Below are 121,896 nucleotides of genomic sequence, written 5' to 3' on the forward strand. Positions count from 1 at the left end.
CAAATGGAGAGACTTTGAATGATGTGGATAAATTAATTTACTTTTGTAGAATACTTTCCAGAAATGTACACATTGAGCATGAGGTTGATGCACACACATTGCCTAATTAAATCTGTGTCTAAGAAGCTTAGAAAGAAAGTGTGGTAGAGGAGAAGTATCAATCTGCCTACCAGTAAGTTTATAAAGCTGTTGACTTTATTGTATGTCTGTAGCAGGACAGTCTACCATTGCTATGTCAGAAAATTGAACTGCTTCCATCTGAATTATATTAGGAAGATTCTGAAGGTTACTTGGAAAGATAGGGTACCAGACATTGAGTCCTTTTTATTCATCTGAACTGCCAAACATTTAAACTCTACTTCAGAGAGCACAACTCTAGAGTCATGTTGTTCAAATGGCAAATGTTTATTTGCTTAAAAACCAATTATACAGAGAACTCACACAAGTCAAGCACTCACATGGAGGTCAGAAGAAGCAATAAAAGGAACACTCTTGAGATCTCACTGAAGAAACTTGGAATTGATTATAAGATGTGGGACACCAGTACAGGATTGCCAGGGATATTGTTTCTGCATCAAAGAAGACACTGTGCTTTATAAGGAAAGAAGAATTTTAATAGCTCAAAAGAAACACCAGATGCATAGATTTGGAGATATCTCCACTCCAAATGTTAATAGGAACTATTTATGCGCAACCTGTGGCAGAGCCTTCCAAGCTTTTATTGGTCTGATCAAGCACAGTTGGACACACTGTACCTTGACCCTAACATAGTGATATCATTTTGGTCCTATTCAAGCATGAAGAACCAGCCAAGCAATCAACCTCTCCAAACTTCTTACTAACACCTTACTCCTGGAAATGTATTCTGCAATCCAGTAACACTGGCTATTCTACAAACATGATATTCCATCTCTTGACTATAAGCATTTTCCCTATTCCTGAAATGTTCTTTCTTTTCCACTAGAATTACTGACCTCCTCAGCTTCTTTTAAATTCCAAGTGCAATCCCACTACAGGATTTCTTCCTGTACAGGAAGTCTTCCCTAACCTCTCTTAACTTCAGTGTCTTCTCTCTGCCAATTATTTTCTATTTTTTCTGTATATAGCTTGCTTTATATATTTTGTTTGCACTTTGTCTAAAGATAGGAATTGTCCTTTGCCATTTTTGTATTAACAGCACTTATTAGTGCCTGGCACAAAGTAGGTAATAAATTTTTATTGGTTGATTGACTAAACTCACATTAGATGGGAATTTCAAGTCTTCTAAAAAAAGGAATAGCACCATGGTGGTCTGGGGATAGGGACATGGACATGTTCTGAGCATGCTAGATTTTTGGTACTTCTCAGATTGTTTCCTGCCCTGCTCATGGAAAGAAGAGTTAGAATAGTATCATTTTCTCTTTCATCCAGGAGGCACCATTAAATGATTGCTCATGGAAGTGCCTTCTTGTCAGAATGATACATTCATTCATTTATTCCACAGTTATGGATTGCATTCCTCAAAACTGCTAATCCTGGAGCAAACTGCATTCTATTGGATGAGGTGAAGGTGGGTGTCTTGACAAGGCAGATTATGGTTTAAGTCATATGAATGGGACAGACAATGAGAATTCTAGGGATGCTGGGGAGAGAGCAAACACTTTCAGTTGGGATGTGCAGGAAGGTTACATCGATGGAGTACAGAATCCACTACATTTTAGATACTTAAAAATGCTTGTTGATTTATTGAGATGGCATTTGGGATGAACCTTAAAGGACAGAAATGATTTTGATAGGCAGAAACAAGAGGGAAGACATTTCAAACAGATATATTAGCAAGAACAAAGGCTGAAGAAAGCTCAAGGCATATAGAACAATTCAGCTAGACATGGAGTCATTAATAGCATTGAGTGTATAAGGCTTTTCTCTAAAGAAGGTATACTCTCTCTTCCATAGAGGCTGTTGTTGTCATTGCACCTTGCCTGTCAGATGAATCTGGAAGGTGATTACAACCACTCCCAGTCCATCATCATCAGGATCTTTTTTTTTGCTATGGTGATACATTTCTGAGACCTGACTTTCCCAACAGCCCCCATAAGGTGAGGACCAGAATCTCTGGAAAAAAGAATGAGTTTCCCTTGCCTTTCCAGATAAATGGTCCTATACAATAACATGGCTACTACCATCCTTCACTCCCCCCCCCCCTCCACTTTTGTTTTTGATCCACTCGAAAAAGTTCCTAGGTAAGGCTTTGCGGGGGCTGGAAGTTTGTGCAAAATGTAGTTCACAAGCATGAATTAAATGCAAATGACGTACAAGGTATTGTGTAGAGAGAGGAATTGTAGATATAAGGATGATAAAGAAGATTGGAGTCAGACCGTTTTGCTTGAGTGTGGGAGGAAGGAATTTGGACTTGACTCTTTGAAAAAACTGTTTGGGTAGAAAGTTAGCATGATTATAACTATGTCTGAGGAAGATCAGTTTGGGAGCATAAAATAGTGAATAGAGAACTGGTCCCAGAATCAGGAAGACCTGAATTCAATTCTTCAAATCCCATTTGTGACATATGCTGACTATGTAACGCCTGACCAATTACTTACCCTCTCAGAAACTCTCAAAGACAAGTTGCAGAGAAATGACCTACATTGATTGGTAGATCAAATTTCTCCTGCTTGGAGTTCCCAATAGCAACAAAATCATAAACCCTTAATCCCTATATCCAATTTGGAAGCACTGAGGATAGAGAACAGGTCAGCTAAAATATGCTAGATGTGTGACCCTGGGCTAGTCACCTAAATAGTCTGTTCCCTAGGCAACCCTATAAAGTACCTAGTGGTTCAGTCCTCTTTGCCTCTTCCGTTTCTCCTCCAATTGGGCAGCCCTATATAGTATGGATTTTGACTAGAGCACTAAGAGATCTGGACAAATGAGAAATGCCTTATTAGGAACCTGAATATTCGTGGTCTTAAATTCATGAATAATCATTGAAAGTTCTGAGAGTACAGATTAGCTAAAATGAAAAATGAAAAAAGATAATGATGAATATTAGAGGGGATGTGGGAAAACTAGAACACTAATACATTGTTGGTAGAATTGTGAATGGACCCAACCATTCTGGAGAGTAAATTGGAACTATGTCCAAAGAGTTACCAAACTGTACATACCCTTAGATCCAGCAGTGTTTCTATAGGGCTTATTTCCCAACGAGATCTTAAAGGAGGGAAAGGGACCTGTATGTGCAAGAATGTTTGTGGCAGCCCTTTTTGTAGTGGCAAGAAGCTAGAAACTGAGTGAATGCCCATCAATTGGAGAATGACTGAATAAGTTATGATATATGAATGTTATGGAATATTATTGTTCTGTAAGATATGATCAGCAGAATGATTTCAGAGAAGCCTGGAGAGATTTACATGAAGTGATGTTAAGTGAAATGAGCAGAACCAGGAGATCATTGTATATGGCAACAAGATTGTACAATGATTAATTCTGATGAACATGACTTCAACAATAAGATGATTCAGACCTGTTCCTATGATCTTGTGATGAAGAGAGCCATTTACATCCAGAGAGAGGACTATGGGAACTGAGTGTGGTTCACAACATAGCATTTTCACTTTTTTGTTGTTGTTTGCTTGCATTTTATTTTCTTTCTCATTTTTTTCTGGTTTGATTTAATTTTTCTTGTGCAACAATATAATTGTATTAATATGAATGCATATATTGGATTTAACATATATTTCTACCATATTTAACATAAAAAAGAAAGTAGTTTGGGAAACACTGAAATAAGCTGAGTTTCCTTGACAGTTTGTTTAGGATTGACTCAGTAATTTCTTCATATTTCAATTAGAATCAAATTCAGAAAAGAATCTTTGAAACTTTGATAAGAGTAAAGAGCCATGAATAATAATTAATTTAGTCTCAATAGGTGTTTTTAATTGTTATTGTTTTCCACTCTAGTATAGTCTCAGTTATATAGTTCTCAATAGATCTCAACTAGACCAAACAACAAATCACCCAATAAAATGAAAGTGGATTTGTTTTTGAAAATTAAACAAGCACAGTAAGAAATTAAAGACTGATTCCAAATGTAAGTTTTAGATATTGTGAATAGAAACAGATGCAAATTCTCAACCTAGTAAGGCAATTTGACATATTTTATTGAATATAAAACGAATTTTCAGGTAGAGCTAACAAACTCATTGAGACATCTCACAAGGTGAACAAGGTTCAGAGGAAATGAATATAACTTAGATAATTCCTTTGTGATTATGAAATTTAGAGTGTTCTATTAGAAAAATAAAACTCTTAAGTTTTAAAGTTTGAAAATGAAACCATGTTAGCTGTGTCCCCAGTGCAAGAAGAATTTTTTTTTCTGAACCATTGAACTGATTTGAAATGACAGGTGACAACAATAACAAATGATAACAAGTAACAATAACACTAACAAGTGATATCAAGTAACAATAACAATACCTTATGTAACTCATAAATCATTAATGAAACAATTCAGATGAACAGGTTCAAAAATGTGAGCTTTTCTTTAAAATCTATTTTGCTCATGACTATTCCAGAGGTCCCATTAAGGATTCCAGAATTTGGCTTGTGCCTGAATCTTTATAACAAAAAGAAAAACCCTTCAACTCCATGTAAGCAAGAACTCAGGCAAGCAAAAAATATCACCTCAAAGAGAAATTTTCTTTAACTAGATACAATTAAAAAAAACTTAAACATCAAGTCCATAAATTATTGAGAAAATGTTTCTTCTCTTTATAATGGGTCTCTGCTTTCCCTAAGGAATTCTAGTTTCCCCAAACATTTTGCTATTTTATGAGGATTTCCCCTGCAGAAGAGAGCTTGAGATTGCTTTTAAAAATCAAGTAATCCTCTTGTAGTTTGGGCTTCTATCCACCCAGAGACCTGTATTGCCCTCTTTATATATATATATATATATATATGTAATCCCCTGCCTCCCTCCTCTCCCTGCCCCATGATGCATGAAGAAATTTCTAAGGAGTCAAGCAACCCAGTGGTCTGAGTATGGGTGAAGGACTGGATCTGGATTCTTCCTCTGAGTTATGACTCCCTGCTATACTAAGTTTTCTTCTCTTTTGCTTTTCCACATGGCATGCTTCCCTTTCTCCTGGGTCCACAAAGAGAAGGTTGTGCTGGCTTTTCTCCAGATCTCAGCATGTGTGTCTGGCCCCAATTCCCTGTTGGTCTGTGTCTCCATCTGGTGCTGATTTCTTGATGCACATGGTTCCCTGGCAAAGCTTAGGTCTCTTTTCAAGAAAGCGTTCATATCATGTATAGGGAAAGGCCATGTCTTTTCATAGGTTTGACATGTCTTTTCATAGACTCACAGAATTTAGAGTTCGGGAGGAGGGGGACCTTAGTGCTTCTATAGTCTGACCCTAAATGAAAGGAATCCTGCATTACTGACTATGGTTATCCAGCTACTCTTTGAAGACTAATAATTAAGGAGAACTTACAACTCCTATTTTGGGACATTCTATTCTACTTTTAAAAATCTCAAATGGTTAGGGAAAAATAATTTTGATACCAAGCTTAAAATTTCCAAGTTTTGTTTTTTACTAATTTTTCTTGGTTTTGCTTTTTGTGGACAAACAGAATAAACTCAATTCTCTTTCACATGATAATCCTTCAAATACTTGAAAATGATTATTTTAAAGTTTTGTCATTAAAATTTTTAATGTGTTCCCTCCAATTAACAATATTTTTCCTTCATACCCCTTCTTCTCTGTTGGGAAAAGGGAAAATATTTTAGCAAAGTCATATAAGACAAATATTCACATTGAACATGTCTAAAATTTTTAAAGGCAGCTATTTCTTAAAGGTCAGTCCAAAGGCCAGCAACTTTTGTATGAACTTTATCAGTAATAGGATAGCAATTCTTTGATCATTATTGCTAGAGTAATTCCATAGCTATGACCTTTTGCCACCAAGGAAGCATCATTTTGTTAATGCTTAGGTTGAGACATGAGTATAAAATGTCACTTCTCCTCAGGTTGTGAAGTTGAGGACCAAGGAGGCTAGTTTGCACATGTGAAAGCGACATAATGAGGGACTTCTATTTTCTAGGGACCCAAGTGGCCCCAGTATAGTCTCAATCAACTTTTCCAGTCTCACTGAACAGTATTTTTCCTCCTTCACTCTGTAATCCAGCTTAACTGGGTTTTCCTCCTCATCCATGACACTTCATCTCCATCTACACTGTTTTTGAAGTGGCCAATGCCCTTTCTTGGAATGGACTTCCTCACATCTGCTTTATAAAGTTCCTCTGCTCCTTCCAATGAAACTCAAACATCTTCTGCCCAAAGCCTTTCTTGAATCCCTCCCCCTACCAAAATGCTTGTGCTCTCCCTCCCAAATGACTTTATATTCAACTACCTAGTATATGATTTGTATTTATTCACTCTCTATGCATGCCATATAGATTTTTATGTGAACTTGTTGTTTCAATTAGAATGTAAGTTTATTGTGTCCAGGGATGATTTCATTTATTTTTTATGCTTACATCTTCAAATGTGACTGCATTGTTCCAGTTTTCTCAAAATAGATTTACTTCAAACCAATTTTATTTGTCCATAAGGGACAGGGTGCATAAAGGTCTTCCAGTCTTTCCTTTTGGCATGAAGGAATTAGCTATTTTCTTTATTTGTCTACAACCCTTTTCTCTTTCTGATGCTCTTTCTTTTCTATATATCTCTATGACTATCTCCCCATCTTATTTTTCTGTCTTCCTTTTCCTTCCATCTGCCTATTCATTCCCCTTATCTTCCTACTATATATTCCTTCTTTCTCTGTAAATCTCTCTTACAAGTCTTACTGGACAGCTAGGTGCACAGAGTACTGGGGCTGGAGTCAGGGAGATTGCTCTCCCTTAGATCAAATCTGGCCTTACTAAAATTACTAGCTATGTGACTCTGAACAAATCACTTGACTCTCATTTGCCTCAGTTTCTTCATCTGAAAAAATGTGCTAAAGTAGGAAATGGTAAACTGCTTAAGTATCTTTGCTAAGAGAACTCCAAATAGGATCACAAAGAGTTGGGTCTATTCAGTCACGATTGAAACAATTCTACAAGTCAGCTCAAGTTCTTGACACTTCTGCTCTGAACTTCTATAGTACTTGTAGTATGTACTAAGGTTTATCTGGTGCTCGGTTGAGTCTTGTGACATGCTCACTTTGGGGAGGTCTCCCAAAAGCTCAATACTTGAACCCAAGTGTTCTTCATTCAGCCTAACCTTTCCTTAGTTCCCCTCCATGCCCCCTAAATTGAACTCTCTTATGTAAGAAAAAGAGCTAAGTAAAAACAACTGAAATTTTATAAGAGGGAGTTGATCAGGAGAGCCTTCAATTCATCTGACAGCTCTCACTTATTATCTTGATGAGATTGTGAGTTTGGAACCATTATTGGAAGTGTATGCCTTTCCTAGTATTGAAGTTGTGCACTAGACCCTTGCTGAGAGATATGCATTCTAATAGTTTGCCAGGGTGATACAAAGGACTCTTCTGATTGATCCTTAAAGACTTGGGACATGGGAGGGGAAATCTCCTGATGATTAATTGGCTGAGAACCAGGAACTTGCTTAGGAATTGTCCTGAAAGAGTGATCTGTATATCAGCTTATGATAGACACCCCTTTTCAAGTGCTTTTTTTCTCCTTTGGACACTAGATCAGAGTGCTGCATGGTGAGGAAGATTTTTCTCTTCATCTTCATCCCACACCCAACAGCCACAGCAAATTATATCAGAAGCACATGGTTTTGGGTGACTTGCAATATATACAGCTTGAGAACCCTCAGCTTCCTAAGTCTCCCAGTTTGTTCAGACATTCTTCAATTCTCTTTTGATAGAAGCCGTACCAACCCGTATCCTCAGCTGACTTTGCCACCTCTTCCGAAGTGGCTTTTTCACAGCAGCAGCACCTTTTAGCCTTATTGCCTCCTCTTCTGATTAATGAGTGCTTCCCAAGAACCTCCATTTTAATCAATCAACAAACATTTATTAAGTCCTTACTATGTTCCAGGCACTGTGCCAAGTTGTTGGGTATACAAATATAAATGAAAAGAAAGTAATCCCTGCCCTCAAGGGAAGACAACATACAAAAAGAAACTGAAAATGGAGTTAGGGAAAACTTTGTGCAGGTGCATGATGGTGAAGTCCAGAAACAGTGCAGCAGATGGGAAATGAAAGCAGACTGTCCTGGGGCATATCAAACAAGGGCATATTATTTTTTATTATTTATTATTATCTTTTCCACTAGTCTACTTTCCAATTTCTTAACCAATGCCAAATATTGTTATGGTTATCTCTTTATAATATAGTTTAATATTTATAAAACCATACCTTTGATTTTTATTTCTTTATATGATTTCATTTGTTATTCTAGATATTTTGCTCCTCCAAATGAAATTTTTTATAATTTTGTCTAGCTTTATAAACTAGTCATTTGATAGTTTAGTATAACATAAAATTTTTTAAAAATTATATTGGTATAGCTAAGCCACCTCTTCCTGAGATTTTTACCCTTCAAGATAGCAGAGCTGCTAAAGTGTTTTTCACTCTAGGAACATGGATGGATCACTGAAAGGAAAAAATACCTTACTAGTGATCAATATTCATATTTATATAGAACACTAAAGCTTGATATTTAGATAAGAGTCAGTACTGCTTAAAATATATTGTTTTGTGTTTGGTTAGGAACAAAATTAGGTGCTTAGTTTTTTCCAAGTCATTTTGCTATATCTTTGGTAGCTATAATATTTAGCAGTTCTTTTTCTATTACATTATCGTTCCTTGACACCAACTGATGGAAGTAATAAACTCTGAGATTCATATACCTTGGACTCTAACCTGTCTTTCTTTTCTGATAAATGCTGTCCCAAAAGTCTCTCCAAAAATGTAACTTGCATTTGGATATCACATCAAAGACCTAGCAATGAAGGCCCCCATCAATGCCATAAAGTGCTTATAGAACATTCTCTTTCTTAGCAATGACATGAGGGTTTCTGTTAATCTTGATTTCTCTGTAATGGATTGCCTAGAAAACACCAGAGAGCCTTGAAGACAGCCTTTCATAATCTACATATGTATATTGTGGTTCATTTGTCACCCTCTAAAATTCAACACAAACCTTATGAGCTTACAAAAAGCCATGGTGAAACAACCAGGCAAGCATTTCTCAGACCTTTGAGATATGTTCTTTTTAAGGCTCCCAGCAAATAAAATATCTTCTAAATATGTCACAATGGAGATAGGAAAAATATTAGATATGAAACCAGGAGAGCCTTTCAACTTTGACATTCCACAAAGTGTTATTAACTGTATTTTACAGATATGGAAGCTAAGATTCAAATGACTTAAAGGATTTGTCCTGGGTCAAACAACCGATAGGTTTTCACAATATAATTAATATTCTAGGGAAGCGCCACTTGAGCAGATGGTTGGTTGGTTGTTGTCTTTCATTCTTTAAGAGGACCAAAATGATATCACTATGATAGAGTCAAGTTACAGGGTGTCCGACTGTGGCTGGTCATATCAATATGAGCTCAGAGTACTCTGCCACAAGTCGGGCATAAATAGTTCCTATGAACATTTGAAATGCCTCTCTAACTTTGCATATCTAACGTTTCTTCTACTTCAATTCTATTTTGCTCATAGAGCATAGCACCTTCTCTGATGAGAACATGCCATGCTGGGCAGTCCTATGCCAGTGTCTCCTATGGCATATGACCAATTCTAAAGTTCTTAAGAGAGACCTTTATCACTTTTTCCTTGTACTACTTGTATCACTTTTTCTGATCACCTTGTGAGCACTTGCCCTGTATGAATTCTCCATAAAATAATTTTTGGACAAACGTACATTTGGCATTTGAACAATGTGACCAGCCTGATGGAGTTGTGCTCTTTGCAATAGAGTTAAAATGCTTGGCAATTTCGATTGAGAGAGGGCCTCAGGGTCTGGTATCTTATCTTGCCAGATGATCTTCAGAATCTTCCTAAGACAATTTAAATGGAAATGATTCCGTTTCCTAGCATCGTGCTAATACATTGTCCAAATTTCACAGACATATAACAATGAGGTCAGCATAATGGCTCTGTAGACCTTCAGTTTGGTAGACAGTCTAATTCCTTCCTTCTCCCACACTTTCCTTCAGAGCCTCCCAAACATTGAACTAGCTCTGGCAACACATGTGGATATCCCTGGAAAGTATGCTGCAAGGTAAGTGAATTTATCCACAGCATTCAAAACTTCACCATTTGCTGTAGCTGATGGTTCCACAGATGGTGCTGGCTGATGGAGTACCTGTGTTTTCTTGATGGTAATTATCAAGCCAAAATTAACAAAGGCAGCAAAAAATCCATCTATACTTTATTGGATCTCCACTTTGGAGGCTGTACTGTACAATGAGTACATGGTCCTGTGCAAACAAAAAAATCACACACCAACACTCCCTCCTCTTTAGTTTTGGCTTGTAGCCTTTTCAAGTTGAAGACTTTACTCTCAGTGCATTAATTAAGTTAAAATTACATACCTCCTTTCTCCTTGCCAGCTTTCTGTGGGTCAGAGTATCCAGGCAGGGTTTACAAAAACTATTCAAGTATGATAATCTGCCCAAAAGATTTTTGATAGTATAAGCACCCTATGGGAACCTAGAGATTTATTTGGGTCTGATCCTTTCTTTCTGGAGAGACAAACTTTAATTAAAGTTAACAGAACCATATACAGCAATTCTATAACCAAAAAGGCCTTCTTTTACCTTCCTTAAATTTGGCACAAAGCTAAATGTTGCCCCTCCTACCAGCAGTGTCAGAGCAATTTACCTGCTCTGAGTCTTGTTGGTTTCTTAGTTAAAGTTACTTATCCTACTTTTCTGTTGGAATTTATTCAGATAATTTATTCAGATTCTTTTCTTTTGACTTCTAGCTTTTTGAATGTGACTAGGACTAAAGAAGATACAAAGGTGAGTGTCACAGATCTTGACCCTAAGAAGTTTACATTTTATTAGAGAAGATAAGACATGCACATAATTTATTATTACCCAAAATAAAATATGAAAACTGTGGGTAAGAGAAGTAGCAAATAGTCTGCCAGTCATGTCTAGAGATTCAAGTAATGCAGATACAGTCATGGCCACCTTAAACTATCAGTTCACTGTTACACACATACACACACACATACACACATACACGCACAAAATACCATGGGAAAAATACACATAGTATTTATTTGGCTTGACTATCCATATCTACAATAAGAATTTTGAGTTTTTTTCATTTTCTTTCCTTTTCTCATGGGGGAAGCGAAAGGAAGAGGAAATACATGTATGTCTCATATGTACATTCACACATGTACATACAAATCTATATATTCATATGTACTTATGTATATGCGTGTATGGCTAACATTTTGTAATGGCTAATGTTTCAAGGAGTAGAACACAATCACACTCATTGTAAGGCAACCAATGAATTTATTGATAGCCACATTCTATCCCCATTAGACTGTTAGGATTACTAGGTGAGAACTCAGGTTGTCTGGACAGTGACAAGGTGAGAATTCAGGTTGTCTGGACAATTACAAGGTGAGAACTCAGGTTGACTTGATAGAAGGAGCAAGCTCATTGGCTTAAGTGGTTCTTCCCAGAAGCCCTTGCATTATCCCACGCCCATTCTCTGGGAGGATAAAAGACACAATATTGGGCCTGGAGAGCAGATCGGCCTAGAGAAGGATAAGAGCTGGAGAAGATTCAGAGCCAGGATTCAAGAAGGAGACTCTGCATTGCATCAGGCTTGACGGGGCTCTCTGCAGGAAGGGAAGTCACTTCTCTGGACAAGAGTTAACAGCAACTACCTGGAGACAACGGTTCGTTACAGGAAGAAGAATCTGTCTGAAAGATTTGAGTAGACACAGCAGATCTCTTCCCAGAGAGAGATCCAGCAGCTTCTGGAGACGACAGCTCGCTAAAATTGGCGTCCACACGTGGGGCAAGGACTTTTGCTTATCCTGACAAGAGGAGCTAGACCAGACCTTCGCATTAGACAATACTATACTACTACTACTACTACTACTACTACAACTACTTCACACATCATTTGCTATTGTAAGTTTTTCAATCTTATAAATATTTTCTGAGTAAATGAATGAAGATTGGAAAATACCTCTTATGTCTAGAATTGGAGATAGAGTGTTGTGATAGACAGTAAACTTGTCAGGAGTCAGGAAGATCTGGGTTCAAATGCTGTCTCAGATACCTATGGATATGTGACCTGGGCAAACTACTTTACCTCCCAATTCCCCCAGGCAACTCATGTAAGACTAGAAGTTTCAAAGTAAGTGTTGACCTACATTGATAGAGAGAGTTTTCTTACCTAGAGTTCCTATAACATTGATGTCACAGGGCTAGGTCATTCAAGAATTCTCTGGGATGCTCAAACCATCCCTGAGCTTAATGAGGCAGATTTTCAGATAAGTTCCATGTTAAACATAACCTAGATTCTTCCAAGAAGACCTTCTTGACCAAAGAATCACCTAATACAGAAAATAGTCATAACATATCATGTATAGAAAATTTAGACACATGTGGTTCCCCTTGTGGCAGTTTTCTCCAAAGTTGGTGTCCTAGGAGAGATACATAGAATCATGCTCACATCAAAAGTGCGTCCTCTCTCAACCCTAGAAGTGTATGGCTAAATTGTGCTCTAAAAACTACTTAGCACTGTTCTTCTTTATGGTGCTGATAGCTAGCTTTTATCAGTATCTTAACTGCCCTGGCCAAGGTTCTGACAGTCTTCTAAATGGATGAAGTGATCTCTAATATTCCCTTTCAATCTTGAAATTCTATGATTTTACATTGTTGATGGAGTTGATGGAGCTGATCCAACCATTCTGGAGAGCAATTTGGAACTATACCAAACTGCAAAGAGTATGTATGTGCATACCCTTTGATCTGACAGTGTCTCTACTGGGCCTGTGTCCCATAAAAAAGGGGAAAGGACCCACATGTGCAAAAATGTTTGTAGCAGCCTTCTTTGTAGCGGCAAAGTGTAGAAGCTGTGTGGATGGACATCAGTTGGAGAATGGCTGAATAAATTATGGTATATGAATGTTATAGAATATTATTTTTCTATAGGAAATGATCAGTAGGCTGATTTCAGAAAGGCCTGAAGAGACTTACATGAACTGATGCTAAATAAAGTGAATAGAACTAAGAGAACATTTGTACATGGCAACAACAAGATTATGTGATGATCAACTGTAATGGACTTGGGTCTTTTCAGTCATGAGGTGATTCAGGCCAATTCCAATAGATCTGTAATGGAGAGAGCCATCTGCATGCAGAAAGTTGACTATGGGGACTGAATGTAGATCACAATATAATATTTTTGCCTTTTTTATTGTTGTCATTTGCTTGCTTGTTTTTTTCTTTCTCATTTTTCCTCTTTTGATCTCATTTTTCTTGTGCAGCACGATAAATGTGGAAACATGTTTAGAAGAATTTCACATATCTAACCTGTATAGGGAAGAAGGGAGAAAGAAAAATTTGGAAAACAATGTTTTGTAAGGGTGAATGTTGAAAACTACTGTTATATGTATTTTGAAAAACAAACAAAAAAAACTATTTTTACAAAAAAAGAAATTCTATGATTCTAATCCATAAGCCAACCAATATACAGTTCCATGTTATTTGAACAGAAGATATATGCTTTAAAAATGGTAGGTGATGACAATGGTGAAAAGGTAAGCATGAGAAATGAGAACATCAATGGTAACAATATCCCACTGAATGATGTTATGATTAAGATTTGTATTGTTAATATCTTCTTAGTCTAATGGTTCTATCTGTCATATTCCTCCTGGCCCAAAAGTGGAGTCAAGAGTGAGAAAAACTTGCTATGTATCCGTAGGCTTAGACTCATCCTTTGAATGGAGTAAGAGAGTCCAGGTTGTGGGAATCAAGTGAGCTACATAGAGACCCAGCTTGTAAAGAGAAGTTACATGATCAGATTGTGCCTTTTCCCCCAAAGAAAGAAGGGGGTAAAAAAGAGAGAAATCCAATAAGTATATACAGTCTGTGGCACCAAAATATTTTTTTTTTTGATGAGGCAATTGGAAGTTAAGTGACTTGCCCAGGGTCACATGATTAGTATATGTTAAGTGTCTGAGGCCAGATTGGAACTCAGGATCTCTATCCATTGTGCTATCTAGCTGCCCTCTTTACCAAAGGAATGCTAACAAGGTTTTCGTTTATCCTTTTTTTATCTGTTCATCATTGTATGCTTAAAGGTGATTCTATATCATACTTTCATATGTCATGTGCTTAAATGAAACCAAGCCCATAATTTCAATATATAATTAGGCTTTTAAAATGATTGGCAAAATTTTTTGTTCAAGGTTTTCTGCTAGAATTTATAGCCATTAAAATGACAGGGAAAGGTTGAATGTTGAAGGGGATTGTGGGAAAACTGAGACACTGATACATTGTTGGTGGAATTGTGAATACATCCAGCCATTCTGGAGAGCAATTTGGAACTATGCTCAAAAAGTTATCAAATTGTGCATACCGTTTGATCCAGCAGTGTTACTAATGGGCTTATATCCCAAGGAGATCTTCAAGGAGGGAAAGGGACTTGTATGTGCAAGAATGTTTGTGGCAGCCCTCTTTGTGGTGGCCAGAAACTGGAAACTGACTGGATGCCCATCAGGTGGAGATTGGCTGAATAAATTGTGGTGTATGAATGTTATGGAATATTATTGTTCTGCAAGAAATGACCAACAGGATGATTCAGAAAGGCCTGGAGAGACTTACATGAACTGATGCTCAGTGAAATGAGCAGAACCGGGAGATCATTGTGCATGGCAATAACAAGACCATACGATGATCAATTCTGATGGATGTGGCCATCTTCAACAATGAGATGAACCAAATCTGTTCCAATAGAGCAGTAATGAATTGAACCAGCTACACCCAGGGAAAGAACTCTAGGAGCTGATTATGAACCACTACATAGAATTCCCAATCCCTCTATTTTTGTCTGCCTGCATTTTTGATTTCCTTCATATTTTAACTGTACACTATTTCAAAGCCTGACTCTTCTTGTACAGCAAAATAACTGTATGTATATGTATATATATATATATATATATATATATATATATATATATATATATATATATATATATATATATATAGTATTTAACATATACTTTAACATATTTAACATGTATTGGTCTACCTGCCATCTGGGGGAGGGGGTGGGAGGAAAGAGGGGAAAAATTGGAACAAAAGGTTTGGCAATTATCAATGATGTAAAATTACCCATGCATATATCTTGTAAATAAAAAGCTACAATAAAAAATTCTTAAAAAGAATTTATAGTCATGATAATGACCATGCCTTTGCTACCTTGATGATCTTGAATGGACAAATAATCTCTCTTGGCCTCTCTTAAAAGTGTCATTATGTAAAATGAAAAAGTTGAACTACATGTCTACAGAATTCCCTTCCACTTTTCAAAATTATGATTCTATAATCTGAAAGACTCTCTACTAAAATATCATAGAGATCTGATCTTGAGCAAATTTTGGTCAATGTTTAGAATGTGGTTATTATCATGATCATGAATTCTAAAGGAAATTCTTGAGCTAAAAATTTCACTGATGATTTAAAAACATTCGATATTGAAATTATAAGTTTGATCTAATTTAGTCACATGACATGACTTAAAAGAAGGCATATCTAATATAATAATCAAATTGTCAGATAGAAGGAATAACTAACACATAGATGGCTTCTAATACCTCTGCAGCTATGTAGTCTATGATCCTGTGGTCTAGTATTGAAAATCTTGCCTCTGTGCCTTTGCAAACAGCCTTTGTTGTCCCCTATGCCTGAAATGCTATCCTTTACTTCTCTCTACCTTTTAGAACCCCCTTCTCTGATACTCAAGCCATTTAATGTTTTCTACTACAAGCCCTTCCTGATGCCCTTAATTTTCTTCACATTTTTATGTATCTCTGTGCTGCACCTTCCAGAACAATTTCAAAGAGATTACATTTCCCAATATAATGAAATCTCTTTGAGTCCAGGGATAATTTTTTCTTTGTGTCCACAAGACTTAGGATAGCACCCAGAAGATGCTTACTAAATATATTTTTTTCTATGATGGATTGGCTTGAGGAGGTGATATTTCTAGAACACCTGATTCATGGTCCTCTCTTGTTAGATTCTGAGCACTGTGAGACAGGCAGGAATAAGGAGCAGAGAGAAACACCTGTGGCTACATAGGTAAATACTTTATTAAAATAAATTATTATAATAATATCTGACATTCATAAAGAAACTTTCATCACCTTGCATTTAATGTTCTGTAGCTACATACTTATCAGAGGTATAACTTTAGAAGGTAAAGTATTCTACTGGTTAACAGTAGACTTGAAACAAATTCAAACTCCATCAGAGTTAATGCAATCCATCAACCCTCTGAGGCAAGAAATTTGGGTGATGACAGTGTCATGACTGTACTTCTAGGGGGCGGAGGCTGAGTAGAGTTCTGCCTTAGAATTTCTTGACAAAATGTATTCTTTTTCTTTTTACAAAACAGTTTTTCCTCTTCCCATTTCTGCCTCAAGAATGAAAAGAGCTCATGTACTGGATATGGTAAACAAGGAATTTGTGTTCATTAGGTATGGTACCTACTCTGGGAATGGAGATTGCTTTACAGGGACATGACAATGTGACCATCTTTGGATGAGAATGACCTAGTATTATATGAGGATAGAACCAGGCGTAGCAAAATTGGTCTATTAAATATGCCCGAGAAATAAGGCAGAGTCTAACAAGTACAAACTACCTTTATATAGTTTAATACTGAAAAATATGCTGGATTTAGAAATAGAGAACTTAAGATCAAATGTGGTTCTGTTAGAACCTCAATAGGACAGGTAGGTGATATAGTGGACAGCGCTGGAAAGACCCAAATTCAAATCTGACCCTCAGACACTAGCCTGTGTGAACCTGGTAAAAATCACTTAACCCTGTTTACCTCAGTCTCTTCATCTGCCAAATAAGCTTGAGAAGGAAATTACAAACCACACCAGTATCTTTGCCAAGAAAACCACAAATGGAGACACCAAGAGCCAGACACTACTGAACTACTGAACAACATAGCTTGAATAAATTACCCAAGCTACTTAAATTCTCTAGGTCTCAGTTTCTTTATCTCTCAAATGCAGGGATTGAATTCATCAGGGGTCAGCAAACTATGGCCTAAGAGCCAAACTTTACCATCAATTTTTACAAGTCCTGGGAGTTAGGAATGATTTTTACATTTTTAGATACAATAAAATTCTATTTAAAAATGTAAATCTTATTCTTAGTTTGATGTTTGTTGACCCTTGGATTAGATGCTTCCTCAGGTCACTTCTAATATATCAAATTTGAGCCTGTATAGAATTTTAATATACAAAATTATTTTAAGAATTTTCTATTTTAGAAGATTTTTTATTTGCTATTAAAATGCTCCTACATGAAGGGAAAAATTTTAATGAACTTATGAATTGGTCTCATGCTGTTTCTCTTACAGTGGAAATGAGGGAGGTATTTAGGGAGGGTGTGGCTCTACCCCCTATGACATCAGCCTCAGAAAATTGGATATGTGCCTCCTAAATCCCCAGCTTTCTTTAATAACCTGTTATGGTCTCTCATCCTTGACTTTCTTTAAATCCTTTTGAACTTATTTCTATTTTCAGCTCACATGACTCATAAAATAATGGCTTTCCTAAGTTTACTACCCACTATGTTGGTCCTAAATTTATCTCTTTCAAACTTAAAATTGGAAAGCATCTTAGATATCATGGGAATTCCCCAAAGAATTGAGGAGATTTGTCCAAGAAAACTCAGGTATCAAGTAGCAATGCTTTCTACTCTATTATTAGTTATGTTTCCAGTATTCTAGGATTTAGTAAATAAAGCCATTTGCCTCACTCTCTCTAAATTACTTACCAGGAAATATTGTCTACTAGCTTCTCATACTAGACTGTTTAAGCCTTATGAATTCAGAGAATTCAATCATAGCCCTTCTCAACCCTCTTTTTTCCACTGTGAAGAATTCAAATATTTTTAGATTTTCAATAGAAAGGATTTTTCCTCCATTTTTTTTTTTTTTTTTAGATTTTTTTCTTCTTGGCTTTCCCTGGTCTCATTATTTTTTTTTGAAGTGCAAAGATAAGAACTACATATGGAATTCAAGATTGGGACATGCCTTAGTTAATTAGATTGAAGGCTAAAGATGAAAAGGACCTTATATGTCACCAACACCTACTCTCAGAGAAGGGCAATGATTCATCCAAATTGTAACTGAATATTTCTTCCATAGTCTCATCACACTCACTATCTCAATCCCTAGAGACTTGGTGGCACTGGGATCCCAATGTTCTATTAGTAATTGCTGCCTCTCCCCCCTATTTCAGGAAAACCTCAGCTATATTTCACTCTCCCACTATGAACACCTTTTCTTTTTCTCAATAATATTTTCTTCTTTCAAATACATGCAAAGATAGTTTTCAACATTCATTTTGTAAGACTTTGTATTCCAAATTTTTTTCCTCCCTCCCCAAGACAGCAAGCAATCTGATATAGGTTAAACACATGCAATCCTTCAAAAATATTTCCATATTTGTTATGTGTGCAAGAAAAATTAGACCAAAAATGGGGAAAAGCATGAAAAAAACCAAAAGGATGGGAAAAACTATGTTTTCATCTACATTCAGTCTCCAGAGTTCTCTCTCTGGATGCAGATGGCTCTATCCATTCCAAGTCTATTGGAATTGCCTTGAATCACCTCATGAAAAGAGCCAAGTCCATCACACTTGGTCATCACACAATCTTGTGTTACTGTGTATAATGTTCTCTTGGTTGTACTCACTTCACTCAGCCTCAGTTCATGTAAGTCTCTCCAGGCTTTTCTGAAATCAGCCTGCTCGTCATTTATAGAACAATAATATTCTGTTACCTTTATATACAACAATTTATTCAGTCATTCCTCACCTGATGGAATCTACTCAATATCCAGTTCTTTGCCACTACAAAAAGAGCTGCTACAAACATTTTTTGCACATGTGGATCCTTTCCTCTCTTTTATGATTTTTTGGGACACAGACGGCTGTAATGAGACTTCTGGATCAAAGGGTGTGCACAGTTTGATAGCCCTTTGGGCATAGATACAAATTGTTGGATCATTTCACAACTACACCAACAATGCGCTAGTGTCTCAGTTTTCCTACATTCCCTCCAACATTTATCATTATCATTTCCTGTCATTTAGCCTGGACATCTTTCCTATAGCTCTGACAACATTCTTATCACCTCAATAATATAGAATCTTCTCCATCCCCCTATCTACAGTCCTAAATCCATAATCATGATCAAATTAATTCTACCATTGTCCCTGAATAGACAGTTTACTCCCTATGGCCCCACTCACCATCCTAGCAACTTTGCACTCCAAGTTACTCCTTCATAGCCATCATTCTCCTATATTTATTGTCTCTCCCATTAGAATGCAAGTTGGTTATAATCAGGGGCTGTCTTTCCTTTTTGTATTTGGATACCCAGGTTTAGCATAATGCTTACATAGTAAGTACTTAATATTTTTTTCACTCATTCATTAAAATATAGCATATTGCCAAGGATTAGATACTATTAGATGTTTTTTCCATTTCTCATACTGACCAATCTAAATGATAAGATTCAAGAAGTCAAGAAGGTGGGGAGCCATTCAGAAAGAATTCACAAGCACAGGTCATCTTCCAGTCATAGGGCAAAAAGCTTTATTGTGATATCATAAGGTGAGCAACATTTTTAATGAACTTGCAATTAACAAGGAAAAGGGAAGATCTTTTATAGAAAAAGACTCAAAGCAAGATGTGTTAACTGTGCTAGATGCTTGCCTCAGAAAGTTATACAAAATAATCACTGGGGTTGACATTTATAGCCTGGACTCCTGATTGTATATAGTAACTGTGGGATCAAGATAATCCTGTCAATACTGCTCTCTATTGCCCACCTGGACATTAAGTTGCTAGCAGGAAAATGGCTTTTTACTGGGGTCTTAATCACCCCATTTTAACCAGCAAACATTTATTAAGATCCTGCTGGGTTCAAAGCACTGTGATAAGGTCTAGTGAAGATACAAAACTTTGATAAGACACAACCCTTGACTTCATGGAGCTTATAGTCTAGTGTGGAATGATATATACAATGTTTAAATGAAAAAAAAATAGGAAGTTTCAAAGCAAAGTATTACCTGAGGCTCCATGGGGAAAGTCAGGAATAAAGAAAGGCTTCCAAAAAGGGATGGCTTTGGAACTGAGTTTTGAAGAATAGGTAGAAATCCCAATAGGAGCAGAATGATATTCTAAACATATATAATAACATATACAAACATATAGAAATGAAAGAGAGGAGAACCTGATTTTATGTAAATATGTTCAGTCTGGGTGTTCAAGGCACCACTAGAAGTTTTAAGGGATAGAGATGAATGGCACATAGTGTAAGTTTTCAAAATCTTCTAAGCAAAACTTTCTGACACTAAATCAGGCATTTTATAAATATAGGCTTGCTTACTTGATGGTAAATATCTCAGCAAGAAATAAGAGGCAGAGTCAATAAGCACTTATTAAAGTGCTCCAGACATTAAGAGATGCTAAGCACTAAGGATGCAAAGAAGGCAATAGACAGTCTTTGTTCTCAAGGAGCTCACAATCTAATGGAGAAAGTGGTCATCTGGGGGTGTGATAGGGGAAATGATTTGAGGAGACATAAGCTACAGAGTGAATTCATCTTGCAGAATGAAGATCTTCATTTCTGGAGATAATGAAGTCTTAGAGAGCAGCTAGTAGGAAATGATGAGGAAATTTCCTGGATGCTCTCTGTAAATGGTGGAAGAGCAACAAGGCACTCTCCAATACTCTGCCAGTCGATAAATATTTATTAAGCACAAACTATGTGACAGAAACTATGAAAAACACTAGAAAGAATATATTCTAGACATGGGGGCCATATGTGTGTACGTAAAAAAATCAAGAGAAAAGAACTTCATAAAGAGGAAGCTGCTAAGAGGCCAGGAAAATAGAGTATCTGAAGGGGAGTAATTCAAAATAAGACTGAGAAGGTAGGTAGAATCATGTTGTAATAGATTTTAATTGTCAAACTTAAAATTTGGGTTTTTTTCCCTAAAGGTCATAAAGAACCACTGAAGATTTTAAAGTAAGGGAGTGACATAACCACATCTATGTTTTAGAAAAATCAATTGGATATCCCATGAAAGATTAGAGAGAGAATATACTGAAAGCAGGGAGACTAAGTAGAAGACTGTTGTAATAGTCCAGGGGAAAGGTGAAGAGAGCCTGAACAATCCTAGGGGATATGAGTGGGGGATAGAGGATACTAAAAGTATTATTGTGATAGAATTGAGAAGATCCAACATTTCATAGAAGAGGTATAAGGGAGAATGAAGATGAGGGAAGGCTCAACAATGATACTATTCAGTCACTTTAGTTGTGAGGAACTCTTCATGACCCTATTTAGGGTTTTCTTGGCAAAGATCTGGCGTGGTCTGTCATTTCCTTCTCCAGTTTCTTTTACAAATGAGGAAATGGAGGCAAACAGGATCAAGTAATTTTTCTAGGGTCTCACATTTTGTCTTCCTGACTCCAGAACCAGCACTCTATCAACTGTGCCTGCCCTCTCCCCAATACAAACTACCAGCAGAAATGGTTTAGCATCCATTCATCTCTGGGATATGGGCCCTGCATGCTTCTTCTGTGTCATTATGCTAGACATAAACAATCATACCAAATATATAAACTTAGTTGCCTTCAACAGAAAGTTTGGAGAAGGAATGAATTTGGGGGAAAATGTCATGACTTTGGCTCTGGACATATTGTATTTGAGACTCTTATGGGGCTTACAGATGGAGATGTTTAACAGTTGGTAATTCAGGACCAGAATATATGAAAGACAGTAGGTCTGAATATGTAAATTTAGAAACCTTCTGCAAAAAGATGATTATTGAACTCATGGGAGTAAGTGAGATAATAGACTCAAAAATTTAGTGTGGGAAGAGACCTTTGAGGCCATTTAGTTCATCCAAATCATTAAACAGATGAAGAAATTACAGCCCAGATTTTAGCTGATTCACCCAAAACTAACTAAGAAGTGGTAGAAATTCTCTGTCTTCACCTTCCACCACACCATTCTATCTCTCATCGAAGAAGAAAGTGTTTAAGTAATTAATCCCTATCCCACTTCAAATATGTAGTAAGCTATTATGGTCTGATACATTTACCAAGTGAGACCACATCTCCATCACTTAGTCCTGATATGCATCTGGGTTGTTCACTAGGTATGAACAAGGTCTAGATGCCTCTCTGTAGCAACCAAGTTGGTTGTGTCTTCTGAAGTCTATAGAAAGCCATCAAATTAGTTGGAATTGGACAGGTGTTAGGATTACTAAGTGAGAACTCAGGTTGTCTGGACAGTGACAAGGTGAGAATTCAGGTTTTCTGGACAATTACAAGGTGAGAACTCAGGTTGACTTGATAGAGGGGGCAAGCTCATTGGCTGGGGTGGTTCTTCCCAGAAGCCCTTGCATTATCCCACACCCATTCTCTGGGAGGATAAAAGAGACAGCACTGGGCGCAGAGAGCAGATCGGCCTGGAGAAGGATAAGAGCTGGAGGAGATTCAGAGCCAGGATTCAAGAAGAAAGACTCTGCATTGCATCAGGCTTGACGGGGCTCTCTGCAGGAAGGGAAGTCACTTCTAAGGACAAGAGTTAACAGCAACTGCCTGGAGACAACGGTTCTTTACAGGAAGAAGAATCTGTCAGAGAGATTTGAGTAGAAGACACAGCAGATCTCTTCCCAGAGAGCGATCCAGCAGCTTCTAGAGACGACAGCTTGCTACAATTGGCGCCCAACGTGGGGCAAGGACTTTTGCTTATCCTGACAAGAGGAGCTAGACCAGACCTTCGCAATTTGGTGCCCGAACAGGGACAGACACAGTCCTGATTCCAGTGGAAAAGCTTCTGATCTAGATCTCAGTCTCTCTGACCCAGAACAGTGAGTAACGAGGAAACTTTGTTAAAGATTAAGTGAGTGTGCTAATAGATAAATAAGGAACTTAACTTGTTAAGGGCTAAACCAGGAATCTCTTATAGTGAAATGGGGCAAACACCTTCTGTTCAAGGAAAATGTTTAGAGAGCATCATCAAGGTTATGAAAAGCCAAGGATTGATTATAATTTTAGAGGAGATTACTGAACTTTTAAGAACTGTGAAGGTCATATGTCCTTCTTTTTCTCTGGAAGAAGAATTGGATCCAGATGAATGGGAATTAGTAGGAGAGCAATTAGGTGAACAGTACAATTACCTTTGTGACATTTTACCCTTTGGTTCCAGACCAAACTCAGTTTCCAAAGATACAATTCATACCTACAATTTAATCCAAATGGCTTTAAAAATGTTATTCTAAAGGAAGAGATGAAGGAGCAAAATGGGGAGGTGTCAACTAAACTAGGTGAAAAGGATGAATCAGATAACAATGAAGTTAACTACAATTCTGAGCAACAGCAACAGGAGCACCTCCCCTCTCCTCCCTCAATTAACCCTTCAGGGGTGGAGCAAGAAGAAGGAGAGGAAGAGGCAGAAACACAAACAGAATTGCCTGTGAAGAAGCCTAAGCCTATGACAAGATTAGAAAAAGCATTGGTTAAAGCTAAGAGAGAAGGACAGGATATAAGTGATTTTATACATGCATATCCTGTGATTGAAAATACTGACTCTGTAGGTAAAAAAAGGAGAAGATATGCACCTTTAGATTTGAATAAAATTAAGTATTTGAAAAAAGGTTGTACCCTTTATGGGGCTACATCAGCTTATGTCAAAATGTTACTAGATGGTTTGTCTTATGAAGTCCTAACCCCGAATGATTGGAAATCCATAGCAAGGACATGTCTGGAACCTGGAGAAAATTTATTATGGCTTGCGGAATTTCATGAATTATGTAAAATTCAAGTCAGATGCAATTTGGAAATAGGAGTTAACACACAATTCACTTTTGAGCACTTAGCTGGTGAAGGTCAGTATGGAGAGAATTCGGAACAGATTAATTATACCATGACAATATATGAACAAATTGCTAAGGCTGCAATAAAAGCTTGGGGTGTCCTTCCTGGACAGAAAGATCGTGGAGAGGCTTTCACTAAAATACAGCAAGGTCCCAATGAACCTTTTGCAGATTTTGTGGGACGTTTGCAAACTGCTGTCAAAAGAACTATTGGAGAAAATGCAGCTACAGAAATAACAACCAGACATCTGGGTAAGGAAAATGCCAATGAGATTTGCAAAAGAATTATATGGGGATTTGACAAAGATGCTCCTTTAGAGGAGATCATAAGACGCTGTGCTACAGTGGGAACAAATGCTTTTTACACCCGGACAATGATGAACGTGGAAAGACAGGGTCCCTCCTGGCAAGGGACTTCTAGAGAAACTCGGAGATGTTTTCAATGTGGAAAAATTGGACATCTAAGAGCTCAGTGTAGGTATGGAGATACAGTGAGAAGACAGGGTGAAAGAAGACCTAAAACCCCATGTCCAAAATGCAACAGAGGACTCCATTGGGCATCAGAGTGTAGAATAATTCAGGGAAATGGGATGAGGGGCCCAGGTCCAGGGCCCCAGGCAAAAAAGACTTGGGGCATGATGGCAGCTGATGTTACACCCAAAGAATCTTTAGAAGGCCAGGACTCTGATTTAATCAACCAGAAGAAAAGCAATCACATGGCAGAAAGGGATTACCCAATCAGTCAACCAAAAGGCACTCAGATTGCAAAAATGGATTACACTTGGGGAGAATACAGGCCTTTTAAACCAACAGGGCTGTGTCCAGTGCAAACAATTCCAATGTAATTGCCAGATGATGAGAAGAGATTTAGAAAGTGGTAAATAGAAGGTAATAATTAGATAGGTTAACTGCCTGGGGGAGAGGGTTTGCTTGTATTTCTTCAGCAGGAGAAGGAATCAGATGGGTGCCGAGTCATATTCGCCTTGTCCATCAGAGAAAGAAAGAAAAAGAGAAAGGCCTCAAAATAAAGGAGAAGATCTAAGAAACATCTGACACTGAAAGAGCATGGATAATAAGAAGACTGTTAAAGAACTTTAAAAACCAGCAGGAATCATTGGACTTCCTCACACAAGATGAGACTAATGGACAATGGACTTATGGACATTTATAAATTTTCAATTTATGATTATTTGATTGTTATTTGTCATATACTTCTAGCATGTGTTATGTTACTATGTTACTATGTGCTTATGTAATTTATGTAATTATCTGTAATACTTCCCATATTGATGGATTTATGTTTCAAGGTCATTTATGTAATTATCTGTAATACTTCCCATATTGATGGATTTATGTTTCAAGATCATGACTGTCCTATGTTCTAAATCAAAAGAAAGGGGGAGATGTTAGGATTACTAAGTGAGAACTCAGGTTGTCTGGACAGTGACAAGGTGAGAATTCAGGTTTTCTGGACAATTACAAGGTGAGAACTCAGGTTGACTTGATAGAGGGGGCAAGCTCATTGGCTGGGGTGGTTCTTCCCAGAAGCCCTTGCATTATCCCACACCCATTCTCTGGGAGGATAAAAGAGACAGCACTGGGCGCAGAGAGCAGATCGGCCTGGAGAAGGATAAGAGCTGGAGGAGATTCAGAGCCAGGATTCAAGAAGAAAGACTCTGCATTGCATCAGGCTTGACGGGGCTCTCTGCAGGAAGGGAAGTCACTTCTAAGGACAAGAGTTAACAGCAACTGCCTGGAGACAACGGTTCTTTACAGGAAGAAGAATCTGTCAGAGAGATTTGAGTAGAAGACACAGCAGATCTCTTCCCAGAGAGCGATCCAGCAGCTTCTAGAGACGACAGCTCGTTACAGACAGGGGCATGAGTGATGACCCAAAGAGTAAAATTACAAACTTCTAAGAAGATTTGGCATTGGGAGTAATGTGGGGGAATAAGGAGACTGAGAGAGAATCATTCGAGATTAGGCTAATCTCTGCCCCATTCCTAACTCTCTTAGTTCCCTATTGGAGGAGGATCTGTTGAGCTTGAAAGGGTTCAAAGGACTTTGGATTTCTGATCCTCCCAAAAGAATCCTAGCAGTGAATTTAGAATAGCTAATCACAACATCTTATTTGGAAGATGGAGATAGATTTGGAAGACTCAAAGCTCTACAAAGAGCCCAGCAGAAAAGCTACCACATGCCTGAGGGGGGAATCTTCAACATCCCAAGAAGCAGAGAAAAACACTTCTAAGATATTAGGGAATCCAGAATTTGAGCATAAACACTCTGCCCCCTCTCTAATATCCGTATTTTTGAATACTTATAACTATACTTCAGACTATGCTGCTGGATCAATGGACTCCTCTGTGACAAAAATCATTTCCCATCTCTAGTCTTAATGTTTCATCTGTAAAACTAGGGAGCTGAGGTCCTTTCTTACTCTAAGTCTATGAGCCTAAGATCCTCTGTGGAGAGAGAAGCTAGTTCTTTTGCCCTTCATTCCCCTTCACTAATCTGTCCTCCAACCACTAGATTTCAAGATTGGAAACTTTTTGCTTTTGATTGTTATTAAAACAAAGAAGACTCCCTAGATGAATTAGTGATACAAGTAATTAAAAAAGGGTGGTATTTATATCATCTTGGGGACCAGACAAAGCTCCATCGATGTAATAGCCTGAGTTCTAACTAATCATCCGTGTTCTCTTTACTCTTTAATTCTGTAAAAAAATTGTTGGAGACTCTGGCTTCCAATGTTTCTGCTTGCTCTGAAATTTTTCTTGTTTAGACTTCTGATTTCATTGGTGTAGAGAAAAGCCAAGGTCACTTATTGCATCTTGGTCATTGCCAATGGTCTTTGCTTTTATCTTGCCACCTTAATCCAGTGACTGGAAGAGATACTGAGACTGATGCCTTTATATGCCTTGCCTTACTTAAATCCAACTCACATACAAGGCAAGCCATCACCCTTCTGAAACCATTGATCCTGTGCAAAAACAAGAACAAAATACCATGACCACCAACAAGAAGAAAGCCCCATGATGAGGACACTCCTGCTACCAAAATGGATCAGCAATTTACATTCTTAGGGCCATGGAAAGTTTAACCAACTTCTCCAGGCACACAATTATTACATGCCAGAAATGAAACAAATCTAGATTATCAGGATCACATGGCTGGTGTCCACTAAGTCAGGTAAGTTCTCTTGCTTGAGAGTGCTTTATTTAAATCATGTGATCCATCCCAGATTTTATATAAGATTTAGCCTGAGTAAATTTTTTTGCTTTGTGGCAGGTAGAAAACTGGTCATGCTGCCCAATAAATCCTGAAGCTCTTTGCTTGCACACCAAAGCTTAGGGTGTAATCATTGCCATAATGGTAAATGGGAAAAACATGCCAGCCTTCTCTTCCCAACCCAGTCCAGCCAAGTATTTATTTCCCAGCTTCCTTCATCAGTCACCATAGAAAGTTAATTCATTTCAAGTGTTACACCTTCTGTGACTCCAAATTAAGTAGCCCTCCTAGGTGCATCTCCAGAAGTCTCTGCATTACAAGATTTGAACTATTACATGTCAAATTTTCATGAATACCTCAAATACTGTGTTACATGTTCATCATCGTGCACAATTTCCTGAGATCTCCTCCCCTTCACTAAATCCTGACTTATGAACTATTCTGTTAAGTGTCCTTAACCAGAGAGATTTTGCCTTGTTTTACTCCAAATTGTAGGCAGGAACCTGGGGGAAGAGTGAAGTATCCTTCATAGATTCTTGGAAAAGAAAGAAACAGGATGATACTCATTTGGAGAAGAGGTGCTCAAAATATTTCTATTGCTTTGTATTTCCTTTTTAGTTCCAAATAAATGATTTTATTTTTGTTTTGAACACAATTCTATTTTGCTATTGGTTATTGCTGGTTATTGATTGACCAGTATGGGACCAGTTTTCCTATAAGAAATATGGGTTACTTGAGATATACAATTGTGAGAAAATTACTTGCATCAGTCTTTGAATCTAACAGGGTTTCTCTAAGAAACAGGTAGAGGTAGTTAAACTTCCTAGCCACAAAGAGCTAGGTTCAAACAGTGCAATACATTATTTTCACAATTCTCATAGTTGAATAAAGTTTTTTCACAAGACAGAAATTGGACCAGACTCATAATTGAATAGAAAGGGATGTGAGCTAGTCTGAGTCACAAAATAGGGTCAGTTTATTTGATAAATGGTTTATTCAATTCCCACAATTCCCACATCCCCAATGTCATTTAACTACTTCTCTCCCCAATATCAAGTAAGTATCATCAATCAGCTTTTACAAAAGTATATTTACTAAGTGCTTATTGCAAAGATCCAGACTAGTTTCTCTTCTGCACAATCACTTGTTCTTGGGATAAGTAGTTGCTACAAAACTTTTCTTGACTCAATCTAGATGGCGGTGATACTTCCAGCACTTGGACTCCTTTTCTCCTTTCAATCAATCAATAATTATTATGGGCCTACTATTTACCAGGCACTATGCTAAGTGCTAGGGATATAAAAAGAGGGAAAAGACAGTTTGACTTCAGGGAGCTCCCAGTCCCTTCAACTAGAGCTTACTAAATTCATGTTTGGGTGTGGTATAGTCAATAGAAGAATTGTTCCCTTGGTCAGCTGGGCTGGCTCTTTGCTAGTTTGAGCCAAGTCCTTCTCAGGACTGGCTCCTCAGCAGCCTCAGCTGATGGAGTTGATGGCAGCCTCTGATTCTGACTCTAGTTATAGAATCACTGATGGCTTTTTTTTTAAGCTTCTGAAACTCTTAAGGTCATAATCTGTTCTGTTACATCTTTGGATACTCATTCATCTAAGGTCAAGCAAAAAATAAACATGTGAGACAAAAGAAGAAGAGATGTCATGTGTTTTCACAACAGTGATAACTTGTCTTTCTTGTTACCAAGGAAGAAAAGGAGACATTGTCCTTTTGAGCCTTTTGTAACAGCATTTAGTTCTGGCTCAACAGACAATTAGCAGGCTTATTGTTACTATGCAATAAGTTAACAGACAAGAGATCCATAAGTAATCTCTGGAGAGGAGGGAGGGGTTTTTCCATTATTCATGCCAAATTTCCTCAGGGACTAGGACTAGGATTATAGCCTAGGTACTCATTGACCAGTTCTAAAAACACACATACATGCATGTATCTAGACACATATGCACACAGTACATATCCACATGTATGTGTGCACATACATTTGTGTATATTTACATCTGAGATAGATGGTGGCAAGGGAAAAACTAGTACTTTTGGCATGAGGGCTTGTTGAGTCAGGGCTGCTCATCCACCATTGGTATCCACTTTTCCCCAACTCTCACCTGGGGTTCCAAGAAGCTGCAGCATGTACAGAGGTGACACCCCAGTAAAAGTTTGAAGGGAGCCTCAAACACATTGGTGAGTTGGGAAGAGAGTGTCTACCCCAAACATGGGAAAACTTCCCTGATGGAACAGGCAGATGTGAACAATTTGTTCCAACAGCCATGAAGGCAGTGGAGGCAGGTGCTGTGGAGTGCTTAAAGCTCTGTTAGACATCAAAGACACCAAAGTCATCAAGAACATCCCATGCCATCTCTAGTCATCATGACTTGTTTTGCTACTGGACCATGATGACTCTGAAAGAGAGAATAAGGTAATTTTGTGCAACTCTGCGTCACTTAAATCCATTTTATGAGAAAATCAAAAGACAACATACATACTATTTTACTATTTTTATCTACTTTGAAGTCCTGTGGTGTCAGGAAAATAATGAAGCTGCAAATGTGGATACAATGGGAGCTGTAGAAACAGCTCTGCTCATTGAAAGCATCATGGGATTTGGCAATCTCCTGAGTATTTGAATAGCTTTTAAAAAATGCACTCTTCCCCTCTTGACATGAAGAAGGACCCAGAAAAGGTCCCTTTAAAATTGTCTGCTTTGGGGAGGATTCTGGGAAGATGGCAGAGTAGGTTGGTAAATTTCAAGGTCTCCTGATTTCCCCCACAAATAAAACAAATTTACGCCTCAATGCAAACATAGACTCTTGAAAAATCAAGAAGACTTGGGACAGAACAGGAGTGCTAAAACAACCTGAGAAGATTTGAAGAAAGACCCAAGTGGAGAAACCTGGGGAGAGCTAGGTGTGGCTGGAGCCTCTGCAGGAACCAGAGAAACTTTCACTTCCCGGACTGTCTGTGCAGTCAGGATCTGAGTCCGGAAAGACTGAGGGAAACCTTGATTTATTAGGGGTACCAGGCCCAGCTGTACTGCTGGACATTTCCCTGGGTGAGAAGGAACTAGCACCTAGTGAGTGCAGAGGCATGGGGCTGGGACAAGGCTGGTTGCAGGCACTTGGGGGAGCTTTTGGTTGGGGTTCCTGGTCAGAGAGGAGAGCTGGAGGGAAGCCAGATCCCTCCGTCTCAGGATTAGAGGTGCTTACATTAATACATCTTAATTTTTTAAAAAATAAACTGGCAAAGAAGAAAGAATCCCACCATAGAAACATAGGAACAGAGAAGACTGAGCTTCATCTTCAGAGGGGTACACTGCAGTAAAAAAAAAAAAAAAAAAAAAAGCTTTTATTCCAAAGAGTAATGTAAAATAGTTCCCTGTCCAGAAGAAAAAATTATAGAAGAACTCAAAAAAGAATTTAAAAATCAAATGAGAGACTCTGAGGAAAAACTAAAACTAAAAATCATCCAAGAAAATTAAAATTATGAAAAAAGTTAACCAATTAAAAAAGCAGATACAGAGTCTCAAAGATGAAAATAACTCTTTGAAAATTAGAATTGGGCAAGGGGAAGCCAGTGAAGCTATGAGAGATTAAGAAATAACAAAACAGGTTATAAAGAATGAAAAAAATAGGACAGAATGTGAAAAAAAAAGGGAGAAGAGAAAATATAAGAATAATTGAACTGCCTGAAAGTTGTGACTAACAAAGGACTTTGTACTACTCTACACCTCTCAGATTGGATAAGATGACAGAATAAAATAATGATGAATGTCGGAAGAGATGTGGGAAAACTGGGACACTACTACATTGTTGATGGAGTTGTGAACTGATTCAACCAGTCTTGAAAACAATTTGGAACTATGCCCAAAAGGCTATCAAACTGTGCATATCCTTTGATCTAGTAGTGGGTCTAATGGGATTGTATCTCAAAGAGATCATAAAGAAAGGAATGGCCATTCTCCAACTGATGGGCATCCATTCAGTTTCCAGTTTCTAGCAACTACAAAAAGGGCTGCCAAAAACATTTTAGCACATGTGGGTGCCTTTCCTTTCTTTTCTCACAATAATATTCCATAATGTAGATCAAAGTTATGGTATATGAATATTATGGAATATTATTGTGAGAACTGAGTATGGGTCACAACATAGTATTTTCACTTTTGTCGTTATTGTTTGTTTGCATTTTGTTTTCTTTCTCATTTTTTTTTCTTTTTGATCTGATTTTTTCTTGTGCAGCTTGATAATTGTGGAAATATGTATAAAAGAATTGCACATATTTAACATATATATTGGATTACTTGCCATCTAATGGAGGGGGTGAGGAAAGGGAAGGAAAAAAAATTGGAACACAAGGTTTTGCAATGGTGAATGTTGAAAACTATTTTTGTATATGTTTTGAAAATAAAAACCTTAAATAAATTTTTTAAAAAAATATAGTCAAAGATCAAATTAGCTCTGTTTGCAACATCATACCATTATCTCATATTAACCTTTCAGTCAAATAAAACTTCAGATCTTTTCCATATGAAAAAATGAAACTTGACATAATATGCAAGAAATAATCCAAGAAAATTGTCTCAGAGTGAGGGGAAAATAGAAACAGAAAAAAAATCTACTGATCACCACCTCAACAAGATCCTTTGTGGAACACACATAGGAACATTATTGCTAAATTTCAAAACTCCCAGATCAAACAGAATATTTTGAAAGAAACAAGAAAAAAGCAATTCAAATATGCTGGAAATACAATTAGAATTGTACAGGACTTACCAGAAGCCATAATGTAGAACCGTGAGAACTGAAATCATATCTACCAACAATCAAAAGAACTAGTCCTGCAGCCAAAACATCATATCTAGCAAATTTTTCTATAATATTGAATGAGAAAAAATGTACATCCAATGAATTTGCAGATTTTCTATCCACAAAACCCAAACTTAATAGAAAATTTAATGTGTGTCAGCATCAAAGATCAATTTCAAGGAACTCATCATGAACAAATGTTTATGTTTTTTTTAACATGGGAAATTTGTAGCGTATGTTCAAGATTGACACCAACAATACAACAGTTCAAAAGAAAGATTGGTGCAGAATTAAGATAAAAAATGTAATTTTGTCATACAAATGAAGTGCAGAAGAATAGGCACAGAGACATTAGGGGAAGGAGGAGGGTTCATCGTTCTGAAAACCTTCCCACATTGGGAATGGGTTAAATAGGCAACAATGCATATATACTATGAAAGGTATAGCACCCTCCAAAATGTAGAAAGAAATAAGGGGGAGGGATGGGTGGACAGGGAAGTAAAGGGTGAGGGAAGAAAACAAGAGAGGGATCCATGACTAGGGGGAGGTTAAGTAAATATCAAGGCAAATAGAACAAAATCAAAGCAAAGGGTCAGCAGGGATAGGAAAGATATGTATGTGTCTATGGGTATGTACATATGTGTATACATATGTATATATAAATATATTCTTTCTTAACTATACTCTGCTTGAGGGTGATGGAGGGAGAATGAAAGGAGAAAAAAGAATAAAGTAAAAAAGATGCACAGCAGAGAACAAAAGAACAATTTAAAAGGAAGTAAAGAAAAGATGGACACTCATGAATATAATGTCTTCTATGTGTGTATATATATACTTTCTTGCAATGGTATTTGTTATATATTTTGAATCCTCCCTGATGTTCTGCTGGGTACACGACAATGTTCTTTTTTGTTTTATATTCCTTTTCTGTTTTTCTCTTTTCTGATTCTATTTCTTTAAATAAAATAAATCTGGAAAAAAATCATCTGCTTCCTTAACCTATCCTGGTCTGTTTACCATGGTATGCAATGATTTTATTAGCAAATTTAGAGACATCTCCATTCCAAATGTCCATATAATCTATTTGTGCCTGACCTGTGGTAGAGCCTTCTAAGCTTATAATGGTCTGATCATACACAGTTGGACACACTGTACCTTGACCCCAACATAGTGATGTCATTTTAGTCATCTTCAAGAAGAATGAAAAACAAGCAGATACTTACATTTTTCAGCCTCATTAGAAGGTAAAGTCCTTGCAAGGAATAACTGTATCATTCTTTGTACCACCTGTGCTAGCACTGAGTCTGACATAGCACACTGAACAAACATGTGACATACACACTATGTATATATATGCATATATGTATACATATTTGCATACATGTGTGTATATATACATGTCCTTGTATCAATTAGAATATGTGTTATTATATGCATGTGTGTATACTTACAACATGTCTTTATTGTCTCCCTAATTAAAATATCATTTCCTTGCAAACAATTGTTTTGTTTCATCCTTTGTATTTGTATCTCTAGTGCCTAACACTGTACCTGGAATACAGCACTTAGTAAATGTTTTTTCATGTGATTGATTGGTTATTGTGTGACCCTAATTAGTGAGCACACTCTGAAAGAATCTCTCAAAGAGGCTAAAGACCTCTACAAACAGCTCTGCTGAGAAGAGACACATCAGATTTCATTGTCATTCCTTGTCATTCCATGACTGACTACTTCCTTGATCATAGTTCTGATGTCTTTCCAGCTCTGAAATATAAATTTACTTCAATTTTATTTTATTATCAGTTGTGAATTTTATCCATTCTTTCTCCTTTTCCCTTATCCATTGAAAAGATGAGAAAAGGAAGACTTATTACAAATATATTTAGTCATTCAAAACAAATCCCCACATTAGTAAAAAATAAAGAAAAAGAAAATATACTTCATCAGATAGAAATCTATCTGGAGGTGGAACACATATTTCATTATGAGTTCTTTGGAAATGTAGTCATTATGTTAATCATATTTACTAAGTCTTTTGAAGTTCATTATTCTTACCATATTGTTGTCATTATATAAATTATTGTCCTTGTTCTGTTCACTTCATTTTATATCAGTTCATTCAGTTCTTCCCAGATTCCTTTGAAATAATTTCCTTAATCATTTTTTATAATCCAATTGTATTCTATTACATTCATTGACCAAAATTTGTTCAGCTATTCTCTTGTTCATGAACATTTCTGCAGTTTCCAAATCTTTGCCCCCACAAAAAGAGATTCTGTCTTACTTTTCATTGACTGCTTTTTGACTGTTTTCTTTGATGAATCTGTTTCCTTCTTTCCCCTTGTCCTTAGCTCTCTCCTCATCTTTCCCTACTCTGTCTCCTCTGGAGAACTCAAATGGTTCAGTTTCAACAGTCACTCTTATATAAGTGACTTTCCAACCTAGAACTTCACCTCTCTTGATGTTCATTCTAGTAGTTCCAAATGATTAAGACCATTTGGATAAAGATGAAAGGAAGGAAGGATATTGTTGTAGTGAATACTTCAGATCTTAAGACCAGAAGAAGGAAATAAATGAAAAACTTAGAAATCAGAACACATCTGGCATGAGGGCATGAATAACATAATAGTGATGGATGGACATTTTTTGGAGTTTACTGTTGATTATATCCCAGATTCTCAAGCCCCTTTTCTGCCTTCCTTTTTCCTTTCATTTCTTCCTTCCTTTTATCCTTTTCCTTCTTTTCTTCCTTCATTTATTTTTTCCTTTTCCTTCCTCCTTCTTTATTCCTTTTTCCTTTTTCTTTTCCTTCTTTCCTTACTTTTTTATGTATATTCTAAACTTAACAAATATTAAATAATACCAGTATTTCCATAAACATAGCAGAACAGAAAAAGCACATATGAAACCAGAGCTCTATTATGCATATGTAGCTTGCTTTTTAAAAAGTTAGTATATTAGAGTCTTAGGAAAATGAATACTATATTGAAGATATAGTGCAGCCACCTTAAGAAAAGATTTATCACAAATTCTGCCTAATACTCAAAGACTGAGCCCAGTGAATGGGAGTGGTACCAAGTGCAGCCACAAAACAAATGATACTCAAGACAGAAGGGAAAATATTGTCATTTTCTCTACAATGTGATCTGCCGGACCACCTTCCTGAGGTTGGAATCCTAAAGAAAATACACCTTTAAATGGAGACAAAGTAATACACCCAGAGGGAAATATTGGAAAAAAACCAAAGAAATCACTTTCTCCTCTAATACCTAGAAGCTTACCAGAATTTAGTTCATATTTTCAAGGTAACAAAAACAAAACAAAACAAAACAAAAACTTCAACAACTGTGCTACACAGTAATGGTCTGGTTCCCTCAACCAGAAAAGAAACTTCGTTTTTCCTTTGCCCTAAATCCCCTGCTTTCTGTCTTCTCTGACTACTCATAATAGTAGAAGAAATGTGGCTTTGCTTCAGGTCACTTTCCATATAAATTCTCAAAAATTTGTGGGTTTCCTTGTGCCTCTGTCCTGAGAACTAACATTCTTAGCTAACAGCAGAGTGGCTATTAAATTCTTGATTTGCCTAAAGCAGGGGTTCTTAATCTGGGGCCTGTAAGTTTGCTTTTAATATATTGATAACTATATTTCAATATAATTGATTTCCTTATAATTTATAATTCATCCAATATAATTGATTTCTTAATAACTTGTTTTGTGATTGTTTGGTTTTATTTTCTTTTATTCATTAAAAAATTATTCTAGAGAGGAGTCCATACACTTCAACAGATTATCATAAACACATATTGATGATGACAATGATGATGAATTTGCAGGCCCTAGATTGAGTACTGAACAAAGAAGAAATCAAATGGAACCAGCAACTAAAATGAAATCTCACTTCTAGATTCTAGCCCAGTCTGAAGCCTGAAATAGAATAACAAGAACAGAAATTCCAGACTAAAAGGAAGTCTCCAATACTGTTGCTCAGAACTATTTGTGTGCTGAAAAATGACCCTCCAAAAAACCCCACAACAAATCACACACACACACACACACACACACACACACACACACAATTCCCTCAAAAATGTACACATAACACGCTTTAAAATTTAATCTGCTTATTAATATTTATTATTAAGCATTATTAACAGCATATCCACGCCAGAAACTGCATAGCTTTCTAGCTGGTTGATAGGGATTTAGTCTAGCAGTAATCTCTTGGAATTTCTAATGAAGCACAAGTCAACAGGAATACTGTGCAGATGTAAACTTGGGTCAAGAACTTGCATAACTCAGACCAGAAGGGCAATGATCAGACTTTGTCCTGATTACAACATTTGAGAACACTGAAAACTTGCAGGTCCCCATTTTGAGCTGTCCCTGAAATCTTAGATTAACACAACAATCAATATCCCAAGAAAGTAGTAGCAGAACCAGCCTGGACATTGTTTCCATGTGTGTAGAACGTAGCTCTACCAGAAAATCCAAAGTCAGAAAATATAATAATAATAATAATAATAATAACAACAGTAAGTATAGAAAAACAAGCAATTGAACAACAAAAAAACCTCACTATAAAAAGCTGATTGTGACACTCAAGACATAAACCCAGAAAAGAGAGATGAATCCAATGTCTACAAGAAAAAAAAAAAGAATAAATCCAATGTCTACAAGAAAAACCTCAAAAAATAGCTTAAGCACAAATTCAAATAGAGTTACTGAAAGTTATGAAGCAAAAGTTTAAATATTTTTAGAAACAAAAGGAAACATCAGAGGTAAAAAAATGGAAAATAAATTATATCTACTGAAGAAAGAATTAGAAAGGGAATAATTATCTTGGCATGAAGCATAAAAATCTTACCTATAGAAATTTAAATTCTGGCAAATTAAAACAGACAAAAAAGAAGGTAATGACTTTGCAAGACAACAAGAAATTGTAAAAAAAAAAAAAAAGAGAGAGAGGGGGGGGAAATGCAAGTTATCTCATAGCAGAAACGACTAACATAGAAAACATTGGGAAGAGATAATTTAAAAATCAATGGGCTACCTGAAAGCCATGATCAAGAAACTACAATAGACAACATATTTCTTTTTTTTTTTTAAATAAAGCTTTTTATTTTCAAAACATATACATGGATAATTTGACAACATTGACCCTTGCATAGCTTTGTGTTTCAGATTTTCTCTTCTTTTCCCCCACCCCCTTCCCTAGATGGCAAGCAATTCAATATATGTTAAACATGTTAAATATATGTTAAATCCAATATGTATAAACATATTTATACAATTCTCTTGCTTTACAAGAGAAATCAGATCAAAAAAGATAAATGAGTAAGAAAATAAAATGCAAGTGAAAAATAACTAAAAGAATGAGAATGTTATGTTGTGATCCACACTCAGTTCCCACAGTCCTCTCTCTAGGTGTAGATGGCTCTCTTCATTACAAGGTCATGGAACTAGTCTAAATCATCTCATTGTTGGAAAGAGTCACATTCATCAGAATTGATCATCATGTAATATTGATGTTGCCGTGTATAATGATCCTTGGTTCTGCTCATTTCACTCAGCATCAGTTCATGCAAGTCTCTCCAGGTCTCTCTGAAATCTTTCTGCTGATTGTTTCTTAGAGAACAATAATATTCCATAACATTCATATGCCACAATTTATTCAGCCAGTCTCCACCTGATGGGCAGCCACTCAGTTTCCAATTTCTGGCCACTACAAAAAGGGCTGCCACAAACATTTTCCCACATGTGGGTCCCTTTCCCTTCTTTAAGATCTCTTTGGGGATATAAGGCCAGTAGAGATACTTCTGGATCAAAAGATATGCAGAGTTTGATAACTCTTTGAGCATGGTTCTAAATTGCTCTCCAGGATGTTTGGATCCATTTACAGCTCCACCTATTAGTGTCCCAGTTTTCTCCCCCCATTCCCTTCAAAAGTCTTTGTCTTTTCCTGTCATCTTAGCCAATCTGAGAGGTGTATAGTGGTCTCTTAAAGTATAGAGAACGTATTTCAGGGAATCATAAACTGCAAAATAGAAATCAAATGAATACTGGTCACAATATGAAAGAATTCTCCAAAGAAAATTTCCAGGAATAAGAGAAAGACACACAGAGAGACAGAGAGAGAGAGAGAGACAGAGAGAGAGAGAGAGAGAGAGACAGGGATAGAGACAAAGAGATAGAGACAGAGAGAAAGAGAAAGAGACAGAGATAGAGAAGAGAGACAGATAGAGACAGAGAGAAAGAGATAGGTATAGAGGCAGAGAGATAGAGACAGAAAGATAAGAAGACAGAAACAGGGAGAGAGACTATAAGAGACACAGAGAGAAAGTCAGAGACACAAAGAGACATAGAAAGAGAGAAACAGGGAGGGTGGGAGGAGAGAGGGAGAGCCTGACACGTAGTCTGAGCTTAATAAATACTTGTTGATTGGTTGTTTAGAATAGAGCAATAGAGAGAAGAAAAAAGAAACATGTTTTTATTTTTGCTTTTGACTTCTCTGAAAGGAATAATCCAATTGAGAAATGTAAGACATAAAAATGGAATTTGTTAATGGAATTAAAAATGAAAACAAAGAAGGAAATGCCTTCAGAACTTTAGGTCACTAAGTATATCATGAACTCCAAACCTTCTTTTAAGGAGAGATCTCAGCTTACATAGCTCCTAATTTATCACCTGATTGTACAACTTTGGGATTTTCCCTGACTTTTCCATTATATCTCACATCAGATATTTCTTTCCATCCCTTTTTTTTTAGCTTCCCTTTCAGTGTTATTTTCCCCCTCTTTGATCGGCAGGGATTACCTTCCTTCCTTCCTTCCTTCCTTCCTTCCTTCCTTCCTTCCTTCCTTCCTTCCTTCCTTCCTTCCTTCCTTCCTTCCTTCCTTCCTTCTTTCTTTTCTGCCCTCTGTCCTTCCCTCCCTTCCTCTACCTCACTGAACATAAGTTAAGACATCACCTGGGATGTCATTGATTCTTTTTAAAAATGATGAACAATAATGATACATGCATGCATGTGTATATACCTATATATACTTACACATGCATTCACATGTATGTATGTATGTGTAAACATCTTTCATTAGATTATAAATTCTTTGAGGGAAGGGAATATCTTTTGTCTCTTTGTATTCCCGAATTTAGCACTGTGCCTGGCATATAATCTATCCTCCCTATAACCACCAACATGACTTTCCTAAAGTGCAGGTCTGACTATGTTACTTAACCAATCAATAAACTCCAATGATTCCCTTTATCTTTAGAATCAAATATAATTTCATTTTTATTTTAACATTTTAAATTTCTTTCTTCCTTCCTTCCTCCCCTACTTCCCTCACTTCCTCTGTTGCTTCCTCTTCTTTCTTTCTTTCTTTCTTCCTTCCTTTCATTCATTCTTTCATTCTTTTTTGTCCTTCCTTCCTTCCTTTCATTCATTCTTTCATTCTTTTTTGTCCTTCCTTCCTTCCTTTTGTTCATTCTTTCATTCTTTTTCATTCTTTCCTTCTTCCTTTCTTCTCTTCTCTCTTTTCCTCCCTTTCTTTCATTGTGTCCTAAGCACTTAATACAATATCTGGCACTGAAAATTGACTAAATGAATTAAAAGTTCTTGAGGAATGCCAGGCCCAACCATGCTGCTAAGACACAGCCCTGAGCTAGAAAGAACTGGGTTGCTGCTTGCTGCAGGCATTTGGAGGAGGGTGGAGCTTTTGGTTTGGGGTTCCAGCTCAGAGGAAAGAACTAAAAGGAAGTCAATGAGGCACCATCTTCCTCCCACCCCAGGATTAGAGGTGGTTACACTTTAAAATTTATTAAAATAAATAAATAAGTAGGTAAAAGAGAAACAACCCAACCATAGAAACTTACTATGGGAATAGCGAATATCAGGGTTCATCTCCAGAGGAGGATATCGAAATAAAAAAGCCTTTCCTACCCTAAAGAGTGAAGTAAAATGGCTATCTTCCTAGAAAGAATATATAGAAGAGCTCAAAAAAATGCTTTAAAAACAAAATAAGAGAGATTGAGGAAAAACTTTTTATAAAGCTTTTTATTTTCAAAACATATGCATGGATAGTTTTTAACATGCACCCTTTCAAAATCTTGTGTTCCATTATTTTTTCTCCCTCCCTTCCTCCATCCCATCCCTTAGATGGCAAGTAGTCCAATATATGTTAAACATATTCAATTCTTCTACACATATTTCCATAGTTATCATTCTGTACAAGAAAATCAGATAAAAAAGAGGGAAATGAGAAACAAAACAAAATGCAAGCAAACAACAACAATAAAAATATGAAAATGCTATGCTGTGATCCACACTCAGTCCCCAAAATCTCTCTCTGGATGCAGATGGCTCTCTCCATCACAAGATCATTGGAACTGGCCTGAATCACCTCACTGTTGAAAAGAGCCACATCTATCAGAATCGATCCTTGTATAATCTTCTTGATCCTGTGTACAGTATTTTTTGTCTACTCACTTCATTTTGCATCAATTAATGTAAATCTCTCCAGGTCTTTCTGAAATCACCCTATTGATCATTTCTTATAGAATGATATTTCATAACATTCATATGCCATAACTTATTCAGCCATTCTCCAACTGATGAGCATCTGCTCAGTTTCTAGTTTCTTGCCACTATAAAAAAGGTTGCTACTGTAATGCCAGAGAAACTGAGGCAAGATAGAGATTAGAGAGTTTTTAATATTTTGTTTGAGTTTCTGAGAGGGAGAGAGAGATTTCCAGGGGGGCAGATCAGAATCCATTATTCCACCAGGGCTTTCATCTCAAAGCATTCGGTATCGAATATGAGATTCAAATGATTTTTATATGGCTTCAAGTGATCAGGGGAGACAAAGGCAAGGGGTGGAGTCTGAACACTGGTGAGCATGGGAATTTCCAGGCAGGGACCATCAATTTGGTTCTGACAGGTTAGGGATAGGACCATAAATTCTGATAAACTGGGAGTGAAGGAAGTAGTCAGCTAGAGACAAGAAGTCTGGAGAGATAGAGGTAGAGGATACCAATTAGGTATTTGAGAAAGGACATCTGGAGTTTTATGACTCTTTTGGAATGCCAGAGTGGCTAGATCTCCACAGCCCTAATTATCTCAGTCTTAGTGAACGGGAAAAAGGGATTGCAACCAGAGGGATCGAGGTAGAACAATTCAAGGAACTGAGGCAGAACAATTTAAGGAAACTGAGGCAGGATAATTTAGGAAAACTGAGGCAGAACAATAAAAGGAAACTGTGGCACAACTCTACAAACATTTTTGCACATGTGGCTACTTTTCTCTTTTTTATGAAAGGCTCAGTAAAAACACAGCTAAATTAAAGGGTATGCACAGTTTGGTAGCCTTTTGGACATAGTTCTAAACTGCTCTCCAGAATGGTTGGATCAGTTTACAACTCTACCAACAATGTATTGGTGCTCCAGATTTCCCACATCCCCTCCAACATTCTGAGAAGTATATAGTGGTACCTCAGAGTTGTCTTAATTTGTATTTCTCTAATCAATCGTGATTTAGAGCATTTTTTCATATGACTACAAATGGTTTTAATTTCTTCATCTGAAAATGTCTGTTCAAATATACCAATTGGAGAATGGCTTGTATTCTTATAAATTTAATCAATTTTCTATTTATTTTAGAAATGAGGCCTTTATCAGAACCCTTGTATGTAATTTTTTTCTAGTTTACTGCTTCTCTTCAAATCTTGCAGGTATTTACACTGCACACTGGTTAAAAATCAGTCTTGTTGAGGCCAGTTACAGTGATCTATAAATGAAGAGAGCCATTTATACCCAGAGAGAGGATTGTGGGAACTGAGTGTGGATCACAACATAGTATTTTCACTCTTTTTGTTGTTGATTGCATTTTTTCGTTTTTCATTTTTTCCTTTTTGATCTGATTTTTATTGTGCAAAATGATAATTGTATAAATATGTGTGCATATATTGGATTTAACATATATTTTTATATGTTAAAATTATATAAAAATTTATATGTTAATTGTATAAATATGTGTGTATATATTGGATTTAACATATTTTTTAACATGTTTAATATATATTGGACGAGGGTGAGAGGAACAAGGGGGACAATTTGGAACTCTAGGTTTTGTAAGGGTTAATGTTGAAAAATTATCTGTGCATATGTTTTGAAAATAAAAAAGCTTTAATAAAAATAAAAGTCTTTCTTCTAAGCTCTGGCTGTCCTGGGAGAACCCCTATTCAGCCACAAGTCTATTTTACTCTGAGACACGATTTCATTTTGTTGTGGTAGAAATATGAAGAGCTTGCAACATAAAGAAGATCCAACTCACTTCCAGTTGATCAGTGATGGACAGAAATAACTATACCCAGAGAAGGAACACTGGGAAGTGAATGTAAATTGTTAGCACTACTGTCTATCTACCCAGGTTACTTATACCTTCGAAATCTAATACTTAATGTGCAGCAAGAAAATGGTATTTACACACATATATTGTATCTGGATTATATTGTAACATATGTAAAATGTATGCGATTGCCTGTCATCAAGGGGAGGGAGTACAGAGAGGGAGGGGATAATTTGGAAAAATGAATACAAGGGATAATATTATTAAAAAATTACTCATGCATATATACTGTGAAAAATATATAAATAATAAAAAAATAATAAAAAGAAATATGAAGAGCTTGGAATTTTTTTCTCAATATTTTCTTTTTCCAAATGCATGTAAAAGATAGTGTTCAATATTCATTTTTGTAAGACTTGGTGTTCCAAATTTTTCTCCCTCCCTCTTTTACCTCTCCCCTCCCCATGACAACAAGCAATCTAGTATGAGTTAAATATTAAAGAGCTTGAAATTTTGTGACTTACTCTGCCATCTTACTAGAATTTTCCCCAAATGGGAAAAATAAAATAAACTCCTGTTAGGATTCTTACAAGGTGCTAGGTCACTGGAATGGATATAATTATCTAATTTAGCATGGTTCAGTATGATTGGTCTGATCCTACAAGGAGATGTTATAGGTCAGAACTTGAAACAAGGTAATATACTTAGTTCATACCTTTAAAGGAGTTCATACTTCAAAGGAGTTTATACCTTTAAAGGAGTTCACTCATTGGTTCATACATTGGATTTCACACTTTTAGAGAACATATATAAGGAGGAAAGGAAAAGCCTGCTCATGGACTTTGGGAGATTCACAACTAGGACTGACTTCGGGGAGATTCACAAGCCCACAGAAACCCACAATCCCACTCTCGGAGGAGGAGTCAAGATTCATTCCCACTTCCACCTTTGTGATGGATGAAGAGATTGGGAAGATGAGAGGCTGAAGCTGGCAGAGACAAAGGATTAGCAACAAGAGCTCATCAGGAACCAAGGAAAAAGGAAGGCCTCCAGAAAACTAGCAGAGCCCCAAATGAAGAAGATAAGATTTTGGAAGAGACAATAAAGGATCTGGATTTTTAACTCCTGGCTGCATTTGGGATTATTGAACTGAACTGAAACTAAGGCTGCCCCCAGAAGCTCCCCAAGAAATCTGCTCACAGAGAACGATTATATTTTTAGAGAAGAGAACATTACAAACTTCCTTATGGACAGGTAAGTTTTAAGATGTCTGTGGAATATCCAGATCAAGATGTGACAATGATAAACTAAAAAATGTTTGAAAAACATTTCAAATCCTTAAAAGCTACTAAATAAATGTTAGCTCTTATACTCGTCCTTGGGCATTAGATAGGTATTTAGTAGAGCAAGGTACAAAACCTTAAAAATTGTTCAGTAATATATGATGTTAAGGTGGACTTTTCAAGGATAGTATGACAAGTCTTCATTTGTACACATTCTTTAAGATATCTTAAGTTAGCAATATATTAATCTTTACAAGGTTTCATTGCAATCAGAGCAAAAACTTGTGAACTCTTCAAAAAATTAGTGATTTTGTTGCTGTAGATCACTGAGGCAGATCACAGCCCCTTTTTCTTCTCTTTAGACAAGTCTCCCTTGATTATGTTGCTCTCCCTCTTCCCCCCAAATTTCTGATGGTAGTACTCAATCATGTCCGACTCTTCATGATTCCATTTGGGGTTTTTTTGGCAAAGATACTGAAGCAGTTTATCATTTCCTCTTCCAGTTCAATATATAAATGAGAAAATTGTTGCAAATAGGATTATGTGACTTGTTCAGCGTCACACAGCTAGCAAGAGTCTGAAGTCACATTTTTACTCAGCTCTTTCCGATTCCAGGCTTGTATCCATTATACCCATCCACCTTCCCCTTTTGACCAGAAGATAACCTTGTGAAAGTTCTCAATTTAGCTTAGACTGGCTCTTATTTTCTCTGGTGAGCACTCAAAACCTTGCCAGTTTAGTAGCATCTCCCTAGTCTTTGCATCCTGCTAGCATAAGCAGAATCCATGTTTTGGACAAGAAAGAGGCACAAAAAGCAAAGGTTTTTAAAATGTTTAATAATTCTGCTCTAAAAATCAAACTTATCAGTTCAACATAATCTCCTTTCTCCTCCATATTGCCTCCTCTCATCCCCTTCTCTCTTTTCTTGCTCCTTCCCTTTCTTTCCCCCCTCCTCATTTTGCCCTAGGTTTTCAGTGAGAAAACTCCTTTGAAGGACAGGGATTGTTTTTTCCTCTTCTTGAGAACCCAACTATTGCCACTGCAGATTGTCAAGGAGCAGCAGTGGCTCTGAGCCCCTATTGTACCACAGCTAACCAGGGCTGGGAGAAGACCCCCAACATTTAAGGAATAAAGAGGTGGTTCGGTAAAGGGAAGCTGCTTAATTGATGGGAAATCAGACTGGAGTTGCAAGAATAGGAGGACAATTGTAGTGTAATATACTTTTGACAATGAGGCTTTGAAAATATAGGTGTGAAATCCCTTGAAGATACTTAGGGGATCAGGGCTGATGGAGGGTATAGGAAGAGAGGACACATGAAAGAACTTAAGAGGTTTTAGAGACGAGAAATATGAGAGAATCAGAATAGAAAGGTGTAGAAATTAAGGAAACAAAATGGGATAGGGTATAGGGCCTGGAGTCAGGAAGAACCTGTATCACTGATTGCCCCAAGCATGTCTAGGATCAAGTTCCCTTTGTGAAACTAACTAGACTTTTCATGGATCTGTCATTCAAAAGTATTTCCAGTGGTGTCTTTGTTAGGAATGATAAAAGCTTACTTCTATAAACCACTTAACAGCTTACAAAGCACTTTCCTTACAACAGTCCTGTGAAGCAGAAAATGTATTAATATTTCCATTTTATAGATTAGGAAACTAATTGGGAAATCCTGCACTGAAGCAGCTAGGTAGTACCTAGTAGTTAAGTACTGAGACAGGGCTCAGGAAGACCTGGGTTCAAATGTTATTTCAGATGCTGTGACCTTGTCAAGTAACTTAACCTCAGTATCTTTGATCTTAAAAATGGATATAATTAGCATCTATTTCTCAGGGTTGTTGTGTAAGGGTCAAATAAAACATTTGTAAAGTACTTGGTACAGTATCTGGCACAACAGTAGGTATTATATAAATGCCAGCATTGCTGCATGCTTTCTGCTATTCTTTGCCAGTCCAGGCCTAGGGCACATTGGAAGGCAGTTTTTCTAGGTGGATGTGGCAAAGGATCATGCAGAGGACTGTAAGACATAGCCAGAAGAAAAAAGGAATGGATGTAGATATGAATTACAGGCATAAGCCAGGAAATTTATTTTGGGTACTAATTATCGAACTATTTCTCCTATCCTGGTTTCCAGAGGAACCACTATCTTTGCCACTGCTTAAGAACCCAGCTGCTATTTGGGATGTTTTGCAATGTAGATGTTCTAGGCCAAGGAGTATAAAGAGCAACCCAGACAGGTGACAACTCTGTAAAGGATAAATAACAAATGCTTTTGAATATGATTTGGCTATAAAGAGTAGGAGATATGGCTGTAAAGGAAAAAAGACAGGATTTGGAGTCCTTCTTATAATACTCTCTAGAAAGGTGATCTTGGGCAAGTTTTTTGATCCCTATGAACCTGTTCCTTCATCTGTCAAGTAAGATAGGACTTTCACTTCCTCCCTCAGAGGCGAGTGTTTGTTTAAAGTACTATTCACATGTAACATATCCCTTGTTACTTAACTGAGAACTATAGTCAACCCTTAATTATCTGTGTGGGAAATGTTCATGGCAAAATTTTAATTCCATCTTGCTTCTCTTCATTTTCAGTTGTGTTTAATATCTACCAGTTCTTTTATTTACTCCTCTTTTCAGTCCTTCTGATTCTTTATGATCCCATTTGCCATTTTCTTGTCAAAGATACTGAACTAGTTTGTCATTTCCTTCTTCAGCTCATTTTACAGATGGGGAAACCAAGGCAAATAGGGTTAAGTGTTTTGCCCAGGCTCACACAGCTAGTAAATGTCTGAAGCCAGACTTGAACTCATGATAATGAGCTTTCCTGATTCCACCTACCTGCCTAAAACAGTATTACATTACAAAACTAAATTATGCCATTTCTTTTTTGAGATTAATTTAGGGGCAGTTAGATGGCATAGTGGATGATGGGGCAATGGTCCTGGTCAGGAGGACTTGAGTTCAAATCCAGCCTCAGACACTTAACACTAGAGCTCTGTTTTTCTAGGCAAGTCACCCCCCAAATGCCTTGCCAATTAAAAATAAATTGGTTTCGAGTCAAGATCAAGATTCAGTTGTGCTGCTAATTAACTGTGTGAATTTAGGCAAGTTTTTTTTTTTCCTCTTGATCTTATTCCTTTATCTGTCAAAACAATGGGCTGGACTCCATCTCCAAAGTCCCTTCTTATTCTAACATTCTAGGATCCTAGAAAGCCAAAGACAAGAAAAGTCATTTTTGCTAGTAGGAAGTAAATTACAAACAATCCTTTCTTAAGTGTTTTCCTGGCTCCATAATCAAGACCTCTTTCACCTTTGAACCTGTCAAATATTTACAGATGGCTTGATCTCAATTGCATCCAAGTCTGAAAACTACCCTATGCCTACTAGAAATTGTTCAATGGGCTTGTGATGTTCATGGGAGTTGACCTCTTTTTATTTTTTATTCACTGGGGATACTCTCTGTGTATTTGCTATTAAGGTCCATTCCCAGAGCCTAGAGGTATCGTTAAACTCAAAAAATATTAAGTGCTCACTATGACCATTCCATGACAGACACCATGGAGGCACAAACTGACCAAACTCCCCTTATCTGAAAATTTATTTTCAAGGGGGAGAGACATATATATGTTGTTATGTATAATGTGTAGGACTTCTTAAAACTTTTTCCAATGCCTTTTTGCTCAAGAAATTTTTATATAACCTCAAGTATGTAAGAATACAAAATAGGCATATCATTTGCTGATAATAATTTTGCAACTCCCACATTCAGTTATGTGACCCCACATGGATTTAAGCAGTTTTGGAATAGAATATTTAAGGTCCATTTTAGCCCTTACATTCTAGGATCCCATTAAGTGACATTACCTCCAGAATAGTAGTAATAGAGATTTGGCTTTTTTTCTTTTCTTTGGAGAAGGCATTCAAGGCTGGATGACCACTTGTTAGGGACAAACTGTTTTTCGAGTTAGGCTGTACTTAATGGTTACTGAGACCATTTATAACTCTCGAGATTCTATAATACTGACAAATATTTGTTGTTGCCGAGTCTAGAAATCCCCAGGGAAGGCCTGGGACCTGGTCTGCACTTTTTGAGGGTGGTGAAGAAATGTATATTTCTGTAATGGTTAAGCTATAAAGAGGTTCATTACTTATTGAGTCCAAGGGCAGTCTGTTAAACAAGAGAGACTCCTGAAAGAGGGGACAGAACGCTAACAGGACAGCTACTAGGGTGGGATAGTGGGAGATAGGGAACAGATCATAGGCATGGGAAAAATAATTATAGAGATAAGAGCTTCCCATCCAAATAGAGAAGGATATTTCAACCACAGGTAAAGGAATTAAGGAAACAAGAACCCCACTCACCAAATTCTTGATCTCCAATATCCTTGATGGGGGTTGAGGTCCCTTTTAGATTCCTTTCTGATTTCCAAACCCCCCCCCCTCCATGGCTGAAGAAGCTAGGATCTTTGACTCACAAAAGCACCCTTTTGAATTCCTATAATATCTGGGCTTTCCCAGCCCTCACCAGATTTGAGTTAACTTGGGCTTTCCCAGTCCCCCACTATCTGCTCAGGTTTCCCCAACCCCCACAAACAGCTTCCTCCTTATCTAAAAACCCATTGAATTCTATTCAATGCTAACCCTGGCCTAAACCAGACAGGAGCCTGGGAATCCACCCACCTTCAAGATTATAAAAAAGGGAACCCTGGAAGTCCACTCTTTGCAGGAGCCCCCCAAACATGTATCCTTCTGGCCATGTAAGGGTTCCTGTCTGCCCGGGGACCACCTCTGGCCCTGGTGTCTTTCTACCTTTACCCTTACTTCCAAACTCCTACAATAAACTTTTTATCAATCTAGGTTTTTGGGCCTGTAAATTCCTTTACAGGGGACTCTGCACCATCACTATACTGCATTTAACTATGTATCCTTGCACCGAACCAAAAGGGGTTCCCCCTTTCTTAACTCTCATCATATGGTGGCCCACACAATGAACCCCAAAAACTGAAACCCCGAAAATTGGTACCCCAAAAACTAACCACCTTTTCAGGTCTCTCAGAACCAATCTGGGTTCTCAGCTGTTCATGTAGCTTCCGGGAAGAATATCTGTGTTCCTACTCTCATCTCATTCTATCTTTTAAACATAGTGGGCACCCAGACCAGGTCTAGGCTGTGAGCAAAATTCTCTTGTGCAGACTACTTGCATTTCAGGCAAAAGGTCCTCTTTTTGTCACACTCTATTTTTAGGGATCGCAGGACCAAGGAAGCCAGAACTCTGGAAGAAAAATGCTCCCAGAGACAAAAGACCTTATTTTCCAAGGCATTTCTAATCCCTTTTCTCTTGCCAGAAAGCCGGCTCTGAACTCTGAGACACACGGGAGAAAGTGTCTCTTCTTCACCCCTCCCCCCACCACGTGGCCATTCTGAGGATCCCATCCCTCTTGGGGGTCCCAGGCCAGCAGTATCTTTTATCTGTTCTGGGGGGAAAATTTGTATTTGAGCCCCTCTCCCACTCCACTGTAGTGGTCAGGCTATAGCCACAAGGAGAAAGGTCAATGGATTGGGGCAAATTTGGAGAGATGCCTCTGCCCGGCTGCTCCCTGAACAAAAGTACGAGCTACCCCGAAGTTTCAGCGTAAGCCTTCATCACCGCCATCCAAGAAGCACTGGGTAAGATAACATCTCTCCCTTCCCCCATCCTCTCTCTTCTCGAACCTCTCCCATGTGACTTGGCAACCGGCCATTTAACTGTACAATGGGTTTTTGGGGATTCAAAACTTTTAAAAACGGAGCCAAGCAAATCACTATTGATCAGAGAAATGCAAATTAAGACAACTCTGAGGTATCATTACACACCTGTCAGATTGGCTAAGATGACAGGAACAAATAACGATGAATGTTGGAGGGGCTGTGGGAAAACTGGGACACTGATGCATTGTTGGTGGAGTTGTGAAAGAATCCAACCATTCTGGAGAGCAATCTGGAATTATGCCCAAAAAGTTATCAAAATGTGCATACCCTTTGACCCAGCCATACTACTACTGGGCTTATACCCCAAGGAACTACTAGAGAAGGGAAAGGGTCCTGTATGTGCCAAAATGTTTGTGGCAGCCCTTTTCATAGTGGCTAGAAGCTGGAAAATGAATGGATGTCCATCAATTGGAGAATGGTTGGGTAAACTATGGTATATGAATGTTATGGAATATTATTGTTCTATAAGAAATGACCAACAGGAGAAATACAGAGAGGCTTGGAGAGACTTACATCAACTTATGCTGAGTGAAACGAGCAGAACCAGAAGATCTTTATACACTTCAACAATGATACTGTACGAGGATGTATGCTGATGGAAGTGGATTTCTTCAACATAGAGAAGAGCTAATCCAATTCCAATTGATTAATGATGGACAGAACCAGCTACATCCAGAAAAGGAACACTGGGAAATGAATGTAAACTGTTATTTTTTACCTTCTGAATCCAATTCTTCCTGTGCAACAAAAAATTCGGTTCTACACACATATATTGTATCTAGAATATACTGTAATATATTTAACATATATAAGACTGCTTGCCATCTGGGGGAGGGGGTTGGGGAGGAAGGGAAAAAATCTGAATAGAAGTAAGTGCAAGGGATAATGTTGTAAAAAATTACCCATGCATATGTAATGTCAAAATATGTTATAATTATAAAATAAAATAAAAAATTAAAAAAAAAAAAAAAAAAAAACGGAGCCAAGGCTTTCAGCTCTCAGAAAGCATGCTCGTTTCATATATTATAAAGCTTGCTCCATACATTTTAAAACAGGACTTGGTTTCCCTGATTTGGTCATCCTGCATTAGAGCAATGCCTCCTGTCACAGCTTTTCATTGTAGCAGCCTTAAAATTATGCTTTTCATGCTCTGGAGGCTGGACATAGGATTTTAAAACTGCTCATTTTTTCCTTAGCCTCAGGGCACACTTGCCTGCTCCTGGACAGATAAAGTCTAGACATCTGCTACACCTTTCTCTGTCTCACTAATCTTGCAGGTGGGAACTCCTGACCTTTTGCACTTAGCTCCTATTTTTCTCGATTGGCATTCTATGCCCCCTGCCAACAATTAAAGATTTCTTTTCTAAGTTCAGCCCTGGCCAGGTTGTAGCCTAAAAAAAAAAAAAAAAGACCTTTGCAATTTTGGCTAGGGAACAAAATTCCAAATCAAGGCAAATTAAATTGAGTAAACACGACTTCTGTCTCCATCATATTCCCTGAACTGGAGCAGTGAATAAGTTGGGAAGACAGAGACTATTTTGAAAACTCCTTAACTACTTCAATTTGGCACACCTCTAGAATCTTTCTCTGTTCTGTTCTGCCACAGTTCTCTTTTACTGCTTCACTTTCCCTTCACTTTATCTTGCCTCAGCTTCTCTGGCATTTCAGTCCAAGGAGCCCAAGGACTATAGAATATGATTCTCCTTTAAGCTGTGTCTTAATACAGAGACAAACTCTGGGCTTGAGGAAAATAGCTTACTTAACACCTGAACTCTGGGTAGAAATTCCAATCTCTCACCCAACCCCCAACTTTCTTTTCAGGAGTCACATATCTGGGCTTGAGGAAAATAGCTTACTTAACACCTGAACTCTGGGGTAGAAATTCCAATCTCTCACCCAGCCCCCAACTTTCTTTTCAGGAGTCACATATCTTAAATTAGGGTCTGACTTTCCTAAATGCTCCAAAGCCCCCACACTCAACCCACTAAAGGTTGGGGGAGGCAGAATCTTTTGTCTTTCAACTGACCCACTGTTGTCTGCTAAGCAGCTTGTTAGCCTGGGGTGAAGGCTAGTTGCCTTCCCTTCCCCCTGCCTCTTGAAAATGGAGTGGGGAAGGGGTCACGTGGAATTCATTCACACCCACCTTCTGCAGAGACTTGGCTTTGTAAAAGATTCCCAAGTAGACCCGCCTTTAAGTTAATTGATCTATTTTTAAGACTCGCTAAAACTGGGGACTTGTTAAAAACTGTTTTAATTATTGCTGTATGAGAGAAACTATTGCTGTATGTTTGAGGGATTTTAGGCAATTTACTAGTTTGTTATGTATGATCTGATAATGTCTGTAAACAGGAGAAGGAAGGAAACTGATTACAGCTGGTCAGGAAATTGGGAAAAACTGATTTATTTCATTAAGTTCAGACTGAATTGAAAACCATTTTACTCTTTGCTTAAAATTTACTAGTCTATGATTTGCTGGGTTATGTTTTAACTTTGAAATCCTTTATTCAGTCTTTGGGATTATTTCTTAGAACTAGCCAAAAATCAGACACCTGTCCAAGGATTGAATCTGTTTCTCCACCCGTTACTCCAGTTCCTTAATTACTATTTCAGCATTTTAATATCAGGACTCTTAATGGTTTGGGTGGCCTGTCTGGTCTAATTGCATAATTTACTCAGAAATCTGTCTCCTACTAGCAGCTCCTGTTCCAGAGAGAAGGGGACAGATGGGGTTGCTCTAAGCCTCACTTCTTCCCTCTCTTGGAGCCCCTCTTAGGGCAGCAGAACTGCCTTGAGCACTGCTACTCAACGGAGGCTGAGTTTGATGCACAAATGGTCACAGACTTAAAGACTGTCCTTCTCTGGCTGAGATGCCCCCCAACTGCAGAGATTCGAATAGGGAGGCTTGTGTGTCTCTCTGAATGAGGAATGCTATTTGATGCTAATAATTCTGGGGTTATCAGGGAGAAACTGGTTCTTGCCATAAATCCTTGTATTTTTATAGTCTTAGTCTGGTTTATTTATTTTTGTCCTAATTCAGTTTCCCTAATTATCCTGACTCAGCCCCACCTCAGTTTTCCTGCTTCTCTATTCAAAACCTTCCTGGCTTCCTTATCAGAATACCTGATAAGTGTAAAAGAACTTAGGTTTAGAATATCAGAATGCCTCTCCCATCCCAAGCTATGGGAATGTCTTAGCAAGACCTACTCCAAGTCTGATTGCTCTTGCCTCTATTTCAGTCTTTCTGATATAGTGTTCATGAGGTAACATAAACCCCCACCCTTTTTTTCTATTAGCGAGGTGGACAGCTCAATTTCCCGGGACTTGATTGACGCTGTCTGGAACTCAAAAAGCTCAGCTGGGTATTTCAATTGTAAATACTTCTGCGAAATTGACAAAAATTAAAGTTTTTGTTGTTATCTCTCTGTCTCTTGGGGACCGGTTACCGCCTCTTAATACAGAAATTCGCTTGCCTTTAAAAACTCCACTGAACAAATTAGTTAATCTATCTCCACCCACGTTGAAAGGGCTTCTTTTTCTGCCAGCAAGACACACCCACCAAAGCTAGCTCTTTTTAAAGCAAAAGAAGTTCGGAAAGAGCAATGTAATTCAAACTTAGCCTGGGTTTCTGCTATTTTAAATGTGATCCATACCTTGGTAGGACTAATTCTAAAAGTTTAACTGCTATGTTAAAGAACTTCTTGAATTCTCTTATGTGTAATTGGACATTCTGTATAACTAAGTTGATTATATTGTATTGGGTCAGTGCCTCTAAAATAGTAAGTTTTTTTTTTTTTCCCTTGTCCTTTTGAAAATGTTTCTGTTAAGGACAATATGCAATTTGGGATATTTTTCTATGCACTGGGTATTTTAAAAGCAAACTGATTGGTATGAATAAGGCTCACTTATGAAACACCTACTTGGATATGATAATTGTTTAAGTTATGAACTTATTGGGACAAATTCCTTACTGCTATCAATATAAGGTTATGATATTTGTTTAGAATTTATCAAAAATCTGATTAATGGAATCTGTTGTTAGAGATAAGATTTTTTGGCCTTATAGTTAATGCTTTTTAGAAGCTTTAAAGCTCCACTCTCTGGCATTTAGGGGGAACAATTGATTGGAATAAAACTGTACTGAAGGTTGAGTTTTAACTGCTTCTGTTATAGTTATGTTCTTGCATTTTTTTGCCTTTTCACCACCACGGAGAAACATCACAGGGGTTGACCTGGCCTCCCAGCATCCTGCTCCCTGGTAGGAATTTGGGGTCTGGCCCTGTTTCCCTTTATCCCAGTACAGCCCGAACACTTCGGGCCGGTAAGCTGGGTAGGTACCCTGATACTTGGCACTCCCTCTGATCCCTTCCACTCCTCCCCCATAGAATGGGGAAACTAGGAAGGAAAAGATTTAGAATCTTTTGCTTATTGAGGAACCAACTCTATTATTTTAAAGAAAAGCATCACAGTTAAAATATTTCCAAGAGCTTAAACTGCATTTTTATCTTGATCTGCAACCCTGACAATTGGGGATACACCTATCCCCAGACCCTGCCTCACAAAGAGCAGTGGCTTATTAAATCTATTAGATATTAAGGCCTCTTGCCTCCCCTGACTTCTGAGTCCACACCCTTTAATTCCCAACCCCAGGAGGAATTAGGGGTGAAGGGGCTAGGCTACAAATAATCTTTTCTCTCAGCATTTTCTTCTATTTCTCTTTGATAGTTAAATGGGCCATCAGCACTTTACAAACAGCCCACAGAAGGGACCTGATTCATTTCTTGCTAAAGGCCCCAATCCCTGAATGTCACCATTTCCACCCTGGATGACAACCCACTTTTAATCTGTTCCTGAGATCTGTTTTCTCTAGGCTTCAAACTTTGGATTCTTAGCTGCCCTTCAGCCTGGAAAATATAGACTGGACACTGGGGACAACTGATTAGGACACCCCCTAGATGCCCTTCTGCCATCCCCCACATCTCACACCTCACCTCCTGGCATGAAACCCCAAATCTCTACGATCCTTGTCTGCTCGAAGCAGTTAAGAGGAAATCATCGCCCCTTTTCCCACATGCATCTGGAGGTGACTGAGGGGGGAACAAGAAGAGGGGACCCCGCTACTCTGAAGATCTTTGGAGAAAATATTCAACCTTGCCTCAAATGAGGGACAGTGCCCCAAATCCTTTTTTTTAAATGAATTTAAGTCTTAACTGTTTGAGGGGATAAATGATGGGAGTTGAGGTCCCTCTAAGTTTCCTTTCTGATTCCCAAACCCCCCCCCATGGCTAAAGAAGCTAGGATCTTTGACTCACAAAAGCACCCTTTTGAATTCCAATGATATCTGGGCTTTCCTAGCCCCCCCACCAGATCTGAGATAGCTTGGGCTTTCCCAGCCCCTCACTATCTGCTCAGGTTTCCCCAATCCCCACAAACAGCTTCTTCCTTATCTAAAAACCCACTGAATTCTATTCAATGCTACCCTGGCCTAAACCAGCCAGGAGCCTGGGAATCCACCCACCTTCAAGATTATAAAAAGGGGAACCCTGGAAGTCCACTCTTTGCAGGAGCCCCCCAAAGATGGTATCCTTCTGGCCATGTAAGGGTTCCTGTCTGCCCGGTGACCATCTCTGGCCCTAGTGTCTACCTTTACCCTTACTTCCAAACTCCTACAATAAACCTTTTTTTTTTTTTTTTTAAATCAATCTAGGTTTTCGGGCCTATAAATTCCTTTACAGGGGACTCTGTGCCATCACTATGCATGTAACTATGTATCCTTGCGCCAAACCAAAAGGGATTCCCCCTTTCCAAACTCTCATCACCTTGAGATAGAGATGGTTTTTCTTCATCTCATTTCAGCCACCCAAGAAACTAATGAGCCTTCTCTTGTTTTTACCTGTGTTTGGACATGAGCTATCCAGGAGTAAAGGTTCTATCATTTCTATACTCAAATCTGAACACCTTTGTTGTACACCAAACTCCTTATGAATGCTAAAATGATTTGACTGAAAGTATATTCAAAATTAACACAAATCCAGTCTATTCACTGAAGATTTGAAATGGTTTGGGATGGAGGACAGAAGCAAATATCAAAACTATTGCAGACCAGTCTCACTGCTTTCAAATTGAACAATTTTGCCATTGAGTTTTATGCACTGAACGCTTAACTTTGTATGAAGACAAACATTTTTAAATAGTGGAACTATTTTTATATTAAATATAAAAATGAGAAGGCATTTTTTTAATATGTCAAGTCACAGTTCAATGAGATACTATTACTTTTCTGCAATACAAAACCACTTTTCTAGCAAAACATTTTTGAAAAAACAAGGCATATTATTAGATAAAGCAAATTCAAATAGGTTAGTTAATACAATAAATTTGTGATTTTGTTCTATAAAAAGAAACAAAGACAACAAACACACAATTATACACATAATTAAATTTCTGACAAAATAAAAAAGAATATATCCTGCCATAGATTTGATGCCTCAAACCTTCTTTGACTTGAATTTTAAAACTCAATTGTTGAATCTTTACTTCAATTTACTAGCTTTGTTCCTTATTGTCACTGATAAAAAACAAAAGGAATTCTCTTCACTACATCTCATTACTCAAAATTTCAAAATCAAGGCAGACTGTTTTTTTGCAGGAGGGTCACTGGTAGACACAAAGTTCAAGTATTAGTTAATCTATAAAATGTCTTCTAGTACTCTAATATTCAGGAAGGCTACATACTATAAAAACAAAAATCTCCAGATATGTTGAGAAAGTGCTTTAGATGTGCATTTTTTTCATCATCACACCAATTATATTCAACTTGTGAAAGGATTTTCAGAGATTTCAAGACAATTAGATTTAGTAATTTCAAATATCACTTTTGTGAATCTGAGATATAGGCCATATTTAGAGCCAGCAATTACAATGATCCTGGCTTTTTCCCAGTTTTTTCTTTCTGGAATTCATAAGACAATATGGTCACTTAGTTCAGTGTTTAAGTCCACACCATACTGGGGACTTAAAATACCTAAATTCCACTGGATATCTCCTCCCCCAAATCCAAAGGTAGGAACTATAAGGGAAAAGAAGGCCAGCAAGGGAGGAACAGAGCATAAGAGTGATCGTAGTTAATTAAATTTAGAGATTTTAAGAAGGACCTTTGCTACCAAGTTTTATAGACTGGTAAAATTTTTGCCAAATTCTAGGGTGCTGGGGCAAGAATCAATGATTGGGAAATACCATGGAATAGGTCATTACCACTTTGAAATGGAATCATTCAGTCCTTAACTTGTTTCTTGACCTCCCTATCAAAATTTGCAGTTTTTTTAATCTCTAGATTTGGCTATCAACAATCAAAAACATATGTTGAAAGAATCCTTTTGAGTCTGAATATAGTATTCATGAAACCTTATTGTATGTTCCTAAACAGTTTATAAGGCATTTTAGAGAAATGCCACAAAGGAATTGTGTTAAAAAAATCTTAAGATACCACTATTTTTTACACTCTTGAAACTTAGTGATTATATAATCCACATTATAAAAATTCTCTCTCCAAGAAGAAAAATGGTGCATGGAATTAATTGGAAGGGAAAAGTATGAGTTGGAAGAATATTCATTCAATTCTAATTTGTTCTTAGCTTTGCAAACAGGTCAAGTTGGGTCCCATTCAATTTCATGATGCAAATTATTTTACCTTAATTTCTTAAGACAGAAATCCTATTATTGAGAAGAGCTAATTTTTCCCTCTGTTTAATAGAATTTGAATACAAATTGTAGTTACTTAACAAATAAGCCCTCCCCATTCTTGAAGACTTTACTTTTTGTTCTATTCATTTTGTGATGAATCTAGCAAGCCTCTACCACAGGTTTTCTCTAAATGAAAATAGAGGTTCAAAATATAATTTTATTAGCTTTTAGAATGAATACTGTACTCAAGAGAAGGGATCATATCTAATTAAGATTATGTAAACTTTATGGCACCCAAAGCAGTGAGTGGTTCAATACATAATGATAAAAACTGATTACCAGTTTAAAGTACCTTATGCTTCAATCCTTAGCAAATTCGGACTAAGGAAAAACAGGAAAAGAAGTAATACACACATATATTATAAACGATTTCCTAAGCCTTTTTGATTACACTATTTATGAAAGAAACTAATGTAACAAGATGTTGCAATTTTTCTAATAAAAGAAAAGAAGAATTACATTTAACAATATAAGGGTTAAGTTGTTGGAAATTATTACTACCTTTTACTAGTAACAGAAAATTGTCCTATCAGATTATCTGCTCATCAGTTTAATTCAAGGCACTTGTGATTGCATATAATCCTGTAGCACTAGTTGAGCACTCCAAGTCTTTCACTGGGGGGAAAAAAAGGCTTTATAGCTAGCTATGATATTATAATGGTACTTTTTGCCTAGAATAAAATAGTCTGAAATGATCCAGAGATATTTTGAATCCTAATTATTAGAGAAACTGACTGAAAATGAACTTATGGTTTTCATGGGTACTTTGGAAGATGTATTATAATAAAAAGTCATTAATTTGGACTTACCAGGGAGGGCAACCTAATATAAACTTAACATTTTAAATATGGTTTTATTATTTAAGCATATATAATGCATACCAAAGAGATATTATTCAATATTTAGAAAACAGGTGTCAAATTGTGATTAGTACATTTTTGTAAAATGGCTAATGCTAAAGTGCTTTAAAAAAAAACAAGTTTCTTTTAAGTAGGTCAAATTTTGCAGAGCCTCATAATTTGCTTAGATATTCCTCTTTTCTTAGATCCCACAAGGGTAAATAAACTTCAGTCTAACTCTAATGACCACAAATTCCAAATTAATGAGGTTTTACTCCTTTCTCAAAGCAGCAATCCAACTGTTAAGCAAATTCTACTTCCCACTGACTTTCATTCTAACATCAAATGGGAAAAATTCCTTAGAAGTATACTAAATTAAAAATTGATGATAAAAGTTAAGATATGCCAATTATGTGGCACAATGGACAACAATAGTCTTCATTTTCTGGGCTTTGGTCTCTCACTATGGGCCTTTTCCCCTTTCTATTCTCCACTTCCAAATACCCTTTTCTCTTATCCATGAATCTACAAGAGAGCTGGGGTGCACAATGTGACATTCCCCTAGTGAGTAGAAGCTGTTATTTAATTATGGATGTCATACAATCAAAATTTGGCAGGGTAAAAGAACTAAATGTTCAAGTTCCCTACATGAGCAACTCTGAGTTTGAAATTCTGTAGAAAAAAATTACTAAGAATAAATGATTTGTCTATATCATATGGTGCTATAATAGCTTATATTTATTAAGTATAAGCTATTAGATCTACTTCCTCTACTAGAATTTAGTCAAGGATGTCAGTGTGACCCCAAAAAGTAGGAAGCCAAGATTAATGCTAAATATTTGACTATCTCTGTAATAGAGGGTAAAATAAGGGAAAGGGAGGAAACATGTTCAGAATTGGTTCAGTAAAATTGTGAGAAATAGACTTTCCAGAGTATGTCTAAAAAAGATACAAACTAACATTTTCAAAAATGCATTCTAAAATTTTGAAATAACGTGATATACTGCATGCAAAAAATGTTAACTTTATAACTAAACTTTGTAGATTAGAGAAAACATTTCAACATAAAAATGTGTAGTTTTGGGGTAAAAAATAGACTTAAAATGATAGCTTAAATATAACAACACAACTATAGAAATTAAAGAGATATAAATTCATTTCACCATGGAGTGAATTCTAGATATAAGTGAGGAACCAATTATTTGGACCCTGGCCTCCACTTCCTTTGTATGATCTCCCTACTCTGCTGGTTGCTTTGCCTTCTGAACATAGTAGATCACTAGTATATCTGTCAGAGGAAAAAAAGTGAAAATAAGGTCAAACTATTATCATCTAGTGTGAGAGAAGATCAAAATATTAATTAACCCCAAAACATTATTTTTCAGCAATGTATTGATTCTGATTACCAGAGATGATTATAAACTGGCTAGATAAAGTCAAAAAAACACAGAGTACTCCCCAGATTCAAACAGAACCCCATCATTTTTGTTTAAACCCAATTGTTTTTCTGGTTGTACCCTTTCATATATGAAAAAAATTTACATGGGGTTAAGTGACTTGCCCAGGGTCACACAGCTAGGAAGTGTTAGGTGTCTGAGACCAGATTTGAACTAGGTCTTCCTGAATTCAAGGCTGGTGCTTTATCCACTGCGCCACTTAGCTGCCCCAGATCCATGTCATTTTCAACTATAAGATAAGTCTGAACTAAGGGAAAAGAACTTGGTCCCCCATTAATTTCATAAATCTTATTAATGAATATTCATTTCAATGGGCCAAAAGATATCAAAGTCCAGAAAATGAATGCTTTGGTTATCTCAATCAACCAAGAACCATTAAATGCTTTTAGATTGTTTAAATATATCCTAAATTTTGAGCATTCACCCAACAGTTCATTCTGATTCCCAAAATAAATTCATTCTTCTTTCTGTCCCATGTGTGTTACCTCTACCAGTACTTTATGCCAAAGCACATTACATCTGAAATGCTCTCCAGTAAACTTTCCAATATAAAAAGTGCAAAAAATAATTTACATTATTTGGTATAAAATTGTCTAGTAAGTCAAGTGAGAGGCAGTCTGGTTAGTGGAAAAACACTGGATTGGGAGTTAAAAGAGTCAGGTTTTATTAATCCCTAGTTCTGCCATGCAAGTCACTTAATGCCCAAGTGGGAATAATATTTATTCCTGCTTCTTTACAGGTCTGTGAGGAGAACTAAATGTAATCACAGGAAAGCATTTTCTTAAGATCTATGTAAATGTACAGCATTGCTATTACTCCACAACATATGTGCACTAAATATACAACTCCAAGGTTGTAACATTTATCCTAGTTTTCCTTTAAAAAAAATATAGGAAATAATCGTTTTCATTTAGTGTTATGAAGATCTCAAATTTCCTCAACCATTTTTGCCTTCTCATTTTACAATGGAGGGAAAATATTCCTGCAACTTTTCATATACCCTGGTTTTTCCATGTTGAAAACTAGCATGCTCCCCTCTTTACAAAACAAAGTAATCTATTAAAAATCTTTCTTGTTTAAAAATGGAAGGCAGTTATGAACTTAGATTATTGTTTGGCCTTTGTTTTTCACTGTTAAAAGCATATTGTAAGGTTCCTTGCATAGTGTACATGAATAAGGCTACAGGATGTGTTAGCACCAAATCTGGGATAAGCTGCCCTGTATCCTTGTGGAGCTAAAGGCACTATATGCACAGTTATGGCAAAGAGGTAGAATAATATGAAATGAACATAACAGCAGCAATCTAATAAAGAAGCAGGAATGTAGGCTCTTAAAGCCCAGATATAAATTATAATCTTCAAATTTTTGCCAAAGTCTGAAGATCCCAAAGGACACAAGGGGTAAGAGGTCCTATAAAATCATTTGAGAATCTATATCAATGTGGAACAGGGGGTAGGACACAAAGATGTTTGATAATTATATATTATAAAATGGGTTTTTCTATTTCCAGTCCAACCCCCACCCTCATCTCCCCAAGATTATACAAGTCACAGTCTATTGTGGCAGTGGCACTCCAGAATAAACCACCTGGCTACATGCCATTTCTCACAGACAAAAAGAAACAGGCTACTGATCACAATGTCTTTTATAACAGATCTGAAATGGCAGTTCTGTGCAAATCTTATATTCAAAGAATCCGCACACAGAATGATCTTAATTCCTGTTGAATAAATTGGCACAACACAAGGTGTGTCCAGATCATCTCCAGTTGAGCCATGAGCACACAAGATGAAAATGAGGTTGTGAATCTCAAATTCTCAAAAAAATCTTATTGCTTTTTTCAACAACTTCCAAGTTATAGCATTGGTTTTTCTAACCATTTTCATCCAGTCTTCATGTTTTATTCATACTTTTCTAAATTTTCTCATCCAAGAAGAACCTTCTGCATCCTGTGGGCAGCCACACTCGCCTCATCTTCCGAGTCGGACTCGCTCTGGGACGTGGAGCTTTGAGAAGCTGAGCTGCATGGGGAAGAACACTCTGGAGAGCACAGGTAGTGCATCAGCGGGAGCCGATACTTCCCACAAAAGTCCACAAATTTGATTTGTCTAACGCAGCAATCAAAGTAGACACCTGCAGTGGAGAATACAAAGCAATCATTAAGTGAATTATGGTTTGCTTTGAAAAATGTCCCTTGACAATCCAGGGACCTGTTATGAAACAGGAGACCAAAGAAACATTTTTTTTTCTCCTGTCAAAAACTGGAAGAAAAAAGGCATTTCCTCATAAGTACTCAGTTATACTTGTTAAACTAAACTTTTAATAAGTGGGTACCATGTATAGAATACTGGACTAGGGTATGGAAAGAAATAAATTTTAGCTGTTCCTCCTCTTCTGGATGAAGGTAATAAAGCTAGCATATATAGTATCTTAAGGCTTGCAAAGTGCTTTTACATGTAATCTCATCTGATCCTTATCAAGACCCTGTGAGATTGATGTTATCTAATATATCTGTGACCTATTCTTGGGGCTACCAAATCTCAAAGAAAATAATATTACATATAAGTTTAGCTCTTTTACCTTAGTGCTTCTTATGCTATAGCAGAGAGAAGCCATAGACTAAAAATATAGCAAATCTCAAAAAGAGATTTAGGATTTTAAGCAAGCAAGGTTAGCAAAAAAAAAAAAAATCACAAACTGAGATGGATCTAGCCTTGGAAAAGCTAGAGTTTTCTTTTTTTCCTCCATCTGCCTTTATTCTACCTCTCTCCATCCTTGCCCAATGCCTTTTCTTTTTATTCTTGCCTCCTTATAATTTTTTTGTTGTTTTGAAGATGAACTGGCCTTGAAAAATGATCAAAAGACAACCTAGATGCCCACAAAATATTAAAAGGCAGAGTAAGGCCTTTGTTGCAATTCTTTACAGAAGATTTTGGAAATATGTGGAGAAAAAAAACAGGATGAAAAGATATGGAAGGGGTTATAAGTTGCACCACTGAAGAGGGTAGCCATACTGATGTTGAATTCACATATCCCCAAAGTACCAATGAATAACACCTACAATTTAAAAAACCAAAATATTCTCTGCAGCACAATAGGTTCTTTAGAAGTAGGCAGAAACAGCATATTGAAGATATAACTGCAAATGTGACAAATGAGCTGATAAAATGAGTTCGGGAACAAATCAAAATCTTCTACAATGCTCTATATCTTCTGAGTGGATAACATCATAAAACTAGTGTCACTTGTCTTAGGTTCTATCCATTTCAATACCTTTTATTAAGGGACTATTACATTTGATTGACTATTCTAGGTTCTGTATGACCTAAGAATACATCCAATATTAAAATGAAGGCATTCTAGAACATTTATTGCCTTCCTATTTGTAACTCCTAGTTTACTGTCAGTAATTCAAGAATAAAAATGTCTAGTAGTAGTACTAATTGTTAGTAAGTACATAGTTAATCCTCAATGTATTTTTGTTTCTGGAATAAATGAAGACACAAATGTATTAAAAGAGGCTTTTTAAAGGAAATCACTTAATGTAGAAAAGAAATGCTAAGAGTTGTCTTATGGGGGGAAGGGTAAAAATATATTTAGTATCAATGCAATTAACATGTTAATGTCTTGTTTGTCATTTCAAAAAAAAGATATTAGTAAAGTTCAAGTGACAGTTATTTTCTTCAGTGACCCATGCTCCTTTTACAGCTTTTAAGGTATTTTTAAGGGACAAGTGTGTATATGTGTGTGTGTGTGTGTGTGTGTGTGTGTGTGTGTGTGTATGTGTGTGAAATTGTACTGTGTGAGTGGTCTCTATATTTTTTCATTAGTTACTTTTATGGCAGTAGCCAAAGAAAATGAGACTTCCTGATGAGGCTTAATTGGCTCGATTTACTATATATCCCCCAATAATTATGTATATAAGTAATTTGCTTTAATATATACAATACTAAAAAATAAAAAGCCAAATTTTAATACCAAACATCCAATTAATTGTAAATTTTTATTTTAAAGATAAGAGTTTTATGACCATAAGCAAGGATTAAATAAAAAAGCTTTTAGAATATGTTTTGGGGTCAATTAGTAGACATTCAGTCCAATCTCCTATACCAGTTCTTAATCTCATGTATCATGGATCCCTTTGACAGTCTGCTGAAGTCTAGGGATCCCTTCTTGATTACAAAGGAAATCAATAATAATGAAATGAAATTATCAAAATATTAACATAAAGTTCATAAATGCTGAGTTAAGAAGACCTTCCATTCCATAGGCTTTTTAAGATGGTACCAAATGCCACTCAAATGATGACTGGCTAGTACATATTCTAAGCAAAGTAAAATAATGCACTTAAGTTATAGAGTGTTACTGAAAAGCTTCAAAATACAGAACAATCTTGCTGGAAAGATGAGCATGGAAATAATGACTAGTATAAGAAATTATCCTTCTGGTAGATATAAAAGAAACTTTCAAGTGAAGTGTGCTTTGTGCACTAAATACAAGGGCAAATATAATCAGTCACTAGTACGAAATATTAATAATTTACCTCCACACTTTGGGTTTGGACAGTTGCTCGCTAAATCCAAGTATCGAACAAGGTTTCCAGGAAGGTCACAAGGAGTGTAGGAAATATTTCGGGTCTTAATGGTCCGACCAGCTAATTCCAGAAGAGTGGGAGGGTCATAGGTTAAATCTCTGACAAAACGAACCACCAAGGGATTACCTCTCAAACTCAACTCTTGCAAATGAACTAGGCTAAGGATCTCCCGAGGCAGGTATGTCAAGAGATTGTTATGGAGGCTAAGGGAACGAAGGGAATTCAACCTAGAATAAATAAAATTATCAAATTATTGATAGGAAAAATAGCAAGAAGTATTCAATAGGTAAAGAATGAGTAATATAATTATTTCATATTTTTAAAAATCTTTAAATATGTACATGTCAATTCTGTCCCACTTAGATTCTAACTTATCCATTGACTAAATGTGCAATAGGGACCTGGGCAGAGGATTAAAGGTGTAGGAAAATCTGTCTGTAGTTCCCCAGGGCAATTCAGGAGAAAAAGCAGAAACACATTGAGATTGTAAATATCATGACAGAAGAGATCTTTACCAAACTCAATTTACTTTTCTATCCACCTATGAAAGAAAAAAAAATAATAATACAAGACATAGTATTTTACACCAAGAGTTTCTATATACTCTTGCCAGGACAGAATTAGCTTAAATTAACTGCCCGATCAATTAAAAGCATTTCACAAAAGCTAAGGAATCTTAGATGTTCTCAAGTGAGTCCTAGGTTCCAAAGTATGGAAAATCTTAAAGGAAAAAGGAAAAAAATTCAACCAAGAATCAGAATAACTAGGTTCTAGTCCTGATTCTGCCACTTCATAGCTGGTCAATTTTAGCTAAATCCTTTAACCTTTGAGACAAGTTTAGTTTTCTCATTTGTAAAGTGGAAGTAGTCTTCCAACATTCAAATGCAACCATGAAGGTTAAAGTGTAAAGGAAGCTGCAAAGGATTAGACAAACATATAGAGATAGTACCATGTCAAATTTCATCTTCTATTTCTCTTTATGCTCTAACAGGTTGAATAATAAAGTTGCTTAGAAAAAGCCATACTTAAAAGATCATAAAACTCAGAGTTACTTCCCTCATTTTATAAAATAGGGAATGATGTTCAGAGACCCTGACTTGTCCAGTTCAATATAATAAATGGAGTAAAGGGATTCCCACCCATTTGTAATACTGTGAAAATGCAACTTACTTTCTTGGCAAGTGCTAACTAAAATGCAAATCCTAAAGACATAATTCTTAATGTACTACTTATTTTAAGAACTTTTGGTCTATACTTATACAGGTTGTCTATTGGTAAGAAAGCAAAAAAAAGGTAACTTTTTGAAATATCAGACAAAGTTTCATGCAACTACTCACTGTGCTAGTTGAGGAGGCACACTTTGAATCTTGTTATCACACAATACCAAATAATTTAAAGAAGGCAGGTTTGCTAATTCAGGTGGGATCTCTTTGATGAAATTCCCTCCGAGGTACAAAAACTCTAAGCTGCAAAAAAGAAAAAAAAAATTGATCTAACATTCCATTCAAACTTTTATCACAGTGTCACATCAGGCATGCTGCAAGATAAAAAACATTCTTCCCTGAAGTATATGATCTGTCAGGGAAGACAGACACAAACATAAGAAATACTCAATCATGAGACAACATAACAAGATAACCATGCAGAAGCTAACACAAAGCAGCGCACAGATATCTGAGGAATGAGGGATGAGAAAGTTCAGAGGAAGGCAGAGTCCCACTCCTGAGACTCGGTCCTTGTCTGCTCCTCATTAGCCAGTTGTTTATACAGTTATGTCACTTATGAGCCTTGATTTCCTCATTTGTAAAATGTAACCTCCAAGTGTTATAACAATTTGAATTAATATTATCTTTACTGTAGAATGGGATAGTCATTAAAAAATTAATACAGAAGGTGGAGTCAAGATGGCGGAGACGACACACATTTTTCTCTGACCTCTACAACCCTCATATTAATTAAGAAATCCAGCCTCTGAATTAGCTTTGGACTGGCAGAACCCACAAATATTGGGAGTGCAATAAATTACCAGCAGAAGACAATTTCAAAGATCGCCAGAAAAGGTCTGTTTCAATTGGGCACAGAGGAAGAGCACAGACATGGGCGCAGCAGCACAAAACCTGGGGGGGGGGGGGTGGAGAGGGGGAAAGGAATCTACAGCAGTGTTGGCTACTCTGCCCTGGCTGCAAGCCAGTAGATCAGCAGAGAAATTAGAAAACATCCAACACAAGCACAAAGGGTAAATAGTGAACCCCCAAAGGTCAGAATCTCATGGGACCTGGCCACGCTCACACAGCATTGAGAATGAGTCAGCATTGACCCAGCACAGACGCTAATAGAAAGCAGCTTAGACAATCTCCTTTGTCCTAAAAGCAGATCTCAACTTTTTCTTTTTTTTAAATGAGAACAAAAGCACAGATAGACCATAGATAGTATTAATGGTGAAATAGAAGACCAGATTTCAAACCCTGAAGAGACTAAAAGGAGATCAACTCCAGATGAAGCCCCAAAGGGCCATATAAATTGGTCCCCATCACACAAAGCTCTCCTAGAAGAAATTAAAAATTACCTTAAAAGGGAGCTAAAAGAAAAATGGGGAAAAGAAATGAATTCAATTTCTTTCTGATGAAAAGACCAGAGCTAAACAAACATTTTGACCTCCAAATATTGAACTCAAGAAAAGCATAAAAAAAGTCAAAAGGAAAATAACTCTTGAGAACTGTATCTCTGTTATGGGTATACATAGTGCATGTATAATTTGATTTTACTGTTATAATATAAAAAAGAAACTAGAGGTGGAAAGGGGATTGTACAGAAAAAAAAAAGGGGGAAGGTGGAGGTAAAATGAGGGAAATTACATCTCACAAAGAGGCAAATCAAACCTATTGAAAGAAAGAAAGGAGGAGAATGAATACTGTGTGAATCTTACTCCCATCAGATCTGGCTCAAAGAGAGAATATTAGATATATTTGGTTTCACTAAGAAACTTCTCTCACCTTATAGGAAAGTGGGAGGTTAAGGGGAAAAGGGAAGAGGTAGGCTAATAGAAAGGAAAATAGAAATAGTAGGGGAAAGGTATAAGAAAGGGGAAGGGCTGCTTGAGGCAAGTGGTACTCATAAGTAAAATACTGGGGAGGAGGGAAAAGGGAAAAGAAAAGAGAAAAGTATAATTTTGGCTGGATTTTTCTTAATTAATATGAGGGTTGTAGAGGTCAGAGAAAAATGTGTGTCGTCTCCGCATCTTGACTCCACCTTCTATAAATACGATAGTGGAAAATACAGAATTAGTAGTTTTAACTATAAATGTGAATGGGGTGAACTCTCCCATAAAGCAGAAGCAGGTAGCAGACTGGATTAAAAGCCAGAACTCTATAATATAGTGTTTACAAGAAACACATTTAAAGCAGAGTGATACATACAGAGTAAAAGTAAAAAGCTGGAGCAGAATCTATCATGCTTCAGGTGAAGTAAAAAAAAAAAAAAAAGTAGAGGTAGCCATCCTGATCTCAGAACAAGCAAAAGCAAAAATTGATCTAATTAAAAGAGATAAGGAAGAGCAAGCACTATATCTTGCTAAAGGGTACCACAGAAAATGGCAATATCAATACTAAACATATATACACCAAGTGGTATAGCAAATAAATTCCTAAAGGAGAAGCTAAGAGAGCTGCAATAAGAAATAGACAGCAAAACTATAATAGTGGGAGATCTCAACTTTGCACTCTCAGAACTAGATAAATTGAACCACAAAACAAATAAGAAAGAAGTTTGGGAGGTAAATAGAATATTAGAAAAGTTAAGTATGATAGATCTTTGGTGAAAATTGAATGGAGACAGAAAGGAGAATACTTTCTTCTTGGCAGTTCATGGAATATATACAAAATTGACCTTATATTAGGACATCAAGGCCTCAAAGTGAAATGCAGAAAGGCAGAAGTAGTAAATGCTTTTTTTTTTTTTTTCAGATCACGATGCAATAAAAATTACATTCAATAAAAGGCCAGGAGAAAATAGACCAAAAGGTAATTGGAAACTAAATAATCTCATCCTAAAGAATGAATGGATAAAACAGCAAACCATAGACACAATTAATAATTTCATCCAAGAGAATGACAATAATGAGAAAATATACCAAAATTTGTGACATGTAGTCAAAGTGATAATAAAGGGAAATTTTATATCTCTAGATGCTTACTTGCATAAAATAGAGAAAGAGAAGATCAAGGAATTGGGTTTGCAACTAAAAAAGCTAGAAAAAGAATAAATTAAAAACCTCCAATCAAATACCAAACTTGAAATCCTAAAAATAAAAGGAGAGATTAATAAAACTGAAAATTAAAAAAACCTATTGAATAAATAAATAAAACTAAGAGTTGGTTTTATGAAAAAACAACAGGATAGATAAACCTTTAGTTAATTTGATTAGAAAAAGGAAAAATCAAATTGTTAAGTCTCAAAAATGAAAAGGAAGAACTTTCCACAATGAATAGGGAATTAGAGCAATAATTAGGAGTTATTTTGCCCAACTTTATGCCAATGAATTTGATAATCTAAGTGAAATGGAGGAATACCTACAAAAGTATAGATTGCCCAGATTAACAAAAAAGAAAATAACACTTAAATAGTCCCATTTTAGAAAAAGAAATAGAACAAGCTATTAATCAACTCCCTAAGAAAAAATCTCCAGGGCCAGATAGATTTATATAACTCCAATATACTATATAAATTATTTGAAAAATAGGGAAAGGAGGACTCCTACACCAAATTTCTTTTATGACACAGACATGGTACTGATACCTAAACCAGGTAGGATAAAAACAGAGAAAGAAAATTATAGACCAATTTCTCTTAATGAATATTGATGCAAAAAACTTAAAATATTAACAAAGCGATTACAAAAAATCATCCTTAAGATAATACACCATGACCAAGAAGGATTTATACCAGGAATGCAGGGATGGTTTAATATTAGGGAAACTATTAGCATAATTAACTATATTAATAACCAAACTAAGAAAACTATAGGATTATTTCAATAGATACAGAAAAAGCATTTGATTAAAAAAAAAAGAATTAAACGAGATGAAACTTTAAAAGATGAGAGCTGGAAGAAAACAGACTACTTCAGAATGGGGAGTGGGATGTCCCTTAGAGGTTGTTTTTGTTTAATCCCCTAATCTTAGAGAGGACCCCAAAGGTGAAGCTTACCCAATGTTACATTAATCCTAATGGCACATTCTTAATTTGAACTTAGTTTTTTGATCCTAAAACTAGTTACACTATGCTGTTTAGAAAAGAACATTTTAGTTGTAATGGTGACTCTGTGATAAGGATTTGAAGGAAAAAGATGAGAAGAAAGGCAATCTAGACTGATGGTAGAAAACCTTGAATGTTAATCTAAAGATGTTAGACTTGCAGCTTTAAGCAGTGAGAAACCATTAAAGATTTCTGAGTAAGAGACATAATTAAAGTATTTAAATAACCCAAGTTGGAGTCTGGGACACCCTTTCCAGCTTTTAGAGCCAAGCTCAGTACACCCAAATTTGTCATGACAATGAAACTAGACGAAATGTATTTTGTACCAAAATGGAATTGTAAAACTCAAAGAGTTTTTCCAGAGATAGTGAGAAAGCTCCTCTATTAAGTCCCTTGTGGATCTACCAATGCTAATCTACCCTCTTCTCCACTAAACAACTAATTTTTGCTTACCTACAATAAAATGACCAATGTTCCTTTCTTTTAAAATTTGTATAATCCCTGGTCAGGGATTTCTATCAAGAAAACCTTAAAAAGAGGGAAGGAGAAAAAATGTCATCTGGGGTAAATTTCAGGCAGCGATTACAAAGTGATTCACCATAGCCTAAATATTTCAAGGTTATATATTTCATGTCTTTAAAAAAAAGCTTCATCTCCCTGTAAAGGTTAAAAAAACAAACAAACAAAAAATTTCCTCTTTTGTGACAAAGTATCTTTGAGAATAAGGATGTTAAACTATAGTGAAATCACTCTACCCCTAAAAAACTAGAAGATATTGGTCCTCAGACTTTTTAAATAGGGGACCTGTTCATTGTCCCTCAGATTGTTGGAGGGCCGGACTATAATAAAAACAAAAACTCACACTCTGTCTCTGCCCCTCAGCCCATTTGCCATAACATGGCAGGCCGCATAAATGTCCTCAGCGGGCCGTATTTGGCCCGCTGGCTGCAGTTTGAGAACCCCTGAAAAACTGTCACAATGTTCTCTATTCTTTCCACCCCTCTCCCAAGTGAATAAGTATTTATTAAAGAGCCTGCTATGTGGTAGGCATTGTGCATACAAAAAAGGCAAACAGTCCTTGCCCAGAATGAGTTCATAATCCAACAGGGAGAACATGGAAACAATTATGTATAAATAAGGACAAATTTGGAAATATATATATATATGTGTGTGTGTATGTGTGTATAGATATGCATATATATGTGTATATATATGCACATATATGTATATATATATATATACACACACACATATATATGGTATATGATAGATTGGGGAATAATCTCAGAGGGAATGCAATAGCATTAACTTCTGTCTCTATTAAAATATATACATTAGGATAAAAAAATTCAGAAAGAAAGTATTTTTAACTTACTCTAAATATAAAGTCTCACTTACATGACCTTTCTGCACCTCTGCTTGCCAGTGATGCTGGGTTTCATCCTATCACTTTGATTAGGATTCTGAAACGTGTGGACTTAACAATACTATAATCTCATAGTACCTAATTCTGGAACAGCCAACAATCTGGAGAGGACTGAGACAGGCCTTCACTCTGGCTCTAAAAACATGTTTTGACTTGTTTATATAAGTAAGGTTCATATTCTCAGCCAGATTTTGCATCTGCTATGGGTATTTTTGCTCTATGAATCTACTATTGAGTACATTCAGTTACGCCTGAGAAAACTTTGTCCTCATCCTAATTATTTTTTTTGACCAGTCTCTGATCTCTCTTTTACTGATGGATCTTGAGTTTTGTTCTGGGAAGAGAGTTCTTGAACATAGAGCTAGTGAACAAATGAGGCATATCTTGATAAACATATCCATGCAGAAAAGAGGCTAGAGGAACAAGATAGACTGATGTGCTTGGCTGGAATTTTTCCAAACTTTGTATATGGAAATTCAAGTACAAATCTGGGAAGAGACTTGGCTCTATTTGGGATCAAAGACCCAGATGCGATAAAGGTAGCTCTGGTGGCCTTTAGGCCAGCAGAAACAGCATTACTGAGTGAGGAATGAAGCTCACATTTGAGGGGAAATGCTGGAAAAAAAAAAGTTATCTAACTAGGTCAGTATCAGTAAATCCAAGAGCAAAAGTCTTGAGTGTGGCAGGCAAAGTGCTTTGAAAAATATCGGATGTTCCACAAATCTAAAGTGTTTTAGATAGAAACTAACAGGCTTAATCTGGAGGGTGTGAATGTTCTTTAAGAAACAGAACAATAAGTACTCATTTTAGGGGAAACATAAGAGCAAGAGGGCTGAAAGATCATTTTACTAAATTTCCTAATTTTAGAGCCATGGAAACTGAGGACTTGGGAGATAACATACTTGCTCCAATCAACTAATTAGCAAACTCTCATCCCCAAAATGGCTAATCCAGGACTACCTCTTCTATATCATAGTACTTCAGGAGGGCACACAGGGTAGCTAACCATTTGGGTTTTAATTCCAGTGCTAAAGCAGAACAAAAAACTAGGGAGAATTATCTTGGCAAACACATTTTAAGGACCTGTCATAAAAATTTAATGCTCTTCAGGGCTATGGTAACTTAAGTTGGAGAGTTAGGGTTCCTCAAGGGCTGAAGTGGGTTAAACATTAGAGAATCTGAAAATATATGTCAATAATTACTAATTTTTTAACTAATTATTTAATATATAACTAAAATCTAGGCCAAGATTAAGTGCCAAAATAAAACCTTGGTGAGATTTTCTCTCTCCCCTTACCAAAAGCTTTTTCTGATAAACCCTCTCTTTGAGTCTATTAATTTTGACGTTAAGTTCTATAACAGAATGAAAGTGGCAGAATGAGAAATCATTTTCCTATTGATTTTCATTATAATCTTAGAGGAATTCTGACCTTGTGAAGACAATTTAAGATGAGAAGGGGAGACATGTCAGTCTTAAGTATTATCTGAGACAGGTTTCCATATAAAAATAACTTGTTCCCTTTACTTTATATTGTTAAATAAGCAAGAATGACAGCTCTACTTAGCACCACACATAAAGAAGCAGACCTCTGTTACTCATTTCAGTTAATATTTTTTTGTACTACTTATGGTGAAATAATGGTAGCTTAGCATTTATAAAGTGCTTTAACGGACTACAAATCACATATATTCTTTTATTTGGTCCTCACAACAACTCTGGGAGGTGGGTGCCATTATTAACCTTATTTTAAAATTGAGAAAACTTGAGCCACAGAGCCACAGAGAGATTAAATGATTTCCCTGGGGTAACACAGCTGGGTGACGCATCTGAATTTGAACTCAAGTCCCACTTTGTAGGGAAACAAAGTAATTTAGGGAGAAGATACATTACTTATGTCTTTCATAAAGTTAGTGTTTGAAGTACTATAAAAGAGTCCATTTCATTATTTTAAAATACTGTTAAATTCAGATATCCAAATTCAGAGCATTATTTCATACTAACATTCATTAAACTATTTTAAATAAATTTATTTGTAACTAATTCCTTTGGAGATCATAAAATGTTTTTAATTTTAATCATAATTATAAGGACGCAATATCATTAAAATTTGAGATAGGAATGTTGCCACAAGTCTGTAATCTGTTATTGGCTGAGGCATCTGAGCTGCAATATCCAATATAATGTCCACACTAAATTCATCAATAGTACTCCCTAGAAGTATAGAACTAGTGTGGGACTACCTGGTTGCTCAAGAAGAGGTGAAATCAGCAGATGTAAAATCTAAATCAGATTGCTTGCCCTCTTGGAAAAAGGGAAAGGGGGGAACAATTTGAAAAATTTTTTAAAAACGAATGTTAAAAATTGACTTTTATATGTTACTAGAAAAAATTAAATGCTATTAACTTTTTTTAAAAAGAGGTAAATCAGCCCAGTATGTCAATTTTCTCCTATATAAATGGGGGAGAGGGGAGAGGAGTAGAGCTGTATTTCTGCACTTCTAGCCACATCAAAGTAAGTCACAGAATCAGAATTTGAGTGGAGAAGGTAGTAGTCATCTGATATAATACATATATAAAAGAAATTCCCCCATCACATACCTGACTCATGTGGTAGTCCAGGCAGATTACTGACTACACTTTTGATGGACAGGATTTTTTTTTCCTGTCATCAAGCTTAGTTTTCTTTTTGCAACTTCTATCCACTGCTCTCAAATCTGACTTCTGGAGTCAAATATAACATATGTAGCTTTGCAAGGGTATGAAGACCATTGTCCTAGGTGTTCTGCCCACTGCCTTCAAATTACCTTCAACAGATATTCACAAGACATAAACTAAAGATGACCATCCTGGTCACTTTTTAATTTATCAGTGGCTTTCTTAAACTGTGGCACCAGGAACTAAACACAATAAACTAGAGAATGATGGCAGAGTACATTGCCATCACCTCCTTATTCCTGGGATTTATGCCTTTCTCAACTCTGTTCAAGATCAAATTAACTTTTTTTCGAGAGTATATAGTTCAATATAAAATCTTGATTCTAGAAGAATTCACTCTATAGGCTAGTTCTAGCTATTCCTGTGATCGAAAAGTTCAATGTAATTATTCACTATACTTCAAAAAGGTACTCTCATCTTCAAATATTTTGCAAGTAGGGTAAGGGTCAGTAGCATACAGGAATCAGGAATTACCCACATGATATAATCACTGCCAATTCCAAACAAGTCAACAAAGATTAAGCCAAAAGTATTTGCTGAAAAGCTAATATAGTTAATTGGTGATACTAAAGGTCCCTTACTTTGAACTAAAGGAGATTTACATGGGTTATACACTCTTGATTTTTTTTAACTGCCCTAAAAGAAAAATATTTTTCTTAATTTTAGAATTCAATTCAATAAGGATTAAATACCTATTATAAGCTAGGCAAGAGCAGTGAAGCAAGGTGGTCAAAGAGCCAAAAAGATCTGAATTAAGATCCTTCTGCCACATGTTTGAAGTGTAACCCTGGCCACTTAACTCCAAGTGCTCTAAACAATTGGCTAAAACTTGTAAGTTCAATTTTATAGGCAAAGAAAATTTTCTTACTTTTGAGTTCCCTTTAGCAGAGTAAATCATATTAAGATGCAATTGGGGAATACTTAACAAAATAAACAAAAATTCAACATAGATAATGTTAAATTTGTGGTTTTCTAAGTTGTACTAGAATGTTTCTATTTCAGTTTGACACCACTACATAGTACCAGTGAATTCACAGGTTTATTATTCTGATGATCCTAGGCCCTATGCTAGATTCTGGGGATACAAAGAAAACATCCAAAAATAGTCCTTGCTCTTCAAGGATGGGGGATAAGCACACTAGCTAAAAATAACAACTACAACAAAAACCCAATGTATTAACATTTTAAATGAACAAATTGGACTTATAAATTGAATTCTTCAGATATATATCCTTTATGGAATCCTTCAGTTTTGTTAAGACACCATATCACAGTACCTACACAATAACACTATCACAGAAACTATACAAAAAATGACTGGTTTCATAGAATCACAAAATTTGAGTTTAAAAGAACCTCAGCAGTCAGCCAGCTAAGTTCAACTCATACACAAAAAGGAGCCACCATCCAGTGTCATCTGTTTCCCCTTTATAAGGTACAGACAAGTGGCTGTCTAGCCTCTGCTTGAAGATCTCCCAGGAGGGGACACCCATTTTTCTGGAGGAGACCCTTCCACTGGGGCCAGCCCTAACTGGAAGCCAGAAGTTCTGACTGACATCACGCCTGCGCTGGCCTGTTTGCAACCTGTACTCATCGCACTTGGTGCTGCCTTTTGGAGCCAAGTCGAATAAAGGAATTCCTCTTCCACATGACAGCTCTTCCAATACTTGAAGTCAATTCTGATGTGTCTTCTGAGTCTTTTCTTCAGAAGATATGCAGAGATGCCTTTCAGTCATGCTTGTATGTTCAGGACTAAAGGCACTTCCCCATCCTGGCTTCCTTCCTCTGGACCCTGCTATCAAGGTTGTTCCTGAACTGAGATTCTCAGAACTCCTAATGCCACTGGGAAGGGCAGAGAACTATATTACATCCCTATTATGGAAGCAGTCGAAGATTACAACAGCATTTTGGGGTGGTTACATCACATACTGAGAAACCACTACATCTTTTTCAGAACAAATACTGTTTAACCAGGTCTTCCCCATCTTATACTTGTGAAATTATTGTTATATATTCCCATCACTCCATTTGGGGTTTTCTTGGCAAAGATACTGGAGTGGTCTGCCATTTCCTTCTCCAGCTCATTTTACACATGAGGAAACTGAGGCAGATGGGGGACTTGCCCAGAGTCACATAGCTAGTGAGTGTCTGAGGCCAAATTTAAACTCCGTTTTTTCTGATCCCAGATCTGGCGCTCTATCCACTGCTTTGTCCTCTAAAAACCTCTTCCCTTCAGACTAACCTAACCCTATAAGAAGTCATTTTTAAGTAAATCTGGAGTATAGTAGAAAATGCAGTCGACACTCAAGAGACCAAGAATCTTGTCCCAGCTTGTCTTTAGTGTCTCCATGTACAAAACCAGAGGATTAAATTAGTTACTACCTAAGGTTTTTTCCAGGACTCAATGTTCTATGACTGTGATTGTGTTTGATTATAATTAAGGAGCTCTGCTCTAAGACAGCATACTTTGGGTATCACAGGTATGCATGAATAGAGAAAGGCCAGTGGCAACCTAAAGATTACAGTTACAAAAGCCAAAGACCACAGGGATCAGCAGGAAAACAAAGGGGGAAACACCAGCCCTGAAGTCAATGGCCCTAACTTTAAGACTGTCTCTTCACCACTTACTGTGTGACTCTGGATTGACCACTTTGCCTTCTCTGGGAATCAGTTTTCTCTACTCAATGGCCTCAATGGCTTCCAAAGGCTCCTCCAGTTCTGGTCCTGCAACTTTGTGATACTTAGAGATAAATGAACAGAAATATTTGACAGTGTCATGGTTGGTGAATGGAGGGTATCTGGAGTCAGGTGGGTAAGATAGCTTTTCCCAGGCTTAGAAAGAAGAGTCAAGATCTCGTCTAATTCCTCATTTTACAGATGAGGTAACTGAATCGGAAAGATTGAATGACTTGTCTGAGATCTTCTAATTGCAACTCTAGCACTTTTTCCTTCTATTCAGGCTGACATTTTTCCTTTGGTAAAGACTATACATTCCCTTCTTTCAGAATGCTATTAAATACATAAAAAAATACTACAACTAAAAAGGAAAATAATTTTGGCAAAATATAGTTATTAAAAGTATTAAAAAGACAAATTCAGGAATCCCATGTTAGAATTCCTGTTCTAATCCAATTCCCCTTTATTTCATAGATGAGGAAACTGAGGCTTATAGAAGGTTAACATCCCTTTCCAACAGGAGTGCTTCTGAACCTCATCTGGCTTTCTATCACAGCCTCTACCTAAACATCTACCTCAGCAGCTACTTCAACAGTTGTACAGCTGATTTGAAGATAAGGGACTGGAGGCCTAGAGCAACTGTTAAAATTACTTTGTCAAAGTTACTTTTTTACTTATTCAATCAACTAGTATTTAATAGAGGTTTCCTCCTTATCCCTGCCCAGGTGCTCCCATTCTAATGGGAGGGACAACTTACAACTAGGTCTACATAAAACAGCCTAAATGGGAAATAGTCTCGGAGTTTAGGTAGTAGCATTAGGGAGACCAGGACTTCTTAACGAGGGAAATTCCAAACTCAACCTTCTTTCCACCTTCCTGCTCCAAACCAAAGGCAATAAAAATGCAGTCCGAGAAGCCCCGGAGTCCTGACCAATGAAAACTACAATAGAGAATGGATGGAATTACATTTTAAAATGAACAAACGTTGTTTCTAGCAGAGTCCGTGCCATTGACCTAGACCACTCATTTTGCAGGTGAAGAAACCAAGGGTCAGCAAGATTTAGTATCTCCTTCCTAATACAGACCTCTTTCTACCACATTCTGCATAAAGCCTCTTTACTCCATTTGTGGCCTGGCCAGGACGTTTCACCTCCGCTAGGAAGTGTGCTCATTTGTGTAACAGAGATGGGGGCATTTGATTTATAAAGAACCACCGGTTCTAGAAATCCACAAAGAAAACCCCACAGTGTCCCCTTAGGGAATAGCTAGATGGATTTCCAGGCAGGGGAAAGGAGGAAAGGGCACTGTCTCTGGACTAGACAGGAGATCTTCCCCCGAGTTAAAGCAGTAATGGGGAGGGGGCTTTCCCTGGAATGAACAGGAGAATTTCCCCTTAAAGCAGCAATAGGGGAGATCTCCCCCTGGAGAAGCATTAGAGGGGATCTCTCCCTAGAAGAGAATAGTGGGGCGCCTCTCCTTGTAGTAATGGGGGTTATCCCCGGATATGTACTAGAGAGTGTCTCCCTCGGGGAACCACAGGAGGGGGGAGTTCGGTAAAGGTTGTGATCAGACGGTCTCCCCGAGCCGCACTGGGGGTCCCCCTCGGGAGGAGCGGGGGCCGCACTAGGGGGGTCCCCTTGGGAGGAGCGGGGGGCCACACTGGGGGTCTCCTCGGGAGGAGCGGGGGCCGCACTAGGGGGGACCCCTCGGGAGGAGCGGGGGCCGCACTGGGAGTCTCCTCGGGAGGAGCGGGGGCCGCACTAGGGGGTCCCCTCGGGAGGAGCGGGGGCCGCACTAGGGGGGACCCCTCGGGAGGAGCGGGGGCCGCACTAGGGGGTCTCTCGGGAGGAGCGGGGGGCCACACTGGGGGTCTCCTCGGGAGGAGCGGGGGCCGCACTAGGGGGGTCCCCTCGGGAGGAGCGGGGGCCGCACTGGGGGTCTCCTCGGGAGGAGCGGGGGCCGCACTAGGGGGGACCCCTCGGGAGGAGCGGGGGCCGCACTAGGGGGGACCCCTCGGGAGGAGCGGGGGCCGCACTGGGAGTCTCCTCGGGAGGAACGGGGGCCGCACTGGGAGTCTCCTCGGGAGGAGCGGGGGCCGCACTGGGGGTCTCCTCGGGAGGAGCGGGGGCCGCACTGGGAGTCTCCTCGGGAGGAGCGGGGGGCCGCACTGGGGGTCTCCTCGGGAGGAGCGGGGGGCCACACTGGGGGTCTCCTCGGGAGGAGCGGGGGGCCACACTGGGGGTCTCCTCGGGAGGAGCGGGGGCCGCACTAGGGGGTCCCCTCGGGAGGAGCGGGGGCCGCACTAGGGGGGACCCCTCGGGAGGAGCGGGGGCCGCTCCGGGTGGCGCGTGCTCCCCCTCACCTCTGCAAGTTCTCGATCTCGGGCGGGATGGTGTGCAGCTGGTTGCCGCCGAGGCTGAGCGTCTGCAGCGCCCGCATCTCCAGCAGCGCGGCGGGGACCTCCTGGAAGCAGTTGCCGCTGAGGTTGAGCACCTGCAGGGTGCGGCAGAGCGGCGCCTGGGCCAGGCCCTTGGGCAGCGAGCCGGGGCCGCCGAGCCGGTTGTTCTTGGCCAGCAGCGTGCGCAGGCAGCGCAGCGACAGCAGCTCGGGCCCCAGCGCCACCAGCCCGTTGCCGCTCACGTCCAGCAGCTGCAGCTGCGGGAAGCTGGCGCCCAGCGTCCGAGGCAGCGACACCAGCCGGTTGTGCGGCAGCAGCAGTCGCTGCGTCTCGCGGGAGCCCCGCCGCTCCTCGGCCCGCACCTCCAGCTCCTGCGCCAGGGCCTCGGGGGACACGCCCAGGCGAGAAAGGTTCAGCTCCGACTCGGTGGCCCCGGGTCCGGGTCCGGCCCCGGCTCCGGCTTCGGTTCCGGTTCCGGCTCCTGCCCCGGCAGCCCCGGCCGCCGCCGCTCCGGCCTCCTCCATCCTTCACCTCCTAAGGCCGACGATCTAGCGGCCCCGTAACCTGGATACGCCCCGCCTTGTTCCTGCCTGGCAACGAGGGGATTGTGCGCGATTCACGGTCTTGGGCTGCTTCCGCCGGTGCCCCGGAATCTGAGTAAACAGCTTTCCGCGACAGCGTCCGGGGACGAAGACTATATCTGAAGGCTGATTCGGGGGTGGTTCTTCCGAAGGCTCCGTAGTTCAGACCACCCAGCAGAGGCCAGGATCACGCGGAGCATGGAGGCTCCGGACCCTAGAATCCCTGAGTCCCGAGACCTCTCTCGGCCAGCTGCTCGCAGGGGCAGCGGAGGGCCGAGAGAGAGAGAGAGAGAGAGAGAGAAAGAGTGCTTTGTGAGCCTCGGGTCCGGGGTGCAGTGCGAGACCTTAATCCGGCCCTTAAGTAAACACCTCGGAGGCGCTTGTGCAATCCCGCAAGGCCGTGTCCGAAGCGTTCACACCTCTCACCCTCTGACGTCACACTAAGGTCTTTGACCCTCTGAGGGCTTTTGCTGTTTTTGCTTTTGTTTTTGTATCCTGGCTGGGCAGTGAGGTTAAGTGACTTACCCAGGTTCAGTTACTAAGTATCCGAGGTCGGATTCGAACTCCGACGCCGGGCCAGTTTCTATCCGCTGCGCCACCTAGCGGCCCACGGAGTTCTGCCAGTAGTGTTTCACCTAAGCCCTTCGTTGTGGCGGCTTATGTCCAGAGCCAGTCTCCGTGCCCAGCCAGGGAGAATGCATTGGAACTGCCACTAACGAGCTTCCGATGATATATTACGTCTTTCCCAACCTCACTCCTATATAGTGGAGGGCCTGCTTATCCAGGTGATGTGAACTAATCCCGAACTAGTCCCGCTCCTTCGGTTCCCCAGACTGCCCCGTTCGCATAAAATGATGCACTCTCATTCAGCTTCCACTGTCTCGGGGCTGGGAGGTCTCGGATTTTCTCGAGACTGCGTTAGCGCGTTTAACGACGGTCCCTACAACCTTTGGGGTAAACTCGATGGGAACTCCGTTTCCCCAGACTACCTGTGGGGCAGACTGTCCTTGCTAACTTCTACTCTCCCGACTCTTACTTCTTTCTTACCGCTCCGGACGTTGCTCCCTAGACCCCGCCCCACTTCTCCAAGCCCCGGAACGGTAAAAAGTCTGCTCCCCAAAAGAAAAGTGCTCATTCGTTCCCATAATGTGAACTCGCAAAATCTCTATTACCCCTGTCTGATTTGATTTCTTCAGGTTGACTTTTTATAACAATCTCTATAACATTATTTTAGGTAATATTGTCTTACAATTATGCTCTCACAGGCTTTAAGACAGGTACCCCCTCATAGTCCCTAAAGAACTGAGCTAGGTTTTCTTCCTCCTCTAGAGAAAGGTCACCTAAACCTAGGGGTTGCTGCACCCAGGGGTCTGGAACAAATTAACACCGGATTTGGGACAAGATGTTCCCATAATTCCTTTGACTTTGCATAGGAGCCAATTGACCCATGAGGGGGGAGAGTCTTTGATTTTTCTACTATCCTCTAGGCTGCTTCTTCGAAATTCCTTTTTTTAAAAACTAATTTTTTGTAAGTGTTTGCAGCCTGCTTACGTTATACTTCTCTCTGTTGTCCTTTGGGCATCTTCAATTTGAATTCTTATGACATGCTCTCATACCATATGAGGAAGAACGAAGATGTTAAAAAGGCAAGCCTGATAGGGAGAAGCTGGAGGGAGTTAAAAGAATTGTTCCATATCTTGTATGGCTCATCCATCCAGAGGCATCCAAGAGATTTCAAAGAGTCAACGAGCCCCTTTGGACAAAAAGAGGAAAAGGGATGGTTTGCCTTAATAAAGCAGTGTGTGCTACTTAAAAATCAATACAAGGCTATGTAGTAAAATAATATTTAAGAAGCCGAATGGATAGAGAACTCTCCATCAAAAAGAAGTAGAATTAAATGTAATACTTGCTAACTCTGTGACCCCAAGTAACCTCTCTGAGTACCCCAAGGGTACTTGAATTTAAGTGATTAGATTAGGTGAAATTACTTTAGCTGTGATGAGGTTCTGAGTAATGAGGTGAGTTGCCAGAGAGGGACTGGAGTATTGATGGAATTGCTCCCTAGGGCAGGCAAGGAGGGCACTGATGAGTATCAGTTTAGCCGCAGAGTCTTACCCTCTGCGGAGGTCCTGGGCAGCCTGCCTTGCTACGCTCAATCAGAAATCTGATTTATGCCAAATTCCTAAGGTTAAATTTCCCCTATAAAACTCTCTGTGGTTCACACCATCCTTGCCGAAACGGTTTGGCTTATAGCTCACCATGGCGCTCTGCCTCTTAGTGTCTTTCCTCTAAGTCCTTCCTCATGCGGTATGTCTCCTGTTATTCTCCTTTCCGCCATCGCGTTAAATCTCTTTTAGGATTTAGGCTGTCAGCTAACAGCATATTTCAATCTTATAGGGTGCTCCCTTTCTCCCGATTAATTATGAATTCCACTAGGGAACTTGTTTTTCCCATTGTTAATTATTAAAACCCCTTTCCTTGCTAACATATCCTCTCCCAACTCTATTTCATACTTACCACTCCTGAAGTTTACTGTATCTCTTCATTTTGTCTGTAATCTCTTCTAAATAAAACCATCTTTTGCCAAAGAGAATGGCCTTTGTGAGTCCCTCACATCACTGAATCCCCACATTTGCTGCCTCAACATTCCATGCCTGAGAAATTGCTCTCCTAAATCATATCATTTGGTTCCCATATCACATAGTTGTGCTTTCTTTCCTACCATAAAGAGACCATAGATATGATTTTTTAAAGCACACATTGTTTCAATATTAAAATCTTGTCTCATCTGGAAATGGCATTTCCTTTATTTGAAATTGGATTCAGAATTATTGATTTAATATTTCTTCATTGATTAAAAGTTGATTAAATCCTTGAAGGGAAAATGCATTTATTTCACTGTTTTGACAAGTACTGAAGGTATATAAAATAAATAGATTAGCATTAGAAAAAAATCCAGACTCAGACACTTACTAATTGTGTGACTCTGGGCAAGTTATCTTAACCTCATTGCCTCAAAAAAATCAATCAACCAACCAAATGCCTTCTGTATAAACACTGACATGAAAAGGGGCTTCCTTGAATAGCTCTTGTGTTTCCAAACTCACTTAAAAATTGTAAAATATTATTCTTCTTTGTCAGCACTAAATTTCCTCATTTATTTAAGAAATGGGAAATAAAAACTTTGTAAGTCTTTGTTAATGTTTATACCTAATGATTTATGGTTTAAAAATGCTAATCAATTTATTTTAACTGCCTTCATTATTTGTCAAAACTTAGAAATGCACTTTTATATATAAATTGTTTTCCTGTTTTGATCACTTCATTTTGTGCAATTTCTTTACTAACTTAGGATTCTCTGAACCCATTCCTTTCATTGTTTCTTGTTAATTCATTGTTTGAGTTGTGCCTGACTCTTCATGAGCCCATTTTGGTATTTTCTTGGCAAACATACTGAGATGTGTTGCTATTTTCTTCTGCACCTCATTTTTACAGACAAAGAAATTGAGGCAAACAAGGTTGAGTGACTTGTCTGGGGACACAGAGCTAGTAATTTCCTGAGGCTAGATTTGAACTCAGGAAGATGAGTCTTCTTGACTTTAGACCAATTGTTCCAGCCAATGATTATTGATTGCTGTGTCCTCTGTTAGAATTATAATCATGGGAGAGATGCTGCTTGTCAGATCACACTGGATAAAAAATGCAATAAAATCTAGTTGGCTGTGGTCCCCAATATCAAACCAGCTCCTATTATGTTCAATGAGATCATTTTTTGGCTACCACATGAAAAAGAAATCTCTCGGTGCTTGATCACAGCTTTTTCACCCACCTGCCCTAAAGGAAAGTTCAAAAAAGCACTGTTAGAATTACATAGTATTCCCTTAGATAAATGGGGAAAAAAGCACTGATAGAATCATCCCAGCTTTTTGATAGCAGAAATTATTTCCTAGCCCAGTGCCTAGCACTTTATAGTTCCTTAAATTGTGACATAGTCTTTTAGCATGGTATTTCTCTTCCCATACATTCCATGCTCTTATCAAACAGGAAAATAACCCACCTCAAACCATCACAAGGCCTTGTGCTCTCATGTCTCTACAATTTTGCTCTTGCTGTGCCTCAAAGGTCGGTCTTCCCATTATTCCACTGCTGAAAACCTCTCCTTTAAAGTTCAACTCTAATGCCACCTCCTCTAGAAAGCCTTCAGTGATATTCTCCTCTCTCCTTTGGATCTGAAATCACACTTTGCAAATCTCTTTTATTTATTACATGTTTCTATGAAAGCTGTATTCCACATCTTTGGAGTATTCCTCAAATCCTCCCCTTTCCTCATCCCATATATTTAATAAAATATTAAAACGTCTTCAGTCTTAATCTCAAAATTTCTCACATCTGTTTCCTTGTCTTCACTCACACAACCATCATCATAGTTTAAACCAGGTCTTCTTAAACTTGAAACAAGCGACCCTTTTTCATCCAAAAATTTTTTGCATGCCCTGGGTATATAGGAATACAAATCAAATATTTGCTGACAATAAATCATAATTTTGCATCTTCCACATTCAGTTGTAAGATCCCATATGGAGTTGAGAACCTAGTTTAAAAAACTGGGATTTAAACATTCCAGACTACTGCAGTAGCCTTTCTAACTAATCACCCTGCCACCAGAGGCTTCCTTTTGTCTTCAATCCATCTTTGATATAGCTACTAATATGATATTCCTAAAGTAAAGATTTAAGCATGACCCTCCCTTACTCAGTAATCTCCTATAACTCCCTTACATCTCTTGATTAAATCCTTGAGGGGAAAAAATGCATTTATTTCACTCTTTGATAAATACAGACTTCTCTATTTGGCCTTTTAAATCATTTGAAACATAACTTTAACTATCCTTTTCAAGTTTACTCTAGTTGCCCTTATAAAATCTGTATTAGACTACTGCAATAGCATCCTGTTTGTTCTCTCAGCCTCAAGTTTCTTGTCTTTTTTCCCCATCTTCCACTCAACAACCAAAGTGATTTTCTTAAAGTGTCATCATGTTACCATTGTTACTTGAACTCCAGAGACTCTATTTCCTTAAGAATTGAATATAACTCCTGTTGGATATTTAAAGCTCTTCATAATCAAATTCCTTCTTACTTTTCCAATTTTCTTAGCTTTATGCTGCTCCACAAGTGGCACAATCCAGTCACATTGACATGCTTGCTTTTTCATACATAAGAACTTCCTTCTATCTCCCACCTCTAGTCTTTTGCCTTAACTGTCTCCCATGCCTGAAACGGTTTCCCTTAAAAGCTTTGCCTCTTGAAATCCTTTGTTTTCTTCAAGACCTTGCTCAATTGCTATCTCCTTTCCTGATCTCCCAAACTGCTAGAATGTCCCATGCCCAAACCACCTTGTATTTGTTTTCTGTGGGGGTGGGGGAGTAAGATATGTGTTGGAGGGTAGATAGAGTGTGTATGGGAGGGGTGGATGTAGTAGCACTTCTGGTGCAAGGGCTTGCCAAGCCCTTTTTAGGGCTGCTCGTCCACCTTTGGTATCTACTTATTACCCAGTCTCACCTGTGGTTCCAAGAAACTGTAGCATGCACCTCAGCCACACCCTGGTAAAACCTTCTGCAGATGAACTATACCAGGTTCCCATTAGTGAATTAGGAGGATATCTACCTCAAGCATTTGAAGACTTCCCCTTCAGAATGGCTGGATGGGAACAATTTGTTCCAACTGCCTCGAAGGGGGCTGAAGCAGGTGTTATGGAACACTTAAGAGTTTCCCCCAGCACTGCATTTCAATGACTCTGGGAGAGAGAGAGTAAGGTTGATGATGCTGTACAGCTGTGCTTCACTTAAAACCATTTCATGCATCATTACATCACCGGGGTATCACTTAAACTCTTTAAAAATGATGAATGTAACTGTACATGTGTATATATCTACATATACATGTATGTACACATACATCCATACACACATGTATCTGTAATGTCTCATTAGATTACAGGTTCTTTGAGGGAAGGAACCATCTTTTGCCCCTTTTTGTATCCCCAGCATTTAACACAATACTTGGCACATTATCTTCCCTACAACCACTAAAATTATTTTATCAAAGTGATGGTCTGACTATGTTACTTAACCAATCAATAAACTGCAGTGGCTCCTTATTTTCTTTAGACTCAAATATTATTTCATCTTCATTTTAATCTTTTTAGTTCCTTTCTCTCTCTCTCTCTTTCTCTCTCTCTCTCTCTCTCTCTCTCTCTCTCTCTCTCTCTCTCTCTCTCTCTCTCTCTCTCTCTCTCTCTCTCACACACACACACACACACACACACACACACACACACGTGATATAATTGGAGATGGGAAGGTCTGAGTTTAAATCCTGCCATAGATATTGCTAGCTCTGTGACCCTACTCAAATCACTTATATTCTCTCAACCTCAGATTTTTCATCATAAAATGGAATGATAGCACTTACCTAATGTTGTAGTTGTAAAAATTAAATAAGACAATATAAAGTACTTTGAAAGCTTGAAGGCACTGTATAAATCATACCTGTCATTATTCTGTAGATTTTATATACACAATTGTTAGCATGAGTATATGTACATAGTTAGTATATGCATATAATGCAAGTAAGCAAATGTATACATTATATATATATACAGATAGATATATTTATACCCAAATATATAAAAATATTAAAATGTGTGTGATAAAAAAATTTAAAGGTTATTGCTTTAAGTAGCTGTGACTGTGAAATGTCAGGGATAGCATTGTAAGCTGCAGGAAAGAGGAAGATTATTGAAGAACAATAATGGGTTATCTGTGCCTCCTCAGTACTTAATTTTTTTTTCTGGCAGCTTATAGTATTTTCTCCTTGACCTTAGAGTTCTGAAATTTAACTACCTTATTTCTTGGAGTTTTCCATGTCTGATCTTTTTCAAGAGATGATTGGTGGAGTCATTCAATGACTATTGTACCCTCTAGTTTCTAATATATCAGGGCAGTTTTCTTTGTTGGTTGTTTTTGGTTCTATTTATTTCACTTAGCATTAATTTATTTTAAGTTTCTCCAGGATTTTCTGAAATCATCCTGCTCATTATTTCTTAAAGAACAATAATATTCCATAACATTCATATACCATAACTTGTTCAACCATCCCTCAACTGATGAGTATCTACTCATTTTCCAGTTTCTTGCTAACACAAAAAGGGCTGCTACAAACATTTTTGCACATGGGTTCTTTTCCTTTTTTATGATCTCTTTGGAATACAGAGCCAGCAGAGACACTGCTGGATCAAAGGGTATGCACAGTTTGTTAGTCCTTGGGGCATAGTTCCAAATTGCTCTCAGGAGTGATTGGATCAGTTCACAACTCTACCAACAATGTATTAGTGTCCCAGTTTCCCCATGTCACTTCTAACATTTGTCATTTCTTTGATGATTTCTTCAAAGATGCTGTTCAGGCTCTTTTTTGATTATGGTTTAGATACTCCAATAATTCTTAACTTGCCTCTCCTTTATCTCTTTTCCAAATCAGTTGTTTTCTTATGAGATGGTTTGTATTTTCTTCTATTTATCATTCTTTTTAGTTTGTTTGACAGATTCTTGTTGTCTCATGGGGTCATTAGCTTCCATTTGCCCAATTCTAGTTTTTAATGTACAATTTTCTTCAGTTAGCTTTTGTACCTTTTCCATTTGGTTAATTCTACTTTTAATGGAGTTTTCTTCAGTCAATTTTTGTCTTTCTTTTCCAAGCTGTTGACTCTCGCTTGCATACTGATGAAATCCTCAATATCCAAGTGGGCATTAGCAGAAAAAGTTTAAAGCATTGTTAGAATTATATAGTATTCCCTTAGGCAAATGGGAAAAGCACTGAATCATCTCAGACTTAAGTGGGACTATTGCTCTTAAGTTAGCCTTTTGTCGAAATGGATTTTTGATTGCATTCTCATTCCAGGTAGAGGTCTCTATAATCTCTACCTTTACTATATCCAATCAAAAAATCAAGTTATGATGTCAAACCTCCAAGGTTATATTCCACTATAAAAGATCTGCTCATACTGTAGATCCTCACTAAACTTCTTTAGAAATTAAGCCCACTAGTCAATAATGTAATCTTACCTCATGACCTCTTCTCTTTAATAGCATCTTCCTCCTAATTAATTGTGAGTTACACTAGGGAACTTGTCTTTCCCCTTGTTAATTGCTAAACTCCCTTTCTTGCTAACTTCTCTTGAATTTAGCCTTTTCATAGGAGCTTAATAAAATCTTTCCCCCTTGATTTGGAGGTCTATACCTATATATATTTTTTGAGATGACTCAAGAAACCAGCCCATAATTCCAATATACTTATGTGGTATCACTCCTGTAACCTTATCATTGTGATGTATGGGGAGAGTTTGACTGCGTCCTGTTACTGTGTGGGACAGTGACCCTTACCCAAATTAAAATTAGACTCTTAAGGTAAAAAGTAAAAAGGATTTATTATAATCTTGGGGAAAAAGGACAGCTCCTAAGAACAGTAGTGTCCGTATAGGACTGCAAAGCACAAGCTGCAAAATCCAGAATTATAAAGCCCTTAATGTTGAAGCCCCCACCCCCTTCTGACCTTTTCTTGTATTGGTTGGGAAGTCCAGGCTTAACTCTAAAACATGGAAATCTACCTAGAGACTAAAAAGTCTACTGAGAGACTAACTAAAATTCTACCCAGAGACACAGAATGCTAGCCCATGACACATTCTTTACCATATTAGGAACTTAATGCTGTTTTTTTCTAAGATAAGGGAACACCTGTGACTTTTGGCTATAGCACAACTTGTCATTGCCAAGTTTCAAGTTATAATTAGGGTATAGGTTGAGGCCACATTCTTATGAGAGGTTTTCACTCAGTTTATTCCATTCACGTCAACAATAATTCTCATTTTTCTCCAATTTTTCTTTTTTGCCTTTTTTTCTTATTTGAATTTTAAGATACTTTATGAGCTCTTCCAAGAAGGCTCATTATTTGGCTGGATCATTATTTTGGCTTGAGACCAATTCATATCCCCTTTTGAGATTTCATATGTCGGCATTTGTAACCTCCCACTTCAAGGCTACAAATTGCCAGGGCCACACATACCAATCTTCCCTGGAAACACATGAAGACAAGCCGATGTTAAGGTGCCAAATAGCCTTTCTTTATTGGTAATCTCAGCAGGGGTTTGCAGGAAGCAAGAGCAAGTGTATTTATGTCTCTGTGTCTCCTTCTCTGCTTCCCTGAATCTCTCTACATCTCTGCCTCTCTCTGCTTCTCTCCACATCCTTCTCATGCCTGTGGCAAAACTGGCCATTTATATTTACTCTCTTCTGGGATTACCCTGTGCCTAGCCCACTCAGCACTGTGTATGTGGATCTACAGAAGGGAGATAGCTGGAGTTAGTGCTGTGTCTTAAAAAAAGATCTAACACCTGTTAAGACACAACCTCCTGCCTCAGAGTCCAAGGCTCTTTTTACCTCCTGGGTCCACTCTACCAGCTGACATGGCATACATGGTAATTCTCAGAAGGAAAGCCTCTAACATATTCCCCTTTCTGTTTAGCGGGGACTGCTCATGAAACCAGCTTTGATTTAAAAATATAAAAATATATCCACATTTAAAACATAGGCTTAGAGTAAAAAAAAAGTACAAAGATGCAATAAAGGGAATGAGAAGGGAAGTGTGCTTGAGATTCATTTGTGGCAAAGGGACGAAGGTCTCATCTTTAATTTCTTCAGACTGACAAGGGGCGTAGAGCTGGCCTTCTCCAATGGGGTCCAGACTGAAGAGGGGAGATGAGTGGAACTCATGAATGGAACTCCAGAATCTGTTCAGAAACTTGTTTTATGTTCTTTACTAGGGAAGCTGAAGAGAGCTGAATTGAATGGAAGAGGCAGTTAACACTTACAGTTAACACTTGACTAAGACCCGTCAGCTGGCTTACTTGGACACTGTTCTGTTGGGTCACATGCCCCTTTCACTCAAGTGAGACTGACCTTTCCTGAAAGTCTTCCAAGCTATGTAGAGCTGGAAAATTGTTTCATTCCATCTCTTTGTAAATTCTGTCTCTCCAGAATCTGTTCAGAAACTTGTTTTATGTTCTTTCCTAGGGAAGCTGAAGAGAGCTCAAGCCTGATTTTTCTCTGCCATGTTGGATTTGCCCATCATAGATGTTTTATAAGTGCTAGATGATCTTGAGGGATCCTTCCAGAACTGAAGTTATATAATTCTAAAAGACTTTATTGTTTCTCCCTTCATATTTCTTTCAAATTATATTCTTGTCAGGATGTTCCTCTCTTGATGGGAAGGTGAGGAAGTTCAATATGTATTCTCTCCTAGAACCCATACCCTGAAATAGAACCCTGGTACTTCATTGCCCTGATAGTTGCCCTACTACTTCACTGATGCTTAATGACTGCTTTGCTTTGGAGTGATGCATAATTGCTCCTGCCACCAATAAATTCAAGAGAAATAAAAGGTACAAAGGCCTTCTTCTCCTTTGTACCTTTTATTTCTCTTGAATTTATTTGTTTCAATAATTCTTCTTGCTAATGGCAGAATTCTTTGAAAAATGCAGACGCAGGATTTGGACCCTCTGGGTTAGACAAAATACTGGATGTGAGCTTTAGGGTTAAATCAAAAAGCACAAATACAACCTCATTAGGCAGACACATACAACGGATACTTTTATCCCTGGAACAAAAGGTAGTGAGGTGGCACCTAAGCGACACAGTGGATAAAGTACTGGTGTTGCCGGTAGGAAGATCTGAGTTCAAATTTGGTTTCAGACACTTAACACTTATTAGCTATGTGACCCTGTGCTAGTCACTTAACCCCTATTGACTCCCCTCCTTTCCCTTTCCCAAAAAAAGAAATGGATAAAGTTCTAATATGTTCTCTCTCTCTCTTAAGATACATCAAGCATTTTTCATATATTTTTAGGAGGCATGATGATTTAAAGAAAAGGCATTGATTTTTGTCTTTGCAATGTAACACCTGTGTGACCTTGGACTAGTCACTTGATTTTTGTGGGCTCAATTTCATTGACTATAAAACCAAGCAACTAGATTACCTTACCTTTGATAGTATAGGGCTAGGAATGGTATCTCTGAGTCAAAGAGTTTACAGAGTTTATTGATTTTGGGAGCAGAGTTCCAAATTGCTTTTCAGACTGGGTGGAGTAATTCACAGCTTCATTAACAATGCAGTAAGATGTCTTAAAAGGGTCTATACACCTGTAATATTTGTCATTTTCCCTTTTTATCAATTTTGCCAAACTGGTGGGCATGAAATAGAAATTCAGAGCTGTTTTAATTTTCATTTCTCTGTTTATTAATATGAAGCATTTTATAAGGTTATTATTGATAGCTTGGATTTCCTTCCTTGAACGTTCCCAATTCATATCCTTTAAACTTCTTTCAGTTGAAAAATGACCCTCATTCCTATAAATTCAAATTAATTTTACTTTTTGGTATATCTTAGAATTAAAATAAAAAACCTGCTACAAAGGTTTTCCTCCAGTTTATGGTTTCCCTTCAATTTTAACTACTTTGATATGATTCATGCAAAAACTTTTAAATTTTATGTAATCAAAAATATTTATTTTCTCTAATTTTCTCCCTCCCTTAAGAATGAATTCTTTTTCTACCCATAGTTAGGACAGATAACTTCTTCCCTGATCCTCTAATTTTTTGTTGGTGACCTTTTACATCTAAATCATGTCTGCAGGGTTGTTAGTAAAAGTGTAACAAATAACTGTGTTTTTTTATTATAGCTTTTTATTTACAAGATAAATGCATGGGTAATTTTTCAATTGCAAAATCTTTTGTTCCAACTTTTCCCCTCCTTCCCCTGACCCCTTCCCCAAGATGGCAGGCTGACCAATATATCAAACAACTATGTTTTTTAAAAAGCATGCAGGACACATTTTAAAGTTTAATCTTGTTATTAATATTTTTCCATCACTTACTTCAGTCTAGTCAATCAACAAAACAATAAATCAAACTCTGATTTGTTTGCTATTTTTTGAGATATAAATGCTCATACAAAAAATTTAATAATTGGATCTCAGGAAGCAATTCTAGATGGCTTTGGCACCCTTCATCTATTCACCTGGAGCTAAACTTGGTTTACTTTTTGGTTATCTCTTTTAAAGTCTTTTTCACATGATGCTATTAATGCTGAAAAAGAAAATGTTTTATATTATAAAAGAGTTATATTAATTTATTGGAAATGTAAAATTTTGCTGCTACTGTGGATGAAGTTGGATATCCAGTATGAGTGGGAAAAGAATTTGTTTTAATACAAACTTCTAAAAATATGTTCTTTAAAATAGGATTTTGGACAGTTTTGGTAGGAAAATCATCTAGGGCATATCTTTTTTTTAAACACTGTGGAACAGTGATTCACTTGTGAAGGAATGATTTAATATTATAAGAGTCAGAGAAAAGACCTTTTATTTATTGAAAAAACTTTGCAAAATTTGGTTTTTAAGTAATACCATTTCAAGGATGTCAAAGAGATCAAAGACCTTGTTGAGAAGTTTAAAGCAGGGCATGCTGAGTGCCTCAGCTAATTTGCACATAATGATTTAATTACTAAAGAAGGCTAAATTGAGAAAATGAGAACTTTTGTAAATTGTAGGAGGGAAGGGTACAATTTAGAAGGGACTATTTAAATGGGTAAATTTGAAAAGAAAAAAAAAATTGAAAGCCCAAAGATGAATCATTGTGAGTCTGGAAGTTCTCATTTAAGCTTCTGATTGATGGGAAATGAACAAGACAGTTCATGGAGAAAACATCACTTGGGAAGGAGAACTTAATAGGAGTTAAAAGATCCAGCAGGGGCTAAGCAAATACAATTGTAGCAGTTGTAGCTACAGTTAACGGAAGCAGTTATCAGAGAAGTCTTCAGCTGAGTCATTCCTGATTGGCTACAAGGAATTGACATCATTGGTCAAGAGCACTGACTGATTTGTATATGTGCAACTCTTTGGAATTCCATTTGGGGTTTTCTTTGGCAAAGATTTTGGAGTAATTTGCCATTTTCTTCTCATTTTACAGATGAGGAAACTGAGGCAACAGTTAAATGCCTCACCCAGTCACATAGCTATTAAGTGTAGAGACTGAATTTGAATTCATGCATTCCTAACTCTAGGACTGGCTGTCAGGAATGCATGAGTTCAAATCTTCTGTATTTCCTAGAACTAAATAATTTGATGAACTTGATAGTTGTCTGGCTTAAAGAGAATTGTTATTCACATTAAAAGCTAATACTTTCTAAAAGCTCTTTTAGAGATGGTAGTTAATTGAAAAAAGCCTTTAAAGGCTAAGTTAAAAAGAGAAGAGAGGAGAAGAGGGAAGAGAAGAGAGGAAAGAAAAAGGAAAGTAGAAGAAAGAAAAAAAAAAACATTTATTTCTGAAGAGTGAGGACCAACAGTCAAGCAGTGAGCAGAATTTCTTGCATGTACTAGTAACATGGAAGCCTGAGATCTAGACTTGTCAGTTGCCTTAGCACATCCATTTTCCTATAAGTAACAAAAGTAATTATTGAGTATATTGTTGAGAGTGTGATCTGAATTATATGTATCTTGTGATACATTTAATACTTATGTAGTTATTTTAACATATTAGTTTCTATAATCTCTTTTGCCTTAATGTTGAAAAAATGGTTATCTTAAAGATGTAAAATTTAATTTTCTTTTAAGTAAGATGGTTATATAAATTTAATGTACTCTAGTATAGTGATGGGCAGATACATGGCTCAGTGGGTAGGGTGCCAGGTTCAGAGTCAGAAAGACTCAACTTCTTGTGTTCAAATCCAGCCTCAGACACTTTCTAGTTGTGTGGCCCTGCACAAGTCACTTAATCCTGTTTGGCTGCATTTCCTCATCTGTAAAATGAGCTGGAGAAGAAAATGGCAGACTACTCCAGGATCTTTTCCAAGGAAACCCAAAAAGAAAAGTTGGACATGATTGAAAAATTACTGAACATTGTGCTCATAGTTTTCTTGATTTTGAAACCCATATTTTTGTCTTCCTGATATAAAATTCAGCATAGTCATTGCATAATCTTTTTGAGATGTTCTTTTTATTGAAAAAAATTATATCAGTAATCACCAGAAATATTAGTTTCTAGTTTTCTTTCTCTGTGTTGTGTTTCCTCAAGACTATATTTGTGTCATATAGAGAATCTTTAAGTTTTTGAAAATAGTTTATGCAATATTGGAATGAATCGTTCCTTGAATATTTGATATTTACTAGTTTATAGAAACAGATTGAACTTACCTCTGTGTCCATTGAAAGTAATGATATAAGTCAATGAGCAAGCTTCTCCCAGATACCTGTGTAGCTTCAGGGTCTTACATCATCCTTGATAGGGCTTCATCAAGAAGAAGTTGGGGTTTGTTGTTCTGCCTACCCTCCATATATATGTTGCTTATTTCTTTTATTTCTTAGTTCCTGCAACCAATAAGCTTCACGTTTCCCATTGCTGCTCCCTCTAACTGTTCTCATAACTCTGCTTCCTGTAACTCTGAGTTTGGAACAAGCAGTGGTTCTTTTATCTTTTATCTAATATGCTCTACAACTTGATTTCCTACAGCTCTCATTAACAATCAGATTGGATCTCATGTTATCTGCAATTCTGCCATTTGTTTTCAGAAGCTAATGTCAGGTAACTAGTTTACTAAACATTTGCCCATATATAAGAAAGATTCCAGTATGTTTAAAAGTTAGAAACATATTCTCTTTCCATTTGCTTTTCTATCACATATCATTCTTTGGAGCAACTGAAATAAGTAATATAAACTATACAAATTAGGTTGCTTCTTGAAGAAAAGAGTGAGGATGGCAGATACTATGACTCTTAGGAGAGTGACAATCTCTTGCTACATTAAAATAAATTTGTCTCTTGAATACATTTTGATGATACTAATACTCTGAGTAATATTTGAATTATATTTAAAGTAATGGGTTGCTATGTACATTAGAATTGAGAATTTTGTATTAAAATTTTCCTTTTGTGTAGGCTTTATTTGGTTTTTAGTTTCCATATAGACATATATATATTACTTATAATGTAATTTTTTTACATCAGGTTTTAATTGCTGTGTAGTTCACAGATCTTATATATACATGTTCCGCCTTTATAAACTTACTCATAAATTCTTTGTGGTTTAGTAAATTGATTTTTTGCATGAGCTATTAATTTATTCTTTTGTCCCAGACCTGTGACTTCTCTAATTTCTAGGAGATTTCTAGTGATGAAATGAGTGGATGCTCATCAGTTGGACAATAAGTTATGGTATATGAATATTATGGAATATTGTTGTTCTATAAGAAATTATCAGCAGGATGATTTCAAAGAGGCCTAGAGAAACTTAAATGAACTGATGCTAAGTGAAATGAGCAGAACCAGGAGAGCATTGTACACAGCAACAATAAAATTATATGATAATCCATTCTGGTGGACATGGCTCTCTTCAACAATGAGATGATTTGTGCCAGTTCCAGTGGTTTTATGATAAATAGAGCCATCTGCAACCAGAGAGAGCACTGTGGTAACTAAGTGTGTATCACAACATATTATTTTCACTCTTTTTGTTGTTGTTTGCTTTCATTTTGTTTTTTCTCATTTTTTCCTTTTTGATTTGATTTTTCTTGTGCAACATGATATTTGTGGAAATAAGTATAGAAAAATTGCACATGTTTAATATATATTGGATTACGTGCTGTCTGGGGGAGGGGATGAGGGAAGGGAGGGAAAAAACTGTAATGCAAGGTTTTGCAAGGGTAAAGCTAGAAAATTATGCATGCATATGTTTTGAAAATAAAAAGGTTTAATAAAAAACCCAAAACCAGAAATCAAAAATAAACAAAAAAATTAAGGAAAATCATCTCTCTATCCTTTGAATTTAGAACACTAACTTTATTCAGTTCAATTAATTATATTATTTTATTTGTACATCAGATTTTGTTTATTAGATTGGGGTGCTTCCAATGAAGGTGGACATAAATTCTGGTCCTTTACTTACGGATATACACTTTGCTAGAATGACACCGAAGTTGTCAATAACTAGATTGCACCAAAGATCGTAACTGAGTTATCAGGACAGGTTCCCATTCAGGATACTTTGCTTTCATATTCTGTAAGGGGAGCTGAGTAGAAATGGCAATATCCTCTTCTTTTATGTCCAGATCCTTTGAAGATTCACAAAATTAGGAGTTCACCTTATCACCCTTGTACCACCATTGTGATAAGTACACATCTCATTCTTTCTTACTAGATTGAACGCAATATTTAAGCATTCTTCTATATATCCTCTATTACTTGGTCTCTTGATGCCAACAAATAGATATTTGTTAAACAAAACAAAATGTAAGGATATTTAGCTATTGATACAACTGTTTTTGAGACCTAGCTGCAATTCTCATGCAATGTGACTTAGAATAGAGCCTTTTAATGAAGTCTTTTTGAAAGCTGTAATTTATGGAGTACTCTGTATTATATACATGCAAAAAATAAATTTAAGCTAATTTAGAATAACATCTATTTGTCCTGTGTGTCACACTAAGGCACAAACGTATTTTCTTATAAATAACTTATTTGATATGCATAGACCAAACCAATGAAACCATTAAAAAAAAAAAAAACATGCTGGACAATCTCTATTGGCCTCTTCCAATCCATGTTTTTGACAGGGGATTATTCTCAGATACCTGTTAAGGAAGGATTGGATACCTCTGGTAGTCTGGTGGAATCCTCCTTTCTGAAAATTATATTTAACTTCAGATCCCCAAAGCAATCTCCTTCATGGGGATCTTGACTACTCTCTTTGCTTGGCACCCTACCATGGCACCCCACTTATAACAGTCATTGAAACCTTAAGTGGGCCTTTTCTTTTTAAGTGGGATTTTTATTAAAAGGTTATAATGGGAGTTTAGAGAAACAGATCTCTGGAGAATCCACCTAAAGAATCCACCTAACCCCCCTCACCTTTTAATTTTTACTTTTTTGCTTTCTTTATCAATTGAGTGCTGTCTCTCTTAAAAGAAGCAAGATATTTGCAGAAGTCTGAATGGTAGAGAATGAGGAGGGCTCTACATCTAAGTCTTCTCTCTCAACCTTTTGGCCAAACTGCAGGCTGTAAGATGAGCCTTTTCTAAACATTTCTGGAAACCCTAATAAAAATATCTCCAACTAGAGATCTCACCCAGTCATTTTCTGTCCCTAATCTCTGCTCTGTTTCCTTCTAGGCTTTGGTCAATTCACCTTCAAATAATAATCACTAAACATCAGTATTGATCAATTTCAGGAAGCTGATCAATTCACTGGATCTTCAATCAACTCCTGTCCTATCTTTCAAGCTCAGCACCTCTCCAAAATGAGACCCTATGGGATGATTTGTGCCTATTCCCAGAAGGAAACAGCTTAGAAGATGAGATCATTACCTCATACCTCAAAGGACTTTAGGCTGCATTTATTTGAAGGGAAATTAATTGTTGGGGTGAATGAATCTAAGCAAAATACTACACAGTGTCTGAGTGGGCCCCCAGTAAGGTGCAAACTGTGTGCTAATTTCTGCTATTGTGCCGCAGTAACCAACTTTGCACCCCTGGGGTGTCACCAAACTTTGGCTTCAGTTCATCTCTATAACACTTCCACTGCATTACATCCCTAGTTTCTGGATACTATTTAACTAGTGTCCCAGGATTTGGCCTCTAAAATTTCTGTGTTGGTCTGCTAGACCCCCTTCTGTTTAGGGACCCCAAACTCATTTTTCAAAAGGTTTCTTTAACAAATTACATAGTGTGGAAAAGATGAGGTTCTTGGTAGCTGGGTGTAATTGGCAGGGAGAAAATGGAGCATTGAAGGAATTGTTCCCTGGAGCAGACAAAGAGAAGGCTCTGATAGAGATTAGTTTAGCTGCATGGTCCCACCCTGTGGGGAGGTCCCTAGTCAGAAATTCAGGTTATGTCAAACCTCTGAGGTCTATTCTCTATAGAGGTCATGGGCAGCCCCATCTTGCTGTGCCCAGCCAAGAAATCCCAGTCATGCCCTTGAGGTTAAATTTCTCTACAAATCTGCCTATGGACCATGCCATCTTTGCTAAACACCTTTGGGACAGTCTGCCATGACACTCTGCCTTGTGTTTTTCTCCTCACTCCTCCCCCATGCCACATGGTTTTTCTCCTCTCATCTCCCATTATGCCTTCTGGTGTCTGTCTCCTTATAGCTAATTAACTCTTTAAAGGTGATAAATCCCTTTTAATATTTAGTCTGTCAGATAAAAGCATGCTCCAACCTCTTGAAATATTTCTTCCTTTTAGCTAATTGTGAATTTCACTAGGGAGCATGTATTTTCCATTATTAATTATTAAAACCCCTTTTCTTGCTATGTGCTCTCCCAACTCTATTTCTATTGTATCTCTTCATTTTGTCTGTAACCTCCTCTTCTAAATAAACCTACCTTTTGCTGAAGAGAATGGTCATTATGAATTCTTCAAATGACCAAACCCCAACATTTTGGTGCTTATTTGATCACCTACAAACCTACATTTGCTACATCAATCACATCATTATCTATGTTCTTTTGTATATTTATTTTGATAAATGTTTCCTAATTTCATTTTAATCTGGTAAACTTGCCCATACATACCTGCTGCCCATACACTTTTATTATAGAACATCTTCTGTATTTACATAAATTAAGGTCTTCACTTTTTACTTGGATTACTGCAATTAACTTTTGATTATTTTTCCTATCTCAAGGTTTTTCCCCCAACCCATCCTTCATACAGTTGCTAGGGTGATATTCCTAAAACATAACTCTGATCATATCATTCCTCTGCTCAATAAACTATAGTGGCTTCCCATTAGGTGTAAAATTAAAAACAAAATCTTGTTTGGCACCTAAAGTCTTTCACAAAATCTTAGTCTTACTATGATGCATGACTTCCTATGTTCTAGAGAATAGCCAACTGATCCTCCTGCTAATATACATGTATAAAACACACACACACATACACACATATATATGTATATATATACATATATAAAGATCTATGTTTGTATATGTGAATATATAAATCTATGTATATACATACATATGTGGACATATACTTACAGATTTATGTTCACATGCAAAAATGTACATACATAGCTATGTATGTATACATATATAGATGTATGCTCGTGTATATACACATTCATGTATTATTATATGCATGTGTCCATGTGTGTATACATATATACACATATAGATTTAATACAAGGTAGTTTGGAAGAAGATTCTAGCAGCTGGAGATACTAGAAAGAGACTTCTATAGGAAACTCGTTGAGTTTGGTTTTGAAGTAATATAAGGATCCTGAGAAGCAGAGGAGAGAGAAGAATCTATCTAAATGCTCTCAAAGCCTGGAGTATACAGTGTGTGAAATCCAGTAATGATGTGTGTATAGAATATCAAGAGAGGCAGTTTGCCTGGACTGTACAATATGTAAAGGGAAGTTATGTATCCTAATATATTAATATATCTATACATTACTATACTGATATATAAATGTATGCACATGTATAGATATATGTGATATGTGTGTATGTATATATACAAATACAGACATTGTAGTTTTGCAATTTAATAATAATCTTTGTGGGAGAACTGGAATTAAATTTTTCCTTGGGGGTTCTAAGGACTGTTTTTATTTGCCAAATGTTACTCAAAAGTACTTTTTAAACTCCTCATTTAATTATTTCCTTTAATATAATGATCATATTCTTTTTTGCTTTTTTGAATTTTCTGGAATCTCTGTAACCCTGAAATTGCTACATCTTGGCTCAGCCTCTAGATTAATCATTTGCAGCTATGTGATTTCCAAATCTCTAACTGGGTTATTTTCTGTTTATTTTTCTATTTCAATTGTCTTATCTGCAAATTTAATTGGTCCAATTTCCATGATTCCATATTGGTATTTTTAGGTTTTCTGTAATGTTCTTCATGTTGATAAGATTTTCATTATTTTTGCTTGATATTTTTTGGTATCATAAAGTAATAGATTGAGATTTTTTGTAGTTGTTTTAGTTTTAAAATTTTTTTGTTAAATTCTGAACTGTCTCCCTCTCTGCTTTCCCATCCCACAATAGAGAAAACCATCATTTGATATATACACCCCTATACACATACATACAAATGTATATATGTGTATGTGTGTGTATGTATGTATATATTCTTTCCTTTCCCCTGATTACTCTGGGAAAGATACCTAGTAATGAATGATATTGCTGGGTCAAAGGATACAAACAATTTTATAATCAGCATAATTCCAGATTATTCTCCAAAATGATTGTATCAGTTCATAGTTCTACCAATAGTGAATTAGTGTCCTGATTTTTCCACATCCCCTACAACATTTGTCATTTTCCTCTTCTATTATTTTAATTAGTCTGATAGGTGTAAGATGATATCTCAAAGTTGTTTGAATTTGCATTTCTCTAAAAATGATTTAGTGCTTTTTTCATATACATATATAGCTTTGATGTAATTTTAAAAACTGCCTGTTTTTATCCTTTCACCTTTGCTTATTTATCAATTTATCAATTTATTCTCATAAATTTTACAAAGTTCTTCCTATATTTAAGATATGAGACCTTTATCTGAGAAACTATAAATTCTTCCCCCATGCACTTTCTGCTTTCCTTCTGTGACAATTTTATTTATACAAACCTCTTATTTATTAAAAAAAACTTTTAAATTTGATGTAATCAAAATTATCCATGTCCATTTTATAATTTATAATGCTTTCTATCTCTTGCTTATTCATAAATTCTTCTCCTATTAATAAATCTGATATTATGATCCATATACTTCTAATTTGCTTATAATGTCTCCTTTGATATCTAGGTCATGTATCCATATTGATTGATAAGTTGTACCAGAAGTTAGTCTACACCCAATTCCTTCCAGACTTGCTTTCCAGTTTTCTCAACAAAATTTTTTAACCAAATAGTGAATTCTTATCCCAAAAGCTTAAATGTTTACATTTGACAAACACAAAGTTACTATAATCATTTACTACTATGTATTGTATGTCTACTCTGATCCACTGATCCACTTTTCTATTTTTTAATCAATCTTACTAGATAGATTTTCTAACTACTGCCTCATAAACCTGTTTAGGGAAAGCTACATGGCACAGAGAATAAAGTGCTGGTCCTGGAATCAGGAGGACCTGAATTCAAAACACTTCCTAATTTTGTGATACTGGACTAATCATTTAGCCCTATTTGCCTCAGTCTCCTTATCTGTAAAATGAGCTGAAGAAAGAAACAGCAAACCACTCCAGTATCTTTGCCAAGAAAACCCTAAATGGGGTCACAAAAAGTCAAACACAACTAATTGACTGAAGAAAAAATAATACAGTTTAATATCTGGTATTGCTAAACCTCTTTCCTTCATATTTTTTCATTAACTCCTTTGATATTTTTTGACCTTTTGTTCTTTTGAACAAATCTTGTTATTTTAGCTTGAGTCTTTTTTAAATAGTTAAGCTGTTCCAGGTTCTCTTATCTCTTATCATGTTTTTTCTCGGCAGGGTTCATTATACTGTATGTTCCTGAAATATATCATACATTTCGAGATAACAAGTTTTATTTCCCTTTATATTTTCTTTACTTCTGATGTTTTGGTCTTTGATTAACTTGACTTACAATATTCTTTGCTTCAGGGTTCTTTTGTTTGCTCATTTCCTGTGCCTGCTTTTTATAAACTTATTTTTTTCAGTTTTTAATAGTATTTTTTTTCAAATAAATGTAAAGATAGTTTTAACATTCATTTTTGTAAAACTTTGTGTTCCAAATTTTTTCCCTCCCTCCCTTACCTCTCCCCCTGCCCAGATAGCAATTAATCTGTTATAGGTAACATGCAATTCTTTTAAACATATTTCCATGTTTGTCATGTTGTGCAAGAAAAATCAAGCCAAAAGAGAAAAAAATGAGAAAAAAAAGTAAACAAATAACAACAAAAAAAGATGAAAATACTATGCTTTGATCTATATCCAGTCTTTTAGTTCTCTCTCTGGATGTGGATGGCATTTTCTATCCCATGTCTATCAAGTTACCTTGAATCACCTCATTATTGAAAAGACCCAACTTCTTCACAATTGATCATCACATAGTTGTATTGATACTGTGTACAATGTTCTCTTGGTTCCATCTTCTTGGAAGTCAACTAGACCATCTCCATCTAGAGTTACATGAAGATACATAAGGCAAAAAAATATGTATGTATGTACACACATATACACACATGCATATATATATGTATATGTATATACATATATATACATATACATACATACATATACATACATATACATATACATACATACATATATATATACATACATATATATATATATATATATATATATATATATATATATATATATATATATATATATGTATTGAAGTTACTTTTCTGTCAGCACCTATTCTTCTCTGAATTTTGCCATAAGAGTAAGCCTTCTCTAGGAACTAGGGGACTGGACTAAGTCAGATTCTTGCCATTGATCCTTGTGCTTATATTGTATAGACGAGCCTATTGGGAACATTATTAAATAGTAAGTATATAATAATTGTATACAAATTGATTGATAGAATAATCTCTTCTAGAACCATTTGGTAAAGATTTTTTTTCAGTCTCTCCTTGGGACTCACATAGAAAACAAGTTTTTGGAAACTCAACCATTGTAGTAGAATGAGCTGACCAGGTTGAACATGGTAGGTAGGCATGCAGTGAATACTTGCCAATCAATTGTATTTATTCCATATCACTGTAGTTTAAAATATAAAGTCATAAACATGTCTTAGTAGGTGCATTATATTCATCTCATTAAACTCCTTCACTGGAGACTGTCATTACTCTATCCTCTGCCCTTCCCACTTTGATCTGGGACACACCCTTTTTCCTAAGCCAGACATCGTCCATTTCAGTGGATTCACCTGGTTATGCAGAGGGACCAGTTGCGACACAGGTAAGCAGCAGCATGTTCAGAGGGAATGTTTTATTAGTTTGGAGGATGAGAGGCATTGTCCATTTTAATGCTTTCCACTTAGATCTTTATACAGGCCTAATTTCTTACAGCCTTTACAAGGATACATAGCCTACTTGCAATATGCATGGTCATTATTGACATTCTCTTTCCTACTCTATTTTGTATTCTTTATATGTGATTTCTTCAATTTCCCATGTATTGTAGAATTGTATAATAATCATATTCCTTTCTGTAATCAATTTTTTCACCTGTGATAAAGAAAAAATTTAGTCTTCTATGAAATACATTTATTAATTTTCATGACTCACTTTATTCTTTGTGTGTAATTTAGTTTTCTCACCATCTTTGACTCCTCTTGGTGTGCCAGATGGCTTTTATTTTTTCTTTTATTTATTTATTGACATTTTAAATACTTTTAAAAATACTTTTTAAAAAATTGTGCTTAGTGTCCCACGTTCTAAATGAAACCATTTCTAACAATTGTTACTTTGATTGTCTAGCTCTTACACTTAGTTTCAGTGTTATGTTTCACATCCAGGGAAAGGACATTCTGCTTTGTCTGTATATAGCTCCTGAAGTGTTTTGAGTTTTTCTCTTTCCACAAATTTGCAACACTACAGGGAATACTCAGGTGGTATTGCTTGTTTAGCTTCATTCTCTAGGGCTTATCAAGTTAAAAACTAGTAACCTAAGGAAATGCCTTCTTATTTGCCCCAAACCATCTATATATTATATCTGCACATTAGCTCCCCACCAACATCTTATTGTATCTGCGGGGAGAGGATCCCCAAAGCATACTTGATGAGATGCCGGAAGACCTTATCATTAATATTGTTTTTTAGTGGATATAAAAAAGGAAAAAATAATGCTTTAAGAGGGTATAATAAATTTATTCTCCAATGTCATTAAAACTTTTCTAACTCTGAAATAGGAATTCCTTCTCTATCAAAGGCCATTGACTCACAGGGGAAAAATATGTCATGCTTCATATGCAAGTAAAAAGTACCTCCATTTTTTAATTAGTGAAAAGAAAATATAAAACATATACCCAACACACTTAAAAATAAAAATGACAGGAAGCATGAAAGTTTAATTGATTATTTAAAATGAATGTGATATAACATGACAAATGTGGAAATTAAAAGGATTGAACAAGTTTAACTTAGATTGGGGAGGGGGGAGATAACGGGAGGGAGAAAAATTTGGAACATAAAGTCTTTTTTTTCCCCCCTGAGGCTGGGGTTAAGTGACTTGCCCAGGGTCACACAGTAAGTGTTAAGTGTCTGAGATCAGATTTGAACACGGGTCCTCGTGAATTCAGGGCTGGTGCTCTATGCAATGTGCCACCTAGCTGCCCCCGGAACATAAAGTCTTACAAAACTTTGAAAACTATCTTTACATGTATTTTAAAAAAATAAAATACTTTAAGAAAGAAAAAATGAATGTGGTAATAAAATATACTTAAATTTCACACTATGGGACAGTTAAGGAATAGAAAAAGATGATAAAGGGAAAAAGAGTAATAGGGATGAGAGAAAGTAGACAAGGATATAGAGGATCAAGTGAAGTCATCAACAAACATTTAAGTGCTTGCTTGTGTTAGACACTGTATCAAGTGCTGGGTGTACAAAAAAAAAAGGCAAAACAAAATAATATAAAACTCATCTTAAGGAGATCACAGTCTAAGGGAGTGATAATTATGCAAATACTTTTGTACAAACAGGATACAAGCAGGATAAATTGGAGATAATCTCAGAGCAAAAGTACTAAAGGGGATTGAAAATATTTTGTGGAAAGTGAAATTTTAGCTGAAACTTGAAGGAAGCCAGGAAAGCCAGGAGGCAGAGATAAGGAGGGAAAATATTCAGATTATGGGGGGCACCCAAAGAAAATGCAGTCAGGAGATACAAGGGCAAGAATAATTGTGCCACTAGATCTATATGGTAGTTGAATATGAATAAACTATAAGAAGACTGAAACAGTAGGAAGAAGACAAATTATGAAAGGCAGCTTAAATGCCAAACAGGATTTTATATTGAATCCCCAGGAAGTAATAGGATCTAGAAAGGTTCTTGAAGGGTAGTGAAGGAGTGATGGGGCATGATCTCATCTGTACTTTAAGATCATCAGTTTGACAGCTGAATGGAGTCTAGATTGAGGTGAGGAGAAGCTTGAGGAAGGGTGACCCTCTAGGATGAACTGGCAAGGAAGAGATTCACATCAGGAATGAGAATGTCCATTTGCATAAATCTCTCATCTGCAGGATAAACAACAAAGAGGAACTAGAAAAGGAGGAAGAAGCCAAAGGAAACAAAAGAGAGAAGAAAAGCAAAAAATGAAGGTAGGGAGTTCAACAGTCAGAGAAAAATATGGACATAAGTTTTTGACCTTTTTTTGTATTGTGTACTCTTTTGGCATTCTGATGGAGTTATGATCTCTTCTCAAAATATTTTTAAATGTTTAAAACAAAATACAAGGAATTACAAAGGAAAACAATTATGTTGAAATAGAATATCAAAAAATAATGTTTTAAAGTTCATGAACCCTGGGGTAAGAAACACTGAGAAATGAAATGAAGGAAAAAAACACTAAATGAAAAAAAAAGGTGTAGCGTGAGGAAGAATGGTATATATAAAGGCATGAAATTACGAGGAGTAGACTTTTGTTATATTGGACCATCTCTCATGATACTGGACATGGGTCCTAGCCCTCCTTGGTGAAGGACATAAGTCTTCTGGAAAGATATGGCAAAGGCCTTTTTTTTTTTTTTTTTTTGTTTCCAATAGTTAGAACTGTCTTCTGAAGATTGTTTAACTGAGGGCCATGAAGATGCATTCTTGTCCCCCTCTGTGTCCTACCTGAAAGATATCTGAAGAGATCTGTATATAGTCTGTGGTTCAAAGTTCCTAAACTTCCCAATTGCTGAGAATCCTCTTTTTCTTCTTTATTTTCTGAGCACAATACAACAATCAGAGATTGCAAAAATCATTTTTCTGTCCCCGTTAATTCAGGAGCAACATGAGGTTAAATTAGAGAGCTCTTTAGTTTCAGAGATGAGTAAAGATAATCATACCCTGGCTGACCACAAGATCTGATTCTTATGAATTGCTTGGATATTTCAGATGAGAGGTGAAAGCAAACTCTGTCCATAGTCCCACAAGGTTGCAACAGGCAAATTTAATAAGTATAATGGGCATTTGGGTATTTTAAGTTCTCTAGGAATGCCTTGTATAGATCTTAACTACATTAACTAGTTAATGTAGCAGAAGAAATAAAAATCTGCTGCCATCTCATGCTTCCTTCTATAGTCTAGGGAAGACCTCAGAGAAGACTGGGCTTACATCTTGAGGGTCTTGATCCCAAAGAGAGTCAGATTCTGACCAGTTCTTCTCTAACCATGGAATAACCCCCCAAAACTTTAAACACAACTTAAATGACGCTGATCATTGTGGGATCTGTCCAGGAGGAGCTACTCTTTCAGCTTGAACAAAATTGTGATACTCAGACTCAAAAAACCAAACCAAAACAAAACCTTAGGTATGGCTTTTGTCCAGGATTATCCTGAAATGCAAATAAGAGGGTCTCTCCTCACAAAGATGCTTAATGCATAATATGAGTATCAAACCATGTAGTACGGAAATAGTGAGGAGTTACCATTTAATAAAAAAGCTGGAGAGATCTCTAGAGAAAAGCAGTTTATTGTACATTCTCCTGAGAAGGGAGGAAGCGCCTCCTGTGGGCAGGACTGCCCCTTTAATCCCTAATGCAAAACACTCCCTCCCACCACTGACCCTCATCCTCATAGGCTGAGAGTCTCACATTCTAAACTACAGATCTACCCACGAAATTGAACTTGACAATAAGTACATAGTTGCCCATATTTTGACTGACATAGGGAGGAAATTGTGTCATGGGAGGAAAGGAGGAAGGGGACCGGATTATGCTCTTGACTCAATCTTCAAAGTCCTTCAGCCCTACTCAAATTCTGAAGTAGGTGAAGCCTTGCTCGATTTTCACAACTGTCTGGAAAGATCTCACCTCATCTTGTTCAAAGTGAAAGACATATTTTTTAAAATTTCCCCCACCACAGGAGATGTATCAGATGTAAAGTTTGAAAAGCTATGCATGGTCATATACAGATAACTTAAATCACACCAATTATTCTCACTATACTTCCCTCTCAAGAAAGGGGAGTACTCGCTAAGATAGGAAACATCCATTTGTTAGGGTTCCCATCATTGATCTGTGCTTAGAGAAGGAAACAGAAAGAGGAAGAAGGTGATAGCAATTGCAAGGTCTAGAAATTTTCATCTTCATGCTACATACAAGTATGTTTCATATGGTCATATGAGTGAATGAATAAGTATTTATTAAGGGCTTACTGTGTACAAAGCAGTATTCTGCATGCCAGAGATACAAATAAAAAAGGGGGATAGTCTCTTCTCTCAAGGGCTCACATAACAATGGGAGGGACACAACATAAGAGATTTTAGCTGAAAGTCAAACAGAATGGTTCTTATGGTTTAGCAGCAAAATAGATGATGACATTTCTTTATTGTCACTTGATTGATAAAATGATATCAATCTAAAAATGGCAAGGACTTTGATAGCAAGAATTTTCTGAATTAGTAGCTATGGCTATAGCACCTCCAGGATTAATTGATAAGCTTGGATTGTTTCCTGGAATGATGGCCAGTGGGGCTGGATTGGAAATAGGATTGGGGCTTTTTGAAGATACTGCTAGAGTTCTTTGGGGTATGTAAATCTGTCACTAGAAACTAGTTAATAGTTAATATTTGTGGTGGTAAAGAAGGTAACCCCCTTCTCATAGTGATTTGTCCTCTCAATAGTGACTATGGAGTTTGGGCTGGAAGCAGGATTTGTGGTTTGAGGGGGCATTGGTACTTCCAAGGCCCTTGGGTTCAGGGTCCTGGGTTATCTCCATCAGGATGTGGAGGGAGATGGTAGTTAGGGTGGTAGTAGTGATTTGACTTGCTTTTGATTTGATTTGACCTTGATGCTTTAGGCTGGTTTGCCTGCCCCATAGATTGCAATTGATAATATTGACCGACCTCTTTTCCACAAGGATCATTCCCCTCAATGATGGCTGCTAAGTCTAGCTTTGAAGTAAGACGAGGGGTATATAAAGGACATGACTATTTCCAAGGCTCTTGTGGCTCAGGATCCTGAGGTGTTCCAATAGGGCTTTGTGGGGAGAGATGGTATTCAAGATTGTAGAGGAGATTTAACTTTCCTGCTACTTCTGTGATAAGTGATTATTTTTTGGCAAGAGGAGGAGAAATCAAATACACATACACATCCACACAGATTCTTTGCTGCAATTCCAAGAGTCAGCAAGACCCCAGAAAGAAAAATGATGCAAAAATAATGGATAAAGCCATTTCTCCCTGGATCTCTTATAGGCTATGGGGAGAGGTTCTTTCCACAAAACTGCATCTTCTTGTACCTCAGTTAAACAAATCAGAGGAGACCATTACTGTTTTTGGAAATCAATCAAAGAAGCTCACCATGTCATCACAGCAAGACTCCATTAAAGGTCCATCTCCTTCAACGTTATCTAAATTAGAGAGTCCATCAATTACAAGTTCTCTTGCCCCATCCCCTTGCTTCCTACAATTCACTTTTGAAGTGAACCTTTATTTTTCCAAGGAATTTTGAAGGTTTTACATGTGTTTGAAGGAATGAATGACTTAGGTTGGACAGTTTCTTTTGGAACAATTCCCTAGAGACCACCAAGCCTGAATGTCCTCTGAATGTTCAAACCTATCACGCTACTTTATTATATTCTTAGAAGAAGTAGGGCTGCCTTTTAATGTCTAAGGGCTACACTTGGAGCCAATGCTTATTTAATTATTCTTAGCATTTGCTTGCAATCAAATATAGTGTGGCTGTTTTTAACTCCAGTTGGGTCCTAGAAGGGAGAATTGAAGTAATTCCATGGTTCTATGACTGAACTGTCAGCTCCACAATGGCAGGGACATTATCTAAACTATTATGTTTTATTCAGTTTTATATACATTGATATTATTCGATAGGAACTTAATGTTAAATAAACAAAAGAATGAATTAATAAATAAATGTGTATACATCCATGTATCTATATGTTTATCTATGAATTATTAGATTGTGAGCTCCTCTTCTCTCTCCCTATTTCCCTTTCTCCCTTCTTCCCTCTTTTCCTTCTTTCCTCTTCTTCTGCCTTCTTTTCCTCCCTCTTCCTTCCTTCCTTCCTTCCTTCCTTCCTTCCTTCCTTCCTTCCTTCCTTCCTTCCTTCCTTCCTTCCTTCCTTCCTTCCTTCCTTCCTTCCTTCCTTCCTTCCTTCCTTCCTTCCTTCCTTCCTTCCTTCCTTCTTTTTATGCTAGGTATTAATACACTTACATTCTTGCCCTAACTTTAATCTTGCTGCCTTTTCCATAACAAAATCCAAAAAGGGCTAGCAATCATTTGTTTGGAAGAAATCCTGAGTCCATGAAGTATTATATCAGAAGTTCTTCTTGAGCCTAGAAAAATACTGCATATTGTATAAGGGAAACATCATGGTACAATATAAAATCTTGTAAGCCTGTATCTAGCCTTACAAGACCTGGGTTCAGATCTCTCCCTCAGTACTTACTGGGGATTTGGAGAACTGTTGGTTACTGGTATAGATTTCCCCAATCCCTTCTTCAGAATCATTGTGATCATTTTGACTAAAGTTCTCTCTCGCAAAAGCAGATGTTCTGTCTTTCCCCGTGGGTTGCTTTGAGAGTATCTTCCTTTCTGGTGATGATCATCAGCATACTTCTGCTCATTCAGCATGCAGGTGAGTCAGTTTACAAAAACGATTGTGAGTATTCCCTGAGAAAGGAATAGTTTCATTCTTTATTCTACTTGTTTTTGAGAAACCCATCTGGACTATTATGTACTATCATAGGGCTTCATATTGTAGCAATCTCAAACACACACATACAACTCACAATGAAAAACTTTAAATTGCAGTGGCCATATTTTCTAAACCCCAGATTTGGACGGACAGCCTAACAAGTACTATTATATTCTTTAGAAAGCATTATTAAAACTATAAAAGGAAATAACACAACTGTAGAAGACTGAAACCCATTCTCCCATAGATAGATGGTTAATAACCTGAGTTGAGAGTTTTTTTAGGTCTGCACTGGAAAATCCCACCTGTGGTCAAATACTATACCTAAAAACTATGGGTGGGGTAATTCAACCAACTGATCTAACCTGTTAACAATTCTCAGGCACGCAAATACTCTCTATGACTTCCAACAATTCTTCTTGTCTCTCCAAGGTTATGGAAGCTGGATCCAACCATAGACTCAATCTAGTTTAAATCAAGCAGATCTGTGCTTTTTTTAATGCAGGGACAGAAAAGCATTACTCAATTGCATACATAAAATAGGAGTAGGAAGTAGCTAACCCTCATAAGGAGAGTCAGAGAAAAGCCAACTAACTAATTATAATTGTGGTCTAGAATCCTAGGTATCTTTTATATGGATCTGGTCCAATCTCGAGACCTGCCCTCAAAATATCATTCACTCTTTGGTTTATTTTTCCTATCCAGAATTCTCTCTGGGAAATTTCAGAATAGTGCTCAACAAATATAACCAATAGAGTCCTCAGATAGTAACTATGCATATGTTAATCATAGGACAATTTTGATTTCAGAAAATATAATGGCAAGATCAATACTTGTCCTTGAGCAGCTAGGTGATCTGAGTTCAAATTTAACCTCAGATACTTAGTTACTAGTATGGTTCTGAGCAGTTAACCTCTGTTTTCCTCAGTTACCTAATCTGTAAAAATGTCTGGAAAAGTAAATGAAGTCAGGAAGAGTCAGACTCAATGGAACAACATAGCAGCCCATAACAACGAACAGTAATTTCTTTCTTTCTTATGGATTCTATCTTTCTTCCAGGTCCTAAAGTACTCCAATCTAATAGTATTAGCTTATGGTTTTAAATTTCCTTTAAAGAAAAGCAAGCATGGAATTTCTGTAAAGGAATTACCACAAAATATCAGTGATTCTCACTTTCCTCCAAAGACCTGTATACACATATCCTGAGTATATGGACATACCCACAAGAAAAATAAACTTTGACTTGCTTAGAGGCACCCTTGCTGTATTCTTGTGGATATGACTTAAGAAGAAACGTCTTAAATTTTGTATTCTTTGGCTCAGCCTTAGAGAGGCAATGTTATAACTTCTCAGTTTGAGAGACCATAGGAGGACCAAATAGTTAAGTGGTGAGTTTCTGAATCCCAGCCTCCTGAACATAGGAAAGAGAAGTTCCTAGGAAGTTAAATTCTGGAATATAGCTTTCTAATGAGAAAAGGATAGATTTCCTGGCCAGGTTCATTCTTTGAGACTGTCAGCAACCTCAAACCGAGGAATCTCAGAGTTTAGCTTCCTATCTAGAGAAAGGGAAAATTTTTGATGTTGGAAGGCAATCTCATAAAGAAATTGGAGGAGTAGCAAGGGACTATATGGGGGAGCAAGGAACTTGGATAAATATTTAATAAATGCTTTTTTGGAATGATTTTACCTTCTACTATTCGAGTTATTCAGGCCCTATAAGTCCTTTCCGAAAGGTGTTGTCTCTCTAGCAGGAGAGAACTCTGGGTGAAGACAACATGAGACAAAGAATGCTATTTGGGAGGTCATAACCCTCCTAGTCAGTCCTGGTACATATAAATTCAAAATTTTGAATATTAGGCCATGGGTTGTATATTCCTAGCTTGAGAGAGCTTATTACAAATTTTTAGTGTAAAATTTTCATTGTGAACATTTGTATTTTGGAAATCTGCAAACGCTACAAATTAGGACTTGGTTTATGATTTTGTTGATTGTCTAGATTGAGAAAGTGATGGAGAAAAGATTAATAATGAAGATTAAACTTAACAGTGTGTCCCATAGTTTTTGGGAGAGCCAACTGTTAAACATTTACTAGAATTCCTTGTTATTTAATAAATGAGAGATTAGAGTACGGTTGTCAGTAGGTGAAGAGGGTATTATAATCACATTAGAGGGATACCAAAAGTTATTATGAGAAAAATATTAAATATAATTACATGTATTATGTGCCAAACTTTGTGCATTTTTACAATTATTATCTCATTTCATCCTTACACCAACTCTGGGAAGTAGATGTTATTATTTTATAAAGGTTTTTACAAATTTTTTTTCATATTTTTTTTTACAAAAATTTGTTTTGCATTTTACAAATGAGAAAATTGAGATATATAGAGGGTATGTCTTGCCCACACAGGTAATATAAAGATGTGAAATTAGATTTGAACTCAGGTCTTTGAACTGCAGGCCCAGTGCTTTATCTACTTTCCTACTTAGTTGTCTAATTATCCGCAAGTCTAGCTTCTTAGAATTTGTACAAAATTGTGTTTGATTCTGTGGAGTTCTTACTTTTCTTAACTATTGAAGTCCACTTACAGAAAACAAACGAAGTTTCATATGTCTGCAGAATTTCTCCTTAAAAGCTCTTTTTAGTCTTTTATCAGATGAGAAATGGGCTGGATCCTTTCCCACTGCCTGTGAGACATCTCTAGAAAGTGGAGGCACAGTGTTGTGGAAATAGTACAGTGTCACAGAGAAGGAAAGGTTCTTGGTTCTTCAACATTTACTAACTGTATGACTTAGGAGCAAATCACGTCACTCTTTTGACCTCATTTTTATCATCAATCAAATGGGAATGTTGGTTTAAATTCTTCCTAAGATTCCTTCCTCCTTAGGTTTCCTGATGATCTATTTTTATTTTTTGATTTTTTTTGTCCAATTAGACATGTCACCCATAACCTCAAACTAGCCAGACCTTCCTCCCACCCCCTTGGGATACTTATTCCTTACTTTCCCATTATTTCCATTAAAAAAAAAAGCCTCCCTCCTTCTATGAATCCCCATACTCACAATATGCAGACTCTACTTTTCTACCAAATGAAATATAATAATCTTTGAGGTCAAAAAGTTTGGGAATCAGCAAGTGTCCTTTTTAGTTCCACAAGCCTGAATTCTAGATCCAGCTTTATCATTTACTTGCTAGGTGATTTTATTTCCTTTCTCTGGGGGATGGGAGGGTTAGGGAGAAAGAAAAGGAGGGGTTTGAATGAAACACTGTAAGATTCTAAAATTTCAGTGCATTTCATCTGAAATTCTGTTTAGTGACATAAAGCCAGACCTTTGAGTTCCTGTAACCATTGGTCCTTGTAAAGCTACTACGTCCTGAGAAATTGAGAATCATTCATTTTGTGAGCATTTTACTTAACTTTGTCTCCATCTCTGATGTTCCCAGTGGCTATCGATGAAATAAGAGTCCACCCTTACACTGATGTTATCTTGCCTTGCCATTTCTCCTTCGTGAAAGGCACAGACAACCTTGAGTTTTACTGGGAAAGAGAAGACATCGAGGAGGAATTTATGGTGGAAGATGACAATGATTATTACCGTTTCTTCAGGTTCTATGATTTTTTTGAGATGTTCTCAAAAGTGGTTTACCAGTTTAAAAATGACAAGGAACAAGTGGAGGAACAGAACTCCATGTATGAGAAAAGAGTTTCTGTGGATCCTGAAGAAATTTCTGAAGGAAGCTTATCCCTTTTATTAAAAAATGTGAATTTCCAAGATCAAGCAATCTACAAGTGTTTTGCTATCTCTCCAACTGGACGGGGTGAAAGTAAAATTAAGCTAATTGTAGAAGGTAAGGGAATTACTTGGAGCTGTATCTACAAACCCTAATATTTAAATAGTGCTTTAAAAATTACAAAATGTTTTCCCTATGTTATTTAATTTGATCCTTATAATATATCTATATATAATGTATATTATATATTATATTATAATTTATTATATTATATTTAATCCTTATATAATTTTAGATGGTATGTATAATTGTTATCCCCATTTTACAGATGGGGTAACCAAGAATGAGAAAAATTAGAGTCACACAGTAAATGTTTGAGGCTGAATTTGAACTCAGATCCGCCTAACTCCACATTCATCACTATTATATCACCTAACTGCTTTTAGAGAAATTCTGAGTACTTGGTCTCAGATTCTGGTCACTATTTTACGTATGTTGTCAATTTATCAGTGCACCTGAGATTCTAGATCTAAAAAGGTCCTTAGAGACTATTTGGTGCAATCCCTCATTTTATGGTTCCAGAATTATTGAACTTCAGTTTTGCCAGTTAACAAGCAGAATTGCAAGTAGAATCTCTTTTCTACTATAGTTTGAACCATTTAATGCCTCTTCACAAAATCTTCAATACAGAAATCTTTTCAGTCTGTATCTCTAACCCCCAACTTATCTCAAACAGAACTTTTGGAAGATACCTTTCACTATTCATTTGAGTTATTCAGGCCCGATAAGTCCTTTGGAAAGGGGTTGTCCCTCTAGCAGGAGAGAACTCTGGGTGAAGAGTTCTACCTGTATATTCCAAAATCAATTTGGCTTAAATAAACTCAAGCTAAAATATTTTCCCCCAGGCTTGTTGCTCTTTACTATTTCTCTATTCCTGATAGTGACACCACCATTCTTTGAGTTATGAACATGGTCAGGTCAATGGATTTTCTTTAACTTTTCCATGATAGAACATGACATGAATAATATAGGTAATGAAAAAAATAATAATAATATAGGTAATGAATTTACAATGCAGAATAAGTCATATATTTTTACATATAGCTCTTGTGGGCACTTGTTTTGTTAGCCATATTTGTTATACACTTTTTTTTTAATGAGATGGGGAGTGGAAGGGAGGGAAAATGGATTTCTGTTACCTTTCACATCTAATCAGTTATAAGATCCTGTCAATTCATCTATTAAAGCATCTATTAAATGCCTTCTATATGCCAGACATTGTGCTAGGTTGTGTAATCTCCACTGACTATTTTGGATAGAGTGCTTGGTCAGGAATCAGGAAAACTCCTCTTCACTAATTCAAATCTAGCCTCAGACACTTATTAGTTATGTGACCCTGTTTTCCTTAGTTTCTTCATATGAAGAAGTGAAATAGAGAGGGATATGATGAACCCCTCCAGTATCTTTGCCAAGAAAATCCCAAATAGAATCACAAAAAATTGGACAACTGAAAACTACTGAATAACAATGAATATATCCTTTTTTCCATGTTTTCATTGTTATTATCCTAGCATATTCCTTCATTGCCAACTGCCTGGAATATTGAAATAATCTCTTCATTTTTCTCCCCCCTCATCCACATTCTTCCAGACCTTATCCAACCAATCAAAAAGCATTTATTAAAGACTTACTATATGCTGGGCATTGTGCTAGGACAGGCACTGCAATTTCATGCACAAAAAATGAGATAAATTCCTAGTCTGAGGGAGTTTACATTCTAATGGAGAAGACAACAATTATCTATAAAAACCAATACAGTATAAATATAAAGTTAATATATTTTTAAGTAACGTACAACTCTTTGTGACCCTATTTGAGTTTCTTTTTGGTAAAGATTCTGGAGTGGAGTAGTGTGCCCTATTTTTCCTCAGTTCATTTTACAGGTGAGGAACCTGACAAAGCAGGAACTAGAACAGAATTTAGGAGCTAAAAAAGGACGCTTGTTGGCTCCCAAACTGAGACAAAACAAGTAAGTAAATATTTATGAGTAGATATTTAAGGTTAGATTTGAACTCAGGGAGATGTTTCCCTGACTCCATGTTTGGCATTCTATCCACTCTAGCTGCCCTACTAATGTGTACAAAGTCATTAAGTACAGAATAATTTGGGAGGGAGGTACTAACAGATTGAGGAAGTGGGGAGTGGAATCCGAATACATGAAAGCCATGTAGAAGATGGCACTTGAAATTGCATTTAAGAGAAGAATAGATCCCAGTGAGGAGCAAGTAAGGAGATAATGTGTTTTGGGCATTCCATCTTTTACACTGCTTCTGGATTAACCTAGAATGGATCCTATCATGTCATTCCCCTAACCAAAACTCTTTAATTGTCTGAAAAACAAAGTTCAAACTCCTGCTAGTGTTCTAGATTCCCCATAATCATTACCTTATCTTTCCAGTTTTGTCTCATTCTTTTCTCCACCCTGTATACCACCTTCTAGCCACTAGGAGCTAATGCCATCCATCCCACTTGTTCTGTGCTCTCCTGCCTTTGTTCATTTTTTTCTCTTTCCTTTATTTGATATTCTCCCAACATTCAAGGTTCAGGTGACATGCCATCCCTTCCATGAAGACTTCTTTATTCTCTTTGATTGGCAATAATTCATGTGTTCCTTGTTCCCCCAGGTTTGGGCCTGTTTTGTATATATTTATCACATATATTGCAGCCCAGGTGTTTGTGTATGTATCATATCTGAATACTAAATTGTGAAGCCCAAAAAGCAAGGAACATATCTATCTTAATTTTATTATCACTCTCAGTGCCCAGCAGATTTCTCTATACAGCTGATATTTAAGTATATGTTGATATTGAAAATCAGTGCTAGAAAGGACCTAAGTACTCACTTATAACAATTCTTCCATTTTAGAGATGAGGAACATGAGGTCTGAAGAAATAACAAGACTTGTCCAAGATCTCATATTAGTTAGTCTTATTCCCTTCCTTAAATTGTAACTCTTAAGGACAATGGTGTGTGTTAAACTTCAATGAATTCTCTATAGCCCTTAACATCATACTTTGTATGTCACAGGCATTCATGAAATATCCGTTGAATTCAGTAGAGCTGCCACCATATTTTAAAGGGACATTTCATGCATTTCCAAATTCTTTATTTCCTATATTGTAATCATTTGATTATTGAAACCTTGGACAATTTAACAAATGAGAACTATTTCCATTTAAAATTTGTGCACAGGCTTTGAGAAGGGGCTGGCAGACCTTTGAAAAGCATATTAGAATCTTCCAGGGGAGGATAAAATAGCTATTAATCTTCTCAGACTGGATGTGGAATTTGTTCCAGGGATTGCAATTCCTAAGAAATGAGGCCTGAGAGAGGCAGGTGTCCAGACTTCAGTTATCAGTACATATCAGAGATAAACCTTGAATTCGGGTCTTCTTGATTTTGAGTTAACTCTCTACTTGCTACATGTACATTTTTCTTTCTATTCAGGGCTTGAAATGAAATCACAGATTCAGACTAAAACAGCAATAGTTAAGATAGAGATAGATAGATAGCATTGTTACAAGATCAGTGCTTTTTTTCCATTATGTTTCTACTCCCACAGCACAAGGGGTTAACTTGAAAGTCAGCCCAAGATTCCTGCTTATCCCAGAGCACTCAAGGGCAGTTATCACTGGGGCTAAAATCAGAAAGCCAGTAATTGTTTTGTTATTTTGTATAATTAGATTCTGAGGAACCCCGAGTGGAATTCAAGGAAATCGATGATGAAACTGTGGCCACCTGCGTCTCTTCAGGCTGGTACTACTTGCCAAATGTGACTTGGCTGGATCGGGGAGAGAGGGATTTGTCCAATTACAGCACCGTGGAGATCTTCGAGGAGCAGATGAATGGTGCATATAGAGTGTATTCTGTCCTGAGATACCCCGTCAAACTCAATGAGAAATATGTTTGTCGCATAATAGAGACGGATGTGAATTTCCAACCATTTAGGACTATTCGAAAGTATCCAAGTAAGTGAGATTCATACTTAAACAGACAGTGAAGCAATTCGTGATTCACCATTTAAAAAAATCATCACTAATGACAATTAACTGAATGTCTCTGTTGGGAATTCCTAGTTACTTTGACTGGAGGAAGGAGAGAATGCCGATTTTAAGAAAAAAAGGAGAAAATGTTTGTTATTTGAGGAAAATGGAAAATTAAGGAATGAAGGAAGAGTATTTCTGAATATTCCTGAGACATATAGATTAGGCACAGTGCTCAGGATCTACTAAGTGCTTAATAATTTACAGACCGGTCTGTAAATAAATCTAAGCTGTACTAGCCACAGGTAAGGGTCACCTACTTATATTCTAAGTAAAATTTTTCAATTAGCAATCATTTATTAAGTATCTATTGTGTTAGGTCTTATGGTAGATGTGAATATAAAAGCAAAATGAAAAATAAGTATTGCTCTCAGAAGACTTCCATTCTACTGGAGGCATACACCATTTCCTAGACAAGTAAGTGCTTAAGGATTTGAGAAGGAAGGGAACGCTAATGACAAGGACTTTAAGTAGGGGAAAGCTCCAGATTTTAGTCTTAAAGTTAAATATTTTAATAAGTGGATATAAGGAGGGAGTGCATTGGAATAGCATATGCAAAGGTGAGGAGGGAGGAAATGGAATGGAGAGTGTGGCTATCAGCTAGTTGGTCACTTTGTCTGGAATTGAGGGGAGTACCATAATTAAATCAAATGACTGTATCTGTCAAATGAATTCTGACCACTCTGAGTGTTCCTGTTAGCACTTGTTCTCACTGTGTTCTATAGAAGTCTTAATATCATCATTGTTTTTGTTGAGTTGTTTCAGGTGGTCTGATTCTTTAAAAGAGGTTTTCTTGGCAAAGATATTGAAGTGCTTTGTCATTCTCTTCTCCAGCTCATTTGACAGATGGGGAAACTGAGGAATATAGAGTTAAATGATTTGCCCAGAATTACTCAGCTAGTAAGTGCCTAAAAAGAGATTTAAACCTGTTAGATAAACCTTCCTGACTCCAGGACCTGTATTCACTGAGCCACTTAACTGCCCTAAAATGTCATTAGACATTGTTTTATATATATTTAAAGTGTGATACATATTTGTGTGCTCTCCTCCCTTCAACATTTTCCAGTACTTTTTAAAAAATTATTTTAAAGGGGAAAATCAGTAGATATTTGGGAAAATTTTTGAAAGAATTACTTTTGTAACCTTAATCTGAAGACAAAAGTCAAGTATGATTTTATGGTTTATATTGAGACTTCTACTAAAGTCCCCCTATAATGTCTCTTGGTGTCATGGGAGTGACACTGGGTTCTCAAAGATTATGCCAGTGATACACAAAGTCTGGCAGGCTCAAGAGAGCTGGAAAAACTAAAAGCACGGGTTTGATGACAGAATATTTATTATATAAGACTAGCTTATTAAATCTTGAAGGCTATATCATGATGATTTTTTAAACCACAGAAAGTATTAGTTTTTTTTTCCCTTTTAGGGATTATATCCAAAATCATCAAAATGTTGAAATTTGCATTAGTGAAGAGAGTGCCCACTCTAACAAAATCAGATCTTTGTGGAATTGAAGTCAAGTCATAAGTATATATCCAGATAGAGCTGCAAAGCTTAGATTAAAACATAGTGCTTGTTCTCATGAAGTTTATATTCAACTCAGACAATTATATTAAATAAATAATGTGATGAACGAAAAATCCTAAGAGACAGAGTTTCTGGATAATCAATAGTGATTTTATTAATTAGGATAGCCAATAATCAATAAATCGATGGTTAGTGGTTTCTTTCATAATTAAAGACAAAAGATGTGGAAAGCCTGAAAGTTTTAAATAATACTTACAAGGAAATTCCCTTCATAACTAAAAACCAACTCTGAATGGAGGAGTTGGGCTAGAAGCCTTCACTTACTCCTGCTAAGAATGTGGCTTGATCATGAGGCTCAGATGCCTCCAGCAATCTATACAGGATAACCCAACTCCATCAAGATGGCTCTCATTAGTTTTCTGCTTCATGAAATGGCTATCATAAACTCTGATTGAGGGAATAGGGGCTTCTTCCAGGTAAAAACTAGATTTTGTTTACATTCTAAACAGAAGGAATCTCTTCTAATTAAGTAGATCTAAGATATAAGAGTGTGTATCTTAGAGTTAGGATATCATCCATCAAACATTCTTCAGAGACTAACTTTTTACTGGAGCTGGACTTTAAATGAGGAAATAAAGGAAGAAAGCCTGGATCCCAATTGTTTATTAATATGACAGTAAAATAATAACTTCCCTAATCAATAATAGTAAATGCTATATATTAGAAAATTAAAATACAAAATGCTATGTCAAGTCTGAGAATGAAAACAGTTGGAGAGATTAGGAAAGCTTTCAGGAAGTGGTAATTGAGTTGAACTTTGAAAAATAGGCTAAAGTACTGGCATTTTAAAGAATGTATGGTTAAATGTGTAATACTAGGAAAGCAAAAAACTGAGTGAGCTTTTAGATGTCCAATGTACAGTGCATTGTCACATCATTGCATTCCAACCCTCCTCTCACCTGTACTGTCTAAATGGAGCTGTACAGGTGGGATTGGGGTAGAGAATGGATTCTGATAAAGACATTTTATAATAAAGTCAAGAGATGAGTATGTGTGTCTGAACTTGTTGAAATTTACATTCCTCCTCAGTCTCTGCTTGATTTCACCCTCAAGGTTGAAATATAAAATGAACTGGCAAATGTACAATTTTTGACAAATTTGCAAGTTGCCATCAATTATTTTCTAGTGTGCGTAGTATATATTGGATGGGGAGAAAAAGGATTGGTAAGACATGTTATTTTGTGATCACTCCATTAGTTCTGGGCATTGGTCCAGCATCAGATCAGAGGTGACCTCCTGGGGCATGAAGAACAAAACATAGTGTTCCACAGCTCCTAAATAAGTTTTTGCTTGACAATTCACTCTTTCCTCTCTGTTGCTTACTTCCAATTTGTCCTCTATATGCTTTCTACATAGTTGTTTGTATGTTTTCTCTTTTATTAAACTATGGCCTCTTGAGAACAGGAAATGTGTTTTTATTTTTCTTTAGATCCCTGGCACTTAGCATAGTGCCTGGCACCCAGTAGGTACTTCATAGATAATTTGTTGAGTGACAGTCACTCTCTCAAAACAGCACATTCCACTTTTAGATACTTCTAATCACTATGAAGTTTTCCTTATATCAAATTTAAATCTTCCTCCCTGCAATTCTGGTTCCTATTTCTCTCCTCTGAGATCAAGCAAACCAATTCTAATCCCCACTATGGCAATGTCTTCCCTAAATCTCTTTTCTAGGTTAAGCCTCCCCTGTTCTTTCAACTAATTCTCATATGATGACTTTGAGGTTCTTAACAACTCTTGTAAGTCTCTTCTGGATTCTGTCCAGTTTCTCAATCCTTTCTAATTTTTGATACTTTGAACTGAACATAGTACATCAGGTATGTTCTGACCAGGGCACGATGTTCTCAGACCATCACTGGATTGGCCTTGTGCCCTCAAGCAGCAAAGATTGTAGCATCTTCAATTCTCATATTACCATGGATGATTCACACTGAAGTGGGTCCATTATAGTCCAATGAAATGCCCAAATCATTTTCTAGTAACACTTCTCTAGTTCTCTTCTATCCTTTTTCAAAGGGAAACAAAAATGAACCATTTTAAAGTCATTTATTCTTTTGTCTATATGCTTTTCCCCATAAACTTGGAAATAACTAAGCACTTAGAGACATCATATAGCCTTTTTGACATCACTAAGGAGCTATATGATTCTGTCCCAGGGAAAGTTAAATATAGCTGGCTCTACTTTCTGTCAGTTTGACTTTCACTGATATGCTCATCAGCTAGTAGTTAGCAAATTCTATCACTAGCCTTTCTACCATCTACTAATTTGCTGGTTCCAACCATTCATTAATTTGTCATTTTTAATCAACGATTCATCAATTTCCACTATCCTTTCTTTCTTCCCTATTGATACTCCCACAAATTTAGGCAGCATCTTGTCTTACAAATTCAAGAGAACAACTTTTAAAAGAAGAGGGCTCTTCACTATAAAATATCTATTTAAAAAGTTTCACTTTTCACCTTATGATTTTTCTATATGGTCTCTAGAGATCTATTCAGATGAGAAGTAAGGATTGCCTCTACTACCAAACTCCTTTTCCCTAAATTTTTATTTTTCCTTCTCCAGGAAGAAGGTTTCATCACACGTATGATTACTATTAACAACCTGAAGAAGAACCACAACCTTACCCTGCTGGCAGCCAACCTGGTTTCCTTTTCTCAGAGGCAACAATAATCTATTCACTACTGACACTGCTCTCCAGCTTCCATACCAACTGCCTTCCCAAGCTCAAGAAATCTCTGCTCCAGATCCTAATCAGTTACTATTTACTCCAATTTTTTTTAAAGAGGGACTTTATCCACCCTTCACATTATTCCCAGGACTTGTCTTGTGGCTTTCTTTCAACCCTTGCCTCCACATTCCAGTTCACCTTTATGTATCATCTTCCCTCATTAGAATACAAACTTCTGAAAGGCAGAGACTGTCTTGCTTATTTGTACTTTTATTAGGAGTGCTTGGCATATATTAAATACCTAAGAAATGCTCTATTTGTTGGTCTGTCTACCTATTTATGGAGCAGCTAAGTGGCTTAGAGTGCCAAGTCTCAAGTCAAATTTATAAATTCAGATCTTTGCTGTGTGACCTTGGCTAAATCACTTAAATTCTATTTGCTTCTGTTTCCTCATCTGTAAAATAAGCCGGAGAAGAAAATGGTAAACTACGGTAATATCTTTGTTAAGAAAACCCCAAATGGGATCACAAGAGTCAGACACAACTAAAGAACTATCTAGCTTACAATCAATCAATCTAATCTAATTGATTTGTCTGTCATACAAAGAAATAAACTGGCAGCAGGTACAATCTTCACA

At 37.1% G+C, this 121,896-nt stretch overlaps 2 protein-coding genes across 3 annotated transcripts; one reads left to right on the forward strand and one right to left on the reverse strand.

Annotated features, from left to right (window-relative positions):
* Positions 1 to 61,202: 61,202 nt before the first annotated feature.
* Positions 61,203 to 79,274, reverse strand: LRRC58 (leucine rich repeat containing 58). The gene is made up of 4 exons (XM_074301335.1): positions 78,602 to 79,274; positions 65,507 to 65,635; positions 64,119 to 64,396; positions 61,203 to 61,708 (listed from the first exon to the last, which is right to left on the reverse strand). Exons 1-4 carry the CDS (start codon positions 79,159 to 79,161, stop codon positions 61,500 to 61,502), a joined length of 1,176 nt encoding a protein of 391 aa, XP_074157436.1. The 5' UTR covers positions 79,162 to 79,274; the 3' UTR covers positions 61,203 to 61,499.
* A 701-nt stretch (positions 79,275 to 79,975) lies between these two features.
* On the forward strand, positions 79,976 to 121,573 carry LOC141561551 (uncharacterized). Of its 2 annotated transcripts, XR_012488081.1 has the most exons (7): positions 79,976 to 80,318; positions 104,544 to 104,621; positions 109,016 to 109,103; positions 112,609 to 113,013; positions 116,641 to 116,925; positions 117,034 to 117,245; positions 121,154 to 121,573. XR_012488081.1 is itself a non-coding variant. In XM_074301337.1 (6 exons), the coding sequence occupies exons 1-6, from the start codon at positions 80,070 to 80,072 to the stop codon at positions 121,186 to 121,188; spliced, it is 1,143 nt and encodes a 380-aa protein (XP_074157438.1). In that variant the 5' UTR covers positions 79,976 to 80,069; the 3' UTR covers positions 121,189 to 121,573. The 2 variants fall into 2 exon arrangements, 1 of the variants encoding a protein (XP_074157438.1); XM_074301337.1 differs by lacking the exon at positions 117,034 to 117,245 and having other exon boundaries at positions 109,013 to 109,103.
* The last annotated feature ends 323 nt before the right edge of the window (positions 121,574 to 121,896 follow it).

The sequence above is a fragment of the Sminthopsis crassicaudata genome, chromosome 3 (genome assembly GCF_048593235.1).
Source record: "Sminthopsis crassicaudata isolate SCR6 chromosome 3, ASM4859323v1, whole genome shotgun sequence".
Classification (NCBI taxonomy): domain Eukaryota; kingdom Metazoa; phylum Chordata; class Mammalia; order Dasyuromorphia; family Dasyuridae; genus Sminthopsis; species Sminthopsis crassicaudata.

Coding starts and splice junctions, on each gene's coding strand:
- LRRC58 (XM_074301335.1), bottom strand. CDS start 79,161: ATGGAGGAGGCCGGAGCGGCGGCGGCCGGGGCTGCCGGGGCAGGAGCC. Junction 64,397..65,506: donor GTGCCTCCTCAACTAGCACA/GTGAGTAGTTGC, acceptor TATTTATTCTAG/GTTGAATTCCCTTCGTTCCC. Junction 61,709..64,118: donor TCCAAACCCAAAGTGTGGAG/GTAAATTATTAA, acceptor TCTCCACTGCAG/GTGTCTACTTTGATTGCTGC.
- LOC141561551 (XM_074301337.1), top strand. CDS start 80,070: ATGATGCACTCTCATTCAGCTTCCACTGTCTCGGGGCTGGGAGGTCTC. Junction 104,622..109,012: donor AAGAAAAGCAAAAAATGAAG/GTAGGGAGTTCA, acceptor CTCTCGCAAAAG/CAGATGTTCTGTCTTTCCCC. Junction 109,104..112,608: donor TCTGCTCATTCAGCATGCAG/GTGAGTCAGTTT, acceptor TGATGTTCCCAG/TGGCTATCGATGAAATAAGA.